General features: G+C 38.7%; 14 protein-coding genes and 2 pseudogenes across 28 annotated transcripts in view; 8 read left to right on the forward strand and 8 right to left on the reverse strand.

Annotated features, from left to right (window-relative positions):
• Positions 1 to 4,206: 4,206 nt before the first annotated feature.
• On the reverse strand, positions 4,207 to 9,960 carry LOC6035888 (spindle pole body component 110). Its single transcript, XM_038254685.1, has 2 exons — positions 6,621 to 9,960; positions 4,207 to 6,560 (listed from the first exon to the last, which is right to left on the reverse strand). Exons 1-2 carry the CDS (start codon positions 9,360 to 9,362, stop codon positions 6,255 to 6,257), a joined length of 3,048 nt encoding a protein of 1,015 aa, XP_038110613.1. The 5' UTR covers positions 9,363 to 9,960; the 3' UTR covers positions 4,207 to 6,254.
• Positions 9,961 to 15,583: 5,623 nt separating this feature from the next.
• LOC6035889 (huntingtin-interacting protein 1) lies at positions 15,584 to 58,672 on the forward strand. 12 transcript variants are annotated; one of them, XM_038256758.1, is made up of 14 exons: positions 15,584 to 15,752; positions 45,315 to 45,580; positions 45,681 to 45,845; positions 45,982 to 46,403; positions 46,463 to 46,524; positions 46,589 to 47,326; positions 50,602 to 50,711; positions 51,130 to 51,168; positions 51,987 to 52,500; positions 52,695 to 53,065; positions 55,832 to 56,303; positions 56,576 to 56,823; positions 57,263 to 57,516; positions 57,576 to 58,672. In XM_038256758.1, the coding sequence occupies exons 3-14, from the start codon at positions 45,813 to 45,815 to the stop codon at positions 57,964 to 57,966; spliced, it is 3,654 nt and encodes a 1,217-aa protein (XP_038112686.1). In that variant the 5' UTR covers positions 15,584 to 15,752; positions 45,315 to 45,580; positions 45,681 to 45,812; the 3' UTR covers positions 57,967 to 58,672. The 12 variants fall into 12 exon arrangements, with proteins under 12 accessions (XP_038112686.1, XP_038112692.1, XP_038112690.1 ...); XM_038256764.1 differs by having other exon boundaries at positions 45,760 to 45,845; XM_038256762.1 differs by having other exon boundaries at positions 45,315 to 45,430.
• Positions 16,586 to 87,475, reverse strand: LOC6035891. Of its 2 annotated transcripts, XR_005277638.1 has the most exons (4): positions 87,239 to 87,475; positions 86,512 to 87,184; positions 82,454 to 83,405; positions 16,586 to 17,443 (listed from the first exon to the last, which is right to left on the reverse strand). XR_005277638.1 is itself a non-coding variant. In XM_038256769.1 (3 exons), exons 1-3 carry the CDS (start codon positions 87,336 to 87,338, stop codon positions 82,517 to 82,519), a joined length of 1,662 nt encoding a protein of 553 aa, XP_038112697.1. In that variant the 5' UTR covers positions 87,339 to 87,475; the 3' UTR covers positions 82,320 to 82,516. The 2 variants fall into 2 exon arrangements, 1 of the variants encoding a protein (XP_038112697.1); XM_038256769.1 differs by lacking the exon at positions 16,586 to 17,443 and having other exon boundaries at positions 82,320 to 83,405.
• Positions 63,000 to 68,906, forward strand: LOC6035890 (4-hydroxyphenylpyruvate dioxygenase). Its single transcript, XM_038256770.1, has 3 exons — positions 63,000 to 63,213; positions 67,467 to 68,534; positions 68,594 to 68,906. The coding sequence occupies exons 1-3, from the start codon at positions 63,211 to 63,213 to the stop codon at positions 68,666 to 68,668; spliced, it is 1,146 nt and encodes a 381-aa protein (XP_038112698.1). The 5' UTR covers positions 63,000 to 63,210; the 3' UTR covers positions 68,669 to 68,906.
• A 145-nt stretch (positions 87,476 to 87,620) lies between the features above and the next one.
• On the forward strand, positions 87,621 to 89,423 carry LOC6035892 (SET and MYND domain-containing protein 4). Its single transcript, XM_038250208.1, has 2 exons — positions 87,621 to 87,982; positions 88,037 to 89,423. Exons 1-2 carry the CDS (start codon positions 87,699 to 87,701, stop codon positions 89,421 to 89,423), a joined length of 1,671 nt encoding a protein of 556 aa, XP_038106136.1. The 5' UTR covers positions 87,621 to 87,698.
• Positions 89,424 to 89,661: 238 nt separating this feature from the next.
• LOC119765937 lies at positions 89,662 to 92,073 on the forward strand (annotated as a pseudogene).
• LOC6043667 lies at positions 92,038 to 93,179 on the reverse strand (annotated as a pseudogene).
• On the reverse strand, positions 93,154 to 94,006 carry LOC6047348 (glutamyl-tRNA(Gln) amidotransferase subunit C-4, mitochondrial-like). The gene is made up of 2 exons (XM_038257783.1): positions 93,851 to 94,006; positions 93,154 to 93,773 (listed from the first exon to the last, which is right to left on the reverse strand). Exon 2 carries the CDS (start codon positions 93,692 to 93,694, stop codon positions 93,176 to 93,178), a length of 519 nt encoding a protein of 172 aa, XP_038113711.1. The 5' UTR covers positions 93,695 to 93,773; positions 93,851 to 94,006; the 3' UTR covers positions 93,154 to 93,175.
• A 547-nt stretch (positions 94,007 to 94,553) lies between these two features.
• LOC119767147 lies at positions 94,554 to 96,565 on the forward strand. Of its 2 annotated transcripts, XM_038254971.1 has the most exons (3): positions 94,554 to 94,607; positions 94,689 to 95,093; positions 95,154 to 96,565. In XM_038254971.1, exons 2-3 carry the CDS (start codon positions 94,801 to 94,803, stop codon positions 96,517 to 96,519), a joined length of 1,659 nt encoding a protein of 552 aa, XP_038110899.1. In that variant the 5' UTR covers positions 94,554 to 94,607; positions 94,689 to 94,800; the 3' UTR covers positions 96,520 to 96,565. The 2 variants fall into 2 exon arrangements, with proteins under 2 accessions (XP_038110899.1, XP_038110898.1); XM_038254970.1 differs by lacking the exon at positions 94,554 to 94,607 and having other exon boundaries at positions 94,666 to 95,093.
• Positions 96,566 to 103,245: 6,680 nt separating this feature from the next.
• LOC6035894 (nuclear exosome regulator NRDE2) lies at positions 103,246 to 106,268 on the reverse strand. The gene is made up of 2 exons (XM_001845955.2): positions 106,146 to 106,268; positions 103,246 to 106,088 (listed from the first exon to the last, which is right to left on the reverse strand). The coding sequence occupies exons 1-2, from the start codon at positions 106,192 to 106,194 to the stop codon at positions 103,276 to 103,278; spliced, it is 2,862 nt and encodes a 953-aa protein (XP_001846007.2). The 5' UTR covers positions 106,195 to 106,268; the 3' UTR covers positions 103,246 to 103,275.
• A 5,676-nt stretch (positions 106,269 to 111,944) lies between these two features.
• Positions 111,945 to 121,583, reverse strand: LOC6035895 (mucin-17). The gene is made up of 6 exons (XM_038250209.1): positions 121,413 to 121,583; positions 121,186 to 121,335; positions 121,078 to 121,130; positions 120,947 to 121,022; positions 114,214 to 114,585; positions 111,945 to 114,146 (listed from the first exon to the last, which is right to left on the reverse strand). The coding sequence occupies exons 1-6, from the start codon at positions 121,581 to 121,583 to the stop codon at positions 111,945 to 111,947; spliced, it is 3,024 nt and encodes a 1,007-aa protein (XP_038106137.1).
• A 1,432-nt stretch (positions 121,584 to 123,015) lies between these two features.
• On the reverse strand, positions 123,016 to 126,386 carry LOC6035899 (SET and MYND domain-containing protein 4). Its single transcript, XM_038258290.1, has 3 exons — positions 126,018 to 126,386; positions 125,294 to 125,960; positions 123,016 to 123,766 (listed from the first exon to the last, which is right to left on the reverse strand). The coding sequence occupies exons 1-3, from the start codon at positions 126,320 to 126,322 to the stop codon at positions 123,059 to 123,061; spliced, it is 1,680 nt and encodes a 559-aa protein (XP_038114218.1). The 5' UTR covers positions 126,323 to 126,386; the 3' UTR covers positions 123,016 to 123,058.
• A 223-nt stretch (positions 126,387 to 126,609) lies between these two features.
• Positions 126,610 to 128,414, forward strand: LOC6035900 (SET and MYND domain-containing protein 4). Its single transcript, XM_001845961.2, has 2 exons — positions 126,610 to 126,919; positions 126,982 to 128,414. Exons 1-2 carry the CDS (start codon positions 126,612 to 126,614, stop codon positions 128,351 to 128,353), a joined length of 1,680 nt encoding a protein of 559 aa, XP_001846013.2. The 5' UTR covers positions 126,610 to 126,611; the 3' UTR covers positions 128,354 to 128,414.
• Positions 128,415 to 128,637: 223 nt separating this feature from the next.
• LOC6035901 (SET and MYND domain-containing protein 4) lies at positions 128,638 to 130,431 on the reverse strand. The gene is made up of 2 exons (XM_001845962.2): positions 130,100 to 130,431; positions 128,638 to 130,036 (listed from the first exon to the last, which is right to left on the reverse strand). The coding sequence occupies exons 1-2, from the start codon at positions 130,429 to 130,431 to the stop codon at positions 128,638 to 128,640; spliced, it is 1,731 nt and encodes a 576-aa protein (XP_001846014.2).
• A 326-nt stretch (positions 130,432 to 130,757) lies between these two features.
• On the forward strand, positions 130,758 to 131,429 carry LOC119767141 (SET and MYND domain-containing protein 4-like). Its single transcript, XM_038254904.1, has 2 exons — positions 130,758 to 131,051; positions 131,116 to 131,429. The coding sequence occupies exons 1-2, from the start codon at positions 130,759 to 130,761 to the stop codon at positions 131,417 to 131,419; spliced, it is 597 nt and encodes a 198-aa protein (XP_038110832.1). The 5' UTR covers position 130,758; the 3' UTR covers positions 131,420 to 131,429.
• A 3,455-nt stretch (positions 131,430 to 134,884) lies between these two features.
• LOC6035906 (sine oculis-binding protein homolog B) overlaps positions 134,885 to 139,148 on the forward strand; it is a 95,702-nt gene continuing 91,438 nt past the window's right edge. Inside the window, exon 1 of one of the 2 annotated variants that reach the window (XM_038252644.1) lies at positions 134,885 to 135,616. The gene's annotated coding sequence lies outside the window, so the exon portion shown is untranslated. The remainder of the gene's footprint in view (positions 135,617 to 139,148) is intronic. The other variant, XM_038252645.1, reaches the window with a different exon arrangement.

Raw genomic sequence — 139,148 nt, forward strand, 5'->3', positions numbered from 1 at the left:
AGAACACATTTGTTCAAATTCAAAATGTCCAAAATAGGTGAGAATCATCAAAATAATGCTTTGAGCTTTCACTTTACCGATACAGAGTGGATTCGTTAATTCGAATGGAACTGCATTCGAATTATCAAATCCAAATTTGCTGATTGGAACAACTGACAGCTGTCAAACGCACGAAACCACGTGTTCGTAAATCGATGAACAAAGGAGTCGAAATGTAAACATTAATTTGACAGCTAAATTTTTGACATTGAGTGTTTTTTTGATTCGAAAACGTTCAAATTAGCGAGCATTTGAATTAGCGGACATTCGAAGAAGTGAAATTCTAATTAACGAATGCGCTCTGTACATTGAAAAAAAAATGATGATAATATGGAATGGTGACAGATTTTGTGTCAAAAAATCAGGAACTGGTGAAATTTCATCAGTTTCTGAGCAATTCTCTATAAAAGCGGCCGATTTCGACAATTTATTTTTTATTTTTTTATTTAGCTCAAACTTTGTGGAGGCCTTCCCTATGACCAAAAAAGCCATTTTGTGTCGTTGGTCTCCATAAAATTTTGACAGCTGTTCATACAAAAATGGTACGTAAATATTCAAAAATCTGTATTTTTTAAGAAATTTCCTGATTGGTGTCTACGGCAAAATTATTGATGTTGATGAAGACTATTCATAAAATAGGTACCGTAAACCGGGTTGACATTGATAGGATTTCTATTTAATTTTGGAATATTTTCCAACTTGAAAATTTTGATTATTATTTTTAAAGATTATTATTTTTAAAACATGTACTGGCACACAACGTCCATGCATTATTTAAAAAAAAATTTTTTCAATAGTGTTTGAAAATACACTAAAACCCCCGTTACGCGCAGGCGTTACGCTTTTTGTTTGGTTGATTTCTCGAAAACAGTGTAATGTTTCTACATTCCTTTGAAAGCAATTTGTAGATCTGCATAAGACGTATAAATCTTTTTAAAAAGATTGCAAAAATATTGCGTCGTTCCAGAGAAATCGACGAAATACAAAGCGTAACGCCTGAGCGTAAATCGGGTTTTTAGTGTATTTGCTTTAAAAATTCTTATTTTTAATCCCGGGGCGACTTCGATAGTCATAGTTTTTCTTGTATTATGATTCTAAAACACATAATATTTATTATTTACAAACTCATTTTGCCTTCTCCTAGTGAAAAATTGACCAAAAAATTCGAAAATGCATTTCGTTTTCCGATTCGAAATCATGTTCATTGAGAAAATCATGACACTTTAAGAGTATCAAAATAATCCTATGGATAAACTTTTTCTTAATTAGAGTTAACTATCTTTATAATCTTTTTAAAACTTTATGAAAACTTCTTCTTGAAACTTTAAACACTTCTCTGCCACGATCAGTATGATTTCATACCATTCCGTACGTATTCAATTTGTACTCTTCATTTTGCGCAACAATTTCAAACCAAAGTCAATCCGGCTATCAAAGTCACCCCGTTTTACCTCGTCACAAAAATTTAATTTACCGAAATCCGATTTTTTTGTATTGTTTTAGGAGACCGCATCAGTGTTGAACAATTAAACATTTGTATGATTTTATGATCCATCGAAAAAAGACATTTCGAACATTTTGGAGTCAAGACAAACATTTCAAAAGGACCAAACATAGGAAAGGACCCCAAAAAGATTAAACCAAATCAAAAAATATAAATAGATCCTTTTTCGGTTTTGTTGGAAAATTGCTCAGGTTATGATAATGACTTCTCAGAAAAATAGGTAAAAATAACTAAGAAAACTCATTTTTTTTATTTTTTTTTCATTCTAAAAATTCTTCAAAGTACTATTTTTTCCATTTTTTCATAATTTTAAACTTAAAACGATTTTTTTGCGCTCCATTTTGTTATTGTGCATAATCAGATACCAAAGGTAAAAGATTTTTTTAAGTAGAAGTTTTTGAAAAAAATGATTTTTGAAATAAACGAAAGTGTTATCATGCTTAATTTTAAACATCAATTAAAGACACAAAATTAAATTTGCAATTGATGATAAAGTGCACTATTTTGTTATTACATATGAATTTTATCTTACACGGAAAAACGTCAATTCTCGAAATCGTGAATTATGTTCATGAAATTGAGAACCACGAAGAACCTTCGCAATTCGCAATTTTCAGTGTAAGAACGGGCCTTGACCGATCTTATGCACTAGGTTCCCGACGAACACGCACTGCCCTTACACCTACATCTCACCCTTGCTCTGAGTCAGTACGAGCAACACGCTAGAACACGCTTTGAGTGTTCGTGCCAGGCATGCACACCTTCTTTTCCGGTTACGCATTTTAACTCGGCCGGGGGTGGTACATTACGTAGGGTTTGATGTAAGTATAAGCGCCTAACCATTTAATGTGTGCCTAACAACTTTTATACAGCAAAAACTGTTTTATTTTTAGTTTGAATTCAAAAACTAGTTGTTATTTTACTGTGTATTGTTTTCTCCTGAGATATTCCCTAATGTTAAGTCGTGTTTATCTGTTGCTATTTCTTTTGTCGCGGTGTTTTGTTACAATTTTTGGTCCTAAGCATGTTATAAAAGTTTACCAAAAGTACAATAGTAATGTTTGTGTTAATCCTTTAATCATTCCATAAATTGCGTAAGGGCTCCAACCTTGCTTAAGAAAATGGTGAAGTTTCAAAACAATGGACAGTGAAGGAAATATACTATGTAAAGAATCAAAAGTACAAGAAAGATAGCGATTTATGAAGTAGATAAAGAAATTAACAATAGTTAATAAATAGAGGTAACAAACAAGCTTATATTGTATTGAGGGCAATTTACAGGGAAGATGAGAAATTATTCAAATAGATAAATAAAGAAAAGGCATATGATAAACAAAATTGACATCGCTGCCAAATTAAGGGAAAGCAGACAGTTTTTTTACAGCAGAATCAATTGGTAAAATAGAGTGGAAACATCGCTGCCAAATTAAGGGAAAGCAGACAGTTTTTTACAGCAGCATCAATTGGTAAAAAAGAGTGGAAAGGCGTTGAGAAATAAGAGAATCAAATAAGTAAAATCGAAATCAAACGGAGAATAGTAAGCAGAAGCCGTTTTAGAAAATCAGTGAAACAAAATAAACAGAAGATAGCTGATAGCTGAAATGGAAAGAAGAGAAACCCCGTTGTGCGATGTTTCAGGTACATCCACAGCAGTTGACTCAACATACTGCGAATCAAAACAATACCGTCTACAATCACAAATTACTTCCCTTTCCCACATTGACGCGCCCCTTTCTTTTAGCCGTCTCTACTCTGACCCTCGCTGGTCAAAGGTTTACGAGTCGTTTCCACAGGCCACCAGCTAGGTTACACCTTGTCATCATGATGACTAAACCAAGCCAACGTGGAGGTAAGAAAATAGGACACTTGCAAGAAACCAGAGCCATGCTGTTTTGTCCAAACAGCACTACGGATGTAGTTGGGCTCCTTCCGGGATGTTCCTCGCCTGGGTGTTGTCAACCGACGAGTATCATCAGTATCATGCACCCTTGGCCTGCAGAGAACCACGAAGAACCTTATGACTAAATTCCTTCGTGGTTCTAAAATCCATGAACACAATTTACGATTACTGGAATAGATTAAGGGATAAAGCCTATTAAGGGTGCACAGCAACCAAAGAAGTTGTTGTCTTTTTATTTCAAAATGGTCAAACTTGCGGATCCAATTCTGCTACAATTTGGATGCAAAAATAGTCAAATCTTGTTGTAAATTGTTTTCTAGACAGTACATTAGGAGATGAATAAACAATTGTATTGATAGTTCCCGTAGTTTTGAAGATATCTGTAACAAAAATCTTGGTGCAAAAGCTCTGGTTGATGTGCAACGTTAATGTTAATTTTTTTGTAAAAAAAAATAGCTTTTCATTATTACCCCTCATTTTCCAACAAGCGATTATTTAATAAATTCAATTTACATCATTTCAGAATTCTAAAATTAACATTTCAAAATGTCAAAAAAGTGGAAGTGGTTTTAAAAGTTTTGAGAGGCCTAAAAATTGATTCGTTGAGAATCCATTTTAGTGATATTTCAAACTAGAGAGAAGAGAGAGGATATTTGAAGAAAAAAAAACTCTAGGTGAAGATTTTTAATGACATTATCACTTTGTTAGCTTTATTTGGAGGTACGGAAAATTTCTTTCAAACAAACAATTAAAACATGACAAATTTACGGAACGGTGCTACGAAATGTGTTCTATTTTGCAATATGAATAAATATATGGTAAACCTCATCTGCTGATTCTCCTGAAAACATCCCACCGTCAAACTTTTTTCTGGAAGAATCATTTTTACATTTACAAATCCCCTCCGGACATTCTGAATTGATGAATAAATATCTACGCTAAAGATGGGTAAATATGTGTATCGATGATATTTTGCTCTCCTACACTTTGCTAAGTCGCTCTCCTTGTCAGGAGAACAGGATAATTACACCTCAAACAGTTGCTGAACTAGCGATTTAATTAGCAAGCTATCACTCAAATTGCCTCCAATTAGCGATAAATCGTAGTACTAAATTAGTATTGTGTACAGGCGAAACGATTAGTGCAGTGGCATATCTGAGAAGTATTAAAACGCTTTTGCATATATACTTGGAACGAATAAAATAACTTAAAGCATCACAGTTGAACAAAGCATCTTCTGTTTTTTTGTAAGAACAAAATAAATTCGATTTCAATTAAAGCTTTAGTGAAAAAGTAGGCAAATACTCTCGATATAAAATAAACAAGCCAAAGGAACTTAAACAACTAGAAATGCAATTGGAAGCTACTTTCGCTATAGCCTAATAAGTACTCTAATGTCAACTAATCTATTTGCTAGGCCGTCGCAACCAAAGTGACCAACAAACTTTTAAATTACATAAAAAAACCCCAAATTTACATACAGTCACTTTAGTATGGAGGGCCCTGCTAACTTATTCTTTCCTGTGTAATTTGTGTCTAAATTGTAACGTTTGCACTAATCTAACATTGATGTGGCCTGTGGGTTGAGAGTTGAACCGGTGCTTAACATTTTTTTTCTATTTTGAGTTGACTTTCTTACTGTCTTTTCCATTATTTTTTACAACTAACATTGATGGATCTTATTGATAAATTGTGATTTTTAAATGAAGTTATGTTTGAGCAACGCTTTTTTGTATTGGTTGGTAATCTCGGTCATGGCGAAAAAAACGGTGCTACGTAGTTTATGTGCACGGTGAAGAATGGGCGCAACCAGTGAAACGTACATCTCTAACAAACAGTGACGATTTTTTTGTAAGAACAGTCTCAGGTTCAGTAGAAGCACAGTATTTGCATAAGTTGAATTTTAATTTACGAAACTAGAGATAAAATGGTTCCTAATAATTCATTAATTATATATTTGCACACGGATACATGGCAGTGTTCCCAGATCACCAGATTTTTTTTTCAAATATCTTTTAGTAGGTATTCAATATTATTAGATCTTCATGTAATTTCCATTGAAAACCTACAACATTCTATCTAAAAATATCAAGAAATTCAGCTAGCCAGATCTTCAATTTTTTATCGAAAAGGTTTTTAAAATTATTGAACAATGTATTGCGCAGTAATTCTGAAAGTATTTTTTTTTTTTCATCTAAAAATACTGCTGACTTCCACTTCAATGGATAACACTTATGGAAGGGTTGCCAGATCATCAAAGTGTTTGGCTAATCGGAAAATGTATCCAACAGAGCAGCTCAAATTTTGATAAAAATGAATTCAGATTTCAATGACAAATTCCTACCTCTCGCTTTAAAAAGTACGAGCAATCATTCTAAAGCAGCTGGATTTTATGACAGTGTTGTCAAATCTTTAAAGAGTATTGCTTGACTGATATTTTTCAATATCTCTTCCAGAGATGTACAACAAGACGATTCCGGAAGAAAATTACTTATTTACTGAAATACTGACAACGCTCTAATGTGTTGCCAAAATTTCGTTGTATTTTCCTCATTAATTGTATTTTCCATTCAAATCGTTTAGTGGACAACAATTGCAAATACTGTGCTGCCAAAGAACCTCTCCCCAAGCAATAACATTTAAACTAACTAAACATTCAATTGACAACCACTTTCACTCTAGTTGAAAGTATGCAATTGAACGTTAAGTACCAAATTCTCTTCAGAAACGAATCCCACCTCGTCAAACCACGAATTTCCTCCCACTTCTCGCTAATTTGCCTTCCCCGCGGAGGAAATCACGCGCCTAAACTCATCTACTGTTGTACGTCCCATTGGTCGCGTCCTGGAGTTCCTCCATCAGCGAAACCACGTGGTACCGCTGGTTACCGTTCTGCCGCACCACCGAGTTCAGCTGATGCATCTCCGCCCGCAGCGAAGCGACACATTCCTGAAGGGGTCTTACCGAACTCCGTCGCGAACACTCGCTAACGAGCGCTTTTAGCGATTCTTCGTCGAACCTGGCAGCTGCCGGTGCCGTCGAATCGCCGCCACTAGACTCAAGGCTGGGAACGCTGGCGACACTGTTGTCGGTTTGGTCACTGGCGATGTGGTCACTCTAAAACGAAGAATTTAGGTTTAAGCTCCATTGAATTCATGTGCTGTTCAGCAAACCCACCTTGAGATTACATTCCACCATGCGGACCAGTTCCGTTTTCAGTTCCGCCACGGCGTCCTGTAGTGCCTGCTTTTCCTGCTTCTCGGCGATGATTTCGTCTCGCAGTATCTGTACGTCGTTGAAGAATCGATGCCGGGATTCTTCCAGAACCCGCTCGGACTCTTCGTAAAGCTGAAGTCGTGCGTAAGCCGTCTCCAGCTGAACTACACAAATCTGAAGCTTCTTCTGCAGCTCGTCGATCTGATCCCGAAGTTTGCTCTCCTCCAGCTGGCGAGTTCCGATGGAATCTTGCAGTGAGTTCCGCTCGCTGCTTATTTCGGTTAGGATTCTTTGGGAATCTTCCAACTGGAAGCGCTTGACTGTCAGTTCCGACCGTATTTCATCACTCTCAACGCGTTGGATTTCACCTTCGAGTTTCAAATTTTCAATTACCGTACTCTTTTCCTCGGACGAAGACAGTGACTGCTTGAGCTCCTCTTCCAATTGCTGAATCTTCCTCTCACTAATCTGAAGAAGTTCCTTGAAGCGTTGATTCTCCTTGCTAACATGCTGCTTGTCTCTCAAATCAGCAAAAATACGTTGAAACGAGCTCCAGATGTCCTCATCTACCTGTACCAAGCAGTTGTTCTGCAAAGCCATCGCCAATCGCAGCTTCTCTCCCTTCAGCGTGTCACGTTCACCAACCGCCGATTCCAGATCCGCTTCCAGCAACATCGTCTTTTCCCTCATCCCAGCCAGCTCACACTCCATCGACGATATTCGGCAAACTTCTTTCTCCAGCGACTCCACCTGCTGTTCAGCAACCTTGCGCGCACGCTCGTGTTCCTTGACCTTACGCAACAGCGTTCTGTTGTTCAGCTCGTACCGCTTCAGCTTCTGGCGATGTTCGCTCTCGATCACCTTCAGCAGAATCTTCAGCTCACGCGTATCGTCCTCGGGAAGACTCTGGCCATGCTTCTGACACGTGTTGCTGTTCTTAGCGTCCTCAGAAGCTTCCTCCCTGCTGTTATCCGAGCTGCTACCGCTAATACTCGTTCCGATGGAACTCTCGCTACTCGAGCTCATCTTTGCCGCATCCCGTTGCAGCCGTTCCTGCAACTCCCCGATGTCCTGCTTCAGCTGCCGAACGACCTGTTCGCTCCTCCGGAACTTTTCATTGTACTCCGCGCACTGACCTAGTTTCAACTCAAGGTCCAAGTTCTTGGACTGGATCGTACGGAAGTTGGCCAGCAGTTGCTCGTACTGTTCCTTCGCCACGGCCTCACTCATGCTCAGCCGGCGCTGCAGATCCTTGCGACATCGTTCCACCTGGACAAACCGTTCCCGAAGCTCGCGATTATCCTGGTCCAACTTGTCCGCCGCAAATTCCTTCACAGCCAGCGCTCGTCGCGTGTTTTCAAAGTTTATCGATAAAACTTGCAATTGCGCCCGCAGGTGCCCAATGCTGACATCTAGGTCTCGGTTGGTAAAGTTCTGCCGCGCGACATCCAGATGGAGCTGGGTGTTCTCCTGCCGGGCATGCTCCCTGGCTGCCTTCAGGTCGGCGTTTTCTGTCTCGAGGGTTGCGATTCTCGATATGGTTTCACTTTGTTTATTTTTACACGCTTCGGTGAGGGCTTCTTGACTGAAGAGACTGCTTTGGAGGATTGCAAGGTTGCGTTCCAGTTGTTCCGTTCTTTCCTGGTAGTCATTGTTGGTGTCAGTGAGAAATTTGATCTTCTCTGACGAATCCTTCAACTTTTGAAGCGTTTCTTCCAGCACGAAATCGGAAACGTTTTCCAACTTGTTGGAAGCCTCTATGAGACTCAACTTTTCCAGCAGGTCTTCCTTTTCCTTGATAGCCCTTCGCTCAACCTCCTCCGCGTTCCGTATCACTTGCTGCAGTTCCAGTTTCAATCGATCGTTGTTGGATTTTTCTATACTTATACGATTCTCTAGCTGTAAATTACTCTCCCTCAATTTGGCGTTCACATTTTGGCACGTATGTAACTCATCGCGGAACCACTGCTCAGAGCTGCGCACCGAACTGAGCTCGTTCTTGATCTCCAACAAAATCTTCCCCAGTTTCCTCACCTCCAGCGAAAGACTCTCCCTATCACAGTACTGCTCGGCAATCTTCTCCTTCAAGACCACATTTGCACGATCCTTGCAGTCGAGCTGAATCTTTGCCTGATCCAGCTCTGATTGTAACTTCAAAATCTCCAACGAGCTTCCACCCGTCAATCCCCTGCCCTCCGACACCCGTAATAATTCCTGTAACCGTTCCACCTCCTGCTGCAGACCGCTCTTTTCATCCTCCAGCCGCCGATGCTTCTTGGTCCACTCCAGCTCAACTTCGTTCCGGATTTCGTTCCATTTGTACTTGTACGTCAACAGCTCCGTCCGCGTCTGATACAGCTCCGTATTCAGCTGCACGAACCGCTCGTGGGCCAAATCCTGACTTCCCGGACTCGCTGCCGTCTTCCCCTTGGAACTTTCCGAGAACGAAAAGTTTCCCGAATCATAATTCGTAGAGCCCTCGTTCCGCAGCACAGCGTTCAAGGCATCCTCCTCTTCTCCAGCCGTTTCGGTAGCATCCGAAAGCAGACTCTCCGGAGCGCTTTCTTCCGCTGGTTCTGGTGTATTAAAGAAGCTGCTGCTTCTCCCTGCCAGCAGTAACCGATGCCACGTGACACTACTGCTCCCATCGCCATCGTCGTCGTCGTCCCCGGCCACGGAACAACCCTCCGGTGCAGTGGACATCGCCTCAAAGGGTTTCCAGCGTCAAGTGAAAGGAACCGATGTACGTGTGTCTGTGCGTTTGCTCGTTTGGCCTCGATTCACTTTTCCTTACATGCCATGGTGGCAGCCAATCTCTTCGCCGTCAGCAGGCTTGCCAATTCTGTCTGCTATTCCAAACCACAAAGCTTTTGATGGATGTTGTCGCTTGAAATTTAAATGGAATTTTAAAAAGACACAAAACAATGACACAACAAGCGCGATAACACAACAATTTTCCAAGAGACAAGTGCTCGTCCCTCTCTCTCGTCTGTATGTTACGAAGACCCGAAAGTGAATGAAGTTTTCGCGCTGTCAGCACTTTTACTTCAATGACGTCGTCGCTCGCTCGTTCGCAGGTGATTTGAAAACAAACAAATATGGCGATGCTTCGCAAAGGGCGTATGAAGAATGAAACCGGAGCAATAGGTGTCGAGTTGGTATTTGTTCTAATCACTATTTCTATGAATGAAAATGTTTAAAGTGGTACTTTACAACATTTTTCAAAATAGGTTATGAGAGCAGGTATGGCCTTAAGTTTTATAGTAGATATTAAAAATGATATAAGCTTTTTTCTACCTACTCAACAGCACTTACTACCGACCGAGGTTTACCTAGTCAATTTAACAATTTAAAAAAGTCGTGCAGATAATTTGGTGGAATGTTTATTCTTGCTTGGCCAATCGGATGGTCATCTCTAGGGTTAGTGAAATTTCACGATTTCGCGGACAGCGTGAAATCCGCGAAATTTGGCTTTTTTCGTGAATTCCCGTGAAATTTTACGTTTGTGTGAAAATGTAACGATTTTTCTTAATAATAATACATCAAACACAAATAGGAACGAATATAATCTTATGAACTACTGAAAGTGAGTGAATGGCCTGATTTAATCACTAATAAATGGTTAGTGATTTTTGACGATTTTGTGGACGGTGAGCAGTTCCCTAGGATTTCGGTCATTCGATTTTTTTTTGTATTTTCTAACCCGACTGAAACTTTTTTGGTGCCTTCGGTATGCCCAAAGAAGCCATTTTGCATCATTAGTTTGTCCATATAATTTTCCATACAAATTTCGCAGCTGTCCATATAAAAATGATGTATGAAAATTCAAAAATCTGTATCTTTTGAAGGAATTTTTTGATCGATTTGGTGTCTTCGGCAAAGTTGTAGGTATGGATACGGACTACACTGGAAAAAAATAATACACGGTCAAAAAATTTGGTGATTTTTTTATTTAACTTTTTATCACGAAAACTTGATTTGCAAAAAAAAAAACACTATTTTTATTTTTTTTTAATTTTTTTATATGTTTTAGAAGACATAAAATGTCAACTTTTCAGAAATTTCCAAGGTTGTGCAAAAAATCATTGACCGAGTTATGAATTTTGTAATCCATACTTATTTTTTCAAAAAATCGAAATATTGGTCGCAAATTTTTTTCAACTTCATTTTTCGATGTAAAATCAAATTTGCAATTAAAAAGTACTTTAGTAAAATTTTGATAAAGTGCAGCGTTTTCAAGTTAAATCCATATTTAGGTGACTTTTTTGAAAATAGTCGCAGTTTTTCATTTTTTTTAATTAGTGCACATGTTTGCACACTTTTGAAAAAAACTATTTTTGAAAAGCTGAGAAAGTATGAAACATTTGTGAAATTTTCCGATCTTTTCGAAAAAATTACTTTCAAAATTTTCAAATCAAGACTAACATTTCAAAAGGGCCAAACATTCAATATTACGCCCTTTTAAAATGTTAGTCTTGATTTGAAAATTTTGAAAATAATGTTTTCGAAAAGATCGGAAAATTTCACAAAAGTTTCATATGAAACTATTGGCACTACGCCCCCCGGGGCATGGCCTTCCTCTAACGTGGGATTTCTGCTCCAGCGCCTCTGACGAGACAGGAGAAACCGGGACCGACGTTTTACTTCACCATCCGATAGAAGCTCAGTGGATAAGGCGGGAATCGAACCCGCGTCTCATAGCATCATCGGGATCGGCAGCCGAAGCCGCTACCCCTGCGCCACGAGACCCACAAAGTTTCATATATTAACATTGAAAATCGGACCATTAGTTGCTGAGATATCGACATTAAAAAATGATGGGCTGTTTGGGTGAGACTTAGAAAACATCAATTTTCCTGTTATTAAGCCTTTGCATTGCAATACCTCAGCAACTATGGGTCGTATCAACAAGTGTGCAAACATGTGCACTAATTTAAAAAAATGAAAAACTGCGACTATTTTTTTTAAAGTCACCTAACTATGGATTTAACTTGAAAACGGTGCACTTTATCAAAATTTTACAAAAGTACTTTTTGATTGCAAATTTGATTTTACATCGTAATATGAAGTTGAAAAAAAATTGCGACCAATATTTCGATTTTTTGAAAAAATCAGTATTGATTAAAAAATGCATAACTCGGTCAATGATATTTTGCACAACCTGTAAATTTCTGAAAAGTTTGCATTTTATGTCCTCTAAAACATATCAAAAAATAAAAAAAAAATAAAAATAGTGTTTTTTTGCAAATCAAATTTTAGTCATAAAAAGTTAAATAAAAAAATCACTAATTTTTTTTAACGTGTATCATTTTTTCCAGTGTAGTCCGTATCCATACCTACAACTTTGCCGAAGACACCAAATCGATCAAAAAATTCCTTCAAAAGATACAGATTTTTGAATTTTCATACATCATTTTTGTATGGACAGCTGCGAAATTTGTATGGAAAATTATATGGACAAACTAATGATGCAAAATGGCTTCTTTGGGCATACCGAAGGTACCAAAAAAGTTTCAGTCGGATAAAAAAATACAAAAATTAAAATTTAAGAAAAGAGACCGTTTTCGTAGAGAATTGCTCGGGTGTGAAATTCGTAAAAATTTATAAATTATCTCTTTTTTTTAATAACAACTTACTAAATATTTCATCCATAAAAACTATTTAAGTTAATTTTATTAGCTATCAATTGAAAAACTTGATATTAACCATTTGAAGAAATGTTCAGATTTTTTAGTTTTTAAGAAATTTACTGAATTTAGTTATATTTTCATTCGCTGTAATACAGATTTAACTAATATCTTATTTGAAAGGTATAGTTTCAAAAAGATAATATAAGAAGCTTTGTTGTATTGAAAAGAAAATGAAGATTATTTTTTATTTTTGAAAACACCTTTTGAAAACATTTCATTTTTTTCTGAGCCCAGTTTATTTCAATTTCAATTTGTGTTTTTATTAGAATTTAGCAGTTCTGTTCCAGGATGTTACATTTGAAATTCAGAGATTTGGAGAACCTTTCATCTGAGATCAATTCATAAGCCTTTGCAGGGAGAGTATATATTTCTACGTTTAGAGTTTGCTAGCTGAGTGCTCTTTTAGGGAAAATAAATTTTGAGAAAAAACCCTAGATCTATGTTGAGCCCAGTTTAAGTTTAATGATATTTGTTTATTTGGGTGCATAATTCCCGTAAAAGTTAAAAAATACTTCATTTTTGTTTTCTTTTCTCATTTAGAATAAAAAATTTCGATTTTGTTAAAAATTATATTAATTTTGTAATTTCTGAAAAGTGAGATGAATACTTTGAAAATATGTTTAATGGGCTAAAAGTCGCAGAAAATTCAATTTTGACTGGAAAAGATTGTTAAATCTAGCTTTGATATGAGCTATAAGCTTTATTAGTCGAATATCAAAATGAAGTCCTAGAAATGATAATACGCAAGCTCAACATTTTGTTTCAAAAGTCCGGCTCCGTGGCTTAATGGTTACGGCTTCTGCCTCATAAGCAGAAGGTTCAGGGATCAAATCCCGGCCGGTACCTTTGAAATTTGGAACCAGGAATTTGAGCTTTGAATATGAACAAAAACGAAAGTGAATCAGGTGGGATTCGAACTCACACCTCTGGATTGGTGGTCTGGGACGCTAAGCAGTCAGCCATCAGAAGGTTTACACTCTAGCAGTGAATTGATCCGTAGTGTTGAAACATGTTATCTTCTCATATTAAATACGCGCTGATCCCTGATTTGCCTGACGGGATTGGAAGTCTAAATATAGATCGAGTTTCCTTCAGATGCTTGCTTCTATGTTTAGGCGGGGCCGAACAATGCCCAGCGACCTCGGAATTGGACCGCAAGGAGCTCTGTCATTCTGAAACGGGTCGTTGGAAGCAGCGCGAGGGCTATCACTACCTAATACCCGGGACTGAGATAAGTTGTATCAGCATTCGGCATATACAAAGTCTGATACAAACTATACTTTCCCATAATTTCGCTACCGGTTAGCGGGTATTGGATTGGACCACACACACACACAGCTCAACATTTTGTTTCAAAATATAAATAGAGGAACCAGGTGGAAACTTTTTTGAAAATGAGGACATTTTTTTGTTTGTGTAACGTAAACTTGAACGTTAACGTTTAGTGAAGTTTTTTTTAAGTTTATTGGAGAATAATATTTAATGAAGCATAACAAGTAGTTTCTGTGATTTAAACGTCGGATTTTCAGAGTCATTCTAACATTTTTCATGTTCCGCGAAATTTGCGTGAAATTTTGCGTTTTGAAATTGAGGTCTCCGTGAAATTTGCAATTTTCGAGCGTGAAAAATCACTAAGCCTAGTCATCTCGTCCAAAAAGTCAAACGGCATATTTTTTTGCAACGGCAAAAAAATAATAATAAAAACTCAAAAACTTAAAAATTAACATAAAAACTCAAAAATCAAAACTTAGAAACTAAAACATTAAAAAACTCAAAAATTAACCTTAAAACTGAGAAGTTAAATCGGAAAAAAAACAAAAGAAAAAAAAATAAAAAATTTAAACATGAAAATTGAAAATTTTAAAATGAAAAAAATAAAACAAAAATAATAACTTAACAATAAAAAAACAAAAACAAAAAATAAAATCTAACCAAAAAATTAAAATTCAAAATTACACGTTAAAAATAAAAACTAAGAAAAACTAAATATTATCTAATCAAATAAAAAATTTAAACTTACAAATTAACTGACGATCAGCAACTATTTTTTCGGTTTCAAATGTAAAAAAATAAAATAAATATGTTTTTTTTGTACTTTTAAATAAAAAAAAAAAACAAAATAAAATTAAACCTTACATTTTAACACTGTCAAAATTTTAACTTGGGCCATAAAAATGTACGGCTTGATTTTAAAATTTCGAAAATATTGCAAAATGGCTTCTTTTGCATGAATTCATTGTCATAGCCATGTCCACAAACAAAGTGGAAAAATCAATTATTAACCAAATATCACTTTTAATAATAGTTGATCGTGAAAACATATTCATGATTTTTGTTATCAATCAAATGTTGCTTTGTATTTTTAGCCCTGAGAATGGACATAGATGGTTGGATTATATAATCGAGCTTTTATTGTATTCAATTAACCGGAGATTTCTACAGCCATGAAGTAGTGAAGCGAGACACCCTTATATCATGTTTTATTTTATATACTTTTTCATTAGAAGGTCATGTAATAGAATTGGTTAACAACTATATACCTAATCCTGTTCATCAATCCCCCTAAGCAGGGATGGAATTGCGAACCATCTTCACCAGCGAAAGAGCGAGGAGGCGAAACTAGCAAAAGAAAATCGCTCCCGAAAATCAATCAGTAGAAGATCACATAAATCAATTTATTTCGTTTTGTTTACATACATGGTTCATCTACGAAAAGTTACAGGTCATTTTTCGACGTGTGACGTTACACCTGCATCTGTAGTAGCGAAATCGGTGTTTCCGCTGAATAATCCAGATGATGATTTTTAGAGTTTTTTAACCAATCTTTCGCGCGCGAGGGAAGAGATCCTTCCGATTTTTTCTCTTGACGAGCGTCAAACGATTTTCTTTTGATAAAGTTTCTTCCATCGCTGCTCCTAAGTAAAAACTGACATATATTAGACAAATAAACAAAACACTTTCAAACAATATTCATTTTTTTTAGCATTCAGATTTCAAAATTCGATTCGATTAAATTTTCAAAAGGTCTTATCTGCATAGGAAACCCATAGTACAAAGGTTGTTTTGAAAATTTACTCTAAAATATGTCTTAAACCACAGAGCTCAAGACCTTTCCCTTCCAACGATACCCAGTGAGAGAGCGCCAGATGTTTTGATGCAAGCTTCCCTCCATGACCACCAGGGGGACAACCACTTCTCTCCCACTCTCATCCAAAAGTTCCATTCCCTTCCAGACTTTTAGTATTAGTTTACGACATTCTGTGTGTGTTTGCGCTGCTGGAATTGCAGCCAAATTTCGCTGGACGTTTTTGAAACTATTTTGTTTTCGCACGCAAATTGTGCAAGTGTTATTTTGTAGGTTAGATATTCGTTTTAAACATTAGTGCGTTCAGTGCGTTGGCGGGTAAGTTTAGTGGCTTGAAAAAGTGCGTGCGATTTTTTGGAGTCAATCTGCGGGTTCTTTGTTAATTGGCACTTCCGACGTTGTTTACAAATACCAATTAGGGGCGCCACGGACGAGATTGGAGCGATCTGAGTGGGATTTGAGCAAATTTGAGGGGCGTTTGAACTGTCGCGACAGCTGTCAAGGTTTGTTTACAACCAGGTGCCATCGCGGGTTGTGCACTTTGCATTTCGCGTTATGATTCATATCAATAAACATTTGGCGATTCTGTGGAGAGGTTTGGTCTTGTGACGGATGGTTTCGAGGGCTGGGGTTGTGTTTGTGCAACGTTTGTTTGTGGGAGAGAGCGAATGCACTTTTTTACTATTTCTCTCGTTGTCTGTGGTTGGCGCTCTCTCGAGAGAGAGAGAGGGGCGAATCGCTCTTTCAATCTCTTTACGATTTCTTTGGTGGGACTGGATAGGGTGGGCGGGAGGGTCATTCATTCAACATTTCGCTACAACTCTGGGTTCTTCAGCAGATGGGCCAAAGCCGTGGCCAGTTTATACGGGGCGTGCGGACGGATCGGACGTGTGTTGGTCGGAATACCCGGGGTTTGGTGGAGTAACGCGTGTGCAAATTCGACCTAAATGTCGTGCTGAGAGAATCACTTCTAGCCGGGACTTCATTCCGCCGTACCTGGAAGAGAACCTACTCCTACTCCACGCGGGGATTGCCCTCTGTTTTGGGGCTAGGGCTGTAGTAGTGGTGAGCAATAATTACGAAAATTGCCACTAGTAGATACTCTCTGGTGTCCAGAAGTGAGAGGTGTGTACTATAGATCGTGTTACTTCTTTTTTCACGAGTGTGGAATACGCCTAGTTTTACGCGGTCAAATCGTGCGGATTTAATCCGAAGAAAAAGTGATGTCTTAGTGGGTCACCGTTGTGAAGTTGAACTGTGACCTTTATCACAAAATTAGTGCTCAAAACTACCCCGGAATACCCCAACTAATCACACAATGGCTTCGATTTCGCTGCCCCGAGTCTTGCAGAGCAAGAAGAACAACCTCGAAATTGAGCACGAAAATCTCGTCAAGAATATGGTATGACCCCAGTTGAAGTTTTGAACCCAAGTTTGTTTTACTGACACCCACTACAAAATCTAACCCATTATTGCATTGAGGAAAGTCCCCAACAAAAATATTTATTCCGTGTACAGGGTCGATTGCTTCGCAAAAGGTCATCGCCAAACTAACACACAGCACCAACATGGATTGAGCACCAAAACGCACCACCTGACAACAATTAGCCATTTCCGGTTTATTATAGAGTTTAATTTTTTTGTGCTTGCTTTTAGCTCCGATTTTTCTATCTGGTTGTGATTTCGCGTGAAAATAAGTACTAATTCGAAACACGTAAAATTTTCTATTTCACTCGGTGAAAGAGTAAACACATGTGATGATTCAGTCTCCTAGCCGGCTTCCGGTTTATGCTGAATTACTTTTATTCTTGTGCTGGGCTTTTTTTACTCCTCTCACTGCGTTCGTTCTGTCGCGATACGCCTCAACTGGTATGCAAAGTTTTGCGCTTGAAAGATCTACAAAGCGGTAGTGCGGATGACTCTTGCTCTTTTTTATCGCGAAAGGGCAGGGACGTTGGCGGGGAGAGTTGACGAATGAGTTGAAATCGTTTTATTTTTTGATAAGTTAGCTGAAAGTGGTATGAAATGATGGTTATTTTTTTTAATACCATAAAAAATCATTTGAACAAAAAACCTAGGACCAAATCTCCTAAAATAGAGAAAACATATTTATTTTTTCTAAATCAACTGATAGATTTCGTTATATCACCAATTCCCCACGAAAACAGCATGATTCGAAAAAAAAGTTCTCCGATCGGGCTCAAAATTTTTCTGGAGGTTCCTTGGCCGAAACAATTAGACCCGATTTTTTTTTGTTTGGCCATTAGGATGACCTACGCCGTGTTAGGGTGGTCCGAAAAATGGCAATTTTCGTCGATTTTCGCAAAAACCACTTTTTTCAAAACATCATATCTCCGCGCCATTTCATCCGGTTTTAGCTGGCCTAGACGCAAAAGAAAGGTGATTAGTTTGGCTATTTGAGAAAAATAGTAAGAAGTTTCAAAAATTTTGAGCCCGATCGGAGAACTTTTTTTTCGAATCATGCTGTTTTCGTGGGGAATTGCTGTATACTTAACATTTATTAGATAAACATGCACTTAACTAAAAATCTGGAGTTTTTTTTTTGTAAAGGACCAATAAACCAAATTTGCAGTTTTTGTTTTTTGGGTGTTTTTAATACCCCTGTCTCAAGGCGGTTTTAAAAACACCCAGAAAGCTAAAACTGAAAATTTGGTTTATTGGACCTTTTCAAAAAAAAACTCCAGAAATAATCAATTAGTTTGCGCCTCGGACTACAAATGAAACTAGAGGATATTTCTGTGTTTATTTCGCATTATTTTAGATTTTCAATTTTGTGTTTTGATTTGGATGAAATTTTGTCCGTTCATTCTCACAAGTCTCTATATAATTTTGAGGGCAGGTCACAACAATGGGTATGTGAATATTAAAAAAAAAATCGTGTTGGCATATCAGCGTTTGACGTTCAATTGCAGCTCATAAAAAGCATTTTCAGCTAAAATCGAGTGATAAACAGCTCAGTAAGGATTGAGCAAGCTATTTTCTATCAAAAGTATTACAAATCAAGTTGCTTAAACTCTGAAAATCAGCTAATTGGGTGGAGTTAGATGCGAGTGCTTAATCTTCCAAACATACGAGAAGAATGCGAATCAAGTTTGAATTTAGGAAAAAAAAATTTTTTTTTTTGCAATTTCAAAATATTTTAAAAACGAAAAGTGTCCCATGCAAAAAAAAATGTTCCAAATCTAGGAAAATTTCCTTAAATTTGCTTTGAAAATTCAGTGAACAAACTTTTTCCGAAAAGATAACTCCAGAAATGTAGGTAACAACCCATAATTTCAACTCACTCCAACGGACCTTTACGTAAAAAGTAAGCGAAAAACAGAATTTAGAAAAAAGCCCTAAAGAACTCGAAAAAAATCCTGTGCTTTAGAGGTCATTTTGTGGTATTTTTGTTCAAGGAAAAAATCGTCTTAGTTTAAGTTTTTCTCAATTTATTTTGAATATTTTTGTTTGTTTTTCTTTTCTTTAGTTTTTCTTTTTGTTTAAAGACGTTTTACAACTTCCAATCATTTCCTTTTGCCTATTTCCTGTTCTTCATAATTTGAGAGTAATTTTTTGTGAATTTTCGTTTTTTTTACATTTTTAGATATAAACTAAAACCACTAGATTTCAAGTAGAACTGAAAGTTTACCCCGGACTTTTTTTCGAAGCAAACTATCAACAAGTAGAATCATTAAATTCATAACTTTAAACTAATTTAAGAATTCTTCTTTCCAAAGGTTTACAAAAGATTCAAAAAAAGTTTGAATTTTTTTTTTAATTTTGGCAGGGAGTTTTTCAGAAAGGTTAAAACTCTTAATAAATCAAATTTCAACTGAACACTTAGAAAATATATGGAAAAGACATTTTTTAACTAGTTTTTTACATCCATGGCTGATACTTTCTTAAATGCTATGTTTTTCTGCAATTCAAAGAGAAGCATGAACCAGAGGGATCCTAGAATTACGAGCAGCTTGTTTTTTTTTCAAAAATCTTTTGGAAGAACCGAGAAGGATTTCTACAAGCTTTGTATGGAGCAACAGTGCGGTTCTCTACTCGTACATATTACATGCAATTTCTTGGTTGTATGCAATAGCGACGATTTTTGTTCCCTTTAATTAATTTCTAAGCAACCTGGGCTGGATATTTATCACATATACATGACGAAATCCATTCAGCACTACCAAAAGATAATTGGAAAAAAATCAAATTGCACTTGACTTTTTAAATTAATTTAAATTAGGGCGGTCTTAAAATAACGGTTTGATTAAGAAATTGCAAAGTTTTTTTGACTCAATGCATGGATATTTGTCCTATAATTCTGTTCAAATTGTGTTTTTCGGAATTGCAAAAAAAAAAGTTGTGTGGAACTCGTTGCAAAACTTGATTTTTTCATGACTCGTCGTATTTATCCAACTCGGTGAACCTCGTTGGGTAAATGTACGACTCGTGCTGATAAAATCCACTTTTTGCAACTTGCTTCATAATCTACTATTTCATGTCTTCTTCAATAGGTGGCGAAACATTTGAAATTGCCTTTATCGAACTGTAAATTATTCTCACTACAACTTCCACTACTTGATTCCGAACGGGTCACTGCCGATCGAACTTTTGTCTGACCAACTGTTCCAGTGATTTGCTAAGGTCATGTTTTGTTGTTATTATTATTATTATTCTCATTGTTATTTATCGCTTATTCTGTTTACTTTCCGTTCCAGAGTAGTGCGGTGCCTGTGTGGACGCTCAGTCCTGTTTTTTCGTGTTATTTTCCGTCTCTTTTATGTCGCTGTTCGAGTGCATGGGGTGATTGGTCATTATAATTAAATAATGGCATCAGTAGTGCGGTGCCTGTGTGGACGCTCAGTCCTGTTTTTTCGTGTTATTTTCCGTCTCTTTTATGTCGCTGTTCGAGTGCATGGGGTGATTGGTCATTATAATTAAATAATGGCATCAGTAGTGCGGTGCCTGTGTGGACGCTCAGTCCTGTTTTTCGTGTTATTTTCCGTCTCTTTTATGTCGCTGTTCGAGTGCATGGGGTGATTGGTCATTATAATTAAATAATGGCATCAGTAGTGCGGTGCCTGTGTGGACGCTCAGTCCTGTTTTTTCGTGTTATTTTCCGTCTCTTTTATGTCGCTGTTCGAGTGCATGGGGTGATTGGTCATTATAATTAAATAATGGCATCAGTAGTGCGGTGCCTGTGTGGACGCTCAGTCCTGTTTTTCGTGTTATTTTCCGTCTCTTTTATGTCGCTGTTCGAGTGCATGGGGTGATTGGTCATTATAATTAAATAATGGCATCAGTAGTGCGGTGCCTGTGTGGACGCTCAGTCCTGTTTTTCGTGTTATTTTCCGTCTCTTTTATGTCGCTGTTCGAGTGCATGGGGTGATTGGTCATTATAATTAAATAATGGCATCAGTAGTGCGGTGCCTGTGTGGACGCTCAGTCCTGTTTTTCGTGTTATTTTCCGTCTCTTTTATGTCGCTGTTCGAGTGCATGGGGTGATTGGTCATTATAATTAAATAATGGCATCAGTAGTGCGGTGCCTGTGTGGACGCTCAGTCCTGTTTTTCGTGTTATTTTCCGTCTCTTTTATGTCGCTGTTCGAGTGCATGGGGTGATTGGTCATTATAATTAAATAATGGCATCAGTAGTGCGGTGCCTGTGTGGACGCTCAGTCCTGTTTTTTCGTGTTATTTTCCGTCTCTTTTATGTCGCTGTTCGAGTGCATGGGGTGATTGGTCATTATAATTAAATAATGGCATCAGTAGTGCGGTGCCTGTGTGGACGCTCAGTCCTGTTTTTGTGTTATTTTCCGTCTCTTTTGTGTCGCTGTTCGAGTGCATGGGGTGATTGGTCATTATAATTAAATAATGGCATCAGTAGTGCGGTGCCTGTGTGGACGCTCAGTCCTGTTTTTTCGTGTTATTTTCCGTCTCTTTTATGTCGCTGTTCGAGTGCATGGGGTGATTGGTCATTATAATTAAATAATGGCATCAGTAGTGCGGTGCCTGTGTGGACGCTCAGTCCTGTTTTTCGTGTTATTTTCCGTCTCTTTTATGTCGCTGTTCGAGTGCATGGGGTGATTGGTCATTATAATTAAATAATGGCATCAGTAGTGCGGTGCCTGTGTGGACGCTCAGTCCTGTTTTTCGTGTTATTTTCCGTCTCTTTTATGTCGCTGTTCGAGTGCATGGGGTGATTGGTCATTATAATTAAATAATGGCATCAGTAGTGCGGTGCCTGTGTGGACGCTCAGTCCTGTTTTTCGTGTTATTTTCCGTCTCTTTTATGTCGCTGTTCGAGTGCATGGGGTGATTGGTCATTATAATTAAATAATGGCATCAGTAGTGCGGTGCCTGTGTGGACGCTCAGTCCTGTTTTTCGTGTTATTTTCCGTCTCTTTTATGTCGCTGTTCGAGTGCATGGGGTGATTGGTCATTATAATTAAATAATGGCATCAGTAGTGCGGTGCCTGTGTGGACGCTCAGTCCTGTTTTTTCGTGTTATTTTCCGTCTCTTTTATGTCGCTGTTCGAGTGCATGGGGTGATTGGTCATTATAATTAAATAATGGCATCAGTAGTGCGGTGCCTGTGTGGACGCGCAGTCCTGTTTTTCGTGTTATTTTCCGTCTCTTTTGTGTCGATATTTGTGTACATGGGGTGACTGGATTTCTTCTTCTTCTTTTTTCATTTATTTTTTGTTCGCGCGTTCGTTGGCCGATGAATTTTATTTTTGTTCTCTTTATATAGTTTTCGATAGAAACGATCCGATTTTTGTTTTTTGAGACAAGCAAGTCGTATTGCTGGATTAAGTCCTTTCCATATCATCGAGGATCGGAAGGCACGTCGTCGGATATGTTTTAAGGCTTATGATATAAAATAATTTTAATGAATGAAGCCCTTCCTACATCACCGTTGATCGGAAGGCACGCCGACGGAGTTTTTCTGGAGAATCGCGGTCGAATTAATACTATATTTAAATCCCTAGATAGGTATCTTTCCGCAGCCGGCTGCCTAAGATTTTTAAAATTTCAACCCATAAACAAATTGCTCATGGTCGCATCACCTACCACAGTGAATCCTGACCTCATACCCATCTTACTAACCCTCAAAACTCATGTGATACTTTGTCGGAGACGCAGTCGATTTGGCGGTCCCATCACTCAAGTATCGGACTAACATTCCCATCCACTTCCCCGTGTCTTACCACTGGTCGTGGCCGGCGTCGGTATTGATCAGCACGATAGGGACCTTTGAAAATTGCGAAGGGGTGATGATTGGTTCCTACTTTTCATCTGTGGTCCACGGAGCAATGTTTGGGGGTCCTGGTCAATAACGAAGTAGCAGCTACGGGTAGACACCAATGCTATGCTATGCTATTCTGTTTACTTTCCGTTCCACCGTTCCACTGGCCAACAGGTGACGAATTGTGCCGTTCCAAATTGGTTTGCTAGAGAGCACTGTAAAACCAAGAAACACTATCGTTTTTCCGCTTTGATTAACTGTTTTCGAGACCACACCGCAATGGTTTAGGTTTAACGAGTTGTGAGGGTTAGCTTTTTTTTGTAACCTCTTGTTAGGTTTAGGCTGCTGATGGGCGTTTGATTGAAGTTTGATGTTTGATTGTAAATTTTAAGATAAGAAGAACAATCTTAATGTTTTTATGAAATAAGAATAGGCGAATCCCTTTTCTCGCGAGTATTCTGGAAAATTCCACCATTCAATAGCAGACAGCTCATAATTGATGAACGTGTTTCGATGTAAACTTGCACTGGTATCGATTTACCATCAAGTATCAAACGACTTGCACCTGCCACCGACGTGGCTGCTTTGTGCAAGGAAGCAATCCAGGTAGAAAGGTCCAGAGAACAAAGATACCCCGAAGAACACGAAAAAAGGATTTCAGCAAACAAAATTGCCACCTTTCCCTTACTTTGTGACCATTTTCACCGATCCTCAAGAGCAGCAGATGTTGTCTCTTTCTTTCTCAAATTTCGTGATGCATTTTTTTTTAAATGCATTCCATTGCAAAGCGGCACGAGACTTGCGAAAGCCAAAAGCATGTGCATTTCTTAGATTTCATACATAAATCTTGCATCGAAATAACCAAAAATCAGTCAACCGACAAGTCGATCGTGATGAATCTCCAACAGATTTTTAACTCTATCCTAACCTAGCCCAGCAAAGTGCCACTGCACATAACCTCACGCATCGGCACTTTGAGGGTGGAAAATGAATCTGCAATTACCTTACTGGCTTACTGCATCGATAAATTTTCCACCGAAAGCAAGTGAAGGTGGTTTGGTGGAAAATTTACTCAACTCCCTCGTGCCGCTTGGATATAAGAAGTTGGCAGAGAGGAAAAAAAGTGAAAATGCTTCGCGCGATTTGGCCGTTTGGAAGTTTCGTGTTGGAGCATAAAAAATGCATGCTCGCTGAAGCTAAAAATAATTTTAAACTTCAAATATTCAGTGCCCATCGGCTGACGTCGATTGCGGTGCAGTTTGATGGACTTGAGGAAAGTTGGTTTGAATATTTGAACAGTTTTTTTAAGGGAAAGGTAAATTAAAATAGATGGTAAATAGTGCTGGAAATGTTTCACTAAGATAGTTGACGAGTCAATCAACAGCATTGTCTATTTGAACAAATGTCCCGAGCAGACGGAAATAACTTGGGAAGGTCAGTTTTTGATATTGTGAGAAGATCGAAATATGTTATTGGGATGATCGGATTAGTTGTTAAAATAACAAAAATCAATAACAAAGATTTGTTCGAAGAATAACTTAAACTGTTAGTATGTTGTTATTGCAATAACAAACCAATAACACAGAAGGAATCATGAAGGAATAACAAGATTTGTTATTTTGTGCAGAGAGGTGGAGCAGCATAATAACAAAAATTGTGATTGAACTGGTTTGTCTCCATAACAAAAAAAGTAATTGTTTTGGTTTATTTGTAATTTGCAAATAAACCTGCAATAACTCTTCTGTACTAGTCAAAGCTGCAATGTCGGGTTACTTCAAGCGACTTTGAATCCATACTTTGGAGACAACTCCGACTCTGAATGCAGGATATGACGTCAACGCCGACTTCAGCTCTCCAAAAATACCCGACTTCACAGATTCCGACTCCAAGTGAAAGTTGCTGAAAATTAGCAGAATCCGAGGTCTCACACCAGCTCGAACTTCAACGTCAGCTCCGACTTCCTCGCTCTGTAAAAATAATAACAGTTTTTGTTATTCACATTTCAAAAATTCTCAATAAATAAATCAATTCCCTTAGAGAATATAACAAATTTAAAAAAAAAAAAACAACTTTCAAAATTTAATTTTATCAGATTAATTTAAGCATAAGGACCCCATTTCATGGTCAAATAAATGACCACGATTAAATTGGTAAAAAATATACCAAAGTTCTAGCAAATTTTAGCAAAATTTAGTAAAGTAAAAAAATTAACTTTCAAATTTTCAACTTTTTTGAATAATTTTATCTTAAGGACCCCATTTCATGGCCAAAATAATGACCCCGACGAAAATGGTCAAAATTATCCCATAGTTCTAGCCAATATTTGCAAAATCCCTTAGGGGGTATATCAAATAATTAAAAAAAAATCAACTTTCAAAATTTCTACTTTTTAGAATAATTTTAGCTTAAAGACACCATTTCATGGCCAAAATAATGACCCTGAAGAAAATGGTCAAAATTACCCCATAGTTCTAGCCAATTTTAGCAAAATCCTTTAGAGGATATATAAAATAATTTGAAAAATCAACTTACAAAATTTCAGCTTTAGGACCCCATTTCATGGCTAAAATGATAATCCCGACGAAAATGGTCAAAATTATCCCATAGTTCTAGCCAATATTAGCAAAGTCCCTTAGGGGGCATATCAAATAATTTTAAAAAAATCAACTCTCAAAATTTCAACGTTTTTGAATAATTTAAGCTTGAGGACCCCATTTCTTGGTTAAATAAATGACCACGATTGAATTGGTCAAAATTATCCCATAGTTTTAGCCGATTTTAGTAAAGTCCCTTAGTGGGTATATCAAATGATAAAAAAACAACTTTCAAAATTTCAACTTTCATGGCCAAATAATGACCCCGTCAAAAATGGTCAAAATTATCCCACAGTTCTAGCCAATTTTAGCAAAGTCCTTTAGGGGGTATATCAAATAATAAAAAAAAATCAACTTTCAAATTTTTAACTTTATCGAATAATTTTAGCTTAAGGACTCCATTTCATGGCCAAAATAATGACCCCGACGAAATTGGACAAAATTATATCAAATCTTGTTATTAGGAGAGTTTTTGAAATGTATAACATTTCCTCTTATTAGCGTTTTATGAAACATTTTCAGTATAATATCACTGTTATTATTTTTTTCTTCTTGAAGTTGAAGTTCAGGATAAAATAATAACACTTTTTGTTATTTTAACAGGATTTGTTATTGAAATATTATTAATTTTGTTATTACCGTCTGCCCGGGGTAAAAAAAAGAAAAATAATGTTAAATTGAAAAAGAAACATTTACATAAATAAGGGTTTGTTGGTAGAACCTTATTGAAAAGCCTGAATAAAAATAATGGTAAACATTTTTTAAAACGACAATCACACCGTCTTTGCAGACTGAATACTACTACTAAACGAGACAAACATTGAACGAAAAGCTCCAGAAGGATAAGGCGGGAATCGAACCCGCGCCCCATAGCAACTTAGGGATCGGCAGCCGAAGCCGCTAACCACCGCGCCACGAGGCCCTTTTAAAAGGATGGTTGAATTTTCTTCGGTAAACCATTTTAATACTGTACTACAGAAAAGAAAGAAACTAAATTACAAAGAAGGTGATGTGAGTGTAAAGAAAACTAGTTATACGAAAAACTATGATTCCAAGTAATTTTTGCAACTTAATACATGTTGTAAAAAACACAAACAAAAACCAAGCAAAAAATAATATGCACAACTGATTATAAATTATATTAACATAAACAAATTTTGAAACTGAAAGTGCTTATAAAAATTAAAACATATTCTAGTCATCATCCCCACAAAGCAACTTTTAACCTGGGACGGGACGGCTAGATAGAGTCTTCTTTTCCAGTGTTTACGTTTGTATTCTTCTTATGTTTTTTGCAAGAAAATTTGTGTTCGAATACAAATATCAAGCAATCTGTGACTCAGATAGCTTGACAATTCAAATTTTCTTGATGATGTTTTTCAACTCAGTGCTCAAGCATGCGGATGATTTTCCTTTGGTTGAAATGTTGTTTAGTTTTTCCTCGCAGATTTTTTGAATTTGGCTGTTAAAATTTGCGGTTGGACGTGGGTGGAGAATCCTGAGTTTATGTTCCATCGTTTTACGGTGGATCCGTTCATAAGAAGCTGCCGGATATAAATCACTAGAAATGGTTGGCAAATCAAAGATGACTCGAGGTCAAGCTCAAGGTCTTCAATTTTTAATCCTAAAAAGCCTACAAGTCATTAAATGGGAGGGGAGATTTGTTCAAAGATCTGTTCCTGTCGTTGTCACGTTACGCAAAGAAAGTAAATAAATCTTTCCCTAAAGAGGAGCACACTTGAAGAGTATCAGGGCCGGCATTTACAAAGCGAATTCAATGGCAATTTTTACTCAAGTTATGTTGTTAGCGCTCAAGTAAACATTCCACAGGCCGCACGCCCTAAGATGTCAGAATCGAAAATAGTTATTTTTGCCTTCCTCACCTCACTGAGGCAAGGCTATAAAATCACTCGAAAAATGAACTTCTTAAATACGACTCCTAGATAAACCTTCACGTATACCTATCGACTCAGAATCAAATTCTGAACAAATGTCTGTGGGGATGTGTGTAGACATGATTTTTTTCCACACGATTATCTCAGAACTGGCTGAACCGATTTTGGCCGGATCTGTCTTATTCTGTTCGTTTTGGGGTCCCCTAAGACCCTATTAAATTTTATTCTGTTTAGTTAAGTATTTAAAAAGTTATGCCAAGAATTTTTTTTTTGTAAATACAAAAAAGGGTGATTTTTTGCCTAACCTCAAAAGGCCGGGTCTCTTTGTTTACGTGCGAGAGTCGCGCCAGATGCGAAACGCCAGGTTGCCACATTGCTTCAAATGAGAGTCTGCATGTTTTCTGGAAAAGTCTGTATCAGGTATGTATTTTTTCATAAACTTATTTTCATTATTACTTTGTAAATGTGAGGAAGGCACCACCCACCTAATGGTGGATTAAGAAACGTTTTTTCAATTCCAATTACAATACTTCTCATTTTCTCCTCATAAGTAAGGACTGGTTTAGGTTGACAGAAGCGGCCATGTTGAAAGTGGTTTAGTTTGACAATAGGTTTTTTTCTCTTTGTTTATCCCATCCCAGCTATTAATATATAGGGGAAATTCTCGTATGTTTGGCAGGTTAAGCACTCGCTCCTAACTCCTTCCAATTTGCTGATTTTCACTATTTAAACAACTAATTTTACAAAACTTTCGATAGAAACTTGCTTGCTCACTTCTTATTGAGCTATTTATCACTGGATTTCAGTTGAAAACGCTTTTAATTAGCTTTAATTGAATGTCAAAGTTCTGACCTGCCAACATTAGAGGCACGCTGGAATTAGATGCTGTTCCCCTAGCACAATAATGATAAGTTTCGCTATGATGTGTGTCGTTGTACTCTGTCAGCTGTCAGAATATTGGAACGGAATGTGAGGCAGCGGCGTGTGCGTGTGACGAGAGAGAATCTCAGCGTTGCACGCCACGCAAATTCATAAATGTGCTGCGAATGAGTTATTTATGTATTTATAAACACGAAGTTCCGACAGGGACGTTCTAAGCGGTAAATTATGGAAATTTCGTAATGACACAAATACTTAAAAATAAAGAATTACATTTTTAAAATTTGAAGCAATAAAAAAAAGATTGCAAAAAAAAGTTTACCATTTGTAAAAAAAAATGTTTAAAAAAGACCATTAATCCTGCTAGCTGAACCGACTCTCCACCGCCTCGGTTTCGGTTGCATCCCAATTTAGTTTTAATAACATTATAAATCCACATCTCTTTCGCGCGTTTTCGTTACGGCTCTTGTCTGCTCTGTAGGTTAGTGGCATAATCACCGAGTCGTTCTCCTCGCACTGCACTGACTGATCGCTTCTTTCATCTCTCGTGTGTGTTATTCTCCAACAAAGTGCGCTTTTTCTTCCATGTGTGTTTACTGTTTTCGAATGTTTGGCGTGCATAATCATCAACATTCCCATGGGGCGAGCGAGCGAGAAAGAGAGTTTAGAAGCGGGGAAAGAATTCGCACTTGTAAACGTGTGAAATTGCATCCAGTCAGGTGTAATGTGAGAGTTGTGAGGAAAATTAAACCAAGACATATTTTCTTAAGAGGTGGAATTCGGTAGGTTGCAGTTTTAATTGATAAATTTGCATATTTCTTCAATTTAAAAAAAAAAGATAGTTTTGAAAGTTTTAACTTCAAACAGTCGACTTATTCGTAGTTTAGATCATCTCTTAAATACTTAAAATGTAGGAGTGAAGCATTTTTTGGTGTCCTCTAAGTAGTGGAGTAACTTTTGGAAGGTATAGGGCAATTTGGGGGCCATTGTTTGCTAATTGGTGGTCCAACATTAATCATCGCTGCTGTTTTTGTAAGCTTTTCTCTTCTTTTGGGAATGATCTTCCAGTTGAGATTTTACGCCCTAAGGTTTTGTCTTGATAACGTTGTTAACCCTCTGCGAAACTATTTAGACATTTGAGGTTATAAAACTTTGTTTATGTGTGAACTGATCCGTTTTGTCAAAATCTAATGTCAAAATATCTTAAATTATAAATTTGAAAGCAACTAAATTTTAACGATTCATACAAAGTTTTATTTCTCAATTCAAAACATGCTGCGTTCAATGGAAACGATTCCAGCAATAAAAAATAAAATCTTGTTATTAATACGATTAGTTTTAAAGTTTGGGCCAGGTTTTTTTTAGTTTAGGTAAGGTTAGGTTTTCAAGGATAGATATTGATTGATTGTTTAATAAGGGATTTAAAAATTCAATTTATTTAGTGTATTGCATAGAATTTAACATTTCTGCACCAGGTTGTTACATTTGTAATTCAGAGATGTGGAGAACCTTTCAACTGTGATCAATTCATAAGCATTTGCAGGGAGGTTACAAACTTCTAGTTTAGTTTTTGCTAGCTAAGTGCTCTCTTGCAGGAAAATAATTTTTGAGAAAAAAAACCCTAGATCTATGCAATTGAAAACATAATTTAATAATTATACGACAATTATTTTTTATTGTCATAATTGATTGATTGATGAAGTAAAAAAATACTTGAAAATCTATGGAAATAATACAAATTTTAATTTTAAAATTTAATTTTTTTTATCACAACATTTTTTTTTATAATAACAACATTTGAATTAATTATGTTCGATCAAATTTATTGGACTCGTTTTAAACTTTTTCCGAATAAACTATTTGAAACCCTAAATTATGTGCCTCGAGAAGGTAGTTTTTGATTATTTTGGTGTCTTCAGCAAAGTTAGGTATAGGTAGATTTTGATCAGAACTATGCAAAAAAAAATGAGTATACGGCAAAAATCGCCATGTTGTATCCCTTTTCAACCGAAATCACGACTTTGCCAAACTTAATCCCCTTCGATTTTTTTAGCTCTTTGATGTGTTTAAGTGGACCAACTCATTTGCTTTAGTGCATTACGAACGACTTGTTTTTCGCCAAGTTATTAATTTTTGAGAAAATATAGATTTTTGGAAAGCATGGCATTGGAAAATTTACCTGTAAAAGGCATCACTATAATCATTTCTGATTTTAAAACTTTTTTTTCTTGTCCAACTCTGTAAAAAATGATTGAAAAGCTAAACAAAATCTTTAAATTTATCTTTTTAAAGAAATTAATCGATTAAAGCCCTTTTGAAATTTAAGTGATGATTACAAAAATCTGAAAATATTTGCATCAAAAGGGTGACAAAATTTCACAGGATTTTCACTTTTAAACATGAAAAATGGAATCAATGCTTTCCAAGATAATTGATTGATTAAAAAAAAACTCATAATTTGTTACTTCAATTCTTTATAACACCATGTCTTAGCATTAAATTGCGGGATTAAGTTTGTTCAAAAGAAAGTTATTGAACATTTTCTCGGCTCTTCGACCATATTTTTTTTAAAGATGGACTAGAATAAACACTATTTTAAAAAATAAAGCAAACTTTCTGAAAATTTCAGGCTAAAAAATGTTTTATTAATCCGTATATTTTATCAAAAAAACACCAAGGATTTTTTTCATTTTTAATTCTATTTTTAATTTCAAAAAATATTTTTGAAATATTTTTTTTTAGATATTTTCGACACTTAGCGAAAAAAACGATTTTTTCACGTTTTTCAAACGCTTGTTTACGATATTCAGATCCGATTTTTCTCCTTGTAACAACACATTTTTTGTAGAGTACATCATTAAAAATTTCACAAATATGGTCATGATTTTTACATTTGAGTAATTTTTTTTAACTCATGATACAAAAGTACAGTTGAAGACCGATCATAAATTAAAAAAAAATGCAAAAAAAAAACTTTTTTGTATTGTATTTTAATAATTTCACAAGAACTCAAAATAGTTTTAAACTGGTTCAAACATGGTGAAGATGACAATTAACAAAAGAAAATGCATTTCAGTGCACTGTTTTAGATGATTTTGAACTTTTTTTGAAAAATTAATCCTTATTTTTTCGAGCTAATATTGGAAGACGGAGGGTGTGACGTAAACTTTGAAAAATATTTGCAAAAATGTATTTTAAAGTATTTTGAATTTATTGTAAATGATATTTCATTTATTTAAAGTGATTGTTTGTTTTAAGTAAAAAGTAAACCTCCTAACTGTGTCAATTTCTACAACCAGTTCTGTTACTTCCACCTTCATTAAGTCGCCAGCATGCAGCGCGGGGGCGTGTAATGACCGCGTTTTATTCCGCGGCCCCGTGAGACCTCATTGCACCGTTTTATTCGTGGGTCTGGAAGCAGGGTCTTTGCTCTGCCGGGCTGTCTTTTATAACGTTTACGTAACGCTTCCCCCAGCGCAAAGGGAAACAACAATAAACAACACCACCGGGGGAGCACTAAATAAAATGGTAATTCCCTAACGCTTTTCCCGTGAGCTTTAATGCACTGCTTTCTTTTTAAAGCTGGAGTTTGAGGTCCAAACGGTGTCTTGAGCTTGATTGGTACTTTTAGTATAAAAACACTCAAAAAAAAAAGAGGTAATATTTAACCTACCAAATTTTCAACATTCCAAAATTCAACTTTTTTTTGTGTAGGTTTTTTATATTTAATGAGTTTTTTTTAACAGTGTCACCTTAATTCTGATTACATACTTGGTATAGCTAGTCAAAATAAATGCCAACGAGAAAAACCAGGAAAGCTCATTGTTGGTATTTGGTTCGTGTCGTTTCACCAAAGACGACAAAACCAACGAAAAACAGAAGAAGCGACACATACTGGCGTGGTGGTGGGTTCTGCATAATCTAAAGAGAGCTTGTACCTAGGTAATAACATAACCTAAAAGCACGTGGCCCTTACCGTGGTGCAGTTATGGGCCTGGTTTATTGTGTTTGCCATTATGCACTCCAACGCGCCCATGTTGGAGGAGGCTTTCTTCCTGTTCCTTCTTTCCAACTATGCTAATAATGTGCCTTGAACCAGTGATTTGTTCCAGCTGTTTGAAGGCGATTTAGTTTTTGCTATTATTTTGTATGGTCAGTTGCTCTACTTTCGTATCCTGTAATAAATTTGCGTTGAAAAAGCTCATTGAGATTTAAAATAATAGTTGTGTGAAGATGAACTCTTGAGTTTTTATACTTTGTCGCTATCTTGTGTACATTATTAAGGAAGCCATAGAAAATTTCCCTTCCCCCACTTTTCTACGCAATATTCCAATGAAACCAATACTTTTTCCGCAATCAAACAATCTCCAGTCGACACAGTTTAGCAACACATGAAAGAAGAAAAAACCCCAACCCAAACAATGCAGTTTCGGTTGCAAGGCCACCCCGAGCATCATCTCTCCTCAATCAAATCAAAGCACGTATGCTTATTGAGAATTGCATTTCGCATCGACGGAGCAAGCCGTGGAAAGAGATCAAAAGCAAAGAAATATCTCAACGGTTGAGTGGCGTAGCGCCAACAATCATTCAGCATTCAGCGGCTTGTGATGGGGTTATTGCACTAAAGAGAGTATAGGAGTCCCACTCTGCGGGTTTTGCGAAAACATGAATAAACCGATACGGATTATGACAGCTCAGAGTGTGTGGAGGAATTCTCCAGAAAAAAAAAAACTAGAAATAAGATTTTTGTTGAAACTTACATTCATTTTTATTGATAATGAAATCTCAATGCAGACTTCAACATGGGAATTTGGTAGAATTTATGATTTTGTTTTGTAATATCAAATAGTAAATATCACATAAAAAAATTAACAAAACATTTTTGAATGACTAAAGAACAATTGACTCAGATAAATGTAATTGACCTGTAAAATGTAGAAAACAACAAAAAAAAATAGCAGGAAAACAATGAAAAACTTTAAACTGGCAAATCTATGATCACCTACAATTAAAAATTAAGTTTTTTCAAAGCTCAAAATTACCTAAACATGGATGAAATGTAAAATTTTATAAAACAAATGCAGCAGTAAAGGTATTCTCTTTTATGTGATTTTCAATTCTGTATTTGATTAAAAATTTGTCCATGTAACGTCATGATTCGAATTCCCGGACGCTTCGAAACCCGGACACTTCAACTTGTTTTATCAATTATATGGATACAAGTTCGCATTATGAATGTCAAAACTGTGTTATTTGATGCATTCTAACATCAACTTTCATTTAAAGTTTGTTTGAACGCTGTAAATAATGCCAAAACAATTATTACTGCGGGCGTCAATAATTAGAGTTCACGCGCGGTGATACGACCGCAAGATAATGGTCGCATGACAGCCGCAAGACAACCGCAGAACAAATTTTTGGCAGTTGTCCAAGGTTGCCTTGAGTTTTCAGCTGACTTTTTGGGAAAATATTCAAAACAAACCAAGTTGACAGCCAAATAAACGCAAATTTCAGTTCAACAGGCTGATTTTTACACTGCGGTAGTTAGGCGGCAATAATCTCCTGTCACTCACAGCGAAGGAGAAACATGATTTTATCTCGCAATAGGCAATAAATAAAATAAAAGTATAAGTTTACCAAAAATGCGAAACATTTCAACGGACATATTTCATAGGCGTCCGAAGCACCGGGAAGGCAAAGAAGAAATTAATGTTTTTGATTTTTGATTTTCAAATTCTGATGAAAAAATGTGAGAAAAGACATATTTTGCATTTTTTTTCTCTTAAAACTTACTGTTTATACTAAATCCTGATGAAATTTCTTCATTTCCAACTTAATAACGTCATGATTCGAATTCCCGGACGCTTCGAAACCCGGACACTTCATCTTGTTTTATCAATTATTTGGATATAAGTTCGCATTTTGAATGTCAAAACTGTGTTATTTGATGAATTCTAACATCAACTTTTATTTAAAGTTTGTTTGAACGCTGTAGTTAGTGCCAAAACAATTAAATACAATAAAATTATAAGTTTACCAAAAATGCGAAACATTTCACTTGAAATATTTCATAGGCGTTCGAAGCACCGGGAAGGCAAAGCAGAAATTTATGGTTTCGATTTCCTTAAATTCTAGCAAATTTTAATATAAACTATCGATTGTTTTGATGTTAACAGCTTATTTGAGACCTAAAGAATGCCTTTCACTAACATTTCAGTCCAAATTTGTGCGATTCATGAGTAAAATCGAGTGTCCGGAATTCGAAGCAAAAGTGTCCGGATTTCGAATCAGCTTTTATCAGTGTCCGGGATTCGAAGCAGAACAAGACATTTTAATTTTAAAATTCTGAAGAAAAATTGTTAGAAAAGACATATTTTGCATGCATTTTCTTGAAACTGACTGTTTATACTACATCCTGATGATATTTCTACATTTCCAACTTATTACATGATTTTTTGCCAGCTATAACAAAAATGATATGCTACTAAGTGTCCGGATTTCGAATCATGACGTTACATGATTTTTTGCCAGCTATAACAAAAATAATATGGTACTAAGTGTCCGGATTTCGAATCATGACGTTATGTTTATCCATACAATTTTGCGGGCTGGTCATACAAAATGGACATGTGAATAACGTCATGATTCGAAATTCGGACACTTAGTAGCATATCATTTTTTTTTTTTTTTTGCTAGCAAAAAATCAAGTAATAAGTTGGAAATGTATAAATGTCATCATGATGTAGTATGAACAGTCCATTTTAAGATGCATGCAAAATATGTCTTTTTGTCAATTTTTCATCAGTGCCATGCCATCATTTTTGTGAATGGCATTCTTTAGGTCTCAAATAAGCTGATAACATCAAAACATTTGATATTTTCCGATTCTTTTGCTAGAATTTTAGAAAATCAGAACCATAATTTCTGCTTTGCTTTCCCTGTGCTTTGGACGCCTATGACATATTTCAGTAAAATGATGCTTTGGTGGATTTTTGACAGTTCGAATTTATTCAAGAAAATCCACAGCGGTTAACCAAAATCAAATTAACAATTTTTTTTTTTTTTTGGGAGGGTGATCCAGCCGCACATCGTTGATGTCGAAACCTCTAAACTGGGCCCTCGTCCTGTCACGTCCGTCAGTAGTCTTGTCGTACATTACAACTAGAACCAGATCTGCCAATGAATTAGTACACTTCGACCAAATAAACACTGACGCTGTATGGATCTGACTCTAGAATAAATGCACAGTTGTGTGTTATTCATAAGTCCAAAATGTTCAATTATTCATATAAGTCCAAATATTCATTTGCGGATAACTACCTAACTTGAATTGAATACAAGATTTAAAGCAACCTATCCGAAAGCTACTCTTATCTCAAATCCCCGACATTTTAATTATTAACAAAAAAAAAACGTTTCTTTTAAAACCTGTCTGGCTTCTTTAAAAAAAAAATAAATAAATAACAGTTGATATTTTACAAGTCGTGAATTGAAAAAGAGACGACCATTTGTTCGTCAGAATTCCAGTAGATCCTCGATTCGCAACAATGGTCGATACAATCATAATCCGACAACCGTTAGTTCAACAGATCAACGAATTTAGTCCGATATCATTTCACTATTGATTGATCGAGACTCTATTAAATTTTGACAAATCAGAATGGTTTTTATGCTACTTGAATGAAAATCACCGATTCTGATAGAATTACTAAATTCACTGTTACTAATTTTGTCCCTAAATAACTAAAGGCAAAGTATAAAAAGTTGATATTTATAGTTAAAATCCTAAATTCTACAAACACTATTTTTAAACCCGCATCCTAACCTGACACCCACATTAAGATAGGGAAAATCACATATGTAGCGGTTCATTGTACAAATGTGATATTTCCACTATCAGAGAACCTCCTTGTCTCGATGACAGCTTACCGGCCATCGATTAAGCCCTGAGACTACGCCAAAGTGGGTTCTCGCAGCATGAAGTGGTGTCCATGTGTAAAAATGGAAGCTTCAGCAATATTCTGAACACTTCGATTTTAATTCCACATCGAATCAAATCATACTCTTTGCCAAACAAGCATCAAACCTATGACACTCATTATGACAAAGCCCAGGGAGTTAACCAAAATCAAATGAACAATTCTACTCAAATTAACAATACAACTAAGATGATATGTCCGGATTTCGAAGCATGACGTTATTCGAAAATCTAAATCATGAGAAGGGATTTTCTGATCAACTTTGTTTTTGGATACGTTGTAGATTTTTATTAGGATTTTTTAAATAAAAATAGGTACACTGCCATTATTAGTCAACATCTTCTCTTCATAAAATTTTTCAATATTTTGCACTAAAGTTTAAATGGTGCGAAATCTGGCACCGAAGTAGGTGTAGATGTGATTTTTTAAAAAGAAAATCTATTGTCGAACATAGTTTCAAAAATCACGTTTAAATAGAAAAGCAAATTTGCAAATGAAAAAAATTTCACACATGTTTGAATGAAGTGCACCGTTTTCAAGTTATAAGCATATTAAGTTCATAAAGGAAAAGCAAACTGTCCAAAAATAATATCAAGAAGTTTCATTTTGATATGGTTGATCGGACTGCTGGTTGCTGTCTCTTGAAGCATAAATTTTCTGAAAAATATTTTTTTTCAGTGTCATTTAGTTAGTTAGCCCTCTAGCGATGTTTCGAAAACTATTGGTTCTATTTTCTATATCAAAAAATTGCAACCTTTGTGAAATTTTCAGCTCTTTTCCCTGAATTAAAATTTTTGGAAATCATTTTTTTTCGAAAAGATCGGAAAATTTCACGAATGTTTCATATTTTAACATTGTAAATCGGACCATTAGTTGCTGAGATATCGGCCTTAGAAACTGGTGGGTTGTTTGGGTGAGACTTAGAAAACATCAATTTTCTTGTTTTTAAACCTTTGCATGGCAATATCTCATAAAAAACAGCAAATGGCTTCTGTCTTTCTAGACATCAAGGGTGCATTCGATTCAGTCTCCATCGAGGTTTTGGGAGTAAAGCTGCGGCGGAGCGGTCTCAATCCGACGATGTGCAACTTCCTCATCAACCTGTTGTCAGAAAAACACATGCACTTTGTGCAAGGTGATCTGGCAATCACCCGGATAAGTTACATGGGTTTGGCACAAGGCTCACGCCTTAGCCCATCCATGTATAACTTCTACGTCAGCGACATCGATGATTGCTTGACCGGAGACTGCACCCTTATACAGTACGCAGATGACGCAGTGGTTTCAATCGCTGCCAAGAAGGAAGTCGATTTGCTAGAACCCTTGCAAGATACCCTGAACAACTTGGCCCATTGGGCAGTTGAAAAGGGTATTGAATTCTCTCCGGCGAAGACGGAACTAGTCGTTTTTACGGGGAAGCATGAACCGGCACAGCTCAATCTTTCTCTCTCGGGAAAGACTATCGAGCAGTCGGACCACTTCATGTACATGGGTACCATCTTCGATCAAAAGGGAACATGGGGAAGCACATTAACTACCTGAAGCAAAAGTGCCTGCAAAGAACTAATTTTCTGCGCAGTGTCTCTGGCAACCGGTGGGGTGCTCATCCTTCTGACCTGCTTCGACTGTACAAGACAACGATACTCGGTGCTGGAATATGGCAGTTTCTGCTTCCAGTCAGCTGCGAAATCACGCTTGTTGGTTCTCCAGCGGATACAGTACCGAAGTCTTCGCATTGTCTTGGGATGCATGCACTCAACTCACAACATGACCCTCGAGGTCTTGGCGGGAGTGTTGCCTCTGCGAACTCGTTACTACGAACTGTCTTACCGGTTCCTGATCCGGTGTGATTACAGGAATAAACTGGTAATTGACAACTTTGAAACGTTGCTGAACCTTCACGTTGAGTCTCGGCGCATGCTTCTATATTATGACTTTATGTCATCGTGGAGTGGAGCCCGAGCACAACGGTACAGCGCACGCCTCCGTTAACCAGCAGCACCCTGATTGGCTTCGACACGTCCATGAAAGCCGATACTCGCGGTATCCCAAACCATCTTCTGCGGGGAGTTGTACCGTCGATCTTCGCATCAAAGTACAACCATGTTCCTCCAAACAACAGATTCTTCACCGATGGCTCCAAGCTCGACGGCTGTACGGGCTTCGGTGTTTATCATGAATCTTATCAGCTGTTCTTTAAGCTGAAGGACCTGAGTTCGGTTTATGTCGCAGAGTTAGCCGCGGTTTATTGCGCACTGCGAATCATCGAGACCATGCCACCTGACCACTACTTCATCTTCACCGATAGCTTTAGCTCTGTTGAGGCTATCCGGTCTCTGAAGCCGACCAGGGAGTCTGCGTTTTTCCTCACGGAAATACGCAAGACTTTAAACAACCTGGCGGCTCAGTCCTTCAGCATCACGGTGGTGTGGGTCCGCGCTCATTGCTCGATTCCGGGTAATGAGAAAGCGGACTTGCTCGCCAAGAAGGGTGCTGAGAGTGGAGACATTTTTGAAAGGCCAATTAGCCTACAAGAATGCTACGGTTTGCCGAGGCAGCGTGCGCTTCTGGATTGGCAAAAACAATGGGACGACGACACCAAGGGACGTTGGATGTATTCCATACGACCTAAGGTGCAAAGAAAAGCCTGGTTCAAGGGAATGGACTTGACGCGTGGATTCATCAGAACGATGTCCCGCCTTATGTCGAACCATTACTCATCCAAGGCTCATCTGTACCGTATCAACATGAGTGATACGAACTTATGCGACTGTGGGCAGGGTTATCAGGACATCGACCATCTCGTATGGGCGTGTCCAGATCACCAGGCTCACAGAATTAAGTTGAAAGATACCCTCAGGGCCCGAGGAAGACCACCAGAAATCCCGATGCGAGACGCGTTATCTCAACTAGACCTTGATGTTCTCTATCCGATCTATCAGTTCCTCGTAGATTCCAAAATATCCATTTAGTTTTCTTCCAGTTAGTTTTCCTTCAGTTAGTTTTCCTTTGTTAGTATAACTCGCCTTCGCACAAAGCCGTCGTTTCTGGATTGCACCGGAAGCAAAGCAAGAACGCCCCAGCAGCTGGACACCGAGTTGCGGCTGAGGACACAAGCAAAGGCCAGCAGAGCCAACCAAGACCCCTACACAATCCCCTTCCCATCCCACGCCTTGTCTTTAACATCAATCCCTTCCCTACTAACCCCGAGTAGGCCGCGGGTAATCGGCTCCCCTCCCACTAACATTTACACACAAGATCCTCTGTAATTATTAAGTTTTTTGTAATTACAAAAGCCGACTCGGTCCTAACCAGGTCCCAGTACCGAAAAGGACCTAATAAAAATAATTTTATGAAAAAAAAAAATGGCAATATCTCAGCAACTAAGGGTCGTATCAACAAAGTCCAAAAAAGCAAAATATAGAGAATTTTCTCAGCTTTTCAAAAATATTTTTTCAAAAGTGGGCAAACATGGGCACTATTTTAAAAAAAATCAATAACTGCGACTATTTTGAAAAAAGTTACATAAAAATGGCTATAACTTGAAAACGATGCACTTTATCAAAATTTCACTAAAGTACTTTTTGATTGCAAATTCAATTTTACATCAAAAAATGAAATTGAAAAAATTTTGCGACCATTATTTCGATTTTTTGAAAAAAAATGTATTGGATAAAAAAATCATAACTCGGTCAAAGATTTTCTGCCCATTCTGGAAATTTCTGAAAAGTTGGCATTTGATGTCCTCTAAAACATATCAAAAAATGAAAAAAAATAGTGTTTTTTGCAAATCAAGTTTTATAAAAAATCACCAATTTTTTTTTTACTGTGTATAATTTTTTTCAGTGTAGTCCATATCCATACTTACAACTTTGCCGAAGACACCAAATCGATCAAAAAATCCCTTCAAAAGATACATATTTTTGAATTTTCACATATCATTTTTGTATGGACAGCTGCCAAATTTGTACGGAAAATTATATGGACAAACTAATGATGCAAAATGGCTTCTTTGGGCATACCGAAGGCACCAACAAAGTTTCAGCCGGATTAAAAAATACAAAAAATAAAATTAAAGAAAAAAGACCGATTCCGTAGAGAACTGCTCTGCTAGAAAAATTTCGGGAAAAGTGAGACATGTGAAATCATAATAAAAATAATAATCGCATGTCACAAGTATATTTTATGAAATTGTCCAAACCTTCACAGAGAGCTGCTCTGTAAACACATCTCCCGAACAGATTTCACGGTCTACCGACGCAAGCGATATGCCATTTAGTATGCGAGAGCGAGTATCATTAACGAATGCAAATTTTTACATTGAAACCCCCAAGCTCCCCTATATAGCCACAGCACTACACCCAGAAGCATGAATCATGTGGCGCAAATGATTGATGTCTGCTGGATGAGGCAGCCACCATCGGTGTGTGCAAAAGTAAATCTAACTGTGTTCGTGGAAGACACACATTCTGAATATAACAACAATTCTGTTTCACTGACTTACTGGCTGAATTGCGAAAGTTTCTCCGCGGACTCCTCAATGCAAGTCGTTATTCTCCCACTTCTAGAACGTTACCTACAAGTGTTTCAAAGTCATGGCAAATTTCGAACAAATTGAATCGAGGGTTTTAAGGAAGCTTGCGAAATCGGCTGATATCGATAAAAGTAAATCCCGGGAAGTACCCCCCAAAATTAAGGAAGCCGGAGTATGATTAAACATTGAGTTAACAAAGTTTTTTTTTTCTATTTGCTGAGTTTGCCAAGTTGGGCAAGTGTCACTTACTCACTCACCTGTCGCGTTATCTAATCGGTTCGGAAAGGTAACGTCACACATTGAGACACTTTTATCAGTGACAACAAAACGTGCCAGAGGGTAAATTTCCAATTATTGATTTTATTTTTTCTAATTTTTCAAGCAAATTAAGCATAAAAACGCACAAAAGCATGACGTCTTAATTTTAATTTTCACAACACTGCGCAAATAAGTGACAATTCTCCCCCTGCAACAAGTCCACTTGGTGTGTGAGTCTCTCGATCGATAGGATTTCGATTCTTAATCCTGTTTGTGTGGCCGCGGCAAAATTGGCTACCTTGCCTTAACTGGGCGACGGGGCTCAGTACCAGTTCGTAACGGGTCGCGAAAGCAGTCTAATTGCTTCGGTGGCGAAGCCACGTTTAATTAGAGAAAAATTAAAGCCAGGAATTGGTGTGTATAGTGATTTGCAGACGAAGAAGAGATCAATTTGAATCAGTTAATTTTGAATGTGTGATTAAGAAGTGAGATTAGAGGAAAATTTCAAAGTGCTTCTTGGAATATCTACATTGAACAAAACTTGGAAGCCTGTTGGTAATCGATAAGACAAGTTTAGTCATCAAGGAAAAAAATGATAATGGTACCAACTCAGATAGATTATTCATTATTCTGTATTGGATTCAAACCCAGAAGGAATTCTTGAACTTTTTAAAGTGACACAAAATTTACAAATTATGCAAATTTTTAAAAATACATGTGCTTCTCGTTTAATATAAGGGTTGATCTTTATTAATCTATTTTATTCAAATAAGCAGTCAAACAATCTGCATTTTTTCGAAAGCCAGTAGATTTTAGCAGTTATTTAGAGGTTACATATCTGAGTAGTACAAAAATTTGCCATTATACAAAAAACATAAAAATTTAAATTACAGTTCAATTTTCGTCGTGAAACTAAATACTAACTTTACCGGTCATTCTCGAACGACGAAACGGCCTACTTTTCTCTACCAAAAAAATCTTGAAATACCAATGCTGAAAAGTTCAACTTTTCAGCACTTGTATCGAAAAGAAAAAAAAATCTATATTTCTGTATTTTAACGGTGAATTAACTCAACTCATGGATGTTTGACATAAAATTCAGTCTAAAAGTTTTTTTTTTCGAATTGCATGAAATGTTGCAAGCACGTCGTTGTAAAAATTTATATTTTTGCAATTCTGTCGTGAAACTACTTACTTTTCCTGTCATTCTTGAACGACGAAATAGCCTACTTTTCTGTACCAAAAATAACAGAATCGAATAGCAACACTTTTCAAAATAAAATGGGTGCTGAAAAGTTGAACTTTTCAGCACTTGTTTCGAAAAGTAACACTTTTCAACATTTTTTTGATTTTAAAGATTTATTGACAAAATACATGAAAATTTGACATAAAATTTCACTCAGTGTGTGTTTTTTGGAATTGCAAAAAATGTTGTATGGAACTCGTTGCAAAACTTGATTTTTTAGCACTCTTCGTATTTATCCAACTCGGTGAACCTCGTTGGATAAATGAACGACTCGTGCTGAAAAAATCCTCTTTTTTTAACTTGTTGCATAAACTACTATTTCAGCACTCGTTTTATTTATCCAACTCGGTAAACCACGTTGGATAAATGAACGACTCGTGCTGAAAAGATCTTATTTTTGCAACTTGGTGCATAAACTAATTTTTACCCATGCCCAGTTGTTTTTTCCATAATTAACATCAAAACATGTAAGAATCGTCATGATTCGAAATCCGGACACTTTGTAGCATATCATTTTTGTTATAGCTGGCAAAAAAATATGAAAAAATAGAATTTAAGGAAATCAGAACCATAAATTTCTGCTATGCCTTACTGATGCTTACCATGCCTATGAAATATTTCAATGACATGTTTCACATTTTTGGTAAACTCATAGTTTTATTTTATTGTTTTGAAATTGACTACAGCGCCCAAACCAATTTGAAATGAAAGTTGATGTTAGAAATCATCAAATAACACAGCTTTGACAATTATTATGCGAACTCATATTCAAATAATTGATTAAAAAAAAGATAAAGTGCCCGGGTTTCGAAGCGTCCGGGGATTCGAATCATGAAGTTATTGACGATTTTATATGGCAAAAAAATGAAGCAGGGGAAGGTGGGGCAAGACGACCGTCCGTAAATTTTAACAGTTTTGAAATTTCCAGTATGAGGAATTGTTGCTATCAATGCAATTAGTTGATTATACTACCACCGCATTTCAACTTGTTTTCAGTTGATTTGGATTTTATTTCCATAAAACAAATTTAAGTTTATTTTTCGGATCGATTGAGACGGGGGGAGGGGACTTCGAAAAATATTTGCAACGACCTAAATGTTAAAAAAAAAACTCTTCGTGACAAAAATAAACATAATTACATGATTCTATATTTTAGAGGTGGGCAACACCGCTCATTTTTAGGAGCCGCTCATTTTCGTTCGCTCATCAAAAAAAGCCGCTCTTTTGAACGGCTCTTTCGCTCTTTTTCAAAATTTGGATGAAAAGGTTTTTTTAAGAATCTTGTGATTTTATAAGTTATTTCACATTGGACTTTTATAAATTATTTGAAAAAAAAAATTAAATAAAACTCAAAACGAGAAGATGCCCTTGAAAACCATAGGTCTTGGTGGTCTCTATGTCAAAATTTCTACTCGAACCTAAACATTCGTGTAATTGATTGGCATCCAAAAGTAAATCTAGGGAAGCTGGAAAAACTGCTATTAATTTTAAAATTGCGTTTATTTCTGTAAGAATAGACCTAATGCTGATATTTTATTTGGAGAACTATCTGTGACCTCTTTTGTACATTCTTATTTAATCGATTAAGTCTATAAACTATAAACGCTAAAGTTTAATCGGACAAAAGGATTTATTTTTTTCAAAATCTGTTAACTATTCAATAGATTTTTGGTAATATTTTACAACTTATGGAATTTGAAATACTCAAATTTGTATTCCGGTAATACTTTATTATACAATCAGTTGTACAATGAAAAGTTTTTTTCAGTTCGTTTAGAAAATCATTTACTTTTGGGATTAATTTTGAAATTGCATTTGCAATTCTCAATAAAAAATGCAGTACTACATTTTTTTGGAAATTCAATAAATTATATTTACAACAAAAATCATGCCACCTTGAAACGGTTCTTCCAAAAGATCGAAGTTTAAAAAAGAACCGCGGTTCTTTTTTTTGAGAGCCACGGTTCGTTCGCTCTTTTCAATGAACCGGCTCTTTGAGCGGTTCGCTCTTTTTTTGCCCACCTCTACTATATTTCGATAGACTAAAAATTCTATAATCTTTTCTAGGAAGCTCAAACTACAGAAAAAATATTATGCATCATGAAATTTCTCAAGATATTTTAGTATGTAAACCAAATTATAGACGAATCATTTTTTTTAAATGATTAAAATATCGATCTTGAATTTCAATGCTCTACTACTCAACCCCACATATCTGAATAAAAAGAATTTAAAAAAATATTTTTGAGTTGGTGGTTTGACTTGATTTATACAAAACATGCGGTATTGAAAATTTAAAAAGGTTTTTTTTGCCATCTTTAGCCAAATTTCCCCTACGTGTTCTTACTAAAAGATTAACAAGTTTTGTTTAGTTTCTTGAATTTAAAAGCTTACAAATTGATTGAAAAACTATCCAAACCCAAAAAAATCCTGAAACTATCAGGAAAAAAACTGAAGATTCATCTAAAAAAAGACCTTGGCGAGAGAGCACAGCAGTTTCGAAACTAAATCTGTAAAAAATGAGTAACGCTTTTGCTTTCCACAGTAAATAACGTACCAATTATCTCACTCCGCAAACGAAAATTGATAGTTTTACAATTCTTCATCACTATCAGCTGTAGCATTTATCAATATTGCTCACCACAAATCGATAAGTTTTTTCCTCACCGGAAGCAAACCATTTGATTACTCGTTTGCTCAAAAATGCATATAATGGAAACAATTGGGCCAAACTTTCTTCTTTTCCCTGCTCTGGGTGCATGTCACTGCGGTAAGGCTCAAAAACGAAATTATTTCTCATTCAGCCCCAACTACCAAAATAATTGCCCACAGAAGATTGGGCAGAGATAACACTCCCCCTCCGAATTGAGAAAAAGAAGAATTCAACAAAAACACAAGACTGAGGGGGGAACGATAAACTTCGCCAGCACCATCAAACGGACAGCGATAATTGGTCTAATAACTTACTTTTTTTGGGAAGTGGAGAAGAAAAGTGAGTTATTAATGTACCCTTTTTATCTCAAGTAAAGTGCATTAAATCGCTCAATTGAGAAAAACGACACAAAAAAAAACAAACAAAACAATTATTTTTAAAATTAAACGCAAAAAATCGCACGCAAAAACCAAAACATCGCGCTTGATATCACTCTCGCGCGCTGTCATGTCTCTTATCTAACGATATCAATTCCATTTCTTTCCTTTTTTTCTCTCCCACCCGGTTCCATGTCCCCTCCTTATCTCATTTCAGATTGCATGAACGCTCGTGTGTGGGTTTGTGTGTGTGTGTGTGAATGCTTGACCAGATAAAGCAAATCAATTATTTCATCGCACCGCAGCAAACGCTCTCTCTCTCTCGGAAGTAAAGTAATAAGCTAAAACAACGCAACTAAAGTGTGAGCGCGTTGCCTTCTTCAAAAGCCGTAATTAGATTACTGTAACGGTGTTACACACGGAGAGCAAAAACGGCCATAAATCGTACGCCACAATGTTAGCTAACTTTTGCTTTCGGTACAAGTAAGCGAAACAAAAAAAAAACATCGAATTTTAAGCGGGAGCTGGAATCCCCTTAACCGATTGGTGATTAAGAATACCAGTTTAACTACACTTTTATTAGACTGATTGGAGGTGCTGAAAGCACTCGTTGATTCCTATCTTTGGCCATAAAGTGATTTTTAAATAGTATTTTTTATAAGTCGGAAGCATTTAATTGTAAATACCATAGCGATAAGCGGAAAAGCATTCCAAGATGTCGCTGACCGATAAAGAGTACCACAATCTGGTAAGTAATGCGTTTTTTGATGGTTTGGGTTTACTAACAGCACTCTGCACCAAAATTTTAAAAACATCGCATATCATCGCAAAAACATCGCATCGCCAAAAATCGTCTAACATGTTCTCTTTCCATCCCCAAACAGACCATCAGCATCTCGAAGGCCGTCAGCAACCATGAGATGCCCATCAAGGTCAAACACGTCCGAGCGTCCATCATCGGAACGTTCCACAGCAAGGGTGGCCACGCGTTCTGGGCGATCGCCATCCGGCAGCCCATCCAGGAGAACCGGATCGTGGCGTGGAAGTTTTGCCACCTGCTGCACAAGATTCTGCGCGAGGGCCACCCGCTGTGCTGCCAGCACTCGATGCGCCACCGCGGCATGTTGATCGAAGCCGGTAAGCTGTGGGGCCACCTGAACGATGGCTACGGCATCTGCATCAAGCACTACACGAAACTGCTCGTCACCAAGCTGGAGTTCCACGACCGGAATCCCAGAATACCGGGCAGCTTGGCGCTGAAGCCTGGCGAGCTGGAGCGAATCGGCGAGGGAGATATCAACTTCTAGTGAGTAGTCGTGTGCGATGTTTTAGCCGAACTTTATGTAACTTCTTTTCCTCCAACAGCTTTCAACTTGCAGTAGAAATCTTCGACTATCTCGACGATATCGTTGCTCTCCAAGCCACCAGTAAGTGTTACAATTAAGCCACGAGCCTTGAAACACAACCCTCTAACCAATCTGCCCTCCCCAGTCTTCAACTCGATCACCACGTTCTGCGTGAGCTCGATGACCTCGGCGGGCCAGTGTCGCCTCGCGCCCCTAATCCCGTGCGTCCAAGACTCGAACCCGCTGTACGACTTTGTCGTACGCATCATGTTCAAGCTGCACGCGAACCTTCCCTCGGACCTGCTGACCGGCCACCGCGAACGCTTCCGGACGCTCTTCCACCAGCTCAAGTCGTTCTACAACCAGTCCCGCAACCTGCAGTACTTTGTGAACCTCATCACGGTGCCCAAACTCCCGGACGCCCCACCCAACTTTGAACAGCAAAGTGACCTGGGCAACTACCAGGCCCCGGTCATCGTGATGCCCGATTCGGACCCCGCGGACAACGACACCGAGTCGGTCGTGTCGGACAGTCTGATCGACACCACCGAAGCGGCGCCACCAATCCCAGAACTGCCCCATCACCACAACAATCACCACCAACAGTCAGCCGCTCCCCAAACTCCAGCGCCCCAACTGCTGGAGCTGGAGCGGCTCCTCCGCGAGCGGGACGACCTGATTCGGCACCTGCAGATGGAGATCGAGCGGCTTTCCAACTACGTCAAGTCGCTGACGATCGAGCAGCGCGACGTGCAGCACCGCCTCGAGGATCAGATCGCTCAGCTGAACTCGCACCTGGCGCAGGCACAGGGTGAGCTGTCCACGCTGCGAATTCAGAAGGAGGAGCTGGAGCTGCGGGCGCAAACGGCGCCAACGTTGGAACGTGAGTACCGATTTATAATATTACCTGTTGTTGATGTAATTTTACCTCAACTTATGTGGAAAAAGTGCAATTGCACAAAAAAGATGTAATTTTACACATTTTTCGAAGTAATTCCGAATGCTACTCGCTAACTGGGATGAACAAAATATGATGAGGAGACAGTCGATTTGAAATATTTTTCGAATTAATAATAAAAATAAAAGTTCCTTAAATTTGTTTCCAGAGCACACCTTTCGAGTTTCTCTTGATTACGACTTGAAATTATATAAAAACAGATTTTTTTTAATTATTGAGCTCGATTTCCTATCCACTGACCCCTCGTTCATTTTCATTTATCTTTGTTTTTTGACGTTTGTCTGCTTTTTAAATGAGCGGCGGCTCAGTTCAAAAGCAGCCAGTTACCGAACGAGTACTGTAATGTATTTATTTATAACATGCTGCTCCAAGGGGTCGAAAATGATGGAAATTAAACTTTTAAAAAGTTTATCTGACAATTTTTAACCATTTTTTTAAGATGGCATGTTGTTATCAATCTGAAAGGATTGATTAAAAAATAATTGAAGGTGAGACAGGTTCAACATAACTTTCTTCATCCTAAATTCAAAATGATCAAAAAGATCAATCTTCTGAAATGCAAATCCCGAAAGCCCAAAATTGTTCACAAACCATTACCATTAAATTGTAATAACTTTTTTTTCGACGCAAGATAACAAATTTTATAAATAATGTTTCACATAAATTCTTACATTTTTTAAAAATCGTAGTATGGAAACTTTTCATGTGTTTCAAGTCTATGAGAGTATCTAGGTTCGTTAAACCATAAAAAACATTAACATTAAGGTTTTAAATTCATATTACATAAGAGTTGGAAAATGTATTTGATAAAATAAGAAAATATCACAAATCTTTTCTATTCACAAAAATTTCATAATTTATAAACCAAATTAATTGGCAAACTTTCCCCGTCTGATTCGAGGATTGTAAAAGATTGTAGCAAATATGACCAAAAAAATTAAAATAGCAGCGGCATTAGTAATCCTTCGCCTTTGCGAGTATGTCGATGAATGCGTCAATCTTATCGAATATTTCGAGAAATCACACTAAATTTTTAGCGAGAAGTTTTTAGTCATGGAAATGGAATGGCATTTTGATAAAGAGAGAACAAAAAATAACATTGAGTTACATGATTTTTCTACATAAAAGTTTAATTATGACAAAACATATTTTGACAGTATGGCTCCCTTGTGAAAGTAGATTTAGATTTTCAGCGGGCACACTTTTTCATTGATAATTGAACGTTAATCAAGACTTTTGCGAGATGTTTGAGTCTAAAGTTTGTTTCTTTTTATTTAAAAAAATATGCTGGAACACATAAGTCCGAATAATTGTTTAAAAAAACCAAGTAAAAATATTTGCTCCGATCACACACAAAAATATATAAATCTGCACACAGAAAAAAATGGTAATATTCATCAGAGATAGCTGTTAAAAATGTATAAAAAACAAAATTGTCAAAAAATATTACATCAGGAACTGGTGAATTCTCATCAGTTTCTGATGAATTTTCATCAAGTTCACATTTTTACATTTTTTTAGGTAAAATTACTCAAAAAAAATGTAATATTCATCCAACCAAATTTTCAACTTTCCAAAATTCAACTTTTTTTTCTGTGCATGATTTTATACGTAGTTTATAATTTTGATCTTTTTATGTGTAGTTTCATCAAGTCCAGTCCACAAAAAAATAAGGTAAAATTTGGAAAACATCGAAAAAGAGGTACACAGAAAAAAAAATTATGGTAATATTCATCAGGGAATGGTGACAGATTTTATGTCAAAAAATATGAGTAATATTACATCAGGAACTGGTGAATTTTCATCAGGTTCACTTTTTTTCACATTTTAAAGTAACTCAAAAACTACTCAAAAAGAGGTAATACTCAACCAACCAACCAAATTTTCAAACTTCAAAAAAATATGTTTATGCTGTGGAATATTTAAGCATAACTTTTTTCTATCACCCAACAAACATCAAACTTTTTATTGTGTAGATACTAGACTTATACGCAAACATTTATAAACAGAAAAAGGTGGATTTTGGATGGTTGAAAATTTTATTGGTTGAATATTACCTCTTTTTGAGTAATTTTACCTAAAAATATGTGAAAATGTGAACCTGATGAAAATTAACCAGTTCATGAAGTAATAATACAATAAAAATGACGCAAAATATGTCACCATTCTCTGATGAATATAACCTTCAAATTTTTCTTTGTAAACCCGAGATAACAATATGTTAGCTTTTCGCTTTAATTCGATTTTTTGAAAAAGAAAAGTTCTTGATTTTGAAACATTTTTTTCCGTAGGGGAAGGCGACACACGCTTGCAAAAATATTTGTAACGGTCTTATACTCAGATAAATATTGAGATATTGCTACGATATTTGCAACCGATTTTTCATTCAAAAAATTAAAGACAATTTTAAATTTTCATGGACAGAAATAACTCTATCAAAAGTGATTATAATTAATTTCGCTTTTTTTTTTAATTACTAAAAATATTCATAGTCAAGAATCAAACTTAAATTTTACCAAGAATTTGTTTTCCCAGACAAAATGTAAAGTGTGCTTACAAATTACAAAAGTTGAAAATAATGCCGATTGAAATTCAACATAACAATTTATGATATTTCTGAGAACATGCTTCTAAGATCTTTTTACGAAACTTAGCCAAACTGCAAGTCTGAATTAGGTTGGAATTGCAAATTTTAATAATGCCACAATGAGGTATGATTCGTACGATCTTATTGATATATTTTTGGGGTTTGGATAATAGGTCAAAGACACATTTTTAGTACACAGAAAAAAAATAATGTAAATTTGGAAGCTTTAATTTTGAAAGGCTGAATATTACCTCTTTAATGATGTAATTTTACCTCAATTTAGACTGAAAAAGTGACATTACACCAGAAAAGTGGTAAAATTACACATTTCCAGAGGTAAAATTACACTTTTTTTCTGACATAAAAGATGTACTCCTTCCCAGTTGTAATATTACCATGATTTTTTTTTTCTGTGTAAGTTAACGTTTTAAGAATAACTTTTATGAACGAATACTTTAAAAAGTATGCATGGTTTCAATTTTTATGTTTTTCTTATTAGTTTTTTTTTTAAATTGGTTCAATCTTCTAAATATCAATAAATTCTAATTCAAGGAAGTATAAATTTCGTCCTTCATAATAACAAAATTATTGTCATTTTTCTTTAATTTTTCAGAAAAAGCCCAAGCCGAGGAGGAGCGCGCCAAGGCCAGCGAGGAGAAGTTCCAGAAGCTGAAAACGATGTACACCCAGATCCGGGACGAACACGTGAAGCTGCTGCGCCAGGTGAGTTCCATGGGTGGGTGCGGCAACATCTTGGAAACAAAACTGAAAGCCAAACAGCCGCGGCGTCGGCGGCGGTACTTTAATTGAACCAGTTTGGTACCGTTTTTCACGTTTGATGCGCTTTAATTTGTTTTCTCTTTCGTTAAACACTTTGTTCGTTTTCATTCTCTGTTGTTTTTGTGTTTCTTTCAATTTCTTTTGCATGCTGCAATTGATTATTAAATGCTTTTCTAACACCGACGACGACGACGTCATCATGGCGAATTGGCGTGGGCGGTGGCGTCTGCACGAAACTTTCGCTTTCGCTCCTCTGTACTCACGTGGCGATTCGCGTGTGTAATTTCACGGCTCGTTTGCCGGCGCGATCTTCGCCGCGGTCCATTTATCTCCATTGCGTACGAACGAACCGGACGCTTAGACAAAGTTTTACGAATACAAAGTTAATTGCTACAAACAGGTGATCAGCGAGGGTGGTTGTAGATTTAGTTATCGCTCAAGTATTGCGTAGGTGTGAATATAAGTAGTTTACTTTCGATTATTATGTTTTCACTGTTGCAACATGCGGTCATCTCAAATAATACAGACAGACTTTTCATATTTACAAAATAGTTATAGAAGAAGCTTATATAAAAAACTAAATCAATATTTACAATCACACAAAATGAACAACAATCATTAATTACACTAACCTATAAAAAATGACAAAAGTGACTACGCAGAGTCAACCCGGGGGGAGCATGAATTTTGGGATCTTTAGAAACACGTGCACTTTAAATTTATGAAAAATGGAAAACAATGTTCCACCAAATAACATTTGTTTTTCTAAATTAAAAAAAAAATTAATGCAAATTGCAAAACTCGATTTTTTCAGCACTCTTCGTATCTATCCAACCTAGCAGAGCCTCGTTAGGTAAATGTACGACTCGTGCTTGACTCGTGCTGAAAAAACATCAAATAGTTGCAAATAGTTGCAAAACATTGCATTCAAATCCAAAGAAAAATTATCATCAAAGTAGTCCGCCAGATAGCCAAACCAAAAACCAAAAAAAATGGACTCTCGATGGACGTGGTCGCAAAATTTCAGTTTGTCAAAATTTCGGATCTGGTTCGCGAACTTCCGGATTGTGAACTGTCTAAATTTTCTGTGCACCTATTTGCCTCGCCTTTGCGTAGAACGCCCGGAAGCTCCCCTATTGCCCGTATATACTGCTCGACCTTTTCCTCCCATCTTTTTGTTTGAATTTCAAATAATCTCGCTTGTTTGCTCCCGAACAGCACGGTGAAGTCAGCAAGCAGCTGGCCGCGTCCAGCAAGGCCGCTTCGGACGCCACCAAGGCCAAGGAGGAGGTCCGCATCCAGCTGGACGAGCTGCACCAGCAGCAAGCGGTCGTGCAGGAACAGCTGCAGCAAAGTTCGTCGGAGTCGCGCCGCGAGCAGGAACAGATCGCCGAGGAACTGAAGCAGGTTTCCGAACGGTACGAAACGCTGCGCAGCAAGTACGAAGAGATGGAAGCGAACCGCCAGGCGGAGATTGCCGAGCTGCGGATTAGCTTGGAGCGTGTCCAGGGGGAGCTGGGAACGTTCCAGAGCGATCGGGAGGTGCTGCAGGCGGAGAAGGGCGCTCTGGAGAGCAGCTTGGGTGAGGTTCAGAGCGAGCGGGAACAGCTGAACCGACAGTACGAGGAGGTGCTGGCCAAGATGGAGGCGTTGAACCTGAAAACGGAGGAGTACACGAAGGAAGAGGCTTCGCTACAGCAGAGTGTGCAGGAGAAGTCGCAACAGGCGCAAGGTGGGTTGAACTTGATTGTTTTTGGGATTTTTTTGATGTACAAATCTTTGGTTACCTTTTTGTTTAATGCATGCTCACTATTTTATTTGATACTGTAAGTCACAACAAACACCTTCCGCCATTATGGCGGCTGCTATAAAAGTTTGACAGCCGCCATTATGGCCAAACCTAACATCATTTTATGATCAATACAGAACTCGTGGACAAACTGAACCACCTCCAACGGGACTACGAATCGCTGCAACAACAACACGCCGATCTGGAAGCAGCCAAGGCGGCTCAGGAGCAGGAGTTCAACCGAATCCACGAGGAAGATCTGCTCAAGCTGGATTCGCTGCAGGGTGAACTGACCGAAAAGGTGACCACGTTGAGCGCCGAGAAGGACAACCTGTTTGCCGTCAAGGAGGACACCGTGCAGCAGCTACTGCTGCTGCAGACCGAATCTAGCCAGCGGACGGCGGACTTTGACTCACTGGAGAAGGACCTCAAGAACGTGATCGAGCAGAAGGATCACGAGCTAGAGGAACTTCGCTCGCGGTACAAGGAGATGGAGGAAAAGTACCAGGTAAGGTGGTCGGTTGTCCGGGTCATTACGTGTACCACTCATAACTGTGTTGTGCTTAACCCAAGGGTCATTCCATCTCAACTGTGCACGAAAAAGTGCGAATTTGAAAATTACCCTCTCCGATCCTGCTCAAATTTGGCAGAGCTGTTGATACTATCAAAACATGCAAGAATCCCGAATTTCATCCAAATCGGACCACCCCCTCCATTTTTGTACCTCCCCAAAAAATCGACTTTTTGGCGATTTTTGACCAAACCTCCTAGTTTCAAACGACAATAACTCAGGAACCACAAATCTTAGAGGGTCGGTCTTAGACTCAATTTTGAAGGAAATTGGACGTAGAATCCATTTCCGTGATCAAAATTTTGATTAATTTATTTTTCTACCTGTATTGCGCAATTGAAAACTTTAAACGGTCGTATCTCAAAACACCCCAACTTATTTTTTATTTGACCTCACCATCGTGTTCCCGGCCAATTTTACATAAGAATCACTTATCGACAAAATGAATATGTTTCGTTCCAGAGATATCGAATTTTAAAGTTTTGTGTTTTCGAGATTACCTACATCAGCTTCATTCGCCGCATCTGCTAGAAGCACACAGGCGGGCTGATCAATAACTGCTACCTGGTGTTCTGGGAGATGATTAATTTAATTTATATTTTTAAAATTTTACGCAAATAGTTATTCATATAGCTAATACCTAGAAATTCTAGTATGTTTGACAGGTTAAGTCCTCGCTCCTAGTTTCGTCCAATTTACTCATTTGCACTATTTAAACAACAAATTTTGCAAAACTTTTGATAGAAACTTGCTTGTTCACTTATTATTGAGCTATTTATCACTCGATTGAATGCCAAAGCGCTGATATGGCAACAGTAGAGGTACGCTGGAATTAGATGCTGTTCCCCTCTCTTGATCAATCTATTTTTGTGAAAGGAATATTTATTGGGTAATTTTACGTGTTGTTTTTGTTTTAGAGTACCTCCGAGGCCATGACTAGGGCCTTTATCATGGGCGGTAGCAAAATAGTGCCATTCAGCAAAAACCCCAAAACCTGCTTTATTATTATTATTATTATTATAGTTTATTAGTGACACTTTACCATAATTTGGCAAATCCGATTTATGATTTAAAAGATTGATCATATTAAATCAATTTTTATATTGTGAGCCAGCTCCATTTAATTAAAAGAATCCAAGATTGATATAAGAAAAAATACTGTTGTTCGGACGGTGTCGAAATCATCGCAACTAAATTTGGGGAATTAGCCGCTTTGCAGCAGATCAAACTTTGTGATTTTCTTACATTTTTCAATTTTATACTTTCCATAAAACCTTTTCCTGCTCCTTGTGATCGTCCTTCACTAGAGTACAACGTATACACAAATTTTATAAATTTTAGTTCAAATTTTTTACTCAGTAATGTATCGTGCACTTATTGTTCAGTGTTACTAAAAAAAGTAAATCTTTCCCAGTTCCTGAGGGGAACACCCTTGAAGAGTATCGGGGCCGGCATTTACAAAGCGGATTCAGTGGCAGTTTCATTCTCAACTTAATGTTAACATGTTAAGGTTAATGTTAACATTCCATAGGTCGCCTCCCTAAGGTGTCGTGATAAGGTCCAGTTTGTGACGATACACCACCTTCCCTTTACTAAGCAATCAATTCCAGAAGGGAAAAGATCACCAGTTGTGTTGGTCCGAGCCGGGATTTGAACCCCGATCTACCGCTTACGAGGCGGAAGCGTTACCACTGGGCTACGTGGCTCGGTCAAGTTCAGTGTTACTAACAAGATTACTTGCATTTTCCTGCTCGCTCCGTCGGAATCCAATTCTGCCCTTTACTGTGCGCGTTATTGCTCTGTCCTATGGGTTAGCACAGAAATTCACTTCATTCATTGTTTTTGAGCACATTCGTGATTCAACTCCAGTTTCCTACAGTGTTATACAGTCAATTTTTGTCCAATTTGATAAAGATTATTTAAGATGAAATATTATTTCAATAAATGGCCAGGTAGCAGTTATTGATCAGCCCGCCTGTGTGCTTCTAGCAGATGCGGCGAATGAAGCTGATGTAGGTAATCTCGAAAACACAAAACTTTAAAATTCGATATCTCTGGAACGAAACATATTCATTTTGTCGATAAGTGATTCTAATGTAAAATTGGCCGGGAACACGATGGTGAGGTCAAATAAAAAAAATAAGTTGGGGTGTTTTGAGATACGACCGTTTAAAGTTTTCAATTGCGCAATACAGGTAGAAAAAATAAATTAATCAAAATTTTGATCACGGAAATGGATTCTACGTCCAATTTCCTTCAAAATTGAGTCTAAGACCGACCCTCTAAGATTTGTGGTTCCTGAGTTATTGTCGTTTGAAACTAGGAGGTTTGGTCAAAAATCGCCAAAAGTCGATTTTGGGGAGGTACAAAAATGGAGGGGTGGTCCGATTTGGATGAAATTCGGGATTCTTGCATGTTTTGATAGTATCAACAGCTCTGCCAAATTTGAGCAGGATCGGAGAGGGTAATTTTCAAATGCTGTTCCGCTTCAGATGGAATGACCCTTGTAACCTTAACCCCTCACATATTCATATTTGCATCCGAAACTTCATGAGTCAATAACCAGCTTTTGTAACGCTCCATACGGCGTCATGTATCGCTAGAGCATCGTGCTTGGGTAAAAGTGATCATTTCTGTGTCAAACTTGAGCTCAACTTCAAATTTCTAACCTAAAAATTGTTTATCCCCCACCAAAAAAAAAAGTCTCTCGATGCAAATATGGACCGACTGCTGGCCGAGAAGGGAGCAATCGAGTCCGACCTGCAAGATTTACTCCACCAACAGGAAGAGATGGACGCGCGCTACCAGACGGCCCTCGGAACCATCCGAAACCTGGAGGACTCGCTCGCGGACGCCAAGATCACCGGAGAAAGCGCCCTGCGCGCCCTCCTCGAGGCCTGTATCAAATCCTCGGAGAAGCTCACCCTGAGAGCGATCAGCGAAAACGAAATGCCCGGCGCCGGAGGAACGCCCACCTACTTCCTGATGATCGCCGAGGAGCTGCAGGACGTGCTGTCCAAGCTGACGATCGTGCACGACAACTACCTGAAGGATAACACGACGAACGTGGAGTCACTGGCGCGGAAGGTCATTATCGGGGCGCATCTGCTGGCGTCGGCGCACGTGCAGGGAATGTCGATCTGCAACCGGTCGGCGAACATTGAGTGTGGCGAGCGTGAGTGTTTTTATTTTTATTTGTTGAATTTTACTTGATTTTTTAATATCTTGAGTTTACTTCAAATGCATGCACATATTTATTTGTTTTTGTTTACGTGTAAGTATAACCTTCAGAATCATTTGGGATCGCTCAGTTCCAGTGCTCGCCATTAGGTGTCGCATTGATTTACGTTCAATGGCCAGATCTACTGCGTGAAGTTAACCGCAAAGATTACTCTTTGAAATTAGTGTTGTTTTACGATCTTCTAACTACCTTTATCGCCCACACAGGCATAGCGGAGGAGGTCAAGCAGCTGGGCGGCTCCATTGCCAGCCTGTTCCAGTCACTGCAGAAAACGAGCGAATCGGACGCCGTAGGGGAGAAGATCGTCGACTTGAAGGACAAGCTGCAAGCGGTCACGGACATGATCGGCGACCTGAGCAAGCAAACCGACGGTACGGAAAATTTGGGCGACCTGGTCGAGAACGAGCTCAGCAGTATGGACAAGGCCATCGAAGAGGCGGCGGCCCAGATTGAGGTAAAGAGTGTGCTTCCGACACCGGCCGGGCTGGTTGGCTGGTTCGGTGGCCTCCGGGTCCTGCGGAGGACCCTCGTCGATGTGGATACTTGCGTTATCCAGTTCCAATGTTGCCTGGTGCTGCCCAGGTCTACAGTGGTGAGACACTCCCTTGTGGACGTTGCGAGTTCTTTTTTGGGGATTTGGGTTCTTTTGGACATTTGAACCAAAGAAATGTCTCTATAATCTCCGGAGTTTTACGTCTATTGTACAAAATGTTACTCAATCTTAAGGTTTAGGTATTTTATATTTAAAAAAAATTCTTCTACAGACTCAGGAAGTCTGTTCCCTGTAAAAAAGTGTGACTTGTTCAGACCACCCTGTAGATCGGGCTCAAGGCAACATTTTTAATCACCCCCTTCAAACTCCACTCTAATCAATCCCAACCTCCGAATCGCAGGAAATGCTCTCCAAGTCGCGCGCTTCGGACTCCGGCATCAAGCTCGAGGTGAACGAGAAGATCCTGGACGCGTGCACAAACCTGATGCAGGCTATCCGCGTGCTGGTCCAAAAGTCCCGCCTTCTCCAGTCGGAGATTGTGGCTCTCGGCAAGGGTTCGGCCTCGGCCAAGGAGTTCTACAAGCGAAACCACCAATGGACCGAGGGACTCATCTCGGCGGCCAAGAGCGTAGCCCAGGGCGCGAACTTCCTGGTGTAAGTTCTACCAATCTCTACTCCAAGTTCTTGAAGATTAATCTTTTCTTCAATCTTAGGACGGCCGCGAACAAAACCGTCGCCGGTGGGGCCCGCCACCAGCTGGATCTGATTGTGGCCGCCCAGGAGATCGCAGCCTGCACGGCCCAGCTGGTGGTGGCGAGCCGCGTCAAGGCACCCCGCGGAAGCCAGAACCTGAACGCGCTCGGGTCCGCCTCCAAGCAGGTCACCCAGGCGACCGGCATCGTGGTGGCCACCGCCAAAGACTGCAGCCAACGGCTCGAGGACTCGCAGGACCTGGACCTGGGCTCGCTGACCGTGCACCAGGCCAAAACGCGCGAGATGGAGATCCAGGTCAAGGTGCTCGAGCTCGAGCAGGCCCTCCAGATGGAACGGATGCGGTTGGCGGCGTTCCGCAAGAAAAACTACCAAGCACCGGTCGAGGAATAAGCTCTCCAAACCAATAGAAACAACCGAAAAGTAGCGAAAAGATATCAATTTCAATCAACAAGCAGTGAGACAATATTAACAAAAAATATCAAATTTCTAGCAGCGAAAATCGACCCCCTAAAAAGTCACAATCACTCCGTGTGTAGTAGATTTCTAGCAAATTACCCCACAAAATTAGAGCAAAATCGAACACTTTCAAAAAAAAAAGTTACGTATCGAATACACACATCCCACCATTCTGTCGAACAAAAGGCTAGAAAAAAAACTATTCCTGAATATGTGTCTTTACACCTTCTGTCTTCTTAGTAGAGCGGATTATGCCATTGATATGATAAAAAAGAACCTTAAAAAAACCCACAATCATTGCATAGAAAAGGTTGTAGAATTAACTCTGTTTATGAATGAAAAAAAAGTATTTTTCTATTTCACGCGAAAGTATCATGAGTTGATAATCACCATTTTTTTAAAGAAAATTCTGTAAACAAAAATAAACTTTTTGTCAAATGTGTTAAAACCAGAGTCGAGCGAGGAGGTTACGAACAAAGTAAAACAAAAAGTCTAAGTAAAGATACCTATTATTTATTACCTGCATCTTATTCTGTATCGTGTAGTAAGCAAAAACCAATTGTTGATATATTTTTATAAACGAAACCGGTAATTTAACAAACGTTGTATAGAAATAAACGCTCAGCTAATAAAATTAAAACAAGTGCCTTTTTGAATTTTATCCATAAAGATCCAGTTTTATAATTTCCCATTCAATATTGTAATTTTCTGCAATTTCGGAATTCACCCGTCCGGCTCCAGTTGCAAATTTGTGCTTCCCTGCGTTGCATGCAATTTTAATTGCTGTATTTTTTAATCCGGCTGAAGCTTTTTCAGTGCATTCGGTATGCTCAAAGAAGCCATTTTGCATCATTAAATTCTCCATATAATTTTCCTTGCAAATTTGGCAGTTGTCCATACAAAAATGATATATCATGAAAATTCAAAAATCTGTATCTTTTGAAGAAATGTTTTGATCGATTTGGTGTCTTCGGCAAAGTTGCAGGTATGGATAAGGACTACACTGAAAAAAGTGATACACGGAAAAAAAACTGTGGCGATTTTTAGTTTCACTTTTGTCACTAAAACTTGATCTGCAAAAAACACTATTTTTTATATATTTTAAGGGACATCAAATGCAAACTTTTCAGAAATTTCCAGGTTGTGCAAAAAAAATTGACCGAGTCATTTATGAATTTTTGAATCAATACTGATTTTTCCAAAAAATCGAAATATTGGTCGCAACATTTTTTCAACTTCATTTATCGATGTTTATTGAATTTGCAATTAAAAAGTTCATTAGTGAAATTTTCATAAAGTGCACCGTTTTCAAGTAATAGCAGTTTTTAGGTAATTTTTTTTGAAATAGTCGCAGTTATTCATTTTTTAAAATTAGTGCCCATGTTTGCCCACTTTTGAAAAAAATAAAAAGTTGAGAAAATTCTCTATATTTTGCATTCTGGAACTTTGTTGATTTTTTATTTTGGGTTTAGAACCACTGCGACCATTGAGTTGATCTATTGCGGTATACCCATTTTGTTATCGCAAATTTCAGGATGAAACGTTACCATTTAGGGTTACTGCGATGTACCCCAGTTTGCTGCGATTTGTTTGGCGGGTTTTAAAAATCATGCATGCCAAACGGCGGAATTTAAAAGTCATTGTTTATGTTTTTGACATTAGTTTACATGAAGAATTTCAGGATGACACGTTACCATTTAGGGTTACTGCGATGTACCCCAGTTTGGCAAGATTTCTAGGATGAAATCAACTACTGTGCCGGGGTTTTCTAGCCATTTGGACTTATTATGCCCTTATTGAAGATCCGTCTTCTTTTTGCAGAAACAGCGCTGCATTCGCAAATCAAATGTTTTGATGTTTCAGTCTCACAGTTACAAATCCGACAGATATCAATTGGACTGAGCCCAATTTTTTTCAAGTGATATCTAGACGGACAGTGCCTTCCCTTTGTGCACCCATGGTTCTTGGATTAGTGCTACACTCACATTTTCTTTTAAGCATTTTTGACTGAGCGCTCCAGACGCTCCCCGCGCATGATGGAGGTTTATCTGAATAAATTTCATACTTTTGCTCATTTTGTATTGATTTCATTTATTCGGATTATTTTTTTCTTGAGGTTTTGTTATTATTGTTTCAGGTACTTCTTCCGGTCCTTAGAAGGCCCGGAAGATCGGTTAATATTCGATGGCGGAGAGAGGGATTGATCCAGTGTGGCGCCAGAGCCTGAGAGGATTTCTGGTCGATCCAGGCTTTTTTGGGGCCTAGACAGGTTTCTGGCCCTCAGCTCTTCATCGGCCTTGCGGTCCATCATAGCTTGTGGGTATTTCTTATGTTTTTTGGTTGCCCAGTAGCTTTCTGATCAGGATCGATGGGAGTTGTGGACTTCCAGAAACCGTGTGGGTTCATATTTTCGCTTCTTGGTTGTTTGTTGTCCTGGTTCGCAGAGGACCCTGAACAATTTTGGTTTTTTGGGTAATTATTTGAGTATTTGTTGGTGTTATATTTTTGTTTGTAGTTGTGGTTCACAAAGGACCCAGAACGTTTTTTGTATTGTGTAGAATATTTTGAGGCCATGTTGCCATTGCTTAGTTGTGAATTGTTCTGGTTCGCAAAGGACCCAGAGCGTTTATGATGTTGATGATCGTAGTTTGATGACTTACCATTGACCAGAGGTTTTTGGATCCTACTAGGCCCCGATACCGCAAACCTTACCTCCGTGCATTATTGTCGCTCTTCATATGAAAGCAGTTTCAATCTTGTCGTGCTATCTTGTCACTTCCTGAAAATAACATCAAGTGCGACAACTGGCCAAAGGGATTTTATTCAGAATGCGTTTGACGCACGTACAAGTTAGACTACCGTAAACATTTGTAATTATAACTCGGGACTCCAGCAACCAACTTCAACCAAACAAAACGTGTTGGTTGTTGTTTACATTGCGTGCTCTAGTTTTTGTTTATTCAAGGTCAAACATTAAAACGCGTTTTTCTCGGAACGTCGAAATGGCGGGTGCGACAAGATAGCACGACGACGCCGAAATAGTACCTATTTTCCACAAAGACATGCTTATGTTAATTTTTTGATGTATTTTACCATTTGAAACATATTTAAATTAGATAATTTATACATTTTCTTGAAACTACATTATTTTTTAAATAACTGCTATTTAACAAATAATGTAGCTTCAAGAAAATGTATAAATTATCGAATTTAAGGATTGAGGATAAGCTTTTAATTAATCCTCACACTCATTTTGACCATCAAAGTTGCTGTCCTTTACAATTTTGTTGCAGAATGTTAATCATAACCCGAATCAGAATAATTTTCAATAAATTAAATTTGAATTTTGCGGGACGTTTGTTGAAAATTTTCAAAAATTAAAAAAAAAAACCTTACAGAAATTAAGATAAAGTGAACAATTCAAGCATTTTACGATTTTTCCGTAGGGATTTCTTCCTATAAGAAGATAGATACAATCATACGGGTTACTCACTTACTCCGCATTGAAGTCACTGGTGAAGGATACCGCGTTGCTTTTTTCCAAAACGAAGTCATAAGTTCATTTACGCAAATCGATTACCTGGGGTAATTTTACCCACCAGAATAGCACATCGAGAGGCTCGACACTTTGGTCGGGTCCCAAAACTTGCCTTCAAGATGACTCGGTTGGATGACCAGCACAACGTGAAACAGGTTTGCCGGCAAATTCGGCTTGTTTTGACTGTGCTGAGCTGTGTTTGATTAGGAATTGGATTGTGTTTAATTTGTGACAAAATTTGCTTGAATTTAAGTATAAAATCTATTTTAAAGAAATTATATACTTTTCGAGAAGGAATTACGAAATTTTATAATTTGTTACGCCCTTCTCGAAAGTTTCACAGGTTTAATGACGTTGGCGGAGTTCTTATCACTCGCACGCGCCTGTCGTGGTTAGAGCCTAATTCCGTTGCTTTAGAGTTTTTGAATATTTAATTGAGTTGAGGGCGACCCTCGTGTAACCGGTTCCGGACTTATGTTTGTGTAGTTGTTGTTGTTTTGTTTTCGATCAGCAGGTCGTACGATGTCTAATCTAACCCTTACTTTGTCATTGATTTTGTGTAGAAAATTTACTAGAAGAATGTTCAATAACATCTGATTCTTTAAGGGATATTTTATGGTCCAGATGTTAGCAACAGAGTCCCCTCATCTGGTCCCTGGGTCAATCTGACTAACAAATCCAACCGGCTAGTTTTCTAATTCAATGTCTAGGACTGAGGGGACGAGCCTCCAACAGAAACGATTAGTTGCTATACTAGCAAGACGTAAACAAGTTGGTCACTGTGGTTGGTGTAAAAAAGTTGTAAACAAGCGGGATTTATAGCAACAACGTAGAATTCTTAATTTTAATAAAAGCGACAGCAATGCAAAGTAGTTCCAGATGTTGTTCTCGAGAAAGATCAACAGTTGACGTTTTTTATTTAATGGAAGAATGCAATCAAATGATAAAATTTTAAGTTTATTGTAAAAATCCAAAATGATCATTAATTTAAACATATTTGCCACAAATAATGAGTTTATGCAACTCTTCAAATATCTGTTGACGCAAAATGTTTTGATAAATTTGCTCAACAGATATCCTCATTATTAGCAGAAAAAGTTGAAACGTAATTCTCAAACTGCATAACAACTTTAAAACCACTATTTGCATTCAAATTAACGGCCAAAAACACATTGTTTTGCCTCTGTTTACTTGCACTTTCTTCAGCAACACTTTTGTCGTCAATTCATTCTAAACACCGGTTTCACCTCAAATATTGCAATGGAAAAAATATCGAACTCCGTCGTCAACCCAAGGCAGCGTCGTGAACCTGTCGGGAGCAGAACAACAAAATTCCTGTCCCGGAGTTGGAAACAACAACCAGTTCTTATGCCGATGAAGACTCCTGGTCGAAGCGAACCCCTCTCTATAAAAGCGACCGGCGATCTGGCGCTAGAAACAAGTTTGAATTCGGCCACGTCGCGGTACGGAGCTTCTCGTTTCGGGGTTTGGAATCTTGAAGAAAAAATCTGAGTGATTTGGGGAATTATTTGCATATTCTAAAAGAAGAAGTGATATCGGGGTGGTGCTTTGAAGTGTAGTGGGCAAGAAGTGGTGTTACATAAGTGAAGTTTTAGCGGAATTCAAGTATTTCAGTGATTATGGTGAGTTATCATGCAGTGTTGAGACTTTTAAATTGTTTAAATGGTTAAATTTGTGACTAGATGTGTAGTTTCATCAGTTCAAAGGGTTTATTTTTCTGTGAGTGTTTAAAGAATTTAACACATGTTTACTTGCATAATTTAAAGCCGATGCAATATTTTCCAAAGTGTTTATCCCTCAACATATGAATGAAAAAAGTGTTTAAAAATGAATTTTACACTAGTTCAGTTATTTTGCAATCAAAAGTTTTTAAAAATTGTAAAATTTGACGAAAACATAAATTTTAGCGAAAAAAAAACTTCTTGCGGTACTGTACATTTAAAATTTTCAAAAAATTCTGGGCATTTTTAAATAAACTCAAAGATGCAGAAAATCATTCCTAATGCAGTAAAATGCATATTAAATTCAGAGTGACCACTCAAATCCCATTTTCAAATTTCCGACTTTTCCAGAATCTCAAATACTATTCATTTCTCATCTATACAATGATTTGAAACATTATTTTAAATAAAATCGACAACTGAAAATAAAGCCTTATCTGTAGTAACTTACCCATACTAACCCCATACGAAAAGTGGAAGGGAATCAAACATTTGGAAAAAATCTTTGAATTGACTTGATAAATTTTGTTCAACATGATAAAAACTCTTAAAAAATATTTGTACCAACCTTAGTGAATTTTCATGAAATGAAAGCTATCCTGTTTTAGCAGCTCTTTTGAAGAAGAAAAAAACGTGTTGAACAGTGAATATGAATTCATTTTTTATAAAACTTTTGCCGGATTCGGATGAGAAAAATTATTTCCAACAATTTGGTGTACAACTTTCCAATATTTGTTTGATTTTTCTATGAGAAAACTGTTAATTTAGAAAAAGATAGTAATTTGGACAAATTGGTAAGAAAGTCTGTCAAAAATCAATAAAAATTATTGAATATACGTTAACACATCTGTTATCAACTATATAACTGTTTATTTCATTGATATATACAAGGAAACTCATTTTTTCGTGTTCCAAAACATGTTTTTAAAAGAAAAAATAAACAAATTTTTGCGCGCCCAAAAATTGATATACATTATTTTAAAGCAAAAAAAAAATCTCGTCTTTTGCAACAAGTTTCATTAAAATTGATGCAGGGAATCATGAGAAATAAGCGATTTTGTTCTTTAATCCAGCAGAAAGGAATACGATTTTTGGCAAGTAACCTCATTTTGGCGCCACCTACATTTGAAACACAGTCACGCTGCAAAACCTCAATAGAGTACGTCACGTTATAATCAGCCAAAATTCAACAAGATTTCAATTTCAAAATTTTTTAATGGTCATATTTAAGATTTAAAACAAAAAACAAAATCTTTAAGAAATAATGCCAAGAAAATTCCTGAAAACCCATCAGAAAATTAAAAAAGTTTTTATTAAGGGGAGATTAACTTTTCCACAAAGGGTTATTTTTTCACTGTTTGATTTTTTTATAATTTTTGTATTTAAGATATCGTAAAACCCTTTCAATCAATTGTTGTACACATCATGGAGAATGTTTGGTGAAAATATGAACATTTTTGGGGGTCATCCATAGAAACTGGGTGGTCGATAAATGACGTACTTTTGGTATTTTGATATTAACTCGTATCCAATCCGTTCAAATGTAGGCAATATGGGTATCAAACTTCATGATTTTGAATGGCCCATTCAGACAAAATAATTTGAGGTCAATTTTTGGACCATGGCCACTTCGGAACCGTTTCTGGGTACCCCCGGGGAACCTATGAAGTGGCCAATATCATATCAAGGCAAAAGCCATCTATATGGGTATCCACATTATTCATTTTGTCAATACATCTCAAAAATGGTCTTCCAAAATATTTTTCTGGCCACTGGCCACTCTGGAACCGGTTCCGGATTTCCCCCCGGGTAAATCTTCGGAGTGGCCAATATCATATCAGAGCAAAGCCCATCAATATGGGTATCAAAATTCTTCATTTTGTCAATACATCTCAAAAATGGTCTTCCAAAATATTGTTCTGGCCACTGGCCACTCCGGAACCGGTTCCGGATTTCCCCCCGGGTAAATCTTCGAAATGGCCAATATCATATCAGAGCAAAGCCCATCAATATGGGTATCAAAATTCTTCATTTTGTCAATACATCTCAAAAATGGTCTTCCAAAATATTGTTCTGGCCACTGGCCACTCCGGAACCGGTTCCGGGTAAATCTTCGAAGTGGCCAATATCATATCAGAGCAAAGCCCATCAATATGGGTATCAAAATTCTTCATTTTGTCAATACATCTCAAAAATTTCAAGATTTTTTTAATGGTCATATTTAAGATTTTTTGAAAACATAAATCTTTAAGAAATAATGCCAAGAAAATTCCTGAAAACCCATCAGAAAATTTAAAAAGTTTTTATTAATGAGTTGTTTCTACAATTTCGCATTTTTTTAGATTTTCAATTTTAGTTGTATTGAATGAAGCATTTGCAATCCTTATTCAAAACAATCCATTTTACATCATTAGTCTTTGTACAATTTTGCGGGTAGACTAACAAATTGGTCATGGTCACGAAAATCTAAATCTAGAGAAATATTTTTCTGATCGATTTAGTATCTTCGTCATGTAGGTTATTTTTAGGATCTTACAGAAAGAATGATTTAACCGCAAAGAATCTTATTTTGATTCCCCTTGAATCGCTAAAAGTATAATTCCCAAATAGAGCGAGGCTGGGCAAGTGTTGAAGTGACAGTTGAAAAGTCAGTCGGATTTATGTATAAGGCTCTTAAGCCATCGCAAATTTTATTACAGTCCAGACTCGATTTTCCAAAGTTCAATTATCCGAAGGTTTGTATGAAACTTCGGGTAATCAAATCATGACTAAAAAAAATTATTATTTTTTTTATATATTCGGGTTCTGCGACCCCATTTCAGTAAAATTTGAATATTTGATTGCATTTTAAATTCATTTTTATAATATGGATTAGAAAATTCTAAATTATTTTAGAGTAGTTATACTGCGTCGTAACCCGAACCAAAACAATCCGAATTGACCAAGGGGTTAATGAATGCAAAAATTATGTTCATTAATTTAAAAAAAACTTTTTTTTCAAACTTTTATGTAATTTCAAGTCACAATTAAAGAACTACTGGTAAACATTTTAAATAAATTCAAGTATCATTTATTGTTATATTTCATCAGAAAAATATAATGCATCGGTGGTTCCCTCGTAATAGTCGTAATCTAAAATGACTCACAAATTATTTTTCATGAAATGCACTGTTTTTAAAAATTAATTTATCGGTAATTTAAAATTGAAATTTCAGTTTTTTTGCGAATCAAATATATTTATTTTTAAATGCCTCAAATAGTCAGAAAAACCTTTTTCCAGTAGCACAAATCAATTCCTGATTTCGTGAATTGTGTTCAAGAATTAGAGAACAACGAAAGATTATATTCACGTTGATAGTGCAAATGCACCATATTCATGAATAAATTCCTTCATGGTTCGCAAATTCATGAATATAACTCACGAATTCGGGAATTGTTTGTTTTTTTTTTCTATGTCAATCAAATCAAAATCAAATTATTCACTCTACAGCATTGCCTTGGCGTTCTCGATTGCGAGATTCCTACTCGAAACTAGGTGTCCGAAGGCTTGATTGTTGAAGCAATTGCAAACCTCTGTTTTACACCTAATCTTCCATCCACCCCGGGATTCGAACTGACGACCTTTGGATTGTTAGTCCAACTGCCTATCAGCGACTCCACCGAGGCAGGACCTAGGGAGACGACTCCTACACCTGCATTGAGCTGACGACCTAACCTTCTAGGTTAGACCGGGGCCAACATTTACTTCCCCGTCCGACGGAAGGCGTGGTCAGACAAATCTCGTCTCGAAAAATGCCACCGGGACCGTCTGGGATCGAACCCAGGCCGACTGGGTGAGAGACAACCACGCTTACCCCTACACCACGGTTCTCGGTTTTTGTATGTTTTCTAAAAAGTCCTTGGAAAAGTCCAGAAATCCCTTTGCATTTATAAATATTTTCATGCCTTTTTCTTATAACGTGCTGCCTGAAATATTGTAGAAAAAATTTCATCCAAATCAAGAAATACAAAAAAACATACGATTTGCGAAACCGTAGAGAATTATACACATTCTAAAAAGGCTAAATATATTGGAAAATACTGAAGATTAAGAGAATTGCAACGGGCCTTATATATTGAAATAAGACGTTCTTCCTTTTTCTCCCCCGTTCCAGACCACCTACACCGACAAGGGCCCCAAGCCGGACGGCGGCAAGTTCCTGTCGTTTGACCACGTGACGTTCTACGTCGGCAATGCCAAGCAGGCGGCCAGCTACTACACCACCCGAATGGGCTTCGAAAACCTGGCCTACCAGGGACTGGAAACCGGAAGCCGAAAGATTTGCAAGCACGTGGTCCGCCAGAACCGGATCGTGTTTGTTTTTGTTTCGGCTTACGAGCCCGGGAATCACGAGATCGGGGATCATCTGGTGAAGCACGGGGACGGAGTTAAGGACGTGGCGTTTGCCGTTGAGGATCTTGATGTGATCGTGAAGCGGGCCAAGGAGCGAGGGGCCTCGGTTGTTCGGGATGTTTGGGAGGAGAGTGACGAGTTTGGAACGGTGAGGATGGCCACGGTCAGAACGTACGGGGAGACCCAGCACACGTTTGTCGAGCGGAAAAACTACCGGGGAGTGTTTCTGCCCGGGTTCAAGGCTCCGCTGTACGAGGATGTACTGACGAAGGTGCTGCCTCCGACGTACTTGGACTTTATCGACCACGTGGTCGGCAATCAGCCGGATCTGCAGATGGAGTCGGTGGCCGCGTGGTACGAGAAGGTGCTGATGTTCCACCGGTTCTGGTCCGTGGACGACAGCCAGATTCATACGGAGTATTCCGCGCTGCGTTCGATCGTGATGAGCAACTACGAGGAAACCGTCAAGATGCCTATCAATGAACCGGCCAAGGGCAAGAAAAAGTCCCAGATTGAGGAGTACGTTGAGTACTATGGGGGTGCGGGAGTTCAGCACATTGCCCTCAACACCGGTAACATCATCGCGGCCATTGAGAACCTGCGTGCCCGCGGAATGCACTTCCTGTCCGTTCCGGACACGTACTACGATCAGCTGCGCGAACGTCTCAGCCACAGCCGCTGCAAGATCAAGGAGGACATGGACACGCTTCAGAAGCTGAACATCCTGATCGATTACGACGAGAACGGCTATCTGCTGCAGATCTTCACCAAGAACATGCAGGACCGTCCGACGCTGTTCCTCGAGGTGATCCAGAGACATAACCACAATGTAAGGCGTGAAAAATCTTAGATTCTTTTCTTTTGACTAAAACACATTTTCTTTCGCAGGGTTTTGGCGCCGGAAACTTTAAGGCCCTGTTCGAGGCCATCGAAGCGGATCAGGAAAAGCGAGGAAATCTGTAAACAATCAAGGAATTTGAAAGCGAACCACAACGACATCATAATCGCGCAAGTGCGGTCCCGACCCGCAAGCATCAGCTTGAAAGTGTAGTGGGGACCGATCACAAGTGAAAACGGCAGGAACTGTACAATTTGATATATCCACAACACACACACACAAAACTAACCTCTGCCCAGATTAGGGCACTATTTTAGTTACGTAAATTTTAATTTTTAGTCGTAAATAAACCGTTCTTGATCACGTTAATAGTTTTATCTATTGAGAAAAATCCCGGCAAAGTAAGTTTGTCCTATTCTGAACTTAATAAGAATATTTTCAAAATCAGTTCATCAAAATCACTGTTGTGGATTTTCAGAAAAAAATATGCAAATATAGGGCAAATGTCCCTATTTTGCACCCAATACCTATTTTGGACCAAAGCGGCAGAATTACGGAGAATTCATCAATTTCTTAACCCTTTTCTTGTGAGAAATCCCTATCAAGATATCAGTCTCAACGAAATATAGTTACGTTTCACTTTAACAATTCAAATTTCTTGGCTTTGAAAATCATTGGAAAAGCATTGTATTTATTGTAGGCTAAAAAACTACAAAGTCGATAACTATCTGTTTTTAGCAAAATTATTGAACTGCTCTTCTTACATGGTGTCGATCCAAATCCCAAAATAAAATTCCCTGACTTTTCCCTGACCTCTCCAGACCACCAATTATTTTTTATTTTCTATTTTTTACTAATATATTGTTTGGAGCGTTTTTATGGTTTCATGCATTTTCCTTTTTGAATATTAGAAATTTAAGATATTGAAAAAAATCAATGACTTTTTTATTTTATTTATTTAATGATGGATTCTGCAAAAACTTAAATACTTTTTTTATTTTGATAATCATTTTTTTTCTAATCGAACATCCAAAATGAGCAACCATAAAATTGTCCTATGTTTTTTTATATGATGATGCCATTTTAAATGTTGCCTTTTACCAAAAAATCTAGAGTTTTTTTAATGGGTCCTATAAACATATGAAACACAATAGAGGAAAAAGCAAAAACAAACATTTTGGCAAAAAAATCAAAAATGTCAACATTTAGAAATTCAGATCTAAAAACTGAATGAAATCTTAATAAAAAAATAATAAAACTTAAAAATTATAAATTGTCAATCTTGAGATTTTAAATTTAAGATACAGTTCATACTGATGATCTTACCAAAGCGTCACTTAGAAAATCGAAGCAAATTTTCCTACATCTTCTTCTCAAAATTTCTCTAACCGAAAAAAAAACTCAAAAAAAAACTTCAAATTTTATCAGGTCTTCTATAATCTAAGATGGTAACAAAAACGGCAGCAATCAAGAACCTAGGAATTTAAGAATTTAAGAATTTAAGAATTTAAGAATTTAAGAATCTAAGAATTTAAGAATTTAAGAATTTAAGTATTTAAGAATTTAAGAATTTAAGAATTTAAGAATTTAAGAATTTAAGAATTTAAGAATTTAAGAATTTAAGAATTTAAGAATTTAAGAATTTAAGAATTTAAGAATTTAAGAATTTAAGAATTTAAGAATTTAAGAATTTAAGAATTTAAGAATTTAAGAATTTAAGAATTTAAGAATTTAAGAATTTAAGAATTTAAGAATTTAAGAATTTAAGAATTTAAGAATTTAAGAATTTAAGAATTTAAGAATTTAAGAATTTAAGAATTTAAGAATTTAAGAATTTAAGAATTTAAGAATTTAAGAATTTAAGAATTTAAGAATTTAAATTTAAGAATTTAAGAATTTAAGAATTTAAGAATTTAAGAATTTAAGAATTTAAGAATTTAAATTTAAGAATTTAAGAATTTAAGAATTTAAGAATTTAAGAATTTAAGAATTTAAGAATTTAAGAATTTAAGAATTTAAGAATTTAAAATTTAAAATTTAAGAATTTAAGAATTTAAGAATTTAAGAATTTAAGAATTTAAGAATTTAAGAATTTAAGAATTTAAGAATTTAAGAATTTAAGAATTTAAGAATTTAAGAATTTAAGAATTTAAGAATTTAAGAATTTAAGAATTTAAGAATTTAAGAATTTAAGAATTTAAGAATTTAAGAATTTAAGAATTTAAGAATTTAAGAATTTAAGAATTTAAGAATTTAAGAATTTAAGAATTTAAGAATTTAAGAATTTAAGAATTTAAGAATTTAAGAATTTAAGAATTTAAGAATTTAAGAATTTAAGAATTTAAGAATTTAAGAATTTAAGAATTTAAGAATTTAAGAATTTAAGAATTTAAGAATTTAAGAATTTAAGAATTTAAGAATTTAAGAATTTAAGAATTTAAGAATTTAAGAATTTAAGAATTTAAGAATTTAAGAATTTAAGAATTTAAGAATTTAAGAATTTAAGAATTTAAGAATTTGAAAATAATATTCTTTTTGTTCTCTTGATTGTTTTTATTTAATTTTTTATTTTTGAAAATTGATATCTTTGATTTTTGTTTTCGGATTTTTTTTAAATTTTTGATTTAAAAAATTTGGATCTCTTAATTTCTTTTTTAATATGAATTTTTTTTTTGGGGTTTTTAATACTATTTTTCCTAAGTTTATTTCCTAATTTCTGATTCATCCAATTTTGAATGTTGGAGTGGTAATTTTTGAATGTTTTGATTTTTTTTTTCTTCAAGAATGTTCAAATAAAAAAAAACACATTTTTATTGGTTGAATCCCATCTAAAATTCAAAGGCGGAGAAGCTTCTGTTACGTCCAATCATGCTTATATTTGGGATAAAAGCACAGTACACCCACTGGAACATGTCCAATAATAATTTTTGTTACATCCAAATGTCTGTATCTTCAGGAAAAGTTTGAAATATGATTAAGATTCACAATAATAAAATTGAATGTATCCAGTATAAAAGAACAATAAATAAGGATAAAAAACATTACTCAAAAATTTAAAGAAATTAACTATTCAGAGTCAGTATGTTTAAAAATGAGTTGAGTGTAGTCCCTAACAACCTGTTTATTCCATAAATTTTTGGTTTTATTTCTTTAATTCTTGAATTCAATTCTTTAATTTTGAATTCCATTTCACCATCACTATTTTGCTAACATTTTGAGAAAAATAAAAATTTAGATAACGAATACTTAAGTAAAATTTTGGAAAATTTTCTAACCTTGCATTTTTTTAGAATTTTAGAATAAAAATTTAAAAAATTAAGATATCAACAATTCCAAAATATCAGAAATTCAAAATTAAAAAAATAGAATCTTTATGCTTAAGAATTTTAGATTTTTTTTAATTTTCAAATGATCGAAATTTTAACTTTTGATTTTTTAAATCATTCAATTTTTCTGACAAATGTATGATTTTCTCTATGGTCCCTATATGCTAAGCAAACGACCAATTTTAGAACAAATCTCTGAGGATGGTGAGGCAACTGCCTCATATTGTCCCACCCTGTGTGGGCTAGTAATTTGTAATTTTCAGTTGAACGGAAATCCAAATCAAATCCAAATTATTGGATTTTTAAACCTAAACATATTGCAAACAAGCTAGGCGCTTTTCATCGTGACCCTTTTTTAAGCATTTTTTATATGGAGTTCTGCGTTCCTTCCGGACTGACCAATATAAAAAATAAATATTATCAATGTTGCAAAGTTTGGCCTGGAAGACATTCAAATACATCATCAAGGGCGAATTTTCAAAAATTATTAAAAATATTTTTAAGATCATCGAAATTCCCTGACCCAGCTTAAAATTCCCTGACTTTCCCTGACTTTTCCAGGTCAAATAAAATTCCCTGACAATTCCAGGTTTTCCCTGACTTTTCCAGAAATCGACACCATGTCTTAAATAGGGCAATGAGCATGGTTGACTGACAACGATTACTACTACGTTATTCACAGATCAGCTGAAGTTAAACAATGGAACAAAAATGATAAATGGGCCGCACACTGTTTGACCATTGAAGAACCCTATATTAGTCAATACCGGCATCTTGAGAACGGATTTTCTATCGATTTGTTTTTTTTTTTTGGCAAAATTATAGGCTTAGGAATTCTTAGGAAAAACAAAGTTACACATAAAAACAAATACCCACCTTTTTTTAAATTTTACACACAAAAAAAACGATTGCGGTAAATAACCATTTTTAATATGTTTTAGATGTGAGCAATTCTCTGAGTTTTCGGTCAATCGTTTTTTTTTGTATTTTTTAATCCGGCTGAAACTTTTTTGGTGCCTTCGGTATGCCCAAAGAAGCCATTTTGCATCATTAGTTTGTCCATATAATTTTCCATACAAATTTGGCAGCTGTCCATACAAAATGATATGTGAAAATTCAAAATCTGTATCTTTTGAAGGAATTTTTGATCGAGTTGGTGTCTTCGGCAAAGTTGTAGGTATGGATATGGACTACACTGAAAAAAATGCTACACGGTAAAAAATTTTTGGTGATTTTTTATTTAACTTTTTGTCACTAAAACTTGATTTGCAAAAAAATACTATTTTTAATTTTTTTTATTTTTTGATATGTTTTAGAGGACATAAAATGCCAACTTTTCGGAAATTTCCAGAATGGGCAAAAAATCTTTGACCGAGTTATGATTTTTTGAATCAATACTGATTTTTTCAAAAAATCGAAATATCGGTCGCAAAAATTTTTCAACTTCATTTTTCGATGTAAAATCGAATTTGCAATCAGAAAGTACTTAACCCTCTCACGCCCATGGTTACTCCAGAGCACCAAAACTTTGAACTCAAATATCTCGGAACTGACACAACTTTTCATGATGCTTTAAGTTGCAGGTGTTCATGTAGAATGTATACTAACATCTCCCCAAATTTCATCAAATTTGGTTAAGCACAAGCAAAGTTACAGTGTGAAATGTAAACAAAAATGGGCCAATTTTAGGGAAATAAATAAGACCTGTTTTCAAAAGCCCGTAAAAAATACCAAACACAAAATTTTATGAAACAAAAAATGTTTTGCTATCATTTGAACCTTGGACAAGAACCCCTGTGAATAACATTGTGAGTTTGGACCGGTTTTAAGTGTTTTTCAACCTTTTTCATTTGGTGCACCAGAGCACCACCTAGGCATATGAGCAACTAAATATTCAGGAGCATTTTTTTCTAAATTACAGAAAAAGCTTATTTTTATCAAAACAAAAGTTTATAAACGTTTTAACTATTCATAAACAAGACAAAACATTGTTATTAGACCGATAATTTTATTATTTTCCTCATTTTTCATGAAAATGGTTGTTTGTGGGTTTTGAATGAGCCAATCAAAGAAACCTGAAAATGCAGAGATTTTAGAATTTGTAGTTAATACTTCAGAAATATGGTCTTACAGCAAAGAATAAGTAGTTTTTAACACATTTCGAAGCGTTTTCAAACAAATGAACCAATAGATTTGAAGAAAACGAGATTTTGTGGTTTAAAAAAAAGTTGCTCATCTTCCTGATGGTGCTCTGGTGCACCACTTCAAATTCTACTTTTTTGCCTCAATTCGATGTTTGTGGGTCAAAGTAAAGTATTTCCTGCATTATTGTACCAAAATTAAGCCATTTACTATTTTTACGATAAGCAAACAGCTCTGGGCGTTAGAGGGTTAAGTGAATTTTTCATAAAGTGCACCGTTTTCAAGTTATAGCCATTTTAAGGTAACTTTTTTGAAAATAGTCGCAGTTTTTCATTTTTTTAAATTAGTGCCCATGTTTGCCCACCTTTGAAAAAAATATTTTTTAAAAGCTGAGCAACTATAGGTCCGATTAACAATGTTAAAACATGAAACATTCGTGAAATTTTCCGATCTTTTCGAAAAAAATATTTTCAAAAATTTAAAATCAAGACTAACATTTTAAACGGGCCAAACATTCAATATTACGCCCATTTGAAATGTTAGTCTTCATTTTAAATTTTTGAAAATATTTTTTTCGAAAAGATTGGAAAATTTCACGAATGTTTCATGTTTTAACATTGTTAATCGGACCTATGGTTGCTGAGATATCGACATTAGAAAATGTTGGGTTGTTTGGGTGAGACTTAGAAAACATCAATTTTCCTGTTTTTTAGCCTTTGCATAGCAATATCTCAGCAACTATGGGTCACATCAACAAAGTTCAATAAAGCAAAATATAGAGAATTTTCTCAGCTTTTCAAAAATATTTTTTTCAAAGGTGGGCAAACATGGGCACTAATTTAAAAAAATGAAAAACTCCGACTATTTTCAAAAAAGTTACCTAAAAATGGCTATAACTTGAAAACGGTGCACTTTATGAAAAATTCACTAAAGTACTTTCTGATTGCAAATTCGATTTTACATCGAAAAATGAAGTTGAAAAATTTTTGCGACCGATATTTCGATTTTTTGAAGAAAATCAGTATTGATTCAAAAAATCATAACTCGGTCAAAGATTTTTTGCCCATTCTGGAAATTTCTGAAAAGTTGGCACTTTATGTCCTCTAAAACATATCAAAAAATAAAAAAAATTAAAAATAGTATTTTTTTGCAAATCAAGTTTTAGTGACAAAAAGTTAAATTAAAAATCACCAAAAAATTTTTTACCGTGTAGCATTTTTTTTCAGTGTAGTCCATATCCATACCTACAACTTTGCCGAAGACACCAACTCGATCAAAAAATTCCTTCAAAAGATACAGATTTTTGAATTTTCACATATCATTTTTGTATGAACAGCTGCCAAATTTGTATGGAAAATTATATGGACAAACTAATGATGCAAAATGGCTTCTTTGGGCATACCGAAGGCACCAAAAAAGTTTCAGTCGGATTAAAAAATACAAAAATTAAAATTAAAGAAAAAAGACCGATTCCGTAGAGAACTGCTCATGTCTAATTATACCTTTTTATGTCCAGTGGCACAAGTTGGTCAAATTTTGGCAATTTTTCGAAAAAAAATCATGATTTTTGAAAACAATGAAAAAGAACTTGAAAAACTATTGTATTTTTGTTTTAGATGTTGAATACAATGTCACAGTCAAAAAGTACTTAAAACGAAATTTGATATCGTGATTTAGTCCCGTTCCCCAGAAAACTATTCCCCAAAATGAACCGATCCCCAAAAAAAATTCAAAAATTTCAATATTTTTTTATAGATTTCATAAATTTCAATATTTTTTTATAGATTTCATAAATTTAATAAATTTTATTAATTTATAAAAAAAATCATAATTTTTTTAATTTTTATAAATTTTATAAATTTTATAAATTTTATAAATTTTATAAATTTTATAAATTTTATAAATTTTATAAATTTTATAAATTTTATAAATTTTATAAATTTTATAAATTTTATAAATTTTATAAATTTTATAAATTTTATAAATTTTATAAATTTTATAAATTTTATAAATTTTATAAATTTTATAAATTTTATAAACTTTATAAATTTTATAAATTTTATAAATTTTATAAATTTTATAAATTTTATAAATTTTATAAATTTTATAAATTTTATAAATTTTATAAATTTTATAAATTTTATAAATTTTATAAATTTTATAAATTTTATAAATTTTATAAATTTTATAAATTTTATAAATTTTATAAATTTTATAAATTTTATAAACTTTATAAATTTTATAAACTTTATAAACTTTATAAATTTTATAAATTTTATAAATTTTATAAATTTTTTAAATATTATAACTTTAATAAATTTCAGAAATTAAAAAAAATCAGAAATAAAAAAAAATAATCATTTTTAAAAATTTGTTTTTTTTTTCATTTTTTTTCTAAATCTACTTTTATAATTTTAAACAAAAAAAAACTAATAAATTTTACAAATTTAATAAATTTTATTAGTTCCATACATTTTTATAATTTCATAAATTTCAAAAAAGTCAAAAATTAAAAAAAATCAAACATTTTAAAAATTTGAACATTTTTAAAATTGAAATTTTAAATTTTTAGAAATTACGCGTTAACCTGTACAAGCTAAACGTTTGATTAAATCAATTAAATAAAATTTAAACTGCCGTTTCAGCGACCAAATTTGGTCAAATTCTTGATGTCAGGTAAACAAAAGAACAGGAAATTTCTTTAGTTTTCGATTCCGGATTCCGGAGATTGGCCAGTTTTTGCCTGAGTTGTTCCAGATCGTAGTGGGGTACCTTTTTTCCCGATGATTTGTAAATTTGGTGTCAAGGGGAATTTAGTGTAAAATTTTAACGCTTAATTTGATGGCGTACTTTAAAAAACTTTTATTTTTCATTTGCACAAAAATAGGTTAAAATGTAGTTTGGTTTGAAAATTAAGCTATTAAAAAACGAAGGATATTTACTCATTGTTGAAGTTGAAAAATGATATCCGAAGTTTTTTTTTTTGACATAGGACTATGTCTTTACTTACTATATTGGGGGGCCAGTTCAGAAATTCGATCCAAAGCGTCACTTTTAAGCGTTAAAAAAGGGGACATTTTGAACGCTTATATCTTTTTTCCCTGTGAATCAATCCAAATGGTTGGACCACCAATCGAAAGAGGAAGACTTCAGCTATTGTTTAACTACATAGATAGTCTGACTAAACATAGTTAAAGCACTTAAAACATGCAATCAAAATGAGTAATTTTTCAGTACAAATCGGACAGATGACCAATCAGAGCGAGTGTATGCATTCGAGACCGCGCCCCTTTTGTGCCGTTCTCCGGCTCTGCCGCTATTTAAGCAGAAAATTTCGCAAAAGCAAGTCACATTGGAACGAGCACTCGAACTGTGCACGTCGGGCCGGCACGGAGCAGCAGCAACAGCGGCCAATAGAAGAAGAGGACCAGCAACCAGAAGGAAGAACCACCGGCAGCAGAAGGAGGAAATTCAAGCGAAGCGGACGGCGTGGAAGTCGCAATGATTTGGCGGTTCTCATGAAAAATGGCCAATTCGACAGTGGTGGCCACAACCTGGAGTGGCCGGTGCCCTCAAAGAAGGTTCCCCCGGGGCCTGGGGGGACATTTACAGAAACATACGAGTTGTGGCAATATGGGTATCAAAATTCATGGTTTTTTATACTGAACATAATAATGGCCATTTCGACAGTAGTGGCCACAACCTGGAGTGGCCGGTGCCCTCAAAGAAGGTTCCCCGGGGCCTGGGGGGACATTTACAGAAACATACGAGTTGTGGCAATATGGGTATCCAAATTCATGGTTTTTGATACTGAACATAATAATGGCCATTTCGACAGTAGTGGCCACAACCTGGAGTGGCCGGTGCCCTCAAAGAAGGTTCCCCCGGGGCCTGGGGGGACATTTACAGAAACATACGAGTTGTGGCAATATGGGTATCAAAATTCATGGTTTTTTATACTGAACATAATAATGGCCATTTCGACAGTAGTGGCCACAACCTGGAGTGGCCGGTGCCCTCAAAGAAGGTTCCCCCGGGGCCTGGGGGGACATTTACAGAAACATACGAGTTGTGGCAATATGGGTATCAAAATTCATGGTTTTTTATACTGAACATAATAATGGCCATTTCGACAGTAGTGGCCACAACCTGGAGTGGCCGGTGCCCTCAAAGAAGGTTCCCCCGGGGCCTGGGGGGACATTTACAGAAACATACGAGTTGTGGCAATATGGGTATCAAAATTCATGGTTTTTTATACTGAACATAATAATGGCCATTTCGACAGTAGTGGCCACAACCTGGAGTGGCCGGTGCCCTCAAAGAAGGTTCCTCCGGGGCCTGGGGGACATTTACAGAAACATACGAGTTGTGGCAATATGGGTATCAAAATTCATGGTTTTTGATACTGAACATAATAATGGCCATTTCGACAGTAGTGGCCACAACCTGGAGTGGCCGGTGCCCTCAAAGAAGGTTCCTCCGGGGCCTGGGGGACATTTACAGAAACATACGAGTTGTGGCAATATGGGTATCAAAATTCATGGTTTTTGATACTGAACATAATAATGGCCATTTCGACAGAAGTGGCCACAACCTGGAGTGGCCGGTGCCCTCAAAGAAGGTTCCCGGGGCCTGGGGGACATTTACAGAAACATACGAGTTGTGGCAATATGGGTATCAAAATTCATGGTTTTTGATACTGAACATAATAATGGCCATTTCGACAGTAGTGGCCACAACCTGGAGTGGCCGGTGCCCTCAAAGAAGGTTCCTCCGGGGCCTGGGGGGACATTTACAGAAACATACGAGTTGTGGCAATATGGGTATCAAAATTCATGGTTTTTGATACTGAACATAATAATGGCCATTTCGACAGTAGTGGCCACAACCTGGAGTGGCCGGTGCCCTCAAAGAAGGTTCCCCCGGGGCCTGGGGGGACATTTACAGAAACATACGAGTTGTGGCAATATGGGTATCAAAATTCATGGTTTTTATACTGAACATAATAATGGCCATTTCGACAGTAGTGGCCACAACCTGGAGTGGCCGGTGCCCTCAAAGAAGGTTCCCCCGGGGCCTGGGGGGACATTTACAGAAACATACGAGTTGTGGCAATATGGGTATCAAAATTCATGGTTTTTTATACTGAACATAATAATGGCCATTTCGACAGTAGTGGCCACAACCTGGAGTGGCCGGTGCCCTCAAAGAAGGTTCCCCCGGGGCCTGGGGGGACATTTACAGAAACATACGAGTTGTGGCAATATGGGTATCAAAATTCATGGTTTTTATACTGAACATAATAATGGCCATTTCGACAGTAGTGGCCACAACCTGGAGTGGCCGGTGCCCTCAAAGAAGGGGCCTGGGGACATTTACAGAAACATACGAGTTGTGGCAATATGGGTATCAAAATTCATGGTTTTTATACTGAACATAATAATGGCCATTTCGACAGTAGTGGCCACAACCTGGAGTGGCCGGTGCCCTCAAAGAAGGTTCCCGGCCTGGGGGACATTTACAGAAACATACGAGTTGTGGCAATATGGGTATCAAAATTCATGGTTTTTATACTGAACATAATAATGGCCATTTCGACAGTAGTGGCCACAACCTGGAGTGGCCGGTGCCCTTAAAGCAGGTTCCCCCGGGGCCCGGAGGACTTTTTACAGAACCATACGAGTTGTGGCATATTGGTATCAAAATTCATGGTTTTTGATACTGTACATGAAAATTGACATTCCGACAGTAGTGGCCACAACCTGAGTGACCGGTGATCTCAAAGCAGGTTTCCCCGGGGCGGAGGGTCTTTAACAGAACCATACGAGTTGTGGCAATATGGATATCAAAATTCATGGTTTTGATACTGAACATGAAAATTGACATTTCGACCGTAGTGGCCACAACCTGGAGTTGCCGGTGCCCTCATAGAAGGTTCACCTTGGGAGAACATTTATGACAATTTTGCCGACAAATCTATGAAACAAAATAAAATAATCTTATTTCAGATTTCACTAGCAATCCAAAAACACATTCAAATTGTTTGGTCCTATGTCTTTCGGTTATGTCTCTGACATACCATCTTGAACTTTTTTTTTTTTGAAAAGATCCAATAAACCAAATTTTCAGTTTTCGCTTTTTGGGTGTTTTTAATACCCCTGACTCAAGGCGGTTTCAAAAACACCCAAAAAGCAAAAACTGGAAATTTGGTTTATTGAACCTTTAAAAAAAAGTTCAAGATGGTATGTCAGAGACATAACCGAAAGACATAGGACCAAACAATTTGAATGTGTTTTTGGATTGCTAGTGAAATCTGAAATAAGATTATTTTATTTTGTTTCATAGATTTGTCGGCAAAACTGTCATAAATGTTCTCCCAATGTGAACCTTCTATGAGGGCACCGGCAACTCCAGGTTGTGGCCACTACGGTCGAAATGTCAATTTTCATGTTCAGTATCAAAAACCATGAATTTTGATATCCATATTGCCACAACTCGTATGGTTCTGTTAAAGACCCTCCGGGCCCCGGGGAAACCTGCTTTGAGATCACCGGTCACTCAAGGTTGTGGCCACTACTGTCGGAATGTCAATTTTCATGTACAGTATCAAAAACCATGAATTTTGATACCCATATTGCCACAACTCGTATGTTTCTGTACATGTCCCCCCAGGCCCCGAAGGAACCTTCTTTGAGGGCACCGGCCACTCCAAGGTTGTGGCCTCTACTGTCGTAATGGCCATTATTATGTTCAGTATAAAAAACCATGAATTTTGATACCCATATTGCCACAACTCGTATGTTTCTGTAAATGTCCCCCCAGGCCCCGGGGGAACCTTCTTTGAGGGCACCGGCCACTCCAGGTTGTGGCCACTACTGTCGAAATGGCCATTATTATGTTCAGTATAAAAACCCATGAATTTTGATACCCATATTGCCACAACTCGTATGTTTCTGTAAATGTCCCCCCAGGCCCCGGGGGAACCTTCTTTGAGGGCACCGGCCACTCCAGGTTGTGGCCACTACTATCAAAATGGTCATTGTTATGTTCAGTATCAAAAACCATGAATTTTGATACCCATATTGCCACAACTCGTGTGTTTCTGTAAATGTCCCCCCACGCCCCGGGGAAACCTTCTTTGAGGGCACCGGCCACTCCAGGTTGTGGCCACTACTGTCGTAATGGCCATTATTATGTTCAGTATAAAAAACCATGAATTTTGATACCCATATTGCCACAACTCGTATGTTTCTGTAAATGTCCCCCCAGGCCCCGGGGGAACCTTCTTTGAGGGCACCGGCCACTCCAGGTTGTGGCCACTACTGTCAAAATGGCCATTATTATGTTCAGTATAAAAAACCATGAATTTTGATACCCATATATATTGCCACAACTCGTATGTTTCTGTACATGTCCCCCCAGGCCCCGAGGGAACCTTCTTTGAGGGCACCGGCCACTCCAGGTTGTGGCCACTACTGTCGTAATGGCCATTATTATGTTCAGTATAAAAAACCATGAATTTTGATACCCATATTGCCATAACTCGTATGTTTCTGTAAATGTCCCCCCAGGCCCCGGGGGAACCTTCTTTGAGGCCACCGGCCACTCCTGGTTTTGGCCACCACTGTCGAATTGGCCATTTTTCATGAGAACCGCCGCATCATAGCGACTTCCACGCCGTCCGCTTCGCTCGAATTTCCTCCTTCTGCTGCCGGTGGTTCTTCCTTCTGGTTGCTGGTCCTCTTCTTCTATTGGCCGCTGTTGCTGCTGCTCCGTGCCGGCCCGACGTGCACAGTTCGAGTGCTCGTTCCAATGTGACTTGCTTTTGCGAAATTTTCTGCTTAAATAGCGGCAGAGCCGGAGAACGGCACAAAAGGGGCGCGGTCTCGAATGCATACACTCGCTCTGATTGGTCATCTGTCCGATTTGTACTGAAAAATTACTCATTTTGATTGCATGTTTTAAGTGCTTTAACTATGTTTAGTCAGACTATCTATGTAGTTAAACAATAGCTGAAGTCTTCCTCTTTCGATTGGTGGTCCAACCATTTGGATTGATTCACAGGGAAAAAAGATATAAGCGTTCAAAATGTCCCCTTTTTTAACGCTTAAAAGTGACGCTTCGGATCGAATTTCTGAACTGGCCCCCCAATATAGTAAGTAAAGACATAGTCCTATGTCAAAAAACTCCAAATATGATGAAAACTTATGAAATTTTACTTTTTCTATCTGGCTAAAAGTTTGTTGTTTCTCATTGATGAATTTCTTTTAAGCTCCACAAAAAATATTACGCCATCATTCTTTTTTTCAATTTCAACATTGCATTCATTTGCAGATTCTAAAACTTAGCTTAATTGCACCCAAACCAAACACTATAAAAAGAATTCAACAAAATTTGCGCGACTCAAACAACGATTTCAAATGCCTCCGTAATTTCACTTACCTTTTATTTCTGATAAGTCACTTATTTCGCGAAATGGCACGTTATTCATTTTCTCCGCACGTCTCAAATTCTCTGCGTCGGCGAAAACTCCGGATTCCAGAAGCCGGGCGGCGTCTCGTGCAGCTGGGCCTGGCGACACCCGCGACAATTGCGCGCCAGCTTGGCCCGAATCTCGTCCGGCGTCAGCCCTCGCAGCTCCAGAATGCGGGTGTGCTTGGTGCACTCGGTGCAGCGTCGTTCCGGTGGTGGCGCCGGTTTCGGCACCAGCGGCCCGACCCCTCCAAAGGTGTTGAACTTTCGCAGGGGGGAACTGCGGAATTCCGGCGGTTTGCGGATCGTGGGAGGTCCCATCGCGTCCAGGATGGTTTTACGCGAGGCTTGCTCGCGCCGTTGTTCCTCCCGGATGGCTTCCATGAAGAGATCGTTCCGGGTCGGTTGGGACTCCTCGATCGTGATGACGTTGTCCTGGGAGGGTGGTTTGACGATCTCGACGCCGCTCGCGTCCAGAATGCCCTGCTCAAGCGCTGGGGTGTCCAAGGCTAGGATTTTGCTTTTGGTGAGTTTCTTCTGGCTGGACGGTTCCTGTTTGACCCGGACGACCTTCGTACCTCGACTCAGATCCTTTTCCGCCTCGGAAAAGTAGGTCTGATCGATGTCAAAGTTGTCCTCGTCGGAATCGACGGCGGGCTTCACGGCTTTGCGGGGTTTGGCCTCGGGACTTTTGAACACGTCGTCGTCTTCTTTTTGGGCAGGATTATTGGAGGTGGTGGCGGTGGAGGATGACGGGGCCGCTGCAATGAGCGAGGATTGTTCCTTCTTGCGCATGCTCTTGAAAAAGCGCGACCCGCTGAAGGACGTTGGACTTGGGACGACAAATTCGTCAAAGTACGTCTCGTCGTCGTCCGCTGCGGAGGATTTGTTGTCCGGGAAGCGCAGCTTGGTTTGGCGGAGTCTGGAGAAAGAGACATATCACATACATTTTTCGTTAATTTTTTACGAAGAGCTTTATTGTAGGGATCTTACGGTGTAGCAATCTAAAGTTTCGCGAAAAGAATTGAAACGCTCGAAGGCTGGTACGAAGATCAGAAAGGACGCAAAACTCTGGACTTTGATTTGCTTATTTTTTGAATGTGCCGTGTCAGTAGTTATCAACTCGACATAACAATACTAAAAAATCTGAATTTCTGATATTTTTTTTAATTTTATAAAATCTTTTTTTTATAAAATCTTTCATGCATCTTGAATATTTTGCAAAACATTTAGAAAATTTTAGGAATTTGGAGTATTTTTTAAACTTTTATGAATCTTGAAAATTGAAAAAAATAAATAAATAAATATTATAAAATTTAAAAAAAAATGAGAAAATTAAGCAATTTGAAAATTTTAAGAATGTTGACAATCAATTATACAATAAAAAAATAAAAAAAAATTTCAAAAAACTCTCAATTTTTAGAATTTTTAAAAATTTTAAAATTTTTAAAAATTTTAGAATTTTTAGAATTTTTAGAATTTTTAGAATTTTTAGAATTTTTAGAATTTTTAGAACTTTTAGAAATTTTTAGAATTTTTAGAATTTTTAGAATTTTTAGAATTTTTAGAATTTTTAGAATTTTTTAGAATTTTTAGAATTTTAGAATTTTAGAATTTTAGAATTTTAGAATTTTAGAATTTTAGAATTTTAGAATTTTTAGAATTTTTAGAATTTTTAGAATTTTTAGAATTTTTAGAATTTTTAGAATTTTTAGAATTTTTAGAATTTTTAGAATTTTTAGAATTTTTAGAATTTTTAGAATTTTTAGAATTTTTAGAATTTTCGAATTTTTAGAATTTTTAGAATTTTTAGAATTTTTAGAATTTTTAAGAATTTTTAGAATTTTTAGAATTTTTAGAATTTTCAGAATTTAAAGAATTTTAAGAACTTTTCGAATTTTTCGAATTTTTCGAATTTTTCGAATTTTTTGAATTTTTCAAATTTTTCAAATTTTTAGAATTTTTAGAATTTTTAGAATTTTTAGAATTTTTAAAAATTTTAGAATTTTTAGAATTTTTAGAATTTTTAGAATTTTTAGAATTTTTAGAATTTTTAGAATTTTTAAAATTTTTAGAATTTTAAATTTTTAGAATTTTTAGAATTTTTAGAATTTTTAAAAATTTTAGAATTTTTAGAATTTTTAGAATTTTTAGAATTTTTAGAATTTTTAGAATTTTTAGAATTTTTAAAATTTTTAGAATTTTTAGAATTTTTAGAATTTTTAGAATTTTTAGAATTTTAGAATTTTAGAATTTTTAGAATTTTAGAATTTTAGAATTTTTAGAATTTTTAGAATTTTTAGAATTTTTAGAATTTATAGAATTTTTAGAATTTTTAGAATTTTTAGAATTTTTCGAATTTTTCGAATTTTTCGAATTTTTCGAATTTTTAGAATTTTTAGAATTTTCGAATTTTTAGAATTTCTCGAATTTTTTGAATTTTTCAAATTTTTCAAATTTTTAGAATTTTTAGAATTTTTAGAATTTTTAGAATTTTTAGAATTTTTAAAAATTTTCGAATTTTTAGAATTTTTAGAATTTTTAGAATTTTTAGAATTTTTAGAATTTTTAGAATTTTTAGAATTTTTAGAATTTTTAGAATTTTTAGAATTTTTAGACTTTTTAGAATTTTTAGAATTTTTAGAATTTTTAGAATTTTTAGAATTTTTAGAATTTTTAGAATTTTTAGAATTTTTAGAATTTTTAGAATTTTTAGAATTTTTAGAAGAAAAAGTTAGATTTTTAATTTTTTAATTCCAAAATTTTAAATTGAAGAGTTTAATTGAATTGAAGAACTTTTAAATATATTTGAGTTCTTTTTTTTCGAAAATTAAGGACCCCTCGCCCAAGACGCCCAAGACCCTCCAGTGTGTGCTGAAAATGCTGTTACGTAACCCGATATTTTGCAGATCAAAGCAACCCACGACCATAGGCACCACACTCCAGGTGAAAATTTTTGACAGGTCGGTCGTGTTCAATCACTCTTCCTGGTTTTCAAGATCCTCCGACCAAAAAAACATGGACCCCGAAACCGACCGCCAGGAACGGGAAGATTCCCTCATCCGCCAGCTATCCAGCCTGGACGTCAAAATCAAGCAGATCAAGAAGATCACCAACCTTCCCCCGAACGTGCGCGCCAAGATTGAAGCGCTGAAGAAGGTGCAGCTGGACCAGCTGGACCGGGAGGTCGAATTCCACCGGAAGGTTCACGAACTGGAGGTCACGTTCCAGCAGCGCTACGCGGACATTAACGACAAGCGGCGCCAGATCGTGGACGGGACGTACGTACCGCGGAAGGAGGACCTTCCGGTTGGCTTTCCGGAAGTGGAGGGCGATCAGACGAGCGGAATTGCCGAGTTTTGGCTGACCGTGTTCAAGATGACGCCGGTGCTGCAGACCATGATCCGGGAGGCGGACGAGCCGGCGCTGAAGCGGCTGGTGGACGTACGGGCGGTTGTGAGGAACGACCCGCAACCGGGGTTCGAGCTGGAGTTCGAGTTTGAGCCGAACGAGTACTTCAACGACCGCGTGCTGAAGAAGCAGTATTTGATGAAGTGCGCACCGAACCCGGAGAATCCGTTTTTGTTTGGCGGGTATGAGATTTACGACACGGTTGGTCATGAAATCGACTGGAAGGAGGGCGCTTGCTTGACCACGCTGACGGAGACGGACGAGACTGGGCAGAAGCGCCACCTGATGACGAACAGTTTCTTCAACTTTTTCAACCCGAAGAAGCTTTTTGAGAAGACGGATCCGGCGCTGAGCATCCAGTTTTTGGAGACGGATTTTGAGATTGGGTACTACATTAAGGAGCGAATCATTCCGCGGGCAGTTCTGTTCTTTACCGGTGAGGCCAACGACGATTTGGACGATCCGGATTCGGATGAGGAGGAGGACGACGATGATGGAGAGAAGCTGACCGTCAGTGAGGAGGACAGCAAGTAATTTGAAGCAGCGATTGTGTATTGAGTTAATTTGAAGTTTTTTAACCCTTAATAAAGAAACGTTCAACCTTAATTCCCACCCACCTTGTGCGGTTCAGCAACGATCCGGTGCTGTCCTTGCCCGTACTGGTCGGCGTCCTCCTGAGCACCGCAGAAGACTCGCTCCGTCCCACGCCCGTGCTGCTCTTCTTCGCCGTCCACTTGCCAACGGGCGCCAAATTTTCCTGCTGTTCGACCTTCACCTTGGGCGTGGTCATCTTTTGCCGCACCGGCAGCTGCTGCAGCTGTTTGTTCGTCTCCGGTGACATCTGGAAGTTGGTCGAGAAGCGGCCCAGCGACAAATTATGCTTTTTGCGCTTCTTCTCCGTCGAGTCCAGCTTGGGTGGAGTGCTCGGAACGTTATCGGCTTGGCCGGGCAGGTCCCTCCGTGGGGAGAGCGGTTCCCGCACCGTAGGAGGACTCTGAGTCAGCGCGAAGAAGGACTCCTCCGAGTCCGGGAGATCGATGGCCTGGTTGAGCAGCGAGTACGTGGACACTTCCGGGTCGGATTTGTTGCGCACCATGGACGAATCTATAGCGTCGTCCACGCACCGGCCCGTTGAGGTGGCGTTTGGGCGGGCCGTGGACGGTGAGTCGAACGAATGGGCCTTGCGACGCTTCTGCGGAGGTTGTTCCACCACGGGGGAAGATTGCTTGCGCAGTTGAAGAAACAGTGCGTCGTAGTTGCTGGTGATGTCGGCGGCGAGCAGTTTCATGCCTGATTTGAGATAGTCATTTATTTAATTTGAATTTTGACCAAAACAAAACATACTTTGAGCGGTTTCGAACAACGTTCCGAACATCTCGAGGAAACGGTCGTGGATCTTCCGATGCTCGGCGAACGTCTCCATCAGGAGCGCGTGGTCACACATTTTTCACCGTTCAAATGCAAGGAAATCATTAAATTTACATGAAACTTCTTACTTTAGCAAATCAACAAGCAGAAACAAAATTTAAAATAAAAATTATTTTTAGCCGCGAAGAGAAACCCCAAAATAAACAAACGGCGCGGTTTACTCTGCCAGTGTGGATTGTTTGGGTTGTGGATCATGTTCTGTGCACTGGGAAAAAAAGTCGCGCAGAGTTTCGTTGGGACTAAACTGTCAGAAAGTGGGTAAATTACTTTTTTGGTGGGCTGGCGCGGTTTTGGCGGGAAAATCTATCACAGCCATTGCAACCAAAATTTACGGATTCGAACAAAAATCTTGAAAATTTAACATTTTGTGGTCACGATGAAGAAAAACATGGTAAAACAAGCTTTAAGTCGCAAATTTGATACCGGCGAATTGGATCGCGATTCTGACCTTCAAGATTTTCTAAAATCCATCAACGAAACAGTTCGAACGCTGAACATTTCGGAAATACGCAAATCCGACGATTCGGCTGCAAAACTCCGTATCGCCGGAAACCAGCTCTATCGGGAACGTAAGTACGACGAAGCGCTGGTCTCCTACAACGAGAGTATCTGCTACGCGGAACCCAAGTCGGACCAACTGGGCATGGGATATGCCAATCGGTAAGTGGCGCAAGCTGGCTTGTAGGAATTTAGGTTTAACGGCGTTGTTTGCAGATCGGCCGTTTACTACGAGCAGGGCGAGTTCGAGTTTGCCCTGTACAACATCGATCTGGCCAAGCGGAACAACTATCCGGAGAAACTGATGCCGAAGCTGCTGGCCAGGGAGCTCAACTGCAAGCAGCAGATTGTTCTGGGACATTCCAAAGGTACGGTTCCGCGTCCGATGATGAGCATCAACGTGGACACCCATCCGAGGATCCCCTTTTTGGCCGATGGGATCGGAATGAACTATTACCCGAGGTGTGGACGAGGATTGGCGGCTGAAAAAGACTTTAACCCGGGCGATGTTATCTTGGACGAAAAGATCGAATTGTGCGGGATTGACTTTGACTTAGCTTGTCACAACTGCAATCACTGCAGTGCTCGATTCAACTACAGCTTGATTCCTTGTCCAACGTGCCCGATCTTCATGTACTGTAGCCAGGAATGTCTCGAGCAGAACTGGAAGTTCTACCACCGATTCGAGTGTGGCGTCGCGACCAAGCTGAGCAGTGCTTCATTCGTTACATTGATGGTTAGCCCACGATTGTTTTTCTACGGATTGTCGCAGTTTGGAGATGATTTGCAGGCCATGATGGAGTACTGCGAGCCCGAGGTCACCGAGCCATCTAATCCTCTTGACCTGGATTACACAAATCTCAACCGGCTAGAGGTGTACAAGGCCTTGTACAACAATCATCCATTTTCTGATCCCGAGATTGAGTATGTGATGAAATATGTAGCCTGCGTCTATTACGTCGTATTCCTGGAGAACCCTGCGGTCAGTTCGATCATTCTTACTGCAGCCCAGCAACGGTTCTTCCTGCTATCCCTGCTGCAACACGCTCGCTTATCCTGCTCACTGTTGGCGGATACTTCAGACTCCCAGTCGCGATCGCTGGGAACAATTTCCCCAGTTTACAGCATTTGCAACCATTCGTGCGACCCAAACGCGGCAACGTTCATCGACTCCGGTCGCTCCAAGGTAATAATCCTCCGTCCCGTCCACAAAGGGGAACAGATCGTCACCTCCTACGGACCTACTTGGTGGCGTCCCCGTCCCGGACACATCCTGGGATTCCGGTGCAGCTGCATTTCCTGTAACGCCGACCAGAAGTGGCGTTCCATGATCGAGCAGCGCTTTTCGCCGGAAGCAAGCAAAAATTTGCAAACGCTGTACGAAGTAACGGCCAGAAACGAATTCAGCGTGGCCAGCAAGCTCAACGCGTTGCAGCAATTTGTCAAACGATACGCCGATCGTTACCACCCTCAGAAGGACCTCGGAATGATTCTGAGCTCGTATCGTCTCCTGTTGGACTTTGCCGTTCGCAACGAAAATGTTGCGCTGGAACGGGCGCATTTGCAGGCCGCCTATGCTGACCATTCAGTGGCGGCAAAGTAATTTCTTGTTCTTTTTTTTACTTATTTTGATTGATAAACTGGATTGAACCTGAAATAAAACATGAAAGAATAAATGGACTCGTCAAACACAAACAAAATTCTATTTATTCATCTAATCTAATCTTTTCGAACACAAGCGCAGCCAGTCCGAAGAAAACATGGTGAGAGCAGGACACATTATTTGTTTACAATCCCATAACGACCCTTTTGCATTGTTTTGCTAGAAGTCCTGTTTTACGATGTTGTCCCGTCACGCTACATTTTCCTTTCAGGCGAAGCACCGCTACAATCTCGGGTACAATAAATATATTGTACATTCTACAAGACATTTCTATGTAGGAAAATAAATTATCTTTCCAAATATGTAAACACATTGAGAAATAAATTTCTTCTTTTATTGTGTCACTACAGCCACGTTTTTCTCAAAACGCACGGTTTGTACATGATGCTTTTTGAAAATTCTAGAGTAAATTTTCAAAAGGTCCTATGCGACAAAAGTAAACAAACTGAGTTATTTATTGCATGAAATTCTGCAAGCCGAAAACTACGCTTTCCGCTGATCCAATTTTTTAAAAGCCTTTTATTTTTTCAGTTATTGATAAAATACAAAACAACCTAAAACGATTCTCAATAAATTCTACACCAAACAATTATAGGTCTTTTTACCACGTGGGAGTCCTATGTGCATTTGGGTCAAACGTGCACATAGAACCTTAGCAATTCAACTTATGATCCATTTATATCATTTTTCAATTATGATGCATATACGATCATATAAAAATGACCAAGGTGCATGATTTTTAGTTAATTTGTTAAGTCGTTTTTTATGAAACTCTGAAACAAAAATATTTTGCAATATTCATGTTTGACCAGTCCTTGCGCAACGTGTAGTCATCAGCTGATCGATAATATGAAATGTTTCAATGCTTGCAGTGCGAGAGAGAGAAACCGTTAGGAGAGAAAATCGACCAATCAGTGCTCTCGTAGGCATCTGTCAGATAGGTTCATGGAAAATCATCCTATCCGACAAGGTAAACAATCTTGCACATAGGAATTTTCATGTTTGCGGCTATTCAGTTGTTTTAATTTGCTTTTTTGTTTTAAAAGTGCTTTAAGCCGAATACTTGTGTCCAGGTAAGTTTTTTCTAGAAAAAAAATGCGATGACTGCGTTTTGGCAGCTGATAATTAAATTTAAAAAAAGTGTTTCTTGCATTTAATTTCATATTTCATTTCAGATGTGTGGCACCCGGGATTGGACGCCGTAGGGACGAGGATTCGCCGAAGGCCATCCTGAACCGGCTGACCGGCCATGTCCCGTGCGCGGCCAACGAATACGCCTCGCTGGCCAGCGTCGACTCAATGAAGGACTTTGTGGCCAGCTGGCGCGACTGTCGCCCTTGCGAAGCTACATCGTCGTGCTGGAGAACGCCGAACGGGTGCGCGACATAGACCACAACGTGCTGCCAATATTGCTGCGACTGCCGGAGGTGACCCGGCGTGCGTGCTGCTCTGCTGCTCGTGTCGGATTAGCCGTTTGAAAAGTACTTTGTCAGGACGGGGCTCGCGCCGGTAGTGAAGCTGTTTGGGGCCGAGTACAGCAAGAAGGACATTTTGGTGATTCTGATGACCGATTTCGAGGCGGTGCGGGGTAAATTAAGGATTGAGTTAGAGTAAGGGTTATTTTGGATGTTTGAGGGCGATTTGTGGTACTGATTGGTTGTATTTTTTAGGTCTTACAAGGTCGGAGGAGGAAATTGATAAGCGCACAGAAAAAAATCAATTCTCGAAACCGTGAAGTCAGTTCACGATTATGAGAATCACGAAGGAATATATTCACGTTTATGGTGCAAATGCACCATACTCATGAATAAATTCCTTCGTGGATCTCACATTCGTGAACTTAATTCACGATTACGGGAATTGATTTTTTTCTGTGCGTCTGAAGATTGTGGAGATGCTGACGCCCGATTTCTACGAAAACTACCTCAACATCTTTCTGAACGTGTTCTTCAAGGTGTGTCGCGACTTGAAGGAGCTGCAGCTGGTTGCGCTCGAGTGCTTCCACAAGTAATGCGAACCGATGCTGGACGGGACGATTGCCGCGGACGACGTGACCCGGCTTTGGCGGAACATTTCTAAAACCATTAAACTTGCCCTCGGGACAATCTACATGCGCATTGGGAACATCAACCAGAAGTTACTACGTCCCATCACCGTCGACGGCCAGACTTCTTCGGAATCCGTCGAGCAGATGCAAACGATGAAGCGGCTGGCGCAAAACCTGGAACTGCCCTTCTACGCCAAGTTTCTGCTGATTGCAGAAGAAGCGCCTCCAGTCGGTCAACGCAAAGGCCAATGTGTCGGCGTTCACCATCGACCGGCTGTTGGCCATCTTTTACGACATTCTGGACGAGAAGGTCGGCCTGACGTGCAACTTATTGGCGCAAATCTCAACGCTGATTCATCTCAAGTTCCTGAACTTTGCCTCAGACTTCAGTGCACCGTATGAATGGACTTTATCGTGCATATCGGCAAGATGGTCGGCTTCAATGTGAGACAATACCTGTGCGATTTCTTCTAAGCTTGCGCTTGCGTGTGTTTGTATTTATTAAACTCAACTTGTTACTATTTTCAATAAAATTTATTCTGGTAAATCCGAGATGTGAAGCGTTTCGCTGAGGGTGGTGTCGCGAGACCGCAGCTGAAAGAGGCCACTCTGGAGACACTGGTCGCGCAGCAGCAGGCAGTACGGGACGGCAATCGAGTCGAGGTGGTGCAGCTGTTTGGCCAGGGAACGACTGCCGTTACGCTCGGAGCAGTCGAGCACGGGAAGGTTCGCTTTGCGCAGCACGTTGCACAGGTTTTTGGCCAGGTCGCGCAACTCCGGCATCAGGGCGGGGTCTGGAAAGCGAGAAAGACAGTTACAACTCAAATCAGAAACAAGAACGCAGTACTTACCGTCGGAAAGACACACGATACCACACTTGAACGGCGCCAGCTTGCGGTGAATCCTCACGCTTGCATCACCGCCACTTTCAAACGCATCCAGCACGATCTGCAGCGTGGCCACTTCGACGCACTGACGCAGCCGCAGCATACTGGGCCGAATCCTTTTACTGCTGGTTCGGCCCACCTTGAATCGAAAGTCCCCCAGCTCTTCCTCTAGGGCGGCGGCGTCCGCCGGAAAGAGTTCCAGCAGTTCCAGCGTGAGTTCCTCTCCGCCAAGGCGACTCTTGATGGCGACGGATTGAACGCGCGTGTCCGCGTCCTGGCGGGGGTCCGAAATTAAGAACCGGCCCGGATTGCAAACATAACGCATCCAACAAATCTTGCGCTGACGTTGGACCTTGTACATGAACTCGCTGGAGGTCGACGGGTTGATCAGGTATCGGCAGGAGAGCGTGTGACCTTGGTCCAGATTAAGGGTCTAGGAATCATTTAAGGAAAGCTTTCCGTTCGCAAATCGCTCCTCTATTGTAACTCCAAACGGTACATTCGGATCAAAGGTTTTCTTTACAAAGCTCAGGTTCTCCCGCAACGGAATCCCAGAACTTCCTTCGTACACCGCTGTTCCAGCTTCCCCTCGTCTAAACTCATCTTTCAGATCATTGCGCAACATTCGTCCAATCGGAATCAGCTTAAAACCGTCCACAACATTATCCCCCAAACCTAACGCTACAAATTTACTATCCCAACAAGCTTCCAGCAGCTGTCGGAAGCCCACAACCCCCTTTCCACCAACCATTCCCCGCTCACTTCCTCGGTTCCTGCTCGAGTGCAATATTTCCCGGTGGCGCCACAAAGTTCTCCTCCTCGGTAACGCGTGCATTCCTCAGCACATCCTGCTGGATGTTCCTGTCAGACACGCGGTCCTCGCGCAGCGTCAACCGCTCCCGCTCCAGCACCGTATACAGCGGTTCCACGCCGTCGGTGTCCACGGACAGAGTCTGCGACGCAAACTCGATCGCGTCCTCGAGCGTCCGGTGGGCCTCGGCGCTGTCCAGATCCAACAGGCTTAACCGCTCCAGCAGCTGCACCGTTTGGGCGTCCACCGGGATGCGGGTTAGTGTCGACTGGCCGTCAATCGTAGATTTGTGTGGACGCTGGGGAACCTTGCTCGGATGTTTAAGCTCGTGGAAATTGATCTTTTGCCGGGTGCTCTTTTCCTGTGTCCCGGATATATCGGCCGGCTTCGTTGAGGAAAATGTCCTTACCAGCGAGTGGAGGGTGCGTCCCGGGGGTGGTCGTAGATGGAACGGAATTCTAATCATGTCACAGGAGGAGCCGAACTACGAAGGAACACGGGATTGATAAGCTGAATGCAAGAGGAGAATCAGCAGTCGTCATCGTCTGTAATATAAATTAAACGCGAAGAAACGAATAAATTACGAGCTGTCACCGTACTGTAAACCCGAATAAAAACTTACCTGAACACAAGTGTTTCAATATGACAAGAATAAAACACTTAAAAACGGGAAAAAAGCAAAAATCCCAAACGAAAATTGTCAAAACATGCAAAGTTCTATGCGTACTCTGCAAAATATTATTTACATTGCCGGATAGGTCGATTTTCCAGCACCTATCTGACAGATGCCGGCGGAAGCGCTGATTGGTCAACTTATTCTCATAACGGTTTCTCTCTCCCGCTCTGGAAGCATTGAAACATTTCATACACTCGATCAGCTGATGACAACACGTTGCGCGAGGGTGGGGTAAACATAATTATAATAAAAAAGTTGTTTTATTTTAATCAGGATTTGAATTTAATTTGGAAAAGTCTTATGTGCAATGTTACACGAATTAGGTCCAATGTGCTTAGTCCTATGTGTAAAATTTGTGCTATGTAACGTGTCCTATGTGCACTCACAGGTCGTATGAAACAAATTGCTTTAGAAATCAGTTTAAACTAGACTTTTGATAATTCTCGTTGAGTACACATAAAAAGCATCGATTTAGGTCCATTTTGGCGTTTTTAGAATTCAAAAATACTCAAACGTGTTTAAATGGGATTTAAAAAACTTACACAAAACTTCAACATGAAATTTCTCAGAATGAGGATTTTGCACATAGGACCTTTTGAAAATTTACTCTAGAATTAATGTAGGCGACGAAATCTTACAATAAGTGCAAAATCGTGCGATTTTCAGTAACTGTGTAGGAAACATAAACAGTGCACTAATAAAGGTATTCACTCGGATTTTGGTTATATCTCTTTGCTAAGAACTGTCAAAAAGTGAGCAGTTTAAAATGTGATTTATTTCTTAGATTGATCCCGCAAATTTGGCGGGAAAAGCTTGGCAGCAATCGCTCACAGTGGTCACCAGTCGAGTTGCAAGTAATCGCAAATTTTCAAAAATCTCAGCATTTTTCCTTCAAGATGGAGGAAATTGTAATAGAAAGCCTGTATCAGACTGTCCTTGGCAACCTGGATGCCAGTCAGATCGGTCGCAACTCAAGCCTCTGGGATGTCCTAACGCTGGTCACCGAAACCGTCCAAGAGCTGAACATTTCGGAAATACAGAAATCCAACGAATCGGCTGCAAAACATCGTATCGCCGGAAACCAGCTCTATCAGGAACGAAAGTACGCCGAAGCACTGGCATATTACACCGAAAGCATTCGCTTAGCGGAACCGGAATCTGACCAGCTTGGCATGGGATATGCCAATCGGTAAGATGCTGCGCACGTTATTTTTTTGAGGTTAGCTCTAACGGGATTTCCACACTACAGGTCGGTCATTTACTACGAGCAGGGCGAGTTCGAGTTGGCCCTGTATAACATCGATTTGGCCAAGAGGAGCAACTACCCGGTGATGCTGATGCCGAAGTTGCTGGATAGGGAGTTCAACTGCAAGCAGCAGATTGCCGCAGGCCGTTCGAAGGACACGTTCCCCTGTTTGCCGATGGACATTAATGTGGACACCAACCCGAGGATTCCCTTCTTGGCCGACGGGATCGGAATGACTTATGGATCTACGTATGGTCGAGGAATGGTTGCTGAAAAGGATTTCAACCCGGGAGATGTGATCTTGGACGAAAAAATCGAATTGTGTGGAGTTGACTTGAATCTTGCTTCGGAGCACTGCAATCACTGCAGTTCTCGATTCAACTGCAGCTTAATTCCTTGCCCAACGTGCACGATCTTCATGTACTGCAGCCAGGAATGTCTCGAGCAGAACTGGAAGTTCTACCATCGATTCGAGTGTGCCGTGGCGACCAAGCTTCTCAGCGCTTCCTATCTACCGTCGATGGTTTGTCCAAGACTGTTCTTCTACGGTTTGACGCAGTTTGATGACGATCTGCAGGCCATGATGGAATACTGCGAGAAAGAGATCAACGTCAAATTCAACCCTCTTGACCTGGATTACACGAATCTAGACCGACTGGAGGTGTTCAAGGCCTTACACAACACCAAGCCGTTCGACATTCCGGAGATGGAATATGTTGTCAAATATACAGCCTGCGCGTATTACGTCGTGCTGCTGATGAACCCCGCGGTCAGTTCGATTATCCGCACCGAGACCCATCGACAATTCTTCCTGCGAACGCTGCTGCAGTACGTTCGTGTAACATGCTCATTGACTTCTTATTCTTCACGCTCGCTTATCAATGTGGGAACAATTTCTCCAGTCTACAGCATCTGCAACCACTCGTGTGACCCAAACGCGATCACGATCAACGATTTCGGCCGAACGAAGCTGGTAATCCTGCGACCCGTCCGCAATGGTGAACAGATCTTCACCTATACACAAACCTGGTGGTGTCCCGTTTACGCCGGTGTTCGCTGCTGCTGCAATATTTGTGACCTTGAAAAGGCTAGCCAAGGGTGGCGTACGAAGTTCAACCGAGATTTTTCACCGGAAGTTCAAAGGCAATTTGAAGCGCTGAAAAAGGACATGGCCCGTGCTGATTTGAACGCGGTCGCCAAGCTGAATCGGCTGCAGCAGTTTATTCAGCGATACGCCGAACGTTACCATCCCCAGAAGAACTTCGGTATGGTGCTGAAAGGTTTTAATGACCTCCTGGACTGCGCTGCCTGCAACGGGAATGTGGCGCTGGCGAAGGCGCAATTGCGAGCCACCTATGCCGAGCATTGAGTGCGGGCGAAGTAATTTCTTGCTCTTTTTCTTCTGCTATTTTTTGACTGACAAATTGGATTAAATTTGAAATAAACCATGAAAGAATAAATGGACTCAACAAACATGCCTAAATTCTACTTCTAAAATTATTCCGATTCTGTCGAACTACACTGACCTACAAAAAATGACAAAAATGACTGCGCAGGTTCAGCTCAAAGGGGAAGTATGAAGTTTGGGGTCCCCAGAAACACGTGCACTTTATATATATATATTTTTTTTTCAAATATAATTAGATCTTTGAGAAATTTAAAAAAACCAATCCTTTTTGCCTTTCTTACTAAAGAAAGGTATAGGTTTTACTTTAAGCCAGGACGTCATTTCCAGCTTCGTAAATATGTCGATTCAGCATGAATTTTAAACCGAAAAATCGCTAAAAAATCGCACTGCATCGATTTTCGACGCTCTATCGATTCACCTTGACAGAACTCGTCTATCTCGAACCCTCGAATTTTGAGAAAATAAATTCCGTGGAGGTCGAGTGATGTTCGTATGTGGTAAAATTTTGCTAAATTTTGTGTCGCGCCGTTCTCAGCTCCCATAAATCCGATTTCGATTCTCCTAAATGCAGATGAAAGCTAGTGTGCTGAACCTGGGCGAGTTGCCGCGCAAATTTCGAATTATCCATCTGTTTTCGGATGCGGCCAGACTTTTCCAGAAAATACACAGTTTTCAAATGAAAATATGGTCAAAATTTTTCATTTTCATACCTTTTATTTATCTCAAAAATTGCATTTTTCGAGCCCTACAACCTCTCAAATTTTCATCCAGATTCATAATATGGTTCAGGAGTTAGAGCCGTTTGATTGACCTACCATAAGAAACAAAATCCCTAAAAAAAGGTAAAAGCCCACCTGGTGACCTTCGCCAACATTTTTCATTTCTGATTTTATTCGAAATTTCTTGCTACATTCATAGTACAGACCATGAGTGAGCATCTGAAACAAATTCGACATCGATCGGCAATCCCGATCAATTTTAGATCGATTTACTTTTTGCCTTTCTTACTAAAGAAAGGTATAGGTTTTACTTTAAGCCAGGACGTCATTTCCAGCTTCGTAAATATGTCGATTCAGCATGAATTTTAAACCGAAAAATCGCTAAAAAATCACACTGCATCGATTTTCGACGCTTCGTCGCCAAGTTGTCAAGTTGAGCTTCGAATACTGGCGCGAGAATGCTGGCGCATATGTTTCGGCTTGACTTATACTCGTTCGTAGTAGCTTGTCTACCGATGTTTCCTTCAACATGTAAGATATCGTAGCTTTTCGGTTTCTTTTGCTCTGTCCGTTTTTGCATAACTGTCCAATGTTTATGCAAAACTTTTTTGACATAGGACATTCATCCGGGTACAATCAATTTGTTTCCCGTGTGCTCCTAAAATCGCCTTTAAGTAGGCTTCATTTGTCGTGTCGTTTTATTTAACAGAGTTCATTGGATTCCAATAGGAGCTTTCGAAGCTTCTAAGCTTTATATCGTTTTCAAAGTTTTCAATGCTCGCGACGCCTACCAAAGGTATTGCGATTGAGTGTGTAGTGGTGCGGTTGTAAAAATATCTTTCTCTGACTCTCTCACTTTCGTAGACGCTGAATGGCAAGCTTCCCACTGTGCGGTTAACTCGGTTTTGCTTTGCGCCTGCTTTGTTCGGTTTTTGGGTTCGTACCAAAACTAGAAAACCAAAACCGCGGTGTGTGTCGTCACTTGCGCATTGGAAGCTAAGAATTTGTACGATTAAAAATAGTAGATAGGTGAAAATTGCATTTTCAATTTCTTTTAGAAAACACATCAATAATAATACCTTGCTTTCATCATAATATTTTTTGTATCAAGTCGATGTTGTGAATTGAGATATGTTATATTCTTTAGTAAGAAAGGCTCTATCTCACCCCTGGTGGGATTAAATCGGGTTTTTCCTATCCTTATGTTTCTTATAGATTTTGATCCGGGGATCAACTTTGTAGAACATAGCAAAACGCTAGGAATTAATCCTGGAAAGATAGGATACAGGATATTTTTTGGAGTATGGAAAAAAATATGACGACTTCTAAAAGTTTACCTGTATCTTTCCGGAATTCCCCGGATAATAATACCATAAGTTAAGTCTTATGAACGAGGTCCCAGCTGTGTCCATTGAGGCCCTAACGAAATTTAGATTTAGAAGATTTTCCAATGCTGTTCGACCAATACCATGTTGTTGTTTTTTATAAGTTGTTGGCAACAAAGTTCATAAGATTTTCCTATGGATTTTATAGCTTGGATATTCGCTATTTACAATTGTCAGCAGTGTGAAAATAGCTTAAGACAACTTTATTTCACCCAAACTTTAAAATGGCTTCGGAAGAGCAAACTTGTGGAAAGTTGTTTCCGAGTGGAGGACACGTAACGTAAGTTATTGCTTTTTTTTTTTTTTAAAAAATATGGCATGTAAACTTGTACTTCATTACATTTACAGGACCTTGACTTCAAGTTAATAGTCGTATCCGATTCCGTAGGCTCAGTCCAGATCAATAGTGAAAACGAAGCAACGAGCCCATCCCAGAGCGCAATTTCACCGATCGAGACGCCAGTTGGAGGCTCCGGCAAGGACGGCATCTTGTGCCCCCGGACAGAACGGACTCGCAAAATTTAACGTAAGTACACATGTTTGAAATTGAACCAGAATTTAACCTGATTTCACTCCACAGACCGATCCGGTGGAATAAATCCCGAGCTTCAGCGAGAGTGACGCGACGAGCTCTTCCCGGAAAACAATTCTGTCGAGACGCCAGTTGGAGGCTCTTGCACGTCCCGGATCGCCGTTCTTTGACCGCCAAAGGCACAGATCTCATGGCCGCCAGATCTGGTGCGGAAGCGGAGAAATCCGGGAAAGTAAAGAACCTGCCTTGGCGCGACTCTTCGGGACCGATGATAAAAACGGATTAGAGAGCATCGTTCTGGAGAACTTTGGCCTTCACAGTTTTCCAATCGAATCTAGATCTCAATTTGATATGTATGCCAATATAAAACAATAATAATAAACAGTGATATCCATAATAACATAATAATTAAAGTCATAAAAAACTTCTTACAAATATCATAAGAATGCTCTATGAAAATCACGAGTAAAATTTACTAATTTACACTGATATCCATAATAAAATTATTGTTGAAGTCATAGAAATCTTCGTACCAATATCATACATAAGATAGCTCTATGGAAATCTTATGTGACGGCTTTGTCAAATTTCCCCTCCCAGACATAAGAAAATCTTATGACATTCAAATAAAATCCTGATGTCGAATGGTCATAAGACGTTCTTATGGATTTCGCCAGTACTTTTTTCTGAGTGAAGAAGAGTTGAAAAGTGAAAAATAAATAGTTGTTGTTAGTACCTAGTTGTTCGGTAACTGGGCGTCGTTTCACTGGGCGCTCGATAACTGGACCGTAGCCCAGTTAAAAAGCAGACAAACGTCAAAAAACCAAAACAAACCAAAATAACCGAGGGGTTAATGGATGCGAAAATCATGTTCAATAAATTAAAAAAAAAAAACTTTTATTTAATTTCAAGTCACAAGTCACAAAGAAATATTAAAAGTAAGCATTGTGAATAAATTTGGTTAACTTTTATTTTTATATTTCATCAGGAATGCATCGGTGGTCCTCTCGTTTTTTTTTTTTTTTTTTGTTCTGCCAAGTTAGCGAGCAGCATTTGGTGACTGGGCTACGTCCTCAGCCCAGTTACCGAACAAGTACTGTATTACGATTGTAATTTGTCGATGGTAAGTCGTGATTTCTCGATCTACCATTGACAAATTACGACTGACGATCGAGAAAATCTCGATATGTGTTTAAAAAAAATCAAGTTCAAAATTTTGAAAAATTTCAAAAATTATAAAAATTTCAAAGTTTAAAATATTTAAAAATAATCAAAGTTTTTAAAGATTTCAAAAATTTTATAAAATTTAATGCTTTTAAAATTTTTAAAAATTTGATAGAAATTTCAAAAGTTTTAAGATCAAACAATCTCAAAAAATTCCAAAGTTGTAAATTTTAAAAAAAAAAAATAAAATTTTAGGTTTTAAACATTTCATTTTTTAAGGATGCACAGCAACGAAGGAAGTTGTTGTCTTCTTATTTCAAATTACGGACCCAATCCTGCAATAACGGGATTGTAAAATTAATCAAACTTTGTTGTAAATTACTTTGTGGACAGTACTTAAGGGGATGAATAAAAAAATCGATAGTACCGTAAACTGGGGTGACTTTGATAGCCCGGGGTGACTTTGATAGGTTTTTCAAATGCCCCTCAAATTAATATCTAAACATTTTTGACAATTTTGAGTATGTAAGCATTAAGGGATAGCTTATTATCGAACATATATGCAAAAATGTGACTGTCATATTGGATGTATCAAAATTAGTGGCCAAATCAAATTCCTATCAATGTCACCCCGGGCTATCAAAGTCACTCCAGTTTACGGTACCCGTAGTGTTGAAGATACTAAAATGTCTGTAACAAAAATCTGGGTGCAAAAGCTTAAATTAAAAATTTCAAAAAATTTAAAAATTAAAAAACAAAGTTAAAAACTTTAAGATTAAAAAATCTCTTCAAAAAAATATTTTTTTTTGAATACAAAGATCTTAAAAATGTCAAAAAAGTTCAAAAGTTTTAAAACCTTTAAAAATTAAAAAAAGTATAAATAACGAAAGAAGATCTGCTATGCTTAGGGCATGATTATCAGGCTTGATAAGGGCGTTTAAGAAACAATAGCAGAAGAAACATAAAATTAAAAACAAAGATAGCCGAGAAGATAGCTGTAACAAAACCATAGGAGGGGTGGAGAGTGAAATTATTGGTCCATTTTAACAAATTCCAGAGCAATATTTGAAAGGGGCGGTACGACATTGCTCTTACGGCCTTTCATTACACACATTTAAATGGGACGAAAGGCCGTAAGAGCGCGTGTAATGAAAGGCCGTAAGAGCAATGTCGTACCGCCCCTTTCAAATGTTGCTCCAGAATTTCTATATTTTTTAAAGTTGATTTTCTTCTGTATTTTTAAAATGAAATATTTTTGTAAACTTGTTCTTGACTTTTTAGAGTTACTAACTTTTTATTCAATTTACTTCGATTTTATTAGAATTTTTTAAATTAAAATAAAATATATTTTTTGTGATTTCTTAAAGTTAAAAAAATTGAATGTTTTTTTGTTCAATTCATAAAAAATAAAACTTGTATATTTTGTTAAAATTTTTAAGTTTTAAATTTATGAAACTTTTAAATTTCTTGAAATTATTTAAATTATTGATTTTTTTTAAAATATGTGTTATGTCGATATGAAAATTCGAGTACACTCAACCCCCGGTGGTTGGTCACTTTTTCGTTTGACACTTTTTTAGTTTGTACCCCGTTGGTTGGTCAAAGTCAAACTAAAAAGTGACGAACTGTCACTTTTTACACGGCGCTCACGCACACTATCAAAACAATCGTTTGGTAGTGTGTGTGAACTCCGTGTAAAAGGGGTGTCAAACTAAAAAGTGACCCCGTTCGTTTGACAACAGTTGGTGTCAAACCATCAGGGTTTGAGTGTATTCAAAAATTTCAAAAAAATTAAGAATTTTAGAAATTAAAAAAAATATTTAAATAAAAATTCTTTCAAAAAAATAAAAAATTTAATTTAAAAAAAATATAAAAAAATAAAAAAAATAAAAATCTAAAAAAAATCAAATTTGACAAAATTCTAAATTTTAAAATTTAATTGATTTTTTATCTAAACATATTTTTTTAAATAAAAAAATGATAATGTTTATTTTTTCAATTTCAATTTTCAAAATATATTTTTTCAATTCCTTATAAAATCAATTAAATTTTAAAATTTAGATTTTTCTCAAATTTTTTTTTTAGATTTTTATTTTTTTTTAATTTTTTATATTATTTTTTTTATTTTAAATTTATTTTTTTATTTTTTTTAACTGTTTGAAAACAAAAAGAAATTAATTGAGATCTTTCTTAGTTTTGTTATTTTTTCACATAAAAAGATGAACTTACATTTTTTTAAAAAATATTCCTTAATAATAAAAAATATATAATTAACTTTAATGTACATTTAAATGTAACTTAAATGCCAATCGTGTTCCCTTTTAAAGAACAAAAGTTCAATGGGGAGAGCGATTGATATTATGGCGGTGTAATATCTGGAGCAACATTTGAAAGGGGCGGTACGACATTGCTCTTACGGCCTTTCATTACATGCGTTTAAATGGGATGAAAGGCCGTAAGAGCAATGTCGTACCGCCCCTTTCAAATGTTGCTCCAGATATTATTGTACAACTGAAATAAAATATTATTATTATACAGCAAAAATATTCAAAAAATGTTATTACAAATTACGATCGTATTTAATTTCTCGATCCACGATCGAGATTTCTCAATAGTAGAATTACGATCGTAATTTCTCGATGGTAAGTCGTAATTTTTAGATGGTAGCTCGAGATTTGTCGATGGTAAGTCGTAATCTTGCTATCGAGAAATCTCGATCGTGAGTCGAGAAATTACGATCGTATAAAATAATCACCACAAATATTAAACGAATATTAAATTTAAGCTTAATTTCAGGACCCAATCATTATAATTATTCGAATAATACAACTGCAGTAAACTGTATAGAATTTGGACTATCGGATATCGGACAAGCTCTTCAACACAGTTTTTTAAAATTTCAAACAATTTATTCCCTTCAACTTAAACTACCCGTCCCTCCCGCCTCCCCCACCGCCGTCTCATCCCGCAGTATCTCCAGCTCCTCCGGAATCGCGTGAATCCGCAGCTGCTTCTCCAGCAGCAAATCCAACAGCTGGGACAGCTCCTGCGGCGCAAAGAACGCCCCGTCCAGATAGACGGCCTTGTTGAAGGGGCACGCCTCGAGCGCCAGGTACAGCGTCTTCCGGCACTGCTCCAGCGCGTTTCCGGCGGGTTGATCGAACAGCTCTCGGAGGTAGAGTCGCCAGAGGAGGGCGTTTTGCCGGAGGGGTGAGTCGCGACGGAGGGTGTGGGCGAGCAGGTTGAGGGTTCGTCGTTTGTAGGTGCCCGCGGACTGTTCGTCTTCTTGGGTTGAGTAGAGGTTGCGGATGCGTGCGGTGGTGACTAGGAGCAGGACGGACTTGGTGGTGAGATGTTTGCCGAGGATGGTTCGCAGCTGGAACCAGGTGAGGGACTCGGAGAAGGCGCAGAGACGGATCGCGGTCAGGTTGGCGGGGAATTCGTGCAGGACGCGATCGACGATCGCGAGGAAGCAGGTGTTGGTGAACTCGTCGAGGCGGAAGTCCGCGATGGTGAGGAAGATGGTGAAGAGTTGCTCGCGGATGAAGGTTTGGCGGGGGTTGGCGCGATCGTTGAAGTGGAAGAGGAAACCCTCGAGCTTGCGGGTGGTTTCGGCTTTGGACTTGACGAGCGCGTGGTAGTAGAGGTAGGCTTTGAGGGTGTTGATCAGGAAGGAGTGGGTGAAGTATTGCGGCAGGAGGAGGATTTCGACCTGGTCGTCGACGGGGAGGGCGCGGGTCACGCGATCGTTGAACTTTTGCAGGGCTAGGAGTTTGGTGGGGTCGGAGATGGCGTCGGAGCAGGTGAAGCTGACCTGTTTGGGGTTGAGGGCGAGTTTGGTGAGGAGGTAGATCGCTTGGGACTTGCGGTTTTCCTTGAGAAGGAGTTCGACTGATTTGAGCACGAGCGAGTAGAGATCGTTGTCGGCGAGCAGGTCATCCTGGGCACAGAACACGCGCACGGAGGTGTCGAAAATATTTAGGCAGTTCGACTCCAGGCCGTCCATTTCGTACTCGATCAAGCCGTACTCGATGTAGAAGTTGAGATCGTTCTGGTACTTGCTCTTTTTGAGCAGGTTCTTGACGCGACTTCGGGTGGCTTTCTTACGTGGTTCCGTGAGGTGTCCGGAGATGCGATCGAACACGACCAGGATCCGCTCGAGCTTGAGGTAGAACAGCAACAGGATGATGTTCTTCTCGTCGGAAAAGTATTCAGCGCTGGCGATGAGGACTTGCCGTAGCAGCTCCAGGTAGGATTCGAACGCAAGGTTGGTGTTCACGAAGGACGGCGGCGTGTTGAGTTCCTTGATCAGATTCAGGATGATCTGATCGTGCTTTCGATTCCTCGTTACATCCAGAAACAGTGGCAAGAGTTGCTCGGAGTGATCCTCTTCGTAGCTCTCCGGCTGAAAAAACGATCCGCAACTCTCAAACGCAACACTCTCAAATGGGTACTTCATAAGCTTTAAGATCAAAATCACCAAATCGAACGCGTACTCCTTGTTGATCAACGGATACACGAACCCGACAATGTCCTCGTGCAGAACCATGCGCTGCGGATCGCTACACATGTTCGGCCCTCGAAAGGGCAAAAAGTGAAACGCGTTCCGCAGCTTTTCGACCCTCAACCAGATCTCGTTCATGGGAAGTCCCGACTTTAACACCAACTCCTCATACTCGATCAGCTGGTTGAAATGTTCCGGCGAGCTAAACAGCGACTTCGCACCCGCAAAACTCGAACTAATGTTCATGCCGATGTTCAGCTCGACCAGCCCAAAGAACATCTCCCAAAGGCCGGCCTGCCGGCAAAACAACGCACACTTCTTGAACAATTTTAGCATCACCTCATCGCTTCGCTTCGCCATAAACAGCGATCGTACGCTCTTCTCGTACAGTTTCAGCACGTTCGGCACGATACACTGCGCCATCGACAGCTGCTTATTGTCGATCAACGCTTCCCACAGCAAAAAGTTCGTATTATCCTTCGCGATCATCTTCTGAATCAACTCCAAAACCTCATCCGTCGGATAAACCTTCACGATCCCGCCCAAATAAAGCTCCAACAGCTTCGGATCGTCCGGATGTTCCCTCAACCCCCGCTCCACAATCGCCAGCTCCCCCTTACTGTTCTGATAGCTGTCCAAATGCACCGGATGTTCCTCCCGAAACCTCAAATACTCAATCCACCCCCCGGAGCTCTCATCCGCCCGTGCCGCCTTCTCCAGCTCCATCTCCCTCTCCCTAACACCCCGCTCACCCAACCCTTCCCCACCCACACCACCACCCCCGTTCAATTCCTTCTTCCCCCGCCTAAAGTACCGCACACTCCGCCGTCGCTGACTCGGCACCGGTTTCGCCACCGCACCACCCCCCAACACCCGGAACGACCCGCGCCGATACTTGGGACAGGCCGGCCGGTGCAGCGTCTCCACCGTCAGGTATATGCGCAGCGCGGACACGTCCGTGTAAAACTCCTGCTCGGAGATGTTGACCGCTGGGACCGGTTCCACGACGACTTCCGGCGAGGATGAGCTGCTGCTGCGGCTGCGTTTCCGTTTGCGGTGTTTCTTCTTGCTTTTCTTGTGCTTGCGTGATGACGAGGGTCGAGGTTTGTGGTCCTCCGGACCGGAGGAATCGCTGGAGGCATCCTGCTGTGGCTGGCTGGGGAACGGAATGAAGCTCTGGTTCGTTAGCCAGGACAGGTTCTCTTGTGGGGCTGGCGGTTGAGGGGCTGAAAGGAGGTGGAGACTAAAAGAAATATTCTTGAAAAAACTATTCTGATTCTTACCTTCAATGCTACTGGAAGTGGTGGCGGAATACGCCGGAAATAGGGACATTTTGCTGGGTTCAGATTCGGATTCAGAACGATTGCAGCGATGTGCAATGTAAATAAACAAACAAACAGCTGAGTTTGACAGTGCACCCTTTAAGTCCCAAACGTGATCCACAAAAAGATCTCGTTACACTCTGATTTGAAGATGCTTGCAACATATCGTATTTTGACCTACCTACATGCAATAGCTCAAAAATGTTAAAATTCAGTAACAACATTTCAAAAGGGCGAAACCTACGATCCTGCCGTTTCGAGAAAATCAACATTCAAACTTTTGCAATTCCGATCAATTCCTATTTTCACAAAAAAGCATGAAAACCATCATTTTTTTCAAAACGTAATAGAAAATAGCAATAATTTCATCATAGAGAGCAATTTGAAATTAATTAAGGTGTTTTTGCTTTTAAAAATTGAGAAAAACAAATTACGCCTTTTTGAAGAGCGTGCCTTCATTTTCGCCCCACCGTATTCGCCACCCACTCAACCAAAACAACGGTTTAGCCCGTCAGGTTACGCCACAAAGCAAAAGTAAACAACAGATTCGCCCTTTTGTTTTTTGTTCATTTTTCGGGTTTTTAAAGAAAAAAGTGGTGAAACAACTATTTTATCATTGTGAAACGTTACAGTCAGTGATAATACAGTGATATTTGCAACCACAGTGATAAAAATTGGTCTAGAAAGCCTTCATAAGGAGTCCGGTTCAGGCCAAGACTCGTTGAGCTAGGATACACCGTAAGTAGCAAGTTGGTTTGACGATGTGGTCTATATTGGAGTGTCGTTCCTTGGGGTGTCCCCGCCGGAAGTGGGAGACATGGCACCTGACGACTAGGCCACCCCGCGACACCATCCTGCCTTCTCAATCTTTGCTTAGCTTCAATGGTTACGGAGGCGATGATTTTGTACGGCATTCCTCCTAAACCTCCCTACACTAACTTTTGTCCTGCAACTGCTCGACCCAGAATCCCCGGATGTCCCAAGAACCGGTAAATTATGGACCTTCATATCTAGATTGTGAATCCAGACCAGATCCGATACTACAATGATTGAAATCAAAAAGTTATGTATTTAGGATCATACAAATCTGTGTTTGTTGTGGAATTGTGGTCAGAGACATCAAAAACATACATTTTGATCCATTTTGAGGATTGTCAGGTTTAAATTCACTAAATTATAACGAAAATTTAGTGTTTCTAAATATACGTCGGAACTTGCAGAAAACACTACATTCGCCCCTCGTGATTGGATGAAAACACAAGGGCGGAAACTCAATTTGGTTTGTTTTGATTGATGTTGTTGATTAGCCCTTTGTTTTTGCTTGTAAAACTACGTATTTTCGGAATTTTGTGATGATGGAGGGTGTTTTAGAATCAGTTTTGTTCGCTTTATATGATTCTGACAAAAACTCAGTTTGTTTACATCCGAGGGTTTCGCCCTATTGAAAAGTTGTTACAGAATTCGAAACGAATGTTTACAAGTCTAAATTGGGTACTAAAGCCCTATGTAAATTTTTATGTACAACGGTAAAAAACACGATTAAAAACCATTTCTGATCACTTTTTTTTTCATTTTAATTCAATTTTTTTTTACAGGACAACATTTTTCCGATGGATTAACTATGGTCCCCTTGGAACGAGCTGTCAAGTAGGAGCTTATCTGTCAAGAAGGACCGCGAGGTTAATTTTTCAAAATTGATTTAAACATCCATTTTAAACTCTTTGTGGTCGTACAAAGGGTCATTGTACTCAGAAAAATAAGCTTTATCGCTGTAAACAATAATATAAGCAATCTAAGCTTCATTTTAGGACCCAATTCCAAAAGCTTAAAAATCAGAAATATAGAAATTCGTAACTACAAATTTAAGAAAACCTCGAAATTAGAACATTCAAAATCTCTATTTTTTCAAAAATTGGAAAAAAACTAGAATGAAAAATTAAGAATTTAGGAATTTTAATAATTTAAGAATCAAAAATAAAAAAAAACAAACCTACAAATTAACAAATTTTACAAAATTACAATATTACAAAATAAAAAAATTACAAAATAATCAAATTACCAATTTTCAAATCAACAAATTTACATATTGATAAATTTAAATAATTCAATATTTAAAATTGAAAAAACTTGAAAATCTAAAATTCAATAATTTAAAAGTTTAAAACTTAAAAATTAGGAATTTAAGAATTTGCGAATTAAAGAATTTTTAGAATTTAAGAATATAAGAATTTGAGAATTTAAGAATTTAAGAACTTAAGAATTTAAGAATTTAAGAATTTGAAAATTTAAGAATTTTAGAATTTTAGAATTTAAGAATTTAGGAATTTAAGAATTTAAGAATTTAAGTATTTAAGAATTTGAGAATTTAAGAATTTAAGAATTTAAGAATTTAAGAATTTAAGAATTAAAGAATTAAAGAATGAAAGAATTAAAGAATTAAAGAATTTAAGAATTCAATAATTTAAGAATTTAAGAATTGAGAAATTAAAAATTTAAGTATTTAAGAATTTAAGAATTTGAGAATTTAAGAATTTAAGAATTTAAGAATTTAAGAAATGAGGAATTTAAGAATTTAAGAATTAAAGAATTAAAGAATTAAAGAATTAAAGAATTTAAGAATTCAATAATTTAAGAATTTAAGAATTGAGAAATTAAAAATTTAAGAATTTAAGAATATAAGAATATAAGAATTTAAGAATTCAATAATTTAAGAATTTAAGAATTGAGAAATTAAAAATTTAAGAATTTAAGAAATTAAAGATTCAAGAATTTAAGAGTTTTAGAATTTAAAAATTTAAGATAATAATTTTATATTTTCGAGCTAAGATAACTAAAACTTAATAAAATAAAAATAAAAAGGGTGGATAATTAAGAAAATCAGATGGTAGCTGAAAATAAAATGAAGAGAAACCGACGTTCAGGTACATCCACAAAAGTTGACTCAAGGAGCTATTAGACTATACCAAACAAACAAACAAACTCGCAAACAAACAAACATTTTGACAGTTTGCCTGCTTTGTTAGTTTGCCTGCACTGCAGAAACGTCATCCAGCATACATTTGGCTTTGTTTGCGAGTCAAACTGTCAAACACAAAAAAGTGCGAGTTTGTTTGCCATAGTCTAAAAGCTTCTTCAGCTTGCTGCGAATCAAAACAATACCGTCTACAATAACAAATTACTTCCCTGTCCAGCCGTCTCGGCTCTGACCCGCGGTGGTCAAAGGTTGGAGGTAAGAAAATAGGACACTTGCAAGCAACCAGAGCTATACTGTTTTTATCAATATTATTCGAATGATCTGACAGGAATACGGACGCAGTCATTAACAAGATGTTTGAAACGATAAATTTATTAAAGAAATAAGGCATTTTTCCTTGCCAAAACGTCAATTCAATACATTCTTGAAAGCAACCCTTCGAATCAAAAGCAACAAAGCTTCATTCAAGTTCAAAGTTCAACAAACTTTTCCTGCAACCTCGCACGACACAGTGCCAAGTTTCCCTCGCGATCAACTTTACGCAGCGCACACTGATACAGCCGCAACACCTCCCAGGTGGTTGCTGACTCGAATCCTTGTTTCAGGAATCTGAATTTCCAAGCAACTCATCAAACTTCCATCATCCAGAAAATTTTTGGCACCTCGGATTACCAACTTTTTCAACAACTTTTTTTTCCAGTATGGCCAGGATTGCGGATTATTTGTTGTAAAAACAGGATAATAAAAATGTATTGATCAAAATTTAATTATTTTCATTTAAATAACCCAAAAATCCGAAACGAGAGCACCCGACAATGGCAGGACAATCTGAATAACAAAGGCGCCCGAAAACGGCCCGTCAACGTCGATTTTCTCAAACGTCGATTTCGACGATCGTCGGACAAAGTGTTGCATATACGCACGAAAAGGGCCCGAATTCCGTCGGACAAACCGTCGGAATTCGGGCCGTTTTGTCGAGCCGTCGGGCCGTTGTCGGCCCCGTCCGTCAGTCAGGGATGTGCTGGGTATGTGGCTTCGACAGTTGGGGGCTGGGTGGAAAAGACGATACAAATGAGGTGTTTTAGAAAGTTTTTTGTAGAGTTTAAATTTCATTATTATTCTGAGACATTATTTTGTTACTAACCACGGTGTGTTTTGTAGAACAAACTTAACCCTCTACAACCCAACCCTGCCTTCGATTTAAAAAATCGCCAAAAATCAATTTTTCAACCAATTTTTTATCTTAAAAAAGCATTGAAAAGAAACACTCTCAAAATTTTAGAAAATGTATGGGTTGGAAGTTTTACTTGTTTAATGTGACTTCACCAATGTTTAAAAAAATGACATTTTTTGAGGGGTCAACTTTTGCTTTGTTTTTTATTAACATTTCCTAGACTTTAAGTAAAAATAAGTATGCGTTAATTTTTTTAGTGCCCCACACAATGCCTCTACACATTTATTTACAATTTAAATGATAATGGTGCAACTTTATAGCAGGAAATGTGAGAATTTAAGAATTTAAGAATTTAAGAATTTAAAAATTTTAGAATTTTAGAATTTAAGAATTTAAGATAAGGATTGCATGTTTTCGAATCAGTATTGGCTTATTTAAAATGTTTTGCTTGAATTTTGCTTTTATTCAATACAAATGACTAGTCTCTTGCATGTCCAGCAGTTGATCGACAATGCGTTGACCAAAATTAATCAAACACAGCCCCAATCTGACCTCAAAAACTAAACTGCATCACCCCAGATTGCCGAAAGGTGGCCAAAAGTAATTTTTCATGCGTTAACTTGCTGCACAGGAGGAAAAATATCTCCAAACTCGAAGAATTGAAATCGAAAAATCAATCATCACTCCTAATGTAAACATTTACTGACGTGAGCAGGATAAACTCTTTGTTTACAAACTCACATTGGCCTAATTACATTGTGTTGCTTGAAAAAACCATCCGTCAGACGATTAGCTCCAGGAAGATCCCGGAGCTAACCTGAGTTTTGTTTAGATTCGATGAACACGGATGAACTCGAACCTAAATTAGCTCTCGCACAAGTACCGCGGTGGGCTTGACGCGGGTGCCAAATTAGCTTTGCAACGCAATTAGGTCCCTGCGGTGGAGATGCCCTAAGACAGCTAACCGTTGGCTCCGAGAAAGGTGATTTGAGATTATAGGAAATCAGACAAAACTTACAGAGTCTAACGCAAATGTTTTGACAGCGACAGGTACTACGTTGTTTTGGTCTTGTGATTTTTTTGTTGATTTTTTAAAAGAGACTAAATTTATACATTCTTTTCCTCTTTATTTTTATTCGGAAGAGGAGTTGTTATGGGTTTTTAAATGATATTTCAATCCATTCTGTTGTGCCAAATCCTTTTCCACACACGTTGCACTTATACGGATAAATATTCAAACACTTATTTTTATGCTGACGTAAAGATGTGGTATCACAAAGAACTTTGCCGCAATTATCGCATGTTTTTGGTTTCTTTTTTTTTACTTTTTTTGGAGCAGGGAGGGCCGGATCTGGAAGGTGTGGGAGGGCCGGATCTGGCAGGTGTGACGAGGTAGCCTCCGTGGCCGTCTTGGTCGACGTGACGACAGGGAGGGTCGGAACTGGAAGGTGTGGCGAGGTAGCCTCCGTGGCCGTCTTGGTCGACGTGACGACAGGGAGAGTCGGAACTGGAAGGTGTGGCGAGGTAGCCTCCGTGGCCGTCTTGGTCGACGTGACGACAGGGAGGGTCGGAACTGGAAGGTGTGGCGAGGTAGCCTCCGTGGCCGTCTTGGTCATCGTGACGGCAGGGAGGGCCGGATCTGGCAGGTGTGACGGGTAGCCTCCGTGGCCGTCTTGGTCATCGTGACGGCAGGGAGGGTCGGAACTGGAAGGTGTGGCGAGGTAGCCTCCGTGGCCGTCTTGGTCATCGTGACGGCAGGGAGGGTCGGAACTGGAAGGTGTGGCGAGGTAGCCTCCGTGGCCGTCTTGGTCGACGTGACGACAGGGAGGGCCGGAACTTGCAGTTGTGTTGAGATAGTCTCCGTGGCCGTCTTGGTCGACGTGACGACAGGGAGGGCCGGATCTGGCAGGTGTGGCGAGGTAGCCTCCGTGGCCGTCTTGGTCGACGTGACGACAGGGAGGGCCGGAACTTGCAGTTGTGTTGAGATAGTCTCCGTGGCCGTCTTGGTCGACGTGACGACAGGGAGGGCCGGATCTGGAAGGTGTGGCGAGGTAGCCTCCGTGGCCGTCTTGGTCGACGTGACGACAGGGAGGGTCGGAACTGGAAGGTGTGGCGAGGTAGCCTCCGTGGCCGTCTTGGTCATCGTGACGGCAGGGAGGGCCGGATCTGGCAGGTGTGACGGGGTAGCCTCCGTGGCCGTCTTGGTCATCGTGACGGCAGGGAGGGTCGGAACTGGAAGGTGTGGCGAGGTAGCCTCCGTGGCCGTCTTGGTCATCGTGACGGCAGGGAGGGTCGGAACTGGAAGGTGTGGCGAGGTAGCCTCCGTGGCCGTCTTGGTCGACGTGACGACAGGGAGGGCCGGAACTTGCAGTTGTGTTGAGATAGTCTCCGTGGCCGTCTTGGTCGACGTGACGACAGGGAGAGTCGGAACTGGAAGGTGTGGCGAGGTAGCCTCCGTGGCCGTCTTGGTCGACGTGACGACAGGGAGGGTCGGAACTGGAAGGTGTGGCGAGGTAGCCTCCGTGGCCGTCTTGGTCATCGTGACGGCAGGGAGGGCCGGATCTGGCAGGTGTGACGGGGTAGCCTCCGTGGCCGTCTTGGTCATCGTGACGGCAGGGAGGGTCGGAACTGGAAGGTGTGGCGAGGTAGCCTCCGTGGCCGTCTTGGTCGACGTGACGACAGGGAGGGTCGGAACTGGAAGGTGTGGCGAGGTAGCCTCCGTGGCCGTCTTGGTCGACGTGACGACAGGGAGGGCCGGAACTTGCAGTTGTGTTGAGATAGTCTCCGTGGCCGTCTTGGTCGACGTGACGACAGGGAGAGTCGGAACTGGAAGGTGTGGCGAGGTAGCCTCCGTGGCCGTCTTGGTCGACGTGACGACAGGGAGGGCCGGAACTTGCAGTTGTGGCGAGGTAGCCTCCGTGGCCGTCTTGGTCGACGTGACGACAGGGAGGGCCGGAACTTGCAGTTGTGTTGAGATAGTCTCCGTGGCCGTCTTGGTCGACGTGACGACAGGGAGGGCCGGAACTGGAAGGTGTGGCGAGGTAGCCTCCGTGGCCGTCTTGGTCATCGTGACGGCAGGGAGGGCCGGATCTGGCAGGTGTGACGGGGTAGCCTCCGTGGCCGTCTTGGTCATCGTGACGGCAGGGAGGGTCGGAACTGGAAGGTGTGGCGAGGTAGCCTCCGTGGCCGTCTTGGTCGACGTGACGACAGGGAGGGCCGGAACTTGCAGTTGTGTTGAGATAGTCTCCGTGGCCGTCTTGGTCGACGTGACGACAGGGAGAGTCGGAACTGGAAGGTGTGGCGAGGTAGCCTCCGTGGCCGTCTTGGTCATCGTGACGGCAGGGAGGGCCGGATCTGGCAGGTGTGACGGGGTAGCCTCCGTGGCCGTCTTGGTCATCGTGACGGCAGGGAGGGTCGGAACTGGAAGGTGTGGCGAGGTAGCCTCCGTGGCCGTCTTGGTCATCGTGACGGCAGGGAGGGTCGGAACTGGAAGGTGTGGCGAGGTAGCCTCCGTGGCCGTCTTGGTCGACGTGACGACAGGGAGGGCCGGAACTTGCAGTTGTGTTGAGATAGTCTCCGTGGCCGTCTTGGTCGACGTGACGACAGGAGAGTCGGAACTGGAAGGTGTGGCGAGGTAGCCTCCGTGGCCGTCTTGGTCGACGTGACGACAGGGAGGGCCGGAACTTGCAGTTGTGGCGAGGTAGCCTCCGTGGCCGTCTTGGTCGACGTGACGACAGGGAGGGCCGGAACTTGCAGTTGTGTTGAGATAGTCTCCGTGGCCGTCTTGGTCGACGTGACGACAGGAGAGTCGGAACTGGAAGGTGTGGCGAGGTAGCCTCCGTGGCCGTCTTGGTCGACGTGACGACAGGGAGGGTCGGAACTGGAAGGTGTGGCGAGGTAGCCTCCGTGGCCGTCTTGGTCATCGTGACGGCAGGGAGGGCCGGATCTGGCAGGTGTGACGGGGTAGCCTCCGTGGCCGTCTTGGTCATCGTGACGGCAGGGAGGGTCGGAACTGGAAGGTGTGGCGAGGTAGCCTCCGTGGCCGTCTTGGTCATCGTGACGGCAGGGAGGGTCGGAACTGGAAGGTGTGGCGAGGTAGCCTCCGTGGCCGTCTTGGTCGACGTGACGACAGGGAGGGCCGGAACTTGCAGTTGTGTTGAGATAGTCTCCGTGGCCGTCTTGGTCGACGTGACGACAGGGAGGGCCGGATCTGGCAGGTGTGGCGAGGTTATCACCGTGATGGTTCCGCCGTCCTGTAACTAACAATACTTATGTATTATAATAATTTTGTTTTTTTTTTAACTTGCAGAATTGAAGATTTCCAAATCTAAATCATCTTCATTATTGAAACCGAGAAAATTGTCAAAATCTGTGATTGAATCAAGTTTCGCCTTGAGGGTCCCGTTGTTTACAGGCGACTGTGGTATGGTAGCATCGGTGGCGACAGGGAGGGCCGGATCTGGCAGGTGTGGCGAGGTAGCCTCCGTGGCCGTCTTGGTCGACGTGACGACAGGGAGATGACGAACGGGTTCGTTTCTGGCCGCCGTTTGATTTATAGTTTTCTAATTTCAGTGCTGTGTGTAGACTGATGATTCTTATTTTAATATTTTATTCTATTAGGATTGCTTCTAAAGGCCAAAACTCAAAAGCAGAATCTGGAAAGGCAGAGTTTTGTCTATTGCTCAGTAGGCGGAACGTCTCAAAAAGCAGAATGAATTTTGTATTTAAAATCAGGGTGACCACTCTATTTATATATTGAAATATAAATTAAAGGAAAACACAATATCAACCATCTATATATATACAAAATTTCGACGGTTTTGTTCGAACGCAAATCAGTTCAATACGGAGCGTAGGATTGAGGCGCTTTTTGTTGCGTAGGGTTCGTATAAGCCCAAGGAAGGTTCTTACGATAACTAATTGACACTTTGGCCACTCTGGAACCGGTTCCGGAGCATCGGCAAATTGTATGGAGAAAGTTACGTAAAATCATATTTTGATCACAGGAGGCTGAATAAGCAAAAACTAAAAAACGTCAACAAATGAAAAAAAAATGCAGAACAAAGTTTGTCGGGTAAGGCTTGTTATAAATAAAATTTGTAAGATATTTTTTTTAAATGATATTTTTTTGGTAATAATTTAAAAAATTAGGCTCATTATTTTGATTCAGAGTGGAAACAAAAACAATTAGTCTTTTAAAAGAAATCAAAAGCAAAACAATGCTTTTAATGTTCAATGTTTATTTTTCAAATTGGCAAATTTATACTAATTGAAAGGTTCTTAATTTAAAGTTAATGAATTTAAAATTTCATTCCTTATTTAGTGTTATTTCTTATCTAAGTACGCTTATAACTTGATTGCTGTTATTATTCTTACAAAAAAAATCAGAAAAATGATTAGTATTTTTTTATAAATTAGTACGCATGGAAGATTCAGACAATATTTATTTCTAACACAATATCTGAGATCCGGCCTTCAAAAAGTGTATAAATAACACTTAAGTGCTAATAACTTTTTATAGGGTTGTCAGATCTTCAATGTTTTAGGCTCATTTGAAAGGTATTTCGATTATCTAACTAACGACAGGTCGCATGATGGACCCGGACATCATTTTTACTAAAATATCTGAGATCCGGCCTCCAAAAAGTGTATAAATAACACTTAAGTGCTAATAACTTTTGATAGGGTTGTCAGATCTTCAATGCTTTGAGCTCATAAATACCTTTCTGAAAATGTATAACATGATAGGATTTCTTGCAAAAATCACCCTTTTTACAATCTTCCGGACATACGCCAAAATCGTTTTTTAGCATAACTTTTGAAGTACTTAACTAAACTTGCTCATTTTAAATAGAGACCTATGGGACCCCAAGACGGATCGAATGAGACTAATACGGTCAAAAGCCGTTCATCCAGTCCGGAGATAATCGAGTGACAATTTTTTGTCCACCCACCTACACACATCCACACAGACATTTGCTCAGAACATGATTCTTAGTCGATAGGCATACGTGATGGTGGGTCTACGAAATCAAATTAAGAAGTTCATTTTTCGAGTGATTTTATAGCCTTTCCTCAGTAAGGTGAGGAAGGCAAAAATTATTATTAAAAGTTAAGAACCTAAGAATTTTGAAAAATAAAAATTAAATTATAAGAATTTTTGGCATGTAAAGTTTTAGGTTATTACAATGTTAGAACTGTTAAAATTCCTTTTTTTTTGTTTAAAAATTTTTAAATAATAATTTTAGAATGTAAGAATTTTAAAACATAAAACTTTATACTTTTTAAGTTTTCGAAATCTTTATTTTAGAAATTAAAGAATATTTTAGTTTTTGAATTTCTGGTAGACACTGTATGTTTTCAGGGTGACCACTCAAATCCCATTTTCAAACTCCCGACTTTTTCAAGACTTTTCCACAGTGTTGGTATTATCGCGCTCTCGCGAGAAAAATTTCTCTCTCTCGAGTTCTCGCCGCGAGTCTCGAGCTGCCGAGAGAAACTCACCGATTGCCCGTGCTCTCCTCCGCTCGCGAACGGGCTTTCTCGCGAGCCAGAATTGCCCGTTCGCGAGAAGTTGAACGTGTTAGAAACGAACAAAAAACAACACAGCGATTGAAGTTACACCTTTATACCATCGCCTGGTTCGTATTCATAAGCCTGATAAACAAATTGCTAGCTTGGGACGAACGGATAGCCAGAGGCGCTCGCGTCGAGAGCGAGAACGCGAACGAAAATGCGAGCGCGAGCGAGAAGAGAAAAGTACTACAAGTTCTCTCCCTCGTTCGCGAGCGAGAAATGCTTTCTTTCTTCTCGCTCGAATTCCAACACTGCTTTTCCAGGAACTCCAAAAAAAGTCAAAGTAGTTATGTCACTAAAATAACCGGAATGGCGTAGACTACGTAAAGTTTTGAGTGCAAGATTGTATGCAACCAGCCCGGGAGCATGTTGACAGTTCCCATACAAACTGAGCGTACCCCGTTTTGTGAACCCAGTGGGCCTAAGATGGCGGCTTTTGATATTATCTAGCCAAACATTTGAAAATGGCGAATAGTTAAAATTATTATAGTTTTTGCTTCGTTTCGGTTTAAAACGACAAAATAAGCATTCTGGAATCATTTTGTTTAAAAACTTGTTTTGAGATACGCCACGTTAAAATATTAGTCTCGAACAGTTGAAGGGAGCGTGCCGCGAAAGCCGTCACGAAAAAAAAATTTCCCATTCCAATTTTGAGTTGCGTATTTAATGGGCGGACTCCGACGAGGCCCAGTTGCCATCTGTTGGTGGATATGCGCAACTCACGAAAACTGTCATGTTAGGGGACGGCTGTATGCAACACATATTGATTGTGCTGCAGTGTTTTCACACAAGTTCTAGCCTGTTTGACCAGTTGTCTGTTCTCTGTGGTTGAACTATTACTACGGACAGTTCGGAATGCGTTTCCGCCTATTTGGGAAGGTTTGCCTTATGAGATTCGGCCTTATGCAAATTCTTCCTTTCGAGAAATTCGGCCTTTTGAGATTCGGCCTTTTGAGATTCGGCCTTTCATTGGAGATCCATTTTATTTTAAATTGAAAAATTACCTTTCAATACCGCTAACATTTTTTAAATCCAAACCCCAAGCCATTGATACTGTTCGCAAAATATTGTTTTTAAGTTCTAAGGCTAATCTAAATTGCAACCTCGCAAACACTAGAAACAGCACATTTTCTTCTTGTAGATATTCAAATGGTACCATTCTCTGAAATTTAAATTATAAAATTGATTACCTCTTGAATAATTATTCAAATAATGTAGAATTACCTCGTTTATAATCTCCAATAAGATAATAAACATTTGATTATCTTTGTTTTCATAGCGCATATGTTTAACAAAGTAATAGAAAAATTTCCTGTTTCCGATTTTTTTCTTAAAATTAACCTTATCGTTATACAATTTAATAAATTCTTTTTAACTAATGATTCATTTACTATTAACTTATCATAAATTGGATCATCAAAAATCTGGAGAATAACAACTTGTGCAAGGATTATAACAATTTTGGCATCTAAGCATACAAGTATTTTTCATCATGTGTTTTTTTAGTGTTTGTCTAGAAAAGAACTCTTTTTTACAATAAAAACAAAACTTAGAAGTAAAATCAAGATTTTCACATTGATGATTTCTAAAACCATGTTTACTCTTTAGAATTTTCAAACATTTTGTACATTTCAGCTCCTCACTCAAACATTCACCTCCTGGAAATTTGCGGACGTGAGTTTCGTAACTTAATTTGGTCACGAGTATCCCACAGAAAGGACACTTCTTGTCCTCAGGGTATTGAAAGAATGTTCCCTCCTGGGCCGGAACAAGCAATTCGCGTGGGTAAACTCCCAAATCATTTTGTGACCGCACCCACAGCCATTTATCCGATATTCCGTATGGCAGAACGAGTTCTCCCGCGGCAACCGTTATTTCGTCCACCTCTTGATCTTGTGCGACTGTACATATGGACAGGACATTAATTAGGCTATAATTAAGAAAAAAAATTGTTTTATTATTTTTTCAAAACTTCAAAAATTTAATTTTAAAATAGAAAGCTAACAAAAAAATGGGTTGACAAATTTAACACTTTAGAACCTAAACAAATAAAATATTAAAAACGTTACTTAATCCACCTTTAGGAGGTTGGTGCCTTCCTCACATTCAGCTCATCAAACCCTATCCAACGATAGTTCGCATGGAAGATTCAGACAGTATTTTTATCAAAATATCTGAAATCTGGCCTCCAAAAAGTGTATAAATAACACTTAAGTGCTAATAACTTTTTATAGGGTTGTCAGATCTTCAATGTTTTAGGCTCATTTGAAAGGTCTTTCAATTATCTAACTAATAACAGGTTGCAAGATGGTCCCGGACGTCATTTTCATTGAAATATCTGAGATCCGGCCTCCAAAAAGTGTATGAATAACACTAGTGCTAATAACTTTTGATAGGGTTGTCAGATCTTCAATGTTTTGGACTCATTGGAAAGGTCTTTTGATTACCTAACTAACGATGGGTTGGATTATGGATCCGGACATAGTTTACATACATTAAAGTCAGATCCGGCTTCAAAAATGTACATAAATATCACTTAAGTGCTCATAACTGTTGATAGGGTTGACAGATCTCGATGTTTTAGGCTAATTTGAAAGGACTTTCGATTATCTAACTAACGATGGGTCGCATGATGGTAGAGTTGGTAGGTGATTATAAGGGTGGTCCTAATCCGGGCTTTTGTGGGGCTTCCCCTTGAAATCGAAGATTGATCCATCATTAGGCTAAAATCCAAATTTGAGCTCATTTTGACCACTTAAAGATATGTATGAAAAAATCTTCAAAATTTATCGAGAAAAGCAACTGTTTATCTTTTTAACCTGTCCCATATGCAAAGTGCAGGGGGTTTAAAAAAGGAGTGTTTAAATTTGAAGGGGGTGTATAAATACGAAAGGTATAAATTGCAGTGGGAGTGTATAAATTTGCAATGTGTGTAAAAATTAGCAGGGGGTGTATAAATTTGCAATGTGTGTAAAAATTGCAGTGGGAGTGTATAAATTTACAATGTGTGTAAAAATTAGCAGTGGGTGTGTATAAATTTGCAATGTGTATAAAAATTGCAGTGGGAGTGTTTAAATTTGCAATGTGTGTAAAAATTAGCAGTGGGTGTATAAATTTGCAATGTGTGTAAAAATTGCAGTGGGAGTGTATAAATTTGCAATGTGTGTAAAAGCAGTGGGTGTATAAATTTGCAATGTGTGTAAAAATTAGCAGGGGGTGTATAAATTTGCAATGTGTGTAAAAATTGCAGTGGGAGTGTATAAATTTGCATTGTGTGTAAAAATTGCAGTGGGAGTGTATAAATTTACAATGTGTGTAAAAATTAGCAGTGGGTGTATAAATTTGCAATGTGTGTAAACATTAGCAGGGGGTGTATAAATTTGCAATGTGTGTAAAAATTGCAGTGGGAGTGTATAAATTTACAATGTGTGTAAAAATTAGCAGTGGGTGTATAAATTTGCAATGTGTGTAAAAATTAGCAGGGGGTGTATAAATTTGCAATGTGTGTAAAAATTGCAGTGGGAGTGTATAAATTTACAATGTGTGTAAAAATTAGCAGTGGGTGTATAAATTTGCAATGTGTGTAAAAATTGCAGTGGGAGTGTATAAAAATTGCAGTGGGAGTGTATAAATTTGTTTTGTAGGAACTTATAAAAAAAAAGTCTGGATTTTATTTTTAAGAACGGTGAAAGAGGATGACGCAATGACTTTTTTAGTCTCATACTCACTTTTTTTTATCTTCGTTGCTTGCTGATTTCTGTTTCTCAACACGATCCATCTTTTCGCTTTTTTTTGCTTTTTTGCTGCCTTTTTTACGGAAAATCACTTTCTTACTGCGCGGAACGATTCTACAATATGGCGGATACTTGTTGATTTAGGGAGCGTTCTTTTATTACGCTATTCTCACAATTTTAAAAAAGCCTTTTATGAGTACGTGCAAAATTTGAAAGATGGCGCTGTCAAATGAAAAATGTTGTTACACCCTAACCAAAAATCGTGTGTTTCTGAGTTTAATTTCCCACCTTTCATAAGAATTACCGCCCGGCGAAACTGGTCGATCGCTTCCGGGTGGTTCTGCTTGAGCGGTTTGATTTTGCGACCCGGAGTGGACCGCCTGGAACGTACGGAGATGCGGTCAGAGAGAACAATTCAACTGCTTGCAAATATGCGGCTCGTGGTTCAGTAGCTTGAAGTCACGCATATCAATCAACGCCTCGCTTAGCTTTGGCAGACAAAATTTGTTGTGCGCGTAGAATTCGTTCACGTTGACCACAAACGTGGGAGCAACCTTCGATGGCCGGATCGTAGAACGGAAACCCCTTGGCGGTCTGGTCAATCATGTAGAACTCGTCATCCGAGGTGGACGAACAAACGCACGTGATGTGACCGGTTCCGGTTTGGCCGAGGTCGTATCGTTCCGAGAACTCCTGGTTTTAACGGTTTCAATACAGTTAAAGCTCGAAACACCGGCGCACGCACCATCGAAGCACTGAGAGCAACAAGCTGAATCCTCCTCCTCCGGCGCCGCGGCCACCCCTGGCCTTTTCACATGTTCTCTCTTTGGCGCGTCCTGGACGGCCACCGCCGATGACCGGGAAATCGATGTACCGCTGGCGGACCAGAACGCAGATGGACTTGGCAAGTTGAACAGGTCGAGCACGTAATCGAAGTTCATGCGGGACTCATCCAGCACTCCGATGGTGGACGCGCTTGTTGCGCAAACCGTACTGGCCGATGATCTTCAACCCCGCATCGAGGCGCGACGCAACGGTGGAACGCCACGTAGATTTTTGAGAAGACCGACGCAATTCCGTGGATTAACCAGGTACCATGGTTTAGCCTGAGCAGGCCGTTGGGGCTTATTGCTTTGTTGAAACCAAGAAGAGAGGACCATTATTGGGAAGTCGTCCTAGCGGCCTCCGAAAAAAAAATAAGGCAGGGAGGAAGACAACGCAAGTTGGCCCAGGACCGGTTGATTGGTCAGCTTCTCTATTTGCCAGTTGGTCATACGTCATACCAGTTACTAGTTCAAGATTTTTCGAGAAATATGTCCAGTTGGCCATACGTGGAGGAGAACCGTGTGAAGAAACAATCTTATCAAACGTTATGAGCACTAATTAATTGATGACATTATTTAACAGGATCGGATCACAGATATTTGAATTAGGAGGAATCAAAGAAATAAGAATCAAACAAGGACTTTTTGCATTTATTAGTGTAACAACATTCAACGATACATTTGAGAGCCTGTAGGGCTTCCAATTTAGAACTATTATAATTAACACTTTCCGCTGGACTTTCATTTCATTAGTCTACTCTGTCGAGGACCTAGATGGAGAGCGTCGTATCTTAATGAATTATTCGCAAACAGGATTGGGGTGAATACCAGAGAGAGACAGTGAGTGCTCGGTGGTATGGCCGATACGGTATTGGGACTGACGGTGACGTTGCGGCATACGCACGGACATCTTCGTTCTGCGCTTCCGTAAGTTCCGAGATAAGCGTGAATAAACTTAGTCGATTCCGTTTCGAGTCCGCGATTAATAAGTTCCAGAGGAGTCGTCTTCGTCATTTTGGCGAAATCGTAGCCCTGATTATTGCACACGAACTGAATGCACGGTGATGCTGTGCATAAACGTCTCGCGCAAATCTGCAAATCCACAGTCCGCAGCATTTGCTCGGCACCTGCAGATAACTTGGCTGATCTTCAAAACCGCAGCGCCGGATTTAGCTTAGATTCCGAGACTTTCCGAGGGTGGGTTGTGGCGCCGAACAGCTCGGAGATGACTGCAGTGGAAAAACCCGAAATAAATAAAATAACCTTATACGTAATGAAAAAAATACCTACCTTTATTTCCGATAAATGTTCATGCAGTGGGTCTCGTGGCGCAGGGGTAGCGGCTTCGGCTGCCGATCCCGATGATGCTATGAGACGCGGGTTCGATTCCCGCCTTATCCACTGAGCTTCTATCGGATGGTGAAGTAAAACGTCGGTCCCGGTTTCTCCTGTCTCGTCAGAGGCGCTGGAGCAGAAATCCCACGTTAGAGGAAGGCCATGCCCCGGGGGGCGTAGTGCCAATAGTTTCGTTTCGTTTTTTTTCGTTCATGCAGGTTTTAACAAGACACGTTTAACCATTTCCACCTTAAATACTATTTTCCGTTCCTGCTCCGGCAATCTTGGAAAATTTTAGATTTCTGACTCAAGTCACACCAGGGAAAGTTGTTGATTCTACAAAGTCCAAGATCGTTGTCCTTCTCCTGGGGGTGCAAGTGCGTGTATCGCTTGACAAACTGCTGAATCGCGTTCAATCTGGCGGCATTGTTGGGGTTCTCCCACCGTATGATCGCCTGCAGAGTTTGAATGTCCTGCCGTGCCTTCGGGGGTAGCGGCCGCTCCATCGGCTTGCGCCACTCGCGACCTCTCGGTCTTTGGTCGCACGCAACGCACTGGCACTTGAAGTGCAACGCTTTGGACACTTCCGGGAGCCACCAGGTCGGTCCGTTGGAGATGAAGATCTGCTCGCCTTTACCAAGCGGTCGCAGCAAAATCACCTTGGCGCCACCGGAATCGACGACCATAGTCGCGTTCGGGTCGCAGGAATGGTTGAACAGGCTGCCGATCGGACGAATTACGTTAATCGTTTGGCCGTAGGTGTTGACGCAGGACGTCATTAATGCTAAAGCCACACGAGTGTACCGCAGCAGAGATTGATGGAAAAATTGTCGATGGGCTGCGGTGCTGATGATCGAGTTGACCACAGGGTTGTTTAGGAATACGACGTAATAACACGCGGCGGTGCATTTCACAACATCTTCATTGTCGTCCACACCAACGCGTGGCTTGGTATTGTGCATCGCCTTGAACTAGTGGTGGGCAAAACCGCTCATTTCTGTGAGCCGCTCATTTTCGTTCGCTCATTTAAATGAGCGGCTCTTTTGAACGGCTCATCCGCTCATTTCGCTCAAAGTCAGAAAATAGACTGGAATGCATCTGCTTAAGGTATTTAGATTTTTTAAACGACCAATGGAGTGTCCATGATCACACTTCGTATGATTTTTGTTGATTGATAATTCAAAAATATATGTTTTCATCGCACTTATTCTGAGCAGATTGGAGATCTTCCATAAAACATAGAAAATCGTCGATTTGCTTTATCCTTTTTTGGAAAGCATTTCAAATATAAACGTTTTATATGAAAAAGGAGAAAAACATTGATCTCTGAAATCCACAAATATCTAAAACTTTTTTCATAGAGAGGTAAACAAACTTGAATTTTATTCAGAAGAGAATATTTTCAACCAAATTATTGCTTTAATCGTTTAAAGTAATGAAAAGTAAGCTGAATTATCGTTTTGATAATTATCTTCCCATTATTTTGTGAAACAATAGATTTTATTTGGTGTTCAGTAACAGGCATATTTGAGGTAGCGTTTTGCTGCACTTGATAAAATAGTCTTGAAATGCAACTTTTATTCATGACAGCAAAAAAATGATCAAAACAAGCGTCAAAAAAGAAGATCTGAACAAATGCCTTATGAAAACTATTGAACAATTACCACAAAAGAGTACCAAGTTTGTGTGATGTGCTGTGGTAAATTACATTTTTAATCACAAACATGGATACATGGAAATACATGGATTAAAACCGCAAACTAGCATACGAGTTATGTTCGAATGCGTGTAACAACTACATGTACATAACATTTGAGAAATCTATCGATATTAACATAATGAGATCATGCAACATCTGGCGACAGTCAGCTGATTCAAAATCACAGGCGCCCCGACACAGGCTAGCAACAAGCATAAAGTGCGCCATAATGTTGGAACAATTCTTACCGGTGACAACCTAGTTTCCCCTCTTTTCTCAACAGCACCGTCACCACCCAGTCAAATCAATCCGAATCCTGAAACGGAATCTAATTAGAATCGTATACAAATTCCGTTTCAAACGCAACAACCGGTTCGAACACGGAACCGGTTGTTGCGTTTGAAACGGAATTTGTATACGATTCTAATTAGATTCCGTTTCAGAATTCGGATTGATTTGACTGGGCACCAGCGCGTGGAAGAACGAACCGAACGAGAGCGAATGAGCGAGAGCGAAATAACGAAAGAGTGAGCGAAAACGACGCCGTTCGACGACGTCGACGACGGCGCGAGCGACGCTAATCAAGCGCTCCGTTCGTTCTTTCCGTTCATTCGCTCTCGCTCATTCGCTTTCGTTCGGTTCGTTCTTCGATTCGCTCTTTGATTTGACGGTTCTTTGAAAAGAACCGGTTCACAAAATGAACCGCCGCTCATTTTTTCTGAGCGGTCGCTCATTCGTTCTTTAGCTTGAGCCGGTTCATAAGAACGGTTCGCTCAAATAAGCCCATCTCTACCTTGAACACCTCCAACCGGTTGAGATTGGTGTAGTCAAGCTTGAGAGGATTTGATAGCTCAGTGACCTCTGGCTCGCAGAACTCCATCATGGCCTGCAGGTCATCTCCAAACTGCGACAATCCGTAAAGGAACAATCTTACAAACAGCATGTCTGTAATGCAGGAAACGCTGCAGAGTTTGGTGGCTACGCCGCACTCAAATCGATGGAAGAACTTCCAATTCAGCTCGAGACATTCCTCGCTGCAGTACATGCAGAATGTACAAGCTGGGCAAGGAATCAAGCTGTAGCTAACATCAGAACCGCATTGATTGCAGTGTCGGTAGACATAGCCGTAATCAAGGCCACACAGTTCAAGTTTTTCGTTGATAATGATGTCCCCCGGGTTGAACTCCCTTTCGGCGTACAATCCTCGGCCAAACTTTGGATCATAGGTCATCACGATCCCTTTTGCCAAGAAGGGAATCCTCGGATTAGTGTCCACATTAATGTCCATCCGCGGACAGGGTACCGTGCCCTTCGAATGGCCTGCGGCAATCTGCTGCTTGCAGTTGAGCTCCCGGGCCAGCAGCTTCCGCAGCAGCCTCTCCGGATAGTTGTTCCTCTTGGCCAGATCGATGTTGTACAGGGCCAACTCGAACTCGCCCTGCTCGTAGTAAACGGCCGACCTGCGGAACAAAAAGCCGTTATACCATAACCTCAAAACCTAGCCACGTGCCACCTACCGATTGCCATACGCCATTCCCAGCTGGTCCGAGCCCGGCTCAGCGTAGCAGATGCTCTCGTTGTAACAGATCAACGCGTCGTCGAATTGTCTCTCCCGGTAGAGCCGATTCGCGGTGGTCCGGAGTGTGGCCGCCGTCGAGTTGCACTTTCCCAGCTCCTGAACGCTGTCCAACTGGCCATCGCGCTCGACCAGTTGCAGAACCTCATTCTCCTTCAGGCTGCGATCGAACACGTTGCCGCCGCCACGTATCAAGTTGTCGCAGAAGTTGTCCTGCAGTCGGGTTACCGTTGGGGATTCGTTCATGGCGAGGGTTCCGATACGTTTCAGGCAGGATCGGCAGGATGGATCCAGTTTTGTTTTTGTTTTGGCGCCACCTCAACTGTTATACAAACGACAGCTGGCACGAGCTACACACCTGCAAGAAATCAAACACAGTTGGGTTAAATTCCGTTTGCGTGTTCAAATCAAATCAAGATTGCGTAAACTTTTTGGCGGGAAGTATAACAGTAAGGTCATTGATTTCGTCTGCTGCAGTTCATAAAAGCAGCAAGCTTCTTTGCTAAATATCTTTGAAAGTCCGCAAACGATCGCAATGGCCCATCCGAAGAACGACCGGTCCGCCATCTGGCCGTTGGCGTGCATCTACAGCCAGCGATTCAACGCCGGCAAGGTGGACCGCGAAGCGACCCTGCAAGAGTTTCTAAAATCCGTCACCGAAACCATCCGGTCGCAGAACGTGACCGAAATGCACAAGTGCAGCGCTAAAGCGGCCAAACTGCGCAACGTCGGTAATCGGCACTTTCTGGACCGGAAGTTCCAGGACGCGCTAGCCTGCTACAACGAGAGCATCTGCTTCGCGGACCCGAACTCGGACCAGCTCGCGATGGGTTACGCCAATCGGTAAGTGGCACACGTGGCTTGGTTTTGAGGTTAGGGGTTTAACGGCGTTTTTTGATTTTTAGTTCGGCCGTTTACTACGAGCAGGACGAGTACGAGTTTGCCCTGCTCAACATCGATCTGGCCAAGAAGAACAACTACCCGGAGAAGCTAATGCCGAAATTGCTGGCCAGAGAGCTCAACTGCAAGCAGCGCATTGCCGGAGGTCGCTCCAAAAACGCGACTCCGCGGACGCGGATGAGCGTCAACGTGGACACCAATCCGAGGATTCCATTTCTGGCCGACGGCATCGGAATGAACTATGAACCCAAGTTTGGCCGGGGATTGATCGCTGAGAAGGACTTCAACCCGGGAGACATAATTTTGGAGGAGAAATCCGAACTGTGTGGAGTTGACTTTAATTTGTCGTACCGGAACTGCAATCACTGCAGCTCTCGATTCAACTACAGCTTGATCCCTTGCCCAACTTGCCCGTTCATGATGTACTGCTGCCAGGAGTGCCTCGAGCAGAACTGGAATCTGTTCCATCGATTCGAGTGCTGTGTGGTGACCAAGCTGTACAGCGTTTCGAGTCTTTCGTCGATGATGCATCCGAGACTGTTTTTCTACGGCTTGACGCAGTTTGATGAAGATTTGCGAGCCATGATGAAATACTGCGAGAAGGAGATCAACGGCAAATTCAACCCCCTTGACCTGGACTACACCAACCCCAACCGACTGGAGCTATTCAAGGCCTATCACAACACCCAGCCGGCCGTGGATTCCGAGAATGACCACTTTTTCAAAATTTTAGCTTGCGGCTATTACGTCATGTATCTGAAGAACCCTGCGGTCAACTCAATCATTCGCACCGAACCCCAACGCCGGTTCTTCCTGCGATCGCTGCTGCAGTACATTCGTATCGGGTTCTCCATGGCTTCGTATTCTATCGACGCCCGGGGTCGTGCCATCGGAACGCTTACCCCGATCGACAGCCTGATCAACCACTCGTGTGACCCGCACGCGGCCACGTTCATCTGTTCTGGCACCATCAAAGTGGTCCTGCTTCGGCCGGTTCGCCGTGGGGAACAGATCTTCACCTCGTACGGGCCGGTTTGGTGGGAGGAGGAATCCGGAAACAAAACTCCCTTCACGTGCCGCTGCGTGTATTGTGACCGTGGTCCGGCCGGGCGCCGTTGGCGTGCGCTAATTGATCGTGACTTTCCGCTTGGCGCGGTCGATGACTTGCAGAAGCTGCACGACATCGCCCTCCGGATGGACTTTAACAATGCGGCCAAGCTGAACGCGCTGAAGCAGTTTATCAAAAAACACGCCCGCCACTATCCCGAGCGGAACTTTGGGACGGTGCTGGACACGTACCGAATGCTGCTGGTGGCGATGAACCGCACCGACGTTGAGGCGCTGGAACGTGCGCGTGCTTGGGCTGAGGACAATTGACTATGGCTTGCATTTTGTTCACTCGGGATATTCGAAGGAAAACCTTGAAAATAATTTGATTTTTTTTGTAACTGACCTACTGAACTAAATAAAACATAAATACAGGTTTTCTGTCACGTTATTCTCAATTGGGTTAAATAAAATGTAAACCAAATTCGATGTATTTCTTTAATTTATTTGATATAAAGCAAGAATGCTGTTCGTCAGCAAATATTAATAATGAGAAACAACGCCAAGAGTCAAGAAAAAGTAACACTATGCCAAGACTGTGGCAACTCTACCATTCAATCGCCCAAAAGTTCCGCCCGTACGGTGAGCCGCTCGCGAGTCTCGTTCTCCGACTGAATGGCATCCTCGAGAAATACCGCGTACAGCCGCACGATCTCCCCGAGCGCCGGCAGCGGATAGGCGCGGGTGTGCCGCTTGATGAACTGCTTCATGGCGTCCATCTTGGCCGCGTCGACTATACCCGGCCGTTCCACCAACTTCGCGATCTGGGACACTTCCAGCAACATCTGCTTGGGGACGTCCGCTCGTTGCAGTGCTGCGCGCCACTTTTGGCCGGGCGGGTGATTTCCGCACACGACGCACTGGCAGGCGAACGAGGTCAGTTCGTAGTCGGCCAGTTTGGGGTCCCACCAGCCGCGCCCGTACGAGGTGAAGATCTGGGCGCCCTCGCGAACGGGGCGCAGGATGACGGTTACGATGCGGCCGGAGTGGATCACGGTGAGGGCGTTTGGGTCACAGGAATGGTTCAGGAGGCTGGTGATGGGGGTGATGGTGCTGACTCCGGGTGGGCGGGGCGTGTCGGATTGCAGCGTCCAGGTCACGAGGGCGTAGTGATGGAGACAGCGGAGCATAAAGTTGCGATGGGTGCGTTTGCGGAAAATGGCTTGGACTTGGGGACTCTTCAGGTAGATTTGGTAGTAACAGGCGGTGACGAGCTTGAAGTCGTGCTCGAACTGCGGGTTGGGCTTCACTTTGGTGCTGTGGAGAGCCTTGAAGATCTTGAGGGGGTCGCGTTCGGTGCTGAAATCGATCTGCAGTGGGTCGGAACCGGTGTCGTAGTTCTGCTCGCACCAGGTCATCATTTGTTGTACGTTGTCGCCGAATGCGGTCAGCCCGTAGAAGAACAGCCGACCGATCAACCGTCCGTAGGACGCGCTTGTGAGCGAAATGTTGAACAGCTTCATGGCCACGGCACACTCGAATCGGTGGGCCTGCTTCCAGTCCGTTTCCAGGCAACTCTCGCTGCAGTACATATGGTTCGTACACTTTGGACACGGAATCAGACTGGTCTGGAACTCGGAACCGCAGTGGAAGCAGTAGTGATAGCTGAAATTGTTGTTGAAGCTGACCGCGCACAACTCAGGCTTCTCGTCCAGTATCACGTCCCCCGGCTGGAAGTCCTTCAACGCGATCAAACCTCGACCCAGCCCCGGATATTGCTTCATTCCGATCCCTTTGGCCAAGAAGGGAATCTTTGGGTTAATCTCCACGTTGATGCCCATCCGAAGCGCCGGAACGATACCCTTCGACTGGCCATTTTCAATCTTGCGCTTACATTCCGCCTCCCGATCCAACAGCTTCGCCATCAACCGTTCCGGATAGTTGTGCCTCTTGGCCAAGTCGATGTTATGAAGCGCCAGCTCGTAATCGCCTTGCTCGAAGTAAACGGCCGACCTGCAAAGGCCAAAAATGTCGTTAAACCTAACCTCAACCAAACCACGCACGCCAACCCCTCACCGATTCGCGTACGCCAGTCCCAGCTCCTCCGAGCCGGGTTCCGCAAAGCACAGGCCCTCGTTGTAGTTGAGCAGTGCGCTGTGCCAGCGTTTCACCGTAAAGCGCTGGTTCCCGGCCTGGCGGCACTCGGCCGCCGTCTTCGACTTCTTGACCAACTCGGAGATGTACACCAGCGAGCCGAACCGTGCGTCGATCACGTCCCGATACTCGGTAAGGTCCGCCCGGCGCGCCTCCAGTTCCGGCGGAAACAGCCACTTGATGCCATCGTACGGGCCCTCCTTGCCGGCCTCCATGTTCCGCACGAACTCGTCGATTTCCGCCTCCAGAACCATGGTTGCGTGGATCACTTTCACTAATCTACGCGGAACTTTCCCGCCAAAAAGGGGAATGATTTTGAATGTACTACCTTTTTGACAGTTGTACACCCTTACCAAAAATCATGATTTTTTGAGTTCCAAATCCCACTTTTCATACGATTTTTTGAGTTCAGGTACTACAACCATAAAAATGGTTATATGGGTTTAACTGAAAAAATCGTATGAAAAGTGGGATTTGGAATTCAAAAAATCATGATTTTTGGTAAGGGTGTAAAAAGTTTGGGGTCAATAACATTTTCGCGGTAAAACCTGGACCATTAACAGTCAAGAACCGTCGCGACCATGGAGCAAAGCTTTCAGAAGGCGCTCCGCCATCTGAAGCGGATTCGGGACCGGTTCCCGGACTTTCTGGAAAAGGGTGGCCCCCTGGTGACTCTGATGATCGTCGAAGAGAAGGGTCGCCTGCAGCGCATTCCGGAAGTGGGCAAGTCCAACGAGAAGGCCGTCGAGTATCGGAACGCGGGCAATGGCCTGTACGCCGAGGGTAAATACGAGCAAGCGTTGGAGTGCTACAACAAGAGTTTGGCTTTTGCGGAACCGGACACGGACCAGCTGGGGATGGCGTACGCCAATCGGTAAGGAGTGCCACGTGATCGGTTTGAGGTTAGGATTAACGGCTTTTTATTGGGTGTTTTGCAGATCGGCCGTTCAGCTCAAGCAGGGCGAGTACGAGTTTGCACTGTACAACATCGATCTGGCCAAGAAGCACAACTATCCGGAAGAGTTGATGCCGAAGCTGCTGGAACGGGAGTCCGAGTGCAAGCAGCAAATTGTCAGAGGAAACTCGAAGGGTACGGTTCCATGTCCCCGGATGGGCATAAACGTGGACACGAACCCCAAGATTCCCTTTCTGGCCAGAGGGATCGCCATGAGCCATGACGCAAAGTTTGGCCGGGGATTGATCGCCGAAAGGGACTTCAACCGGAGACATCATCTGCGATGAAAAGTGCGAACTCTGTGACGTCGATTACAACCTGATCTACCAGAACTGCAACCAATGCGGGGGAGACTTTGCCAACATCTTGATCCCCTGCCCAAAGTGCCCGTTCTTCATGTACTGCAGCGAAGAATGTCTCGAGCTTAGCTGGAAGCTCTACCATCGGTTCGAGTGCGCCGTGGCGACCAAGCTGTACGTCGTGACGCAAATCTCGAAAATGGTTCACGCCAGAATGTTCTTCTACGGCTTAACCCAATTCGAGGACGATCTACAGGCCATGATGGACTATTGTGTGCCAGAGGTCACCACCGTAGCCAATCCCCTAGCCCAAGACTTCAACAATCTCAACCGTTTGGATGTGTTCAAAGCCTACCACAACACCAAACCGTACCTCGATCCGGAACTCGAAATCGTCAACATGTTCGGCGCTTGCGTTTACTACGTTCTACTCCTCACAAACCCCGCACTCAGCTCGCTCGTCAACACCGAACCGTTAAAATGGTTCTTCTTCACCTCCCTGCTCAAATACCACCGGATGTCCGTCTCACTAGTGTCGGTATCCGTAACCGGCGACGAAGACTTCGTAGTCGGCTTCCTCTCCCCCGTAAACAGCATCTGCAACCACTCGTGCGACCCGAACGCCGTCGGAATCCTCCACTCGGGCCGCTACAAGATCGCCCTCATCCGACCCGTTCGCAAAGGCGAACCCATCTTCTGCTACTACTCGCCACCCTGGTGGGACTCCGAGCGATCCCCAGTACCAACCCTGCACTTTCCGTGCGAGTGCGTGGTCTGTGACCGCGGACCGGAGGGGAAGGCGTGGCGCCTGCTGAAGAAGCGGCCCTTTCCCGCGGCAGCCGTCAAGAATGTCCGGATGATGCAGGACAAGGTTTGCGGCGAGGACACGAGCAACGCCAACAAGTTGAACATGCTGCAGCAGTTTATTCGGCGATTTTCCGAGCTGCATCCGAACAAAATTGTCGGACAGTGGTTGGACTGGTACAGTTACTTTCTGACGATTTCCGTGTACGCGGAGAACGTGGTTTTGCTGCGTGCTAAAGTGCAGGAGATGAGTGCTGGGCACTGAATTTGATGGGAAATTTCGGGATCATTTTTAATAATTTACTGAATTGTTGTCAAAATGAATTGAATTGATAGATGACTTCAAAATAAACCTCACTTTGAACAAACTTAGGTTTCAATTTTTGGGTTGGGATGGTTTTGAAAGAAGCCCGGATATGTTGTATATTTTTGGAAAGGTTCTTTTGGATGAGCTTAAAAGAAAGAAGATTTGAAACCTTATCAAAAGAAATGATAAAAAATAGAAACATTTGAGTAACAATACTTACATGGCGATTTCTGAAAAAGTTTGGGAAAACCTGGAATTTTCAGCGATAAAATTTCATAAAAGTTTAATTTGAAAATAATTCTATTCAAAATCTCACAAATTTCACGATAATAATATTTCCTTCCTTTTTTGAAAATCCTTAAACTCTTAAATTCTAAAATTCTGCAATTCTTACATTTTTTAATTCTTAAATTTTAAATTCTTAATTTCCTAAATTCCTAAATTCTTAAATTCTTAAATTCTTAAATTCTTAAATTCTTAAATTCTTAAATTCTTAAATTTAAACTTAAATTCTTAAATTTTAAATTTTAAATTTAAATTCTTAAATTCTTAAATTTAATTTGTTAAGACTCAGGGACCACGGAATTTTAAAATTTTGCGTAGATTACAGTCATATTTTAGGTTAGTGATCCAAATTTTGGGAAAATGTCTAGTTTTAAAAAAAATAATATTTAATTTATAAATTATTATTGTACCGTCATCAGGGGTGACATTGGGTCTGGGGATGAGATTCTTTCATGCTGAAATTTGTTTGACCCAATCTCACCCTACAGACCCAATGTCACCCCTGATGACGGTTTTTATGATGTTTTGAATTTCTTAATTCTTAAATTCAAATTTTCGAACTAGAATTTTGAAACTTTGCAGCTGTTGTATTTGTAATATTTTTTAATATTTGATTAGGCTGGTACAAATATTTTTATAAGTTTTAGTGACAAAAAGTGGAATTAAAAATCACAAAAAAAATTACCGTGTACAATTTTGCCTTAGACTCCAAATCGTTCAAAAAAATCCTTCAAAAGATGCAGATTGTTGAATTTTCATATATCATTTTTGTATGGACAGCTGCCAAATTTGTATGGAAAATTATATGGACAAACTAATGATGCAAAATGGCTACTTTGGGCATACCGAAGGCACCAAAAAAGTTTCAGCTGGATTAAAATATAAAAATATTAAATTAAAAAAAAACAGATTTCGTAGAAAATTGCTCTTATGCCGAAAAGTCGCCAAAATAATCTTAATTATAAATCTGACGATATCTTGACAATAATTGATCCATTTTTCAATGGCGGAACTAAACTTTATTTCTCGCTATGTTTTCAAAAGGTCCTAAGAAAGCCATGGCGCGTTGGTTGTTTTGCAAAAGTATTTTTTGCAATTCCGCTGTGAAACTGACAACTTTTCCTGTCCTTCTGAAGAAACGAAACGGCCTACTTTTCCCTACCAAAAATAACAGAATGGAAAATTAATACAGTCCAGACTCGATTATCCGAAGGCCTCGGAAAAATTACACTTCGGATAATCGAATCACGATTTTTTTTTCGATGCCTAATGTTTTATTGTCGAGCTTTTATTGTAAACCACGTTAACGTGATTTAAAACTTTTAAATCCAAGATGGCGGCCAATATGGCGGTGTTGAAATATTGAAAAAATGCATTTTATCATTTAATAGGCAATCAACTATTCAAATTTGACTAAAATGGGGTTGCAGAACTCTAATTTGATGTTTAAAACAAGAAAAAGAAAAAAAAATGTTCGTGATTCGATTATCCGCAGTACTATACCATCCTTTGGATAATCGGAACCTCGGATAATCGAGGCTTCAGATAATCGAGTTTAGACTGTACCTTTAAATACCAGTGTGTCTGTCTTGCCATGGCACTCTTTTTTAAGCGAAGATGGCGTTCCGAATATCTTCGCCTAAAATCTGTATTTAGGCTAGAAGTACTTTAAAATTCTTAAAAACAAATAGAATTTATTTAAATAATTTTCATCAACATTCACATATCTTGTCGATATATCGACATATAATTATTTACATGTATATAATTTTTGATTCACTGGATTTGACTTTTTTTTTCAAAAATAAGGAAAAAAATAAGTTGGAAACTATTCTTTAATCAGTTAAAAATAGATGGCAAAAGTGTTAGGTAAAATTAACGAGATAAATGAATTAATATTTTTTAAATGAAAAATAAAAAAATTTTAAAAATACATTTTCCTCACCAAACCCACATTTTCCTTTGCCGCGCGCTGGTGCTGCTGCACACCCGCCGTCGTCGGGTTCGGGTCGTTCCGATTTCGATCAGCAGCGGCAGACAGAGTCGTTTCGGCCGTCGTCGCGAGTGGACGTGTTTTTCGCCGGCTCCGGCAAACCGGTTCCATGTGCTCGCTCGTGGTTTTTCCTTCGTGTGTTTATTATATTTACTGCTGCTGGACGTTTGTCGGAGTGTCGCCGTGGGAAATTTATTTTTAATTGAGTGCTTCTTTTGGGGGTTCAGTGAGTGTGAAAGAGAGAGAGGAAACCACCTGGCATCGGCCGATGATGGATTATTAATTGTGTGAGTGTGACTTAAGTCGGTGGAGACGCATGGTGAGGAATTTTCCCGGTTTTTGATGGAAAACGAATTTGCAGAATTAAAAATAGCAACTTTTGTGGGCCAACTCCGAGGAACATCGAATAGAAGCACAGAAATTTGATACTTTTTGAGTACATTGAGAAAATCAGGCTGCGGCAGTGGACGACGCAGCAGCATTGGTTGATTGTGGCAAATCGCACGTTTCGGAGCAGGAGTGTTCTAATTTGGCACGTCTGATGACTACAGATGATGTTGCAATATAAGGGAGAAGGAAAATAATCGTGCGAAAAATTTTAAGAGTGAAGTGTGGGATCGATTCCGTTAAGGATGGAGGAAATAAGTGAAATTAAAAAATTTATAAATCATAAAAAGTTGCGATAACTGATTATGCAAAAAATAAATAAATAAATAATATGAAGAACAGTGTAGAAAAAATAGTAATTAATTCAAACAAAACAACCTTATTTCACTAAGAATCTTGAAATCTGAAGGTAAGATTTTTGTTTAGCTAATATTCCAGTTTAATTTTTTTTTTCAATAAGAAAAACCATTTCTTCAAAAATACAAAAATACAAAAATGCAAAAATACAAAAATACAAAAATACAAAAATACAAAAATACAAAATACAAAATACAAAATACAAAAATACAAAAATACAAAAATACAAAAATACAAAAATACAAAAATACAAAAATACAAAAAATACAAAATACAAAAATACAAAATACAAAAAATACAAAAACAAAAATACAAAAAATACAAAATACAAAAATACAAAAATACAAAATACAAAAATACAAAATAAAATACAAAAATACAAAATACAAAATACAAAATACAAAATACAAAATACAAAAAATACAAAATACAAAATACAAAATACAAAAATACAAAACACAAAAAATACAAAATACAAAATACAAAATACAAAAATACAAAATACAAAAATACAAAAATACAAAAATACAAAATACAAAAATACAAAAATACAAAAATACAAAATACAAAAATACAAAATACAAAAATACAAAATACAAAAATACAAAAATACAAAAATACAAAAATACAAAAATACAAAATACAAAATACAAAATACAAAAATACAAAAATACAAAAATACAAAAATACAAAAATACAAAATACAAAAATACAAAATACAAAAATACAAAATACAAAAAATACAAAATACAAAAATACAAAAATACAAAAATACAAAAATACAAAAATACAAAAATACAAAAATACAAAAATACAAAAATACAAAAAATACAAAAATACAAAATACAAAATACAAAAATACAAAAATACAAAAATACAAAAATACAAAATACAAAATACAAAAATACAAAAATACAAAATACAAAATACAAAAATACAAAATACAAAAATACAAAATACAAAATACAAAAATACAAAAATACAAAAATATAAAATACAAAAATACAAAATACAAAAATACAAAATACAAAAATACAAAAATACAAAAATACAAAAATACAAAAATACAAAATACAAAATACAAAAATACAAAAAAAATACAAAATACAAAAAATACAAAATACAAAATACAAAATACAAAAATACAAAATACAAAAAATACAAAAATACAAAAATACAAAAATACAAAAATACAAAATACAAAATACAAAAATACAAAAATACAAAAATACAAAATACAAAATATAAAAAATACAAAAATACAAAAATACAAAATACAAAAATACAAAAATACAAAAATACAAAAATACAAAAATACAAAATACAAAAATACAAAAAATACAAAATACAAAAATACAAAATACAAAAATACAAAATACAAAATACAAAAATACAAAAATACAAAATACAAAAATACAAAAATACAAAAAATACAAAAATACAAAAATACAAAATACAAAAATACAAAATACAAAATACAAAAAATACAAAAATACAAAATACAAAAATACAAAATACAAAAATACAAAAATACAAAATACAAAATACAAAATACAAAAATACAAAATACAAAATACAAAAATACAAAAATACAAAAATACAAAATACAAAAATATAAAAATACAAAAATACAAAATACAAAAAATACAAAATACAAAAATACAAAATACAAAAAATACAAAATACAAAATACAAAAATAAAAAATACAAAAATACAAAAATACAAAATACAAAATACAAAAAAATACAAAAATACAAAAATACAAAATACAAAATACAAAATACAAAAATACAAAAATACAAAAATAAAAAATACAAAAAATAAAAATACAAAAAATACAAAATACAAAAATACAAAATACAAAATACAAAATACAAAATACAAAAATACAAAAAATACAAAAATACAAAATACAAAATACAAAAATACAAAATACAAAAATACAAAAATACAAAATACAAAAATACAAAATACAAAAATACAAAATACAAAAAATACAAAAATATAAAAAATACAAAATACAAAAATACAAAAATACAAAATACAAAAAAAATACAAAATACAAAAATACAAAAAATACAAAAAATACAAAATACAAAAATACAAAAATACAAAAATACAAAATACAAAATACAAAAATACAAAAATACAAAAATACAAAATACAAAATACAAAAATACAAAAAATACAAAATACAAAATACAAAAAATACAAAAATACAAAAATACAAAATACAAAATACAAAATAAAAATACAAAAATACAAAAATAAAAATACAAAAATAAAAAATACAAAATACAAAATACAAAAAAATACAAAATACAAAAATACAAAATACAAAAATACAAAAATACAAAATAAAATATAAAATACAAAATACAAAAAATACAAAATACAAAATACAAAAATACAAAAATACAAAAATACAAAAATACAAAAATACAAAATACAAAAATACAAAAATACAAAAATACAAAAATACAAAATACAAAATACAAAAATACAAAATACAAAATACAAAAATACAAAATACAAAAATACAAAAAAATACAAAAATACAAAATACAAAATACAAAAAATACAAAAATACAAAATACAAAAATACAAAATATAAAAATACAAAAATACAAAATACAAAAATACAAAAATACAAAAATACAAAAAAATACAAAAAATACAAAAATACAAAATACAAATACAAAATACAAAAATACAAAATACAAAAAATACAAAAATACAAAAAATACAAAATAAAAATACAAAAATACAAAAAATACAAAAATACAAAAATACAAAATACAAAAATACAAAATACAAAAATACAAAAAATACAAAATACAAAATACAAAATACAAAAATACAAAAATACAAAAATACAAAATACAAAAATACAAAAAATACAAAAATACAAAAATACAAAATACAAAATACAAAAATACAAAAAATACAAAATACAAAATACAAAAATACAAAAAAATACAAAAAATACAAAAATACAAAATACAAAAATACAAATATAAAAATACAAAAATACAAAAAATACAAAAAATACAAAATACAAAAATACAAAAATACAAAAATACAAAAATACAAAAAATACAAAAAATACAAAAAATACAAAAATACAAAAATACAAAATACAAAAATACAAAAATACAAAAATACAAAATACAAAAAATACAAAAAATACAAAAATACAAAATACAAAAAAATACAAAAATACAAAAATACAAAAATACAAAAATACAAAAAATACAAAATACAAAATACAAAATACAAAAATACAAAATAAAAATACAAAAATACAAAAAATACAAAATACAAAATACAAAAATACAAAAATACAAAAAATACAAAAAATACAAAAATACAAAATACAAAAAATACAAAAATACAAAAATACAAAAATACAAAAATACAAAATACAAAAATACAAAATACAAAAATACAAAAATATAAAATACAAAATACAAAAAATACAAAATACAAAATACAAAAATACAAAAATACAAAAATACAAAAAATACAAAAATACAAAATACAAAAAATACAAAATACAACACAAAAATACAAAAATACAAAA

The sequence above is a fragment of the Culex quinquefasciatus genome, chromosome 2 (assembly GCF_015732765.1).
Source record: "Culex quinquefasciatus strain JHB chromosome 2, VPISU_Cqui_1.0_pri_paternal, whole genome shotgun sequence".
Lineage (NCBI taxonomy): Eukaryota > Metazoa > Arthropoda > Insecta > Diptera > Culicidae > Culex > Culex quinquefasciatus.

What these genes read in the sequence shown, in the direction of transcription:
- LOC6035901 (XM_001845962.2), bottom strand. Translation starts at nt 130,431, where the DNA reads ATGGTTCTGGAGGCGGAAATCGACGAGTTCGTGCGGAACATGGAGGCC. An exon ending in GGACTGGCGTACGCGAATCG is followed by an intron (nt 130,037 to 130,099) that starts GTGAGGGGTTGG and finishes TGGCCTTTGCAG; the next exon opens with GTCGGCCGTTTACTTCGAGC.
- LOC6035890 (XM_038256770.1), top strand. An exon ending in TCCAGAGACATAACCACAAT is followed by an intron (nt 68,535 to 68,593) that starts GTAAGGCGTGAA and finishes TTTCTTTCGCAG; the next exon opens with GGTTTTGGCGCCGGAAACTT.
- LOC6035891 (XM_038256769.1), bottom strand. Translation starts at nt 87,338, where the DNA reads ATGTGTGACCACGCGCTCCTGATGGAGACGTTCGCCGAGCATCGGAAG. An exon ending in GTTGTTCGAAACCGCTCAAA is followed by an intron (nt 87,185 to 87,238) that starts GTATGTTTTGTT and finishes ATCTCAAATCAG; the next exon opens with GCATGAAACTGCTCGCCGCC. An exon ending in TCGTTGCTGAACCGCACAAG is followed by an intron (nt 83,406 to 86,511) that starts GTGGGTGGGAAT and finishes CTCTTTCTCCAG; the next exon opens with ACTCCGCCAAACCAAGCTGC.
- LOC6035889 (XM_038256755.1), top strand. Translation starts at nt 16,753, where the DNA reads ATGGCTTCGATTTCGCTGCCCCGAGTCTTGCAGAGCAAGAAGAACAAC. An exon ending in GAACATTGAGTGTGGCGAGC is followed by an intron (nt 56,304 to 56,575) that starts GTGAGTGTTTTT and finishes TCGCCCACACAG; the next exon opens with GCATAGCGGAGGAGGTCAAG. An exon ending in CAGGGCGCGAACTTCCTGGT is followed by an intron (nt 57,517 to 57,575) that starts GTAAGTTCTACC and finishes CTTCAATCTTAG; the next exon opens with GACGGCCGCGAACAAAACCG.
- LOC119767147 (XM_038254971.1), top strand. Translation starts at nt 94,801, where the DNA reads ATGGAGGAAATTGTAATAGAAAGCCTGTATCAGACTGTCCTTGGCAAC. An exon ending in GGCATGGGATATGCCAATCG is followed by an intron (nt 95,094 to 95,153) that starts GTAAGATGCTGC and finishes TCCACACTACAG; the next exon opens with GTCGGTCATTTACTACGAGC.
- LOC6035900 (XM_001845961.2), top strand. Translation starts at nt 126,612, where the DNA reads ATGGCCCATCCGAAGAACGACCGGTCCGCCATCTGGCCGTTGGCGTGC. An exon ending in GCGATGGGTTACGCCAATCG is followed by an intron (nt 126,920 to 126,981) that starts GTAAGTGGCACA and finishes TTTGATTTTTAG; the next exon opens with TTCGGCCGTTTACTACGAGC.
- LOC6035892 (XM_038250208.1), top strand. Translation starts at nt 87,699, where the DNA reads ATGAAGAAAAACATGGTAAAACAAGCTTTAAGTCGCAAATTTGATACC. An exon ending in GGCATGGGATATGCCAATCG is followed by an intron (nt 87,983 to 88,036) that starts GTAAGTGGCGCA and finishes CGTTGTTTGCAG; the next exon opens with ATCGGCCGTTTACTACGAGC.
- LOC6035894 (XM_001845955.2), bottom strand. Translation starts at nt 106,194, where the DNA reads ATGTCCCTATTTCCGGCGTATTCCGCCACCACTTCCAGTAGCATTGAA. An exon ending in CACTTCCAGTAGCATTGAAG is followed by an intron (nt 106,089 to 106,145) that starts GTAAGAATCAGA and finishes ACCTCCTTTCAG; the next exon opens with CCCCTCAACCGCCAGCCCCA.
- LOC6035888 (XM_038254685.1), bottom strand. Translation starts at nt 9,362, where the DNA reads ATGTCCACTGCACCGGAGGGTTGTTCCGTGGCCGGGGACGACGACGAC. An exon ending in TGGTGGAATGTAATCTCAAG is followed by an intron (nt 6,561 to 6,620) that starts GTGGGTTTGCTG and finishes TCTTCGTTTTAG; the next exon opens with AGTGACCACATCGCCAGTGA.
- LOC119767141 (XM_038254904.1), top strand. Translation starts at nt 130,759, where the DNA reads ATGGAGCAAAGCTTTCAGAAGGCGCTCCGCCATCTGAAGCGGATTCGG. An exon ending in GGGATGGCGTACGCCAATCG is followed by an intron (nt 131,052 to 131,115) that starts GTAAGGAGTGCC and finishes GGTGTTTTGCAG; the next exon opens with ATCGGCCGTTCAGCTCAAGC.
- LOC6035899 (XM_038258290.1), bottom strand. Translation starts at nt 126,322, where the DNA reads ATGAACGAATCCCCAACGGTAACCCGACTGCAGGACAACTTCTGCGAC. An exon ending in GGAATGGCGTATGGCAATCG is followed by an intron (nt 125,961 to 126,017) that starts GTAGGTGGCACG and finishes TTTGTTCCGCAG; the next exon opens with GTCGGCCGTTTACTACGAGC. An exon ending in ACCGGTTGGAGGTGTTCAAG is followed by an intron (nt 123,767 to 125,293) that starts GTAGAGATGGGC and finishes CACTAGTTCAAG; the next exon opens with GCGATGCACAATACCAAGCC.
- LOC6035895 (XM_038250209.1), bottom strand. Translation starts at nt 121,583, where the DNA reads ATGAACTTCGATTACGTGCTCGACCTGTTCAACTTGCCAAGTCCATCT. An exon ending in AAGCTACTGAACCACGAGCC is followed by an intron (nt 121,023 to 121,077) that starts GCATATTTGCAA and finishes CGTACGTTCCAG; the next exon opens with GCGGTCCACTCCGGGTCGCA. An exon ending in CTACCTCGCCACACCTTCCA is followed by an intron (nt 114,147 to 114,213) that starts GTTCCGACCCTC and finishes CACACCTTCCAG; the next exon opens with TTCCGACTCTCCTGTCGTCA.
- LOC6047348 (XM_038257783.1), bottom strand. Translation starts at nt 93,694, where the DNA reads ATGATTAGAATTCCGTTCCATCTACGACCACCCCCGGGACGCACCCTC.